At 51.5% G+C, this 119,117-nt stretch overlaps 4 protein-coding genes, 1 long non-coding RNA gene and 1 pseudogene across 13 annotated transcripts; 3 read left to right on the plus strand and 3 right to left on the minus strand.

Annotated features, from left to right (window-relative positions):
- Positions 1–15,674: 15,674 nt before the first annotated feature.
- CDK5RAP3 (CDK5 regulatory subunit associated protein 3) lies at positions 15,675–25,382 on the minus strand. The gene is made up of 14 exons (XM_041726994.1): positions 25,271–25,382; positions 24,997–25,042; positions 21,777–21,908; positions 21,405–21,505; positions 21,013–21,061; positions 20,180–20,358; positions 19,847–19,983; positions 19,480–19,624; positions 18,983–19,093; positions 18,366–18,441; positions 17,527–17,615; positions 16,688–16,893; positions 16,139–16,310; positions 15,675–16,032 (listed from the first exon to the last, which is right to left on the minus strand). Exons 1-14 carry the CDS (start codon positions 25,274–25,276, stop codon positions 15,967–15,969), a joined length of 1,515 nt encoding a protein of 504 aa, XP_041582928.1. The 5' UTR covers positions 25,277–25,382; the 3' UTR covers positions 15,675–15,966.
- A 5,608-nt stretch (positions 25,383–30,990) lies between these two features.
- On the plus strand, positions 30,991–31,851 carry LOC121474253 (annotated as a pseudogene).
- A 1,798-nt stretch (positions 31,852–33,649) lies between these two features.
- PRR15L (proline rich 15 like) lies at positions 33,650–40,325 on the plus strand. 2 transcript variants are annotated; one of them, XM_041723782.1, is made up of 2 exons: positions 33,650–34,112; positions 39,097–40,325. In XM_041723782.1, the coding sequence occupies exon 2, from the start codon at positions 39,136–39,138 to the stop codon at positions 39,436–39,438; it is 303 nt and encodes a 100-aa protein (XP_041579716.1). In that variant the 5' UTR covers positions 33,650–34,112; positions 39,097–39,135; the 3' UTR covers positions 39,439–40,325. The 2 variants fall into 2 exon arrangements, with proteins under 2 accessions (XP_041579716.1, XP_041579717.1); XM_041723783.1 differs by lacking the exon at positions 33,650–34,112 and adding an exon at positions 35,111–36,093.
- A 2,125-nt stretch (positions 40,326–42,450) lies between these two features.
- PNPO (pyridoxamine 5'-phosphate oxidase) lies at positions 42,451–49,584 on the minus strand. Of its 2 annotated transcripts, XM_041725148.1 has the most exons (7): positions 49,318–49,584; positions 48,298–48,422; positions 46,801–46,900; positions 45,933–45,986; positions 45,576–45,704; positions 45,197–45,267; positions 42,451–44,994 (listed from the first exon to the last, which is right to left on the minus strand). In XM_041725148.1, exons 1-7 carry the CDS (start codon positions 49,453–49,455, stop codon positions 44,826–44,828), a joined length of 786 nt encoding a protein of 261 aa, XP_041581082.1. In that variant the 5' UTR covers positions 49,456–49,584; the 3' UTR covers positions 42,451–44,825. The 2 variants fall into 2 exon arrangements, with proteins under 2 accessions (XP_041581082.1, XP_041581083.1); XM_041725149.1 differs by lacking the exon at positions 45,576–45,704.
- A 76-nt stretch (positions 49,585–49,660) lies between these two features.
- LOC121473128 lies at positions 49,661–81,822 on the plus strand. Of its 4 annotated transcripts, XR_005983107.1 has the most exons (9): positions 49,741–49,792; positions 50,500–50,748; positions 65,355–65,479; positions 68,228–68,438; positions 68,845–68,933; positions 72,319–72,510; positions 72,927–72,965; positions 80,703–80,909; positions 81,009–81,822. It is a non-coding gene; the product is annotated as an uncharacterized LOC121473128 (long non-coding RNA). The 4 variants fall into 4 exon arrangements; XR_005983106.1 differs by lacking the exon at positions 50,500–50,748 and having other exon boundaries at positions 49,661–49,792; XR_005983108.1 differs by lacking the exon at positions 50,500–50,748 and having other exon boundaries at positions 49,664–49,781.
- On the minus strand, positions 56,040–82,228 carry SP2 (Sp2 transcription factor). 4 transcript variants are annotated; one of them, XM_041725147.1, is made up of 8 exons: positions 81,830–82,228; positions 72,105–72,229; positions 68,294–68,370; positions 66,608–67,582; positions 60,095–60,407; positions 58,792–58,966; positions 58,375–58,568; positions 56,040–57,298 (listed from the first exon to the last, which is right to left on the minus strand). In XM_041725147.1, exons 3-8 carry the CDS (start codon positions 68,354–68,356, stop codon positions 57,198–57,200), a joined length of 1,821 nt encoding a protein of 606 aa, XP_041581081.1. In that variant the 5' UTR covers positions 68,357–68,370; positions 72,105–72,229; positions 81,830–82,228; the 3' UTR covers positions 56,040–57,197. The 4 variants fall into 4 exon arrangements, with proteins under 4 accessions (XP_041581081.1, XP_041581080.1, XP_041581079.1 ...); XM_041725146.1 differs by having other exon boundaries at positions 68,294–68,373; XM_041725145.1 differs by lacking the exon at positions 72,105–72,229.
- Between the last annotated feature and the right edge of the window lie 36,889 nt (positions 82,229–119,117).

The raw sequence follows: 119,117 nt of genomic DNA on the forward strand, positions 1-119,117 counted from the left end.
GTTTCCAAGTCCTGGATTTGGACAAAGCTTGGTGGTGTGGTGGGGGCACTCCTGCTTCAACCAAAGCAGTTCTGCTTTTTTCTGTGTGTGTGTGTGTGTGTTTTTTTTTTTTAGGATTTATTTATTTATTTGAGAGAGGGGGTGGGGGAGGGGCAGAGAGAGGGAGAGTCTTATTTTTTATTTATTTATTTTATTCATGAGAGACGCAGAGAGAGAGAATGAGAGAGACAGAGAGAGAGAAAGGCAGAGACACAGGCAGAGGGAGAAGCAGGCTCCACGCAGGGAGCCTGATGCGGGACTCTCAATCCCAGGACTCCAGGATCATGCCCTGGGCTGAAGGCAGCGCTAAAGGGCTGAGCCACCCAGGGATCCCCAAGGGAGAGAGAGTCCTTTTTTTTTTTTTTTTTTTTTAAGGCAGAGAGAGTCTTAAGCAGACTCCACTGAGCGCAGAGCCCCACAAGGGGTTGGATCTCACAACCCATGAGATCATGACCTGAGCTGAAACCAAGAGTCAGATGCTTAAAAAAAAGTATGAAGAAGGGTGCCTGGCTGGCTCAGTCAGTAGAACATGCAACTCTTGATCTTGGTGTCATGTGTTTGAGCCCCATGTTGGGCATAAAGTTTACTTTAGATAAAAGAAGTGTGAAGACCATCGTTGAGCACTGCTTTTAAATATAAGGCAATTGGGTCACCTGGGTGGCTCAGATGGGGAAGCATCTGCCTTCGGCTCAGGTTATGATCCCAGGGTCCTGGGAGGGATTGAGCCCCATATTGGGCTCCATTCTCCATGGGGAACCTGCTTCTCCCTCTCCCCCCTGCTTATTCTCTTTCTCTTTCTCTCAAATTAAAAAAAATGTATATTTTTAATAAAACAAACAAATAAATAGATAAATATAAGGCAACTGTGAGCCACCTGGGTAGCTCAGTCGGTTGAGCTGCTGACTCTTGATTTTGGCTTGGGTCAGGATCTCAGGGTCGTGGGATCGAGCCCCATGTTGAGCCCCTGGCGGCCCAGCGTGGAGTCTGTCTCCCTCTTCCTCTGCCTCTGCAAGCACATTCTCTCTCTTAAACAAACAAACAAACTTAAATATAAGGTAACTGAGGCCCTGAAGGTTTAAAAGAATGGCTGAGGGTCACATAGCTAACCAGGACCAGAATCCTTCTGACCCCCCAACCTCTAGACACCACACTATGAATCCTCAGCCTGCCCCAGGCAGCGGGGGGGGGGGGGGGGGGGGGACCAGAAATCATCACTGGGAGAGAGCCAAGGCCACAACTCTGGGGATGGACTGGCAGTGGATAATGTCCAAATAAAGCATCAAAGGGTCTTGCACCCAACCTTTGCTGGGCACCCACTTGGTGCTTATCCTTACTCTTCGTGGAAGAAAAAGAAAAAACAAATCATAAAACTTCAAACTCAAACTCAAAGAGCCCTGTTTTCAACCAACCTCATTCACATGGTCAGGAGAGTGATGGTTCCTCAGTCCTAGCCCTATAGCTAGGGTCTCATGAGCCCCCTCTCCTGCCCTCCCCTAGTCTGTCTCCCAGACCTGGTGGAAGCCCTGGGGCAAATGCACTCTCCCTTGTGGAGGGAGGCAGGAAGGAGGTGGGGAAGAAGAGCCCTTTCCGATGGAGTCCAAGAACAATGATTTCAGCAGTTGTTATATTTTCTTCCTGGATAAGAAGCAAGAAGAGCCAAGTAAATGAGCTTGATCTTCTAGGACCCTGGATCCTGGCTCTGGCTCTGCCACTAATTGGGTGGGCCTCTTCCCCTCCCCAGGCATCAGTTTCTCCATCTGGACAATGAAAGATTAGAATTGATGCTTTCCAGCATCTCTTCCTTTTAAAAGTCCACGGATCACCAAGACAGAACGTGTAGGTGACCATCCAATAACGTTTTTCCCTCACTCCTGCATCCCACTCCTTTTCCTGCTTCAAACAGACCCTTCCCTTGCTCTTCTGAAGATGCTCCCCACTCTACGGACCACACCCCACAACCCCCTCCCCCGATTTCTCTGCACATGGAGAGGAGATGCGAAGTCTCCCGGGACTGCCTTGAGGCTGCCCCTGGCCAGGCAGTGGTCCCCTCCTTCCTAGTGATTCTTTGTGTCTGTATTTCTTCCCAAGGAGCTGGGGTCACAGTGCCAAGGAGAAGGAATGAAAGGTGGTGGTGGGGGTCATCTTTTTTCCCCTCGCCTCTGCCCATCTCTCCCTGCTACAGTCTGGTTTGTCAGTAAAGGGGAGGGAGGATGGAGGGAGGTGGTCCCCGAGCCTGTCCCACAGCTCCCCACTCCACTGTCTGCCCCTCCACAGAAGCAAAATGGGTCACGCTCAACAAGGGCCGTTATTGCCAACCTGGCCCTGCTGCTGCCTGGGAGAGCCCAGCCCTCCCCCGCCAGATCTCATTAAGGGGTCGCCACTTATGCTTCCCAGCCGCCCCCCATCCATCTTTGGCCACGGATGACAGACTGGGCCCGGGGGCTGATGTCCGGCAGGTGACAGGGTTAATGGCAGAAGAGGGCAGAGGGCAGAGGCCAGCCAACTCACAGTGGCGGGAGGGCAGCCTGGGGAGGCCCCGGGTCCATTCCAGCTGGGCAGCGCCTCAAATTATAGCACCTGGGGGAGGGATGAGTCCTGGACCCATCCATCCCCAGGGAAGTAAGGTGGGCAATATCGGTCATCTTGGGAGCAGATGGTAGGATGTTAGCCTGGGAAGAAGAGGAGAGAAGAAGCTCCGGGGGGTGGGGAGGAATGGTGCACAGGCTGAAAAGAGAAGAGAAAAAACATCCCTAGAGTATAAAGTATAAAGTATATAGTATATAAAAAGCCACTATGTATGTGGGCTCAGGGAAAACAATTACCTCTGGGATCCCCGGATGCTCTTTGGCAAGAAACACATATCTTGCTGATGTGTAGGAAGCCAGGTGAGTGTGTGCCTGTCAGTCACTCCTTTTGTTTTCCCTTCCAGCTGCCTGTTAACTGTGGCCTCGCACTGTGGTTAGGAGTAAGGGTCTAGAGTCAAACAGTGTGGGTCCAGATCCTGTTCAGATCCTCCCTGTGTGAGCCCAGGGAACTTACTCAACCTCTCTGAGCCTGATTTTCTCCCTCTGTGCAATAGAACTCTAGAAGCACTGGCTCCCAGGAGGTTGCAGTTACATGATGCGTGGACACAGGTCTGCTGTGTGCATGCAGTAAAAGCTAGGAGCTCCTGGGAGGAGCAGCATTGTTGCACTATTGCATCACCTTTGCTGCTTCCCATCTAGCCCCAGGCTTTTCCCAGGCTTTCTGCCTCAGGACCTCCCCTCGTTTGACCTCCTACATGCTTATGATCACCTCCAGCCTGCTCTGCTCACTCCCAGGAAGCTGCTGAATGCTGCTTTGGGGGCAGCTGCCCCTCTCACTGCTCCAGAGAGGAGGCCCCACAGTGGCAAGGGTTAGTCCCTCTGGGCCTTTGAAGCCTGGAAAGGGGAGGGGCTGCCCTGTGCTCCTGACCTGGGGGGACCAGGCTCAGCCCCCCACCTCCCACCGTGGGAGGAGAGCCAGGAACAATGGGCAGTGGAGGGCTGGCTCTACCGCTGGCCAGCTGGCAGTCAGGCGAGGGGGTGGGGTGGAGGTGGGAGCATGTCTTCTCTGAAGCCAGTAGGAAGTCCTTGTGAGAGCGGATAGTGGCTGGGGTCTGACCATGGGGGCCCCAGATATTGAGGGTATCCTATGGAGAGGAAGAGAGAGAACCTTACGAAGTCGCCCAGAGGCCTCCCAGAGGGGTTGCAGGGAGCCACCTCTTTGGTCCCAAGGACCCCCCCTCAAAGTGCACCCTGATCTCAGGATAGGTAAAGGAGGCAACTAGCACTACCCTGCCCTCCCTCCCTGCCTGGTTGGAGTGGTTCCCCCGGGTGCTGATCACCTCCATTAGGTCCTCAATCTTGCGAGGATAATGCATGGCCCAGGCTGGGCTAAGGGAGGAGGCCCCATCGGCAGGGAGCCGGGAGGCAGGACACAGGGGCCTGAGCAGAATACCAAGCAGCCGGCCTGGGCCTGAGGCTGCCCCTTGTGCCCAGCAAATCTGGGCCAGGCCAGAAAAGTCATGGGGAGCCTGTCCCCACCATCCACAACTCCTGCCCACCTCTGTGCCCTCTTGCCAACTCTACCACTCCCTACTGTGGCTGAGCTTGGAAGGTCTCCCCTCCCCAAGGGCATCAGCCCAGTGTGGTGCCAGGGTTCTGGGTAGCAGGAAAAAGTAGTATCTGATCTACCCAATTGGACCAAAGAGCCTCTGAGGATGACCCAGCAAGACCAAAAAAAAAAAAAAAAAAAAAAAAACCTTTGGTGGGGGTGGAAAGACCCAGAACATAAGAATGTTCTCCCTTTCATTGTCTGTCCACACATATCAAATGAAATCAACTATAATGCGTTCTTCCAAAGTGAGTATTGCTATGATGTAGCCATGCTCATCGCTAAATCCAGTCCCCTTGGGGAGGTTGCTGTCTTTGGCAGCTCTGATCTCAGTTCACCCCAGCCCAACCTCTTCTTTTGCCTTCTGCTGGGAAAGCCTTTTTACACCATGTGTGTGAGCGCCCTGCGTGGTTGACAGAGCCCCTGCACTCCTGTGGGCACATCTGACTGCCCCCACCCTGCCAGGTAGGAAGACAGGTGTTACTGCCCCTGGAAGGCAGTGTAGCCTAACAGCTGTGGGCTTGGACCCTGGAGTCAGACAAATCCAACATCCCTGCCTACCAGCCGTGTGACCTTGGGCAAGCTTCTAAATTTCTGGCCTGAGTTTCCTTATCTATTAAGTGGAAATTAAACTAGTAGTATCATATACATTGCTTAGGAGACTTTGTTAAATGAGAAAAGCATTTAGCACAATGCCTGGCACTTCATAAATACTTAAAAATGGCAGAGGGGAAAAGAATTCTTAAAAATTTCTATTTTGGGGATCGCTGGGTGGGCAGCAGTTTGGCGCCTGCCTTTGGCCCAGGACGCAATCCTGGAGACCCGGGATCGAATCCCACGTCGGACTCCCGGTGCATGGAGCCTGCTTCTCCCTCTGCCTGTGTCTCTGCCTCTCTCTCTCTGTGTGTGTGACTATCATAAAAAAAAAAAAAAATTTCTATTTCGTAAGAGAAAAAAATGAGCTCCTGGAAGGTAAGAGGTTGGGCTGGGTTATGGAACTAGAGGCATGATCTAGCTCTTTCTCCACCAACATACCTGACGGGCAACCCCCTGCCCCACCTTCACTGGTTCTTTCTCACTCTCCTGCCTCATCTGCCAGCCTTGCCCCCCAGAGCTGGGGTAGCTGCCGGGGCTCCAGTCTCTGAGTTCCCCTCGAATGTGAAAGGCTGGTTCTCTCTTCCTGTCAGGACCGGGCAGAGATGTTTTCAGTAATGGGAGCAACAATCAGAATTCAAAGTTCATAACTCACCAGTGATCAGATAGATGTAGGGGAGGTGCTGGGAGAGTAATATTAATAACTGTACCATTAAAAACTAGTAAGTGGGGACACCTGGGTGGCTCAGGGGTTGAGCATCTGCCTTTGGTCCAGGGCGTGATCCTGGAGCCCCGGGATCAAGTACCGCATCGGGCTCCCTGCACGGAGCCTGCTTCTCCGTCTGCCTATGTCTCTGCCCCTCTCTCTGTGTCTCTCATGAATAAATAGATAATATCTTTAAACAAAACTAGTAAGTGATGTCTTCATAAAGCATGTGTTGTTTGGGGTGCTTGGGTTTGTTTATTTATTTTTCCCTTCAGGAGCACATAGGGCCACAGAGGGAGAACATTAAATTATCTCTTGAAATGATTCCTGTAATAAGTTGGGCAGGTTAGGAGAGCTGTTGGCAGCTCCTGCCAGACCTCCCTCGACCTTTCTGAACTCCTATCTTTCACTTGGCCCTGTTTTAGAAGAGGGCAATTACTCCCTTCTGGGTTAGCTGTGTCCCTTGTTTAGAGCTGCTGTCTATATGGACAAAATGTGTGGTTTTTCATCAGCCAACCAAGTAAGAGTGATCATATATTATTCCTTGCCAGAAATCAGAATGTGCTGCATGACGTGGAAGAGAGGGGCCTTGTAGGAACAAAGCCTTTGAATATTTGAAATATGCCCTATTCTGGAAACCAGGCCCACAGAGCCCCAACCACCATGACATCGATAATAATCACAACTGTTTATGTCATGTGGACAACAAGCCAGGTTCCCTTCTGAGCACTTCACATGTGTTAACATACGAGATCTTCATAAGAACCTTTGCAGTGGATACTATCATCGTTCCCATTGTAGGTGGGAGGAAAGGGAGGTGTCATAGCCGGTAGGTGGTGAAGCTGGGATTGAGTCCCAGCCATTCTGACTTTCCAGTCTGGGTTCCCACCAGCTACCCTGCCTTGAATATTCTTCACTGGGGGTGGTGCCTTCCCCGTCTTTAACTCTGAGATAGGGATGACCTGGCCTGAGCTAAGGAGCTGATTCCTGATGCCTGGGAATTCCCTCCTGCTAAAATGGTCACAGCTATGCTATCCTGAGTACTTTCCAGGAGCCAGGCGCTATGCGAAGAAACACGTTGCGTGCATGATCTCACTTGCTATGTTCCCACCCCTGAGTTGGGTGCTATTATCATTCCCACTCTGCGGATGAGCATAGCAAGGCCCGGAGGTGTCTAGAAGCCGACTGCAGCAAGCAAGTTACTGGAGTCTCAAAGCCAGGGCTGACTCTGCCTGCCCTGCTGCCCTACAACAGCTTCTCCCACTTCCCACGCCAGGATTTTTTGTGATTCTAATACTCTGGGATCAGGTTTGAGTGAGCCCCATTGCCAATTTAACCCATTTCTAAGACGCCCAGATTTCCAAGGGGGTCCGAGGCCAGGCGACCCTGCGAGGAGACTCGCACAGACAGGAAGGCACAGGGAGTCTTTCAATTTTACATTAAAAGAGAAAGTCCCCTCCTCCGCCCCCCTCCCCCCTCCCCCTGCTGCAGCAACCTTCCAATCGCATCAGAGACCCGAGAAGGGGCTTGACCTCTGTCCCTGGGGGAGGTCAGCCGGGGTGACCCTGCCTGTGCGCAGGATCCCGTGAGAGAGGCCCAGCTGCAGGCCCCGGAGGGCTGGAAGCGCACCCGGAAGCGGGCCCGGGGTCACGGAGGGCGGCCGGGCGGAGGGAGGGGCTTCCCTGGCCTTTTGTGAGCTGATGGGCAGAGGGAGATTAGTTCCACAGGCAGCCCCTGTGTCTCCAGAGAAAGGGGCTATTGTGGAGCGACTCAAAATACGGGGCACAGCCCACCCCACCTCCCCTTTTATCGCCATGGTGATGGGAGGGGGTGGTTGAGGGAGCAAAGGAGGGAGGGAAAATGCGGGGCAGGTGAAGGGTGGGGGGAGTGGGCAGGAGGGGGTGGCAGTGGAAGCCAGCCAGAGCAAGAGGGGGAGAGGAGAGCTCTGCGCCTTTCTCACCCAGAGGGGCTCTCGGCTTCATCTCCTCTCTGCGTCCTGCCCGCCCGAGGGCTCCCAGAGCGAAGAAGGGCTGGCCCACTCCCCTGCAGCTGGCCCTGTGACCTCGGAGGGTGAGGGGTCTGACCATCTGGGAATCAACTGCAAGATGGCCACATGGAAGGCAGCTGGTGAACAGCTGCTAGGCCTTGTCCTGCTTCTGGATATACCAAGTGCCCCAAACCATTGAATCTCAGGGTCACGGACCCAATCTCCCAACCTTGGCAGCGGCCCCCCTAGATACTGATCCAGTGTCAGCCCGAGGTCCTCAGTGATGGTGACTTTCTCACCTGGGCCCTCTGGGGACCTCTAGTTGTCAGAAAGGGCTTCCTTATACTAGGTAGAAACCTGTCTTCCTCTTACCTCCACACACAGGCCTATTAGTACTGCTCCTTGGGGCTGTACCACGAAATAAGGTAGGCTTTTAATAAATAGTGGGGCAGCGGGTGGAGATAACAATCTGACACTTCTTGACTTGAGATATTTGGAGAAAGCTGTCAAGAAGGTAATTCTGTTGGAAAGAACACAGTCCATAGTTCAAAAGGTACTCAAAGCTAAGTGGAAGAACTGGATGGGAAGCAATTCTGGCCATTGCACGCTGTCTGGGAGACAGGACATCTCAAGATGCAAAGGTCCTGGGCGCCACCTTGATGCCAACAGAGGAGGTCACAGACAAGGCCTTCCGCGTGGCGTGTTTCAGCAAACTACCCAGCCCAGCAGACAGAGGCCAGAGTCAGAATTTGCCAAGGGAATGTGCCTGGTCCTGGTGTGTATGGCTCTGCTGCAAGCTAGAGAAACCCCCATCATCAAACAGGATTCTCTTGAGGGGAAGGGTCCAGTCATGTGTTCTTATCAAATATATAGAGAGGAAGAGGCCGCCTCGTTTGGGGGCTAGCCCCCATAGTTTGGGGAGACTCAAGGGTTCAGGGCTGACTGGGCTCCTCCAATTAGCAAGGTTACAAGTTCCAGCCTACATTCTGGGAAGGCCACCAGGAAGGCCTCAGGGCTGCTTCTGGCCTCCCAGCATAGCTCTTCTTCCCAAGGTGGGTCAGCCCCAAGGTTTCATAGGACAGGAAAGGTAAGAGAGGGGTGGGAAGCAAACTCTACCATGGAGGAAGGAGGTTGAATTTAGGGCTCCCTTGCTACGCTGTTGTTCCTCCCACCACCACACCGCCTGGGGAGGCCCAGGGGGCAGGCTGCTTGGGCAGGCACTTTGAACAGGTGCGGTTTAAGCACACCAGGCCCCAGAGATAAGCGGAGGCTTGCGGTCATGCTAATGAAGGCCACATCCTACGCTCAAGAGCAGTTGTTTCAAAATGCTGGGGCCCTGGCGAGTGTTGAAGAGGGCCTTGCTTCTTGTGTGGGAGAGAAAAGGGAGATTAGTCCAAGGCTCCCTGTTTGAACGGTGCCAAAGCCTCAGCTGTCAGGGAAGGCAGGCATACCTGCTGTTGTCTCTTCCCATTCAGCACCAGGGCTCCTGCCCAAATGCTCATGTCCAGATTGTATTTATGACTGTTTTAAGAAGGAGTGACAGAGCCTTTTAATATCCCTGACAGCCCAGGATGTTTTAATAGATGGTGGAGCTGGGCTACAGGAGGTAAGGAAAAGGAGCCGAGTCACTGAGCGAGCTGTCAGGCCTGGTTTCTATGACAGACCCGCTGATCCACTCTCCGACAAAATAAAATACGGGCCTGCGTCTCTCCTCGGCCCCGTCAAGTTGACAGACAGTCTGTCACTATTGTATGTCATCTTTCACCTTCTAATCACTTGGGCTTAGGGGACCTGCATTTAACGGGGAGTCCCTACAGGATTTCCAACCCACCCTGCCTCTGGAGCATCAAGGCCTCTGCTTCAACTGCCCCAGAGTTCCAGCTGGGGTTCTCCAATATTTTTCAATTTCGAGCACTACTTCCCTATCTTCAGAGTTCCACTTCACTTGTTGCTGGTTGTTAGAGGTGATTATAGGTCTTACAGAAAGGCTCAATCACCTGTAAAAACAGATGGGGTAGGTGGTAGGGATGATTGCACAACAATGTGGAAGTATTTAATGCCGATGAATTGTATGCTCAGAAAGGGTTAAAGTGGTCAACTGTGTGTTATGAGCTGGGTCACATTATCTTTTTTTTTTTTTTTTTAAGAATTTATTTATTCATAGACAGAAAGAGAGAGAGAGAGGCAGAGACACAGGCAGAGGGAGAAGCAGGCCCAACGCAGAGAGCCTGATGTGGAACTCGATCCTGGGACTTCAGGATCACTCCCTGGGCCACAGGCAGGAACTAAACCCCTAAGCCACCCAGGGATCCCCACATTATCTTAACCACACACAGAGTAAGAAACAGATACTTTGGGGGCGCCTAGGTGGTTCAGTGGTTGAGTGTCTGACTTTGGTTCAGGGTGTGATTCCAGGATCCTGGGGTCAAGTCCTGCATCAAGCTCCCCGCCAGGGAGCCAGCTTCTCCCTCTGCCTGTGTGTCTGCCTGTGTGTCTCTCATGAATAAATAAATAAAATCTTAAAAAAAAAAAAAAAACAGATACTGTCAATCTCTGATGCCTTCTAATGTGGGTGTCCCACAGTGTATGCCTATAACCTGTATAACCTGTTGTCTGACTATTCCCAAGTTTCTATTCCCATGAAAATGCTCTGCCCCCACCTCCTGCTTCTTTACCTCTTCCCCCATTCTCTAGGGCTAATCAGCCTCAAGGTCAGTTTTGGAGTTGAACATCTGGAGGCTCCTTTTACATGCTTTTCTGGGACTAGGTTTGTGGCTAAAGCCTCTTTGGTCCTAAGAGTATATCCTGACAGGTGAGGCCTAAGGGATTCTCGCGCCTTTTTTTTTTTTTTTTTTTTTTTTGGTGGTGGTGGTGGGGAAAGGACAGCAAATCTCAGTGTCACCACCTGTTCTTTCTGGAGTGGCTGAAAAAAAAACCCCAGAGGGACCACGAAGTCCTCCTTCCTCACATATCATCTGCTCCCCCTCATCAGGGCTTCATCCTTCCGACCCCACCGACAAATGCCCACTGTGCCGAATGTTAAGGGGCAGCATTCCTGCTCCACTGTCCCAGTCCCGAGGGCTGCAGCTACAGAGCAGAGCCTCCCTTCAGCCTTGCCAGTCCCCGGCTCTGCGTTCAAGTCCTCTGCCAGGAGAGAGTTAAGGGCTTGGGTTTAATTTGCCCGTTAATCACAGTTAAAAGAAGTAATGAGCGTCTCCCCAAAGCCTGGGTGTTTCTCTGCAGATTAAGCAGCAATTTGCATAGCCCCTTTATTCATTCCCACCTTCCCCTGTGGGGCGGCTTGTCCTTTCAGACACAGCCAAGCGCAGCCCCCGGCGGGAGCGCTGTGACAAATGGCTTTGCTGCACGTGGTTTGGGCGAGAGGGAGGGAGGGGCAGGCTGGGAGGAGAGGGCAGCTCCCGACAGTAATGGATAGCTGGGCCGTTAAATAGTGCAGAACTTTTTATTAGACACACAGGAGAAGTTTAAATATTCAAACTGGTTTTCTTTGAAGCCTGGGGAATGAGGGGAGGGTGGCAGGCAGGATAAGTAAGAGTTTACTCAGGGCCAATTTACCCAGGGAGGCCGGGCTCATCAGCGCAGAGGAAGGGCACCTGGAGGACAGGCGTGGGTCTGCGGTCAGCTGGCACCCAGCCTCCGTGGCCCCGGAGCGGCCCTGACCCCCTCCCGATGGGCTGCGGGATCCTCCAGGCGGGACGGCAACCTGGGGCCTGACCCCACAGCACGCAGAGCAGTCTGCTTGGAGCCCAGCATCGGAGCGGCATTCCATCGTGGGGACTGACCTCAGCTTCAGAGCAGAAGCAACGGTGTCTCCCAAAGGATGGGACAACAGCCCTACTCCTCTGCTCTCCAGGAGAGCCCTTCACTAAACAGGGAGAGAGGACGGAGGGAGCCCGGGACACGTACAGGGCAGGTGCTCCCACTGGAAAGCACGTAGAAAGGATTTCAGGTTGACCACCGGTCCATCATAAAAGCCTAGTTAAACCCAATTTCCTTCCCAACTTCCCATGTTTGCGGGATTCTTCAATTTTGCTAACTCATGGGCCCCACGACAGTAATATTTTAGAGGTCAAAGTCACTTTAGAGATCATTAAGACAACTGAAGTTTGGAGAAGTTAATTTTGAGATTCCAAAGGGCACACAAAAGTGAGCGAGAGCCAGTTCCTATCCTCAGGCAGCTCAGGGTGGAGCACAGGTGCCAGGATTGCACTGTGACGCCGTGACAGAGAGGTGAAGGGCATCTCCACATGGCTTCGGGATGCTGCTGAGGAAGAGGGGCTCATCCTGTCGGGGCCTGGAAATGTCCACAGAGATGTATTTGGGCCTTGTCTGAGGTGGGGCAGGAAGGCTAGGAGGGGGCCAAGAAGTGGGTTGGGGCTTGAGGACACATGTGGGTTTGGTGTCGTGGGTGGATGCCCAGGCTGGAAAGGAGATAGAGATCCAATTACCAAGGCTGGCCTGATACTCTAGGAGCTTAGGGAGCTAAGGGGGCGTCAGAGTGTCTAAGCAGGGGAATGATGAGGGTGAGAAAGCAGGGGCCAGGAGCCTGCTGCTTGACCTATAGAAAATATCAGATAGGGATGAAGAGTGGAATGGAGAAAGCTATGGGTTTGGTTCAGGATATTTAGGGATACCTGGGACATACAGAGCTGACACCCAAACACAAGTTTCTGACTTTAAGTCCAGGTTCTTTTGGGTCCATCCCCTCTCACAACAGCTGACTGTGGAGTCTTACTGGGCCAGTGGCCATCTAGGCACTGTACGCTCTTGCCATGGCTCCCTACCCTGAGGCCAGCAGTATCATTTTATACGGGAAGGAAAGAAGGCCCAGAGAGGTCCAGGGACTTGCCCAAGATCACATGGTGGCAAGAACAGAGCCAGGATTTGACCCAGGCGGTCCAGATCTAGAGAATGTGCTAATTATCATGATGCTTTGCCTGTTTCCTTCCTAACCTACTACAATTATCAGGTTTCGTATGAGCGTGTACAGGAATGTGGAGAGAATGGGTGGCAATTAAATGAAATAAAAATTAGTGACAAGACAAGCAGATGCAGATGAGGAGTCAGGGAAGAGCCACAGGACCTGTGTTTCTAGGGGGGAGACTGAAGCAACATCTGGGAATTAAGGAGAGAGACAGAAAGGGGAGCAGGGAGGTACATGTAAGGGAACAAGCAGGACTGCAGCCCCCACCCCGGCATGGTGGGGGTGCTTTGCTTTGGTCCTTGGCTCTAGGCCATTCTCTCAGTGAGAATTCCCTTCTGCATGACAGAGAGAATCCCTGCCCACACTGGCCATGGGGAGCTAGTTCTAGATGGGTAGGACCCGATCTCCTCGGCAAGCCCTTAGTGGGCAGCCAGAAGCCAGATGAACAGCTGTCAGCACTCCGCTTAGCTCCTGGTCGTGGCCACCATCACAAGCTGCGGTGCAAAGGAATCCTACTTCTGTGGACTCTGACTAGAGCAGCACTTGGAGAAGACGTGGGAAGAAAGGCTTCATGTGAGCAGAGAGACGGTAATGGGGCTTGGGCAGCTGGATTTAGCAGGGAGAGAGGATCTAGGAAAACTGACTCTGCCCCATTGTCTGAAGGAAGGTGACAAGTGAGCTGAGTGGTGAGAGAGACTGAAATCTTCCCTGGAAAAAGGTGGCATAAAAGTGAACATGAGGGCAGGTGGCTCAGCGATTTAGCACCACCTTCCGCCCAGGGCGTGATCCTAGGGACCCGGGATTGGGTCCCATGTCGGGCTCCCTGCCTGGAGTCTGCTTCTCCCTCTGCCTGTGTCTCTGCCTGTGTGTGTGTGTGTGTGTGTGTGTGTGTGTGTGTGTGTGTCTTTCATGAATAAATAAATAAAATCTTAAAAAAAAAAAAAAGTGAACATGAAGGTAGGGTGTGCACTTGGCAATACGATTCACACCAAACTAAGGATAAATCTTGGTCCGCCTCCTCCTCCTCTCCCAGAACATTTTCTCGAAGCCCCAGAATCTGACTGCTCAGAACTTGGTCTTCAAGCTCCACAAAGAACCTCCCACCATTCCCTTCCTGGAAGGCAAGTTAGACCGGGATGAAGAGTCCCTAACCACTGTTTCACAAACCAAAACTAAGAGCTCACATTTGTTCAGGAGTGCTTTCTCTGTGCCAGACAGCATTCTGAGAACTCTGTGTGTGTTAACTCGTTTAATCCTCACAATGAATTGTCAGGCAATTCAGAGAAAAGCAAGTGGGGACCCAACTGCAATCAGAGCAATGCTAAGGGGAATCTGGGAGCAGATCTGCAAGACACAGTACTGTTCTCCTATGGGGTAAAGGAGCCGGGTGGGATCTCCAATGTCTCAGCGTGGCTGGGAAAGTGGGTTCCAGGAAGTGAAGCCCAGGCCAAAAGGCTAGGAGCTAAAGGTTCTGGACAAGACTAATGTTATAGGGTTAGAGACTTTTAAGAGACAATTGACATTGGGGTGCCTGGGTGCCTCAGTCGGTTGGGCACGTACCTTCAGCTCATGTCATGATCTTGGGGTCCTAGGATCGAGCCCCGTGTCGGGGCTCCCTGTTTGCTTCTCCCCCTACCCCACCCTGCTCATGCATTCTCTTTTTCAGATGAATAAATATAATCTTTAAAAAACAAAACAAAACAAACCCAATTGACATCAGTGTAGGGTAGGCCTTCATTTTACCAGCTAAGCAGTGGATGAGGTCTGATCCCTGTGAGAACAGTCCCCTAACCACACCACTTAACAAGGTGCCCCAAATCTGCTGAGAGAAGCCTATCTAAACCCACTTCCCCTCCTGTGAAGATGGCCACACCTCAGCCTGTATGACTTCCTGCCATCAACCCCAGGCAGAGCAGAGCAGGCAGGCAGGCAAGGTGCTCCTCCGGCAGGGCAGGAGCAGGAAATTTTAAGGCCTGAAACTGGTCCACTGTTGTCACATGGTTCACAGGGCTTCTCCCTGCAGCTAGGTTCCTGGAAGCGACAGCATCCATCCATGTAGCAGCTGGTGATTGGACGAGGGACACTGACCAGGCGAGGGTAGCAATGCCTTGGTGAGTGGATGGCTGCTGCAAGAGGCAGGCCAGAAGGCCGGTGGAGCCAGCAGCCGAACAGGTGGGACAGGAGGTAGCAGCCACCCTCTCAGAGGGAAAGGGCCTAAGAGACTCAGCTTCCTAGGCCGCACATGTCCACAAAGACGGAGGGCAGGGTACAGCCCACCCGGTCCCTGTTACATCCTTCGATTCTAAGGACAGCTTTACCTCGACATTCCGCACGGGTTGTTTTTCCTTTTCCAATTCCTAGAGTAATTTCAGCCCCCGATACCTCCAAAAGGAGGTGAACACGCAAAGATTGGGGGGAAGCGATGGGCTGACATTAATTGATAGGAGCGGCTCTGAGCAGTTCATGCTGCCTTATCTCTCTCTCCTTTGGATAGCGTGTGTCCGCCGGAGTCCGCGGGGTCGGTGATTAATAGGGGCCATCACTCACTGTCCAGGACGGCTGAAAGGCAGCAGGGAGGGGGCGGCCCTCCCCAGAACTGAGATAACAAGCAGCAGGAATAATGAGTGGTGTCACTCCACTTTTCATTTTGATGGAAAGTCATTACGGGAGTCAACGCCAGCGACAAAGAGCCATGAATCAACTGCTCTGCTATGAAATTAAAATCGAATTGCCGGCCACCCCCAACCCCTACCCTTCCTGGGAAATGGGGATGGGTAGGTGGCTGGGGAGAGGGGTGCTATCCTGGGGTGGCCTCTACCCAATCACGGTGCTGGCAGTTATGGGGAGGAAGTGAACAGGCAGCTAGCTAGCAAAGGTGACAACTCCTGTCTCCACCTTGTTTATCAGACCCTTCCTCCCAAACCACATCTTCCCTCTGCCTGGAGGTAAGCTGTGATTAAAAGGAAAATACAGCTTTGCTTGGCTCCAACAAGGCTGCCACTTGACTACTACCCTTGGGCTTCTGGCCTGAGCAGGGCAGTCTAGCCTGGCCATGGACAGGAAAAGGGGCCCAGCCAATGGAGATCCCCAAGAGCCCCCTGCGGAACCACTTGTAGATACTAATCTAGGGCCCTGCCTGTCACAAGAAAGGGGGGGAAGTCCCTCCCCCCTTGGGGCTCTGTAGGAACAGCTGGTGGCCTTGGCAGCCCACTGGATCAAGAGCCCAAACAGGTGCAAAGCCTTGATTCAAGGGCCAGAGAAGCACAAACTGTCAGTAGTGAAGCAAGAGCCTCTTCCTTTTTTATTAAGTCCAACTAGATGATGAGAAGCCCCAGAAACTGTGGTCTCAGACTGAGGGTCGTAGGGCCAATCAAGATAGCTTCTTGCCAGAGAGTATAGCAAGTGTCAAAGGTCACCATCGAGGAGATGGCTCCTTCACGTGGCTTTCCATCCTCCAATCCCCTGGTCTCTGGCTAGGAAGGGCCCTGCCACTTCAGCCCAGGCTGTCTTCCCCTCCTGCCAGAAGGCTGGGAAGACGGGCAGGTGGACCTGTGGAGGCTGTCACAGAGAAGTTCCCATCAGGTTCACGGGGCGCCCACCGTACCTCTTGGAAATGTCAGCTTCGATCTGAAAGACAGTGATACCAAGTGGGTAGAAGCAGAGAGGAAAAGGTGCCTCGTTCTGTATAATCTGGGGGTCCTCCCCTTGGGCAGGTTTGCCTTTCCTGTCTTACCAGCTTCTGAAGCTCCTTGGTCTTCTCTAGCAGTAGATCTAGCTTGGGCTCCAGGGCTGCCTGCTCCTGAAGTGCTTCCTGCTGCTTCTGCACCATCAGCTCTTTCTTCAAAGCCAGCAGCTGGGACTGCTTCAGCTTTTGCTGGAGAAACCCCGTCACTCGATCCACATACCTGTGCGGGGCACTCGGGTTAAGCGTCTGAGGCAGCTGAGTAGCCTGAGTATCCCCATTCATCTACTGGGAAAGGCAAAGGCAACCAAATCCCTGCCCAGCGACTTGGCCTCCACCCCCTTCATTCCCTTCCTGCAAGGTTTATGGCTCCTACTTCTCCTGTCTTACTTGGGAAGCAGAGCCTGCCTGCATATGTCAAACCACCCCATCCTGCCCCAAGAGAACCCTGGATCCCAGCTGTGACAGAGCTGCCATGGGAGGCAGAGAAGAGCTCTGAGGAGTCATGGAGAAGGGGAACGCAAAGAGTCAGGGCTGCTCAAGATGGCAGCACGCCACATCACGCTCCGGAAGAGCCCAGTGTCAATAGGAAAGCCAGACCTTGGGGAGGCCAGGATCATAAACAGGTGTTGCATTCGAAGACTGGTGAGCCGGCCAATCAGGTCCTGTAGTGTCGACACCATGGTAACCATCTTCTCCTTGGTCTGGCCCTGCAGGATGGCTGGAGCTAGTTGGAACTGGCTCACAGACAAAATGTCTGCCTCCTCACTCATCTCCACGGCTCTCTGCGACAAGAAGATCTCGAGCTGAGGGCAGAAGAGGATCTGGTTGACACCAAGAAGAGAATTCAGAGGCTAAGCCCTCAGACTGCTCATAATGCAAGAATGAGATGTGAGGGCTAGACTCCTGGTGAGGAGGGATTATTTCTTCTGAACACTTTAATTGCTAGAAACTTACCAACTATGACGTGAGAGCCTGAAGCAGCCTCCACCGCTAATCTCCCGCCCCTCCTGCTATCTCACTCCCCACCACCCCCAGCCCTGGACACCTCTCCTTCTTCCCAACATGTGGCTCAGATAACTATAAACACAGAGATTTGACGGGTTCTCTCTGTCCCAGTGAAGGTATTTTCTCTCTGTGAGAGGAATGAGATTCAGGGAACTGGAATCCATATTTGAGAAGCCTGGACTAAGAAAGGGCTGGGAAGAATCTGGGAACCAGCCACATATCTTATCACTCTTATTCTAACCAGAGAAACTCCAACCTTTTGTCCTCCTTTGCCCTGGAGTCTAAGAGGAGCCTCTCTGAGCAAAAAGAAAAGGGAACAGGTGAGGACTATGAACACAGATGAGGCCCTCACCAGCCACCAGGCCACTGGGAGGGGAACAGATGGAGATGAACACAAGCGGGAAGGGTCCATCCACAGAGGATGAAGGTACCTCCATGAGCTCATCGATGAACTGATTCCGGGTCTCGGGGTATTCGAGAAGTGTCAGGGCGTCTGGGCCCCTAGCAACACCTTCTGGAGCTGCCAGGAAGAGAGTCAGACAAATGATAAAGTCGCTGGGGACCAGAGAAAAAGACCCTCAACTTTGAGAAGTTCTGGTGGGCTAATATGGACAAAAACTCATTGCAGAAGCTACTTGATGTCTCACCCCAGGGTGAGGGGAAGGGTTACCTTTTCCCATTGTCTTAACTCGAATCACACACTACTTCCAACTGCCAGTCTGGGAGGAGGACCACAGAGCTGGCTTTAGGGCCTGGAAAGGGCCCCTCAGCTCTGTCGGCCACGAAGTTTCATCCTGCACCGCCCTCTAGTGGCTCCATCAGGGAGCCTGCTTCTCCTTCTGTCTGTCTGTCTCTCTCTCTCTGTCTCTCATGAATAAATAATTTTTTTTTTAATTTTTATTTTTTATTTATGATAGTCACAGAGAGAGAGAGAGAGGCAGAGACACAGGCGGAGGGAGAAGCAGGCTCCATGCACCGGGAGCCTGATATGGGATTCGATCCCGGGTCTCCAGGATCACGCCCTGGGCCAAAGGCAGGCGCCAAACCGCTGCGCCACCCAGGGATCCCCTCTCATGAATAAATAAATAAAATCTTTAAAATACTTTTTTTAGAACTTCCGTTACTCTACTCTCACATCATCATCATGATTTTGAGAAAACAGTTAGATGTGTGAGCAGCCCAATCTTGGCAGTGCATTTTTTTGTTTCCAGAGACACAGGGACCTTTGAGCATCCACTCCTGCCAAAGCTACAGGGAGGAGGGCACTTACCCTGGGTTCCGGCTTCCAGCACTGTGATCTGCAAAGCTGCGTCATCTCCCCAGTCAATCCCATCACCTCCAGCTTCCTGGGTGGAAAGCAAAGAAGCTCAGCAGGGTTGCAAGAATCTTCCCCAGCAAAGGGAGACAGAATAAACCAAAACCAAATCCTTGATAAGCTCAATATGCCTGCACATTTCAACTGTATGAAGGACTTGCAGCCACATATGTTGCTACCCTCATCCCTGCTTAGAGTTACCACCTGCCAAGACCCCCACATACCAGGAGAAAAGGGGTCAAATGCCCCCCCTTGGACTATACCTCGCCTGAGGTCTACGGGCAACATCTTTTTGTTTTTTAAGTTTTTTTGTTTAACTTGAGAGGCGGGGCGGGGGGGGGGGGGGGCTGGGCAGCAGAGGGAGAAGCAGGCTTCCTTCAGGGAGCCTAACATGGGACTCGATCCCGGGTCTCCAGGATCACACCCTGGGCTGAAGGCGGAACTAAACTGCTAAGCCACCGGGGCTGCACACTTCAGGTAACATCTTTAAAGACAGACAACACTTCTCTTGACACCAAAGCAGAGATCACACAGCAAGTCCTCAGAGAGATGGGCTAAGAGGGCTTCCTAACCTTTGAGTCTGATTCCAGGGAGATGCCCCAGTCAATTCCAGCAGCCTGGGCAGAGATGCCAGAATCGGTCCCTTCGGCAGCCACTTCCACTCCAAAGTCGCCCCAGTCAATCTAGCAGGGGAAAAAAGTGTTAGCTTAGAGAAAGTGGGTGAAAAGAAAGGGGTGTGCCTCCCCAGAGGTCTCAGCTGCCCCTCTAGGGGGCGCCAGCACACTGTTGAAGGGCAATGGCTTGGGGGCTCCCTGAAGGACAGCACATCTTCAGAGAGTTCACAGGACAGGATTCCTAGTTCAAGGTCAACCAGCTTGCTGAGTCTCTCTACAACACTCATCTCTGCTCTGGCCTCAAGAAGCCTGGAAAAATAAAGGAGGGCCTTCTGGGCCCTTCCAGCTAGGGTCTCTCGCACCCAAATCCTACTTTCTTCCTTCTGGGACTCTGCACTCAGGTAGAGGTGGAGCTGTGGGGCATGAGGACATGGCTCTCGCCAGGTTTGTCTTACCATGTCTTCTTCCACCTGCTCAGGCAGCTCCTCGAGGTGGGGCCGCTCCACCACAGAGGGTTCTGTCCCCATTCTCCATTCGTACACCGTGGAGTTCCCCCGCCTCTGCACAAACCGCAGCATTGGCAGCACCTGCTCTGTAGGACTGCAACAGAGCACTACCTGACGCTCCTGCTGCACACACGTGAAGCCCACGCGGGGCTCCGGCCTGCACCCCCAGGCCAGATGGGGGAGCTCCCACAGGCTCACGTGTGTAAACCAAAACTCAAAACGTGAGGTGGGAAAAGCCCAAGTAGAGGAGACAGAACAGCCAAGGAAAATAGGTCAACTGTCCCCCCCGCGCTGGAGAGAAACTAAGGTCCTTTACCTTTCACACACAAACCCCACACAGGCCTGGTACAGATCGATGGCTTCACCCAGGGCCTGAGCCCCTGCCCCAATCTCAGCCAGCTGACTCGGCAGGTCTTTCACCAGGGCCAGCAGTTCTCTTCGGACGTTGTCTCCCTAGAGAGGATGGGAGAAGAGGGCTAAGACAGGAGCAGTGGGAAGCACAGTGCAGCGAGCTAAAAAGAACACCCAAAGATTGCAGATGGGTGAGACACTGGCTCAGAAGGGCAAAACTGGCCGAGAAGGGAGCCTCTCCCAAAAGCGAAGGGGCTGGGTTCAGGCCAACAGAGGCGCCAGGTGCCCTCCAGCTCACCGTGATGCCATACTGCTTGCACGAGTGGTAGAACTGCTCCCGCATCTCGGCAGCCCCCGCCTGGCCCTCCTCCTCCTTGCGACTATATTCTTGCTGCAGCTGCTGGCACTTGGCGATCCGCTTCTTCAGTGAGGGGATCTCATAGTTGACATTCCGAACCAGGAGGCTGGAGAGTTCCACTGAAAGGAGCCCAGGAAATTTACCCCAGATGCCCACACCCCGAGGCAAACATGCCCCTGGGACACGTGCAAATACACCCCATGGCAGCAGAGAGCGTGGCTTGGCCTCCCAGCTCCCCCCTCCCAGCCGTGGAACCTCACACAGTCATTCAACCTCGCTAATCCAATCCTGTTCTGTAACATAGGGACAATCATATTTACCATGAGGATTAAGAGAGAGAATCCACATAAAACATGAGTATAATTCCTTGCATTTAGTAGGTGCTTGGTAAGTATGAGCTATTATTATTAAGACTTTGAGGAAACATACCCCAAAGTACCATAAGCCCTGTAATTATGCTCTCAGGCACCCAATGTGGCCCCTCTTCTTCCCAGTGGAGACTAGGGGTGCAGAGGAGGTGGGTCAGTCACCAAGAGGTCAGTAATGAGGACCTACACATACCTGCCAGGCCCGGCCTGGCCAATACCTACTACCTGCCTGGTCTTCCTCCTCCTCCCAATACTCTTTGGGGAACCTCTTTGCCCACCTGGTAAACATCTATACCCCAGCTTCTTCCCCCACAAGGACTGTGCCTCCTAGAAGCCTAGAGTCTCAGAACTCTTGGGAGTGGGCCGCCCCATGGACACCAGGTTTCCCAGGCTAGGCCACTTTACCTAGGTAGGTGTTGTCCTTCTCATACAGGGCTACAATCTCCTGCCAGTCCTGGGTGAGGATAGAAATAGGAAGTGAGCTGGAATGGCGCTCAGCAGCCACATACCAGCTCAAGCCCCAGGGGGGACGCTCCCCAGCCCTCATATCACATCAGACACAGACCTCTTCTTCATAACACTGGCTGGACACCCCCACACACTTCCTTTTAAGAATGTGGCATCAACAAGTGCTCCCCAAAGCAGTAGGACTGAAAACGTAAACCCAGGCATAGGATCTACTTTGGAATAAACTTTGGGGGCAAAGAGAAAGCTCAGGAAACAGTCTTACATAGGCATCTGCACTGGACCCTTAGCGAGACCAGAGACTCTGACCCTGCAGCTTTGCCCACACTTGCCTTCATTCGCTGTGAAGAGTACCGGCCAAAAATATTTTTTGTGGAGGCTTCAGTGCCTTTGAGAAGGTCCACAATCCTTAGGCAGTGGAAGTAGTGAATGTCTAAAAAGCAACGAAAAACAAAGACTTTGGGAATTATAGTATTTTCCCCACCTACTCTGAGCACATGGCTAACTGATGAATATGCTGAGAACTTTAGCATGTATAGCTCTCCCTCTCAGCATTCTGTGTTGGAAGAAACTGGCATCTGTACCCCAAAAATAAATCTCTCTCTAGGGGTCAGCCCTACAGCTAAACAACAAGGGGGCGGCTCAGCTGATATCCAGTGCTCCAGGAAAGAGGGGCTCTGGTAATGTAGCCCAGAAGCACTCACAGGATCCAGAGAGCAGCTGGGCGATCTCCTCGCTCTCTGGCATGTCCTGGATGGCAGCATTGATCTTCTCTCGGATGGTCAACACCAGACTCTGCCATTTCAGACTGCAGTGCCTTCTGTCCACCAGCCAGTCTGTGTGAGAAGCACCCACATCACAGCATTCCCACTGACACAGCCAGAAGCCCACCACTAATTCAGGTGAAATATGCTAAGACACTGGCTAAAAGTTATATGTATATTGGTTAAGGTGCAAGCATCATGGGAATAAAGAGAGGCTCTGGAACGCCTGGGTGGCTCAGTGGTTGAGAGTCTGCCTTCGGCTCAGGATGTGATCCCGAGGTCCTGGGATTGAGTCCAGCATCAGGCTCCCGGCAGGGAGCCTACTTCTCCCTCTACCTGTGTCTCTGCCTCTTTCTTGGTCTCATAAATGAATAAATAAAATTAAAAAAAAAAAAAGAGAGAGAGGCTCAAAGGGACCCTTGGGGTTAAACAGACCCCACCGCAGCATGACCCCAAGATCATGACCCGAGCCGAAGACAGATATGAGCCACCCAGGCGCCCCATTGTATGACTTTTATAGAGCAACTGCCTCCACGCAGGGATAAAGAAAAACTTTAAATTGGTCCTGACATCAAAGTGCCACTTTTGACCACTCTAAATTCTCCATAATATTTTTGCTTCCATGGGTAATTATATCTTTCTTACTGACAGAGGATGCTTTCAACTTCCACTTCCTCAGGGCTGGGATTAACCATGACAATGGAAAATACAAGATGATTATGCCAAGTACCGGATGAATGAACAACTGTAAAGCCCCTAATACCTGCAGCGCCCTAAGGACTAGGTAACACTGGTACTCTCAACAGTGAAGAACTGCCTGGCACCACAAGAACACCAACGTGACTGACCTCCTGGACTCTGGGCCCAGATCTGTTTTTAGGAGAGGGTGTGGGTGGATGAGAGCCATGCATGTTTCCTCAGTAGGAGACAGCTAAGAGCTAGTCAGATGGTCCTGGCTTCTAATTATTAACCCCCCCCCCCTTTTTAAGATTGATTTATTTATTTGAGAGAAAGAGAGAGCATGTGAGCGTGGGGGGGGGGTAGAAGGAGAGAGAACCTTAGGCAGACTCCCCACTGAGCACAGAGCCCAACATGGGGCTTAATCCCACAACCCAGAGACCATGACCTGAGCCAAAATCAAGACCCTTAACTGAGCCACCGAGGTGCCCCTAATTATCAACTTTAAGTCTCTCAACCATTCTGTGCGTCAAGTTTCCCCACATATAAAATGTAGATAAGATATTGAACACAAGAGAGAATGGAATACTGTGCCTGGCATATGACAAGGACTCAATAAATCCAAGTAAAATATGCTCATTTTTACAATGTCAAGTGCCTAAAACAGCACCTGGTAGAGCAAAGACTCAACGAATGGTTGTTGTTTTCCTGGTCCTTTCCATAGCCAATGACAAGTTCATGCACCAAGAGTGCACAAGTGCTGAAGAACTGGGACAAATCTGAATTTGTCTCCGTTATGGGGACACCTGTCCCAGCCGCTTCCGGCTCAGTGGTTGAGCATCTGCCTTTGGCTCAGGGCCTGATCCCGGGGTCCTGGGATTGCCTGCATCAGGCTTCCCACAAGGAGACTGCCTCTCTCTCTCTCTTGAATACATACATAAATAAAAATATATTTTAAAAAAGAAGCTCCAGGGCAGCCTGGGTGGCTCAGCGGTTTAGCTCCTGCCTTTGGCTCAGGGCATGATCCTGGAATCCCGGGATTGAGTCCGAAGTCGGGCTCCCTGCATGGAGCTTACTTCTCCCTCTGCCTGTGTCTTTGCCTCTCTCTCTCTCTGTGTGTCTCTCATGAATAAATATATCTTTTTAAAAAATTAAAAAAAAAAAGCTCTATTACGTGGCCACTGCATAGAACTCACTAAATAGTCCACAGTAGTGAACTGAGAACCCTGCCCTTGTTAACATACCTGCCAACTGATCGAACACTGTGCTCTCACACTAGTTTTCAGCTATATCCCCTCTGCTGTATTCCTCTGAAACCTTCAGAAAGAAAAACTCTGTAGATACAGTAGAACTAGAAGGGGATGAGGTAGTCAGACGTCATTTTTTTTTTTTAGGATTTTATTTATTCATGAGAGACAGAGAGGCAGAGACACAGGCAGAGGGAGAAGTAGGCTCCATGCAGGGATCCCGACATGGGACTCGACGTGGGACTCGACCCCGGGTCTCCAGGATCAGGCCCTGGGCTGAAGGCGGCGCTAAACCTCTGAGCCACCCGGGCTGTCCTAGTCAGATGTCATCTTAATGACAAAACTGACATCAAATCCATTAATGCAATTAGCATTTTACAATCCAGGAGTAGTGCACTTGCCTGGAAGGGTCATATATGAGGAGGTCCTTCCCTGGCTCTGAACTGAGGAGGTATGTATGTATGTATGTATGTATTTATTTATTCTTTTTAAAGATTTTATTTATTCACGAGAGACAGAGAGAGGCAGAGAACCTCTCTCTTGTCTCTCGTGAATAATGAGGAGGTATTTAGATCAGATATAGACAGCAGGAAGGTGGCCTGGCCACTAAAAGGTCTTTGTTCCCAATTGGGTCTATGTCCCTCTTCCTCCTAAAATCAGAGGAAGATGGAAGCTTTTCTCTTAAAAAAAAAGGGGGGGGGGATGCCTGAGTGGCTCAGTGGTTGAGCATCTGTCTTCAGCTCAGGACATGATCCTGGGGTCCTGGGATGGAGTCCCACATCCGGCTCCCTACAGGGAGCCTGCCTCTCCCTCTGCCTATGTCTCCACGGCTCTCTGTGTCTCTCATGAATAAATAATTTCTTTTAAAAGGAGGGAAGTTTTTTCTACACAAAAAGCATAGACATTGGAGTCTGACAGACTCGAACTCTAACTTCCTATCTGCCACTTAGTAGCTGACCATCTTTACAGTAAGCCACTAATCTGGGCCTGATGATTGACCGCACGTGTCATGCATGATGTTATACGGTGGAAGCTGAAGGTTCAAGTACAGACTATGGACGGTTCCTTCCCGCTCCTCCGAGCGCGGCAGGCAGACGCGGCTGGGAGCAGATCACCGCGAGCGGTCAGCGCCCCAGCAGGGGCCTTGGGGCATCGGGGCTCCCAGCTGTTGGCGACAGGCAGCAAAGGGCAGGGCCTCCCCCTGGCAGCCGGTTGCGCGGGGCGTCCCCTCCTACCGAGCAGCTTGCTGGTCTGGATGTCGATGGGCACGTGCTGATGGTCCTGGTGGGAAACACGCCGGGGAACGGGACGTGAGCGCGCCGAGGGGGCGTGCCACCTGCACGCTCGGTTCAGGGGCCCAACCGCCGCCCTGCAGGGCCAGAATGACGGGCCCGGGGTGGGGGGCGCGCCCGGGAGAGAGGCCGGCGACGCGGGCCAGGAACTGACGGGCCGAATTCAGCCCGGGTCCCCGGAGCAGCCCCCCACAGCCCCCAGCTCCAGGCCCCACACCTGCATCTTTCCTCCACTTCCGCTTCCGGCTGGCGACCCACGCCAGCCCCACCTACAACCAATCCCGCGCGGGGCTAGCGGAGCCTCTGTTTAGGCCCGAACGCGCCTCCTCCGGCCACGTAGCCACCTTCCTCCGAGCCAATCGGGACGCGCGCTCCTCCCCTGGCCACAAGCCCCACCCACCTCGGGGTTCCGAATGGCTGAGCCCGGAGAGGCGGGAGGACGGGAGCCAGCCAATGGGAGACGCGAGGCGGGCTCAGGGCTGGAGAGGGGCGGGGCGCCGAGAAAAGGCTGCAGGGGCGGCGAGCTCGCGGCAGGGGGCGCCCGAGAGCTGATACCCGCCGCTTCCGGCTAGGTGGCCGCCGAGCCTCGGGTGCTAGGATTACCTGGCTCGGGAGAGGGTCCTAGCGCTGACCCTGGACACCCGGAGGCCGTTAGAAATGCCTCCTTCCCGCCTTGCCTGGCTTTACCGTCCGTCGTCGTTTGTGGGTGGCGCTTGTCACATTTTGCCTTCCCGTTGAGTTTCTCTGATAGACGTGTTGAGTACCTGCTACGTGTTGGGTAGATTAGGGCGGGGAAGGGGAGGCATCCCAAAGATAACACCTACATTGAGTCTTTAAAAGAAGAGCTGGGAAAAAAAAAAAAAAAGAGCTGGGGCAGCCCTGGTGGCTCAGCAGTTTAGTGCCGCCTTAGGCCCAGGGCCTGATCCTGCAGTCCCAGGATCGAGTCCCCAGAATCGAGTCCCCAGGATCGAGTCCCACGTTGGGCTCCCTGCAGGGAGCCTGCTTCTCCCTCTGCCTATGTCTCTGCCTCTCTCTCTGTGTCTCTCATGAATAAATAATAAATAAAACCTTTAAATAAATAAATAAATAAATTTTTATGATGGAAGAATTTCAAGAGGGCACCCCGACGGGTCTCACACTGATGATGCTGGTGGTGGCAGTGGCAGTGAAGGCAGGCCAGCATTTGTGAAGTAAAAGTTTGGGGCAAGGAGTGGCCAGCCAGGAGACTGTAAAGGTGGAAAGGTCCTATCATAGGGAGGAGCCTCATGAAGGAACTTGGACTTCACCCCTGCAGACAGGGAGGAACCACTAGAGGAGGGTTTGAAGGGTTTGAAGAGGGGAAGGACCTGTGACCGCAGAGGATAGATTTGCGAGAGATAAGACTGGAGACAGGTAGACTGTCAGGAGGTTATTATTGCAGAGATTAGGGCCTGATGGAGGACAAGACAGGAGGAGGAGGAGAAGGGCTGGATTTGAGAGATGTTTTGGAGGGAATGGGACAGAACTTGGCCATCAAATGGCCATGTGGGTGGGGGAGATAGACAGCAAGAATGGCACCTAGGTGGTTGGATGAGGAGTGCCATCATCTGAGACGGGGAATGCAGGATGCTGAACTGGTACTGGGGAGGGTGGGGATCTTGGGGATCTTGAACTTACCCAGTGAATGATGCTGGGAGGCCCCCATGTCAAAAGTGTGCAGGAGGCACTTGGGTCTACAGCTCTGGAGTTCAGGGGAGCCCTGGGACTGGGGATATAGCTTTTGGAGAGCCACAGGCTGACTGATCCATAATCAATCCATGCAGTGGCTGAAGCTGAGGGAAGGCATGAGACTGGGAAAGCAATGGCTGGTGTGGAGAGACAGGGTGGTGAGACAGGTGATCACACAGGGCTGAGTATTGGGGCCATTTGGGGTCCCTCCCCTTCCAGGATGTTAGCTCCTCCCAAGGCTCTGCCCGGTTCTTTCTAACGGACCCCCCACCTCTGTGCCACCACAGCACTTGGGACCCAGTAAATTTGTTACTGAACTGCATGGTGTGATAGAGCAGTGAGATGACCTAGATTTCTGCCCAGTGAGACCTTGGACTATTTCCATAACCCCCCTGCCAGCCAGTTTCCTCAATGTGGAGATAGCACCTATCCTGATTGTCTTGGTATTTCTGTTTATAGGCTTAAATAAATAAACATACTAGATGTACAACTCTGCAGTTTACAACATGCTTTAATATATTTCTCATGCTTTGTAGACTCTATGCGTGTCTGTGTGTGCATGAAACATTAATCGCCATTATTATAAAGTGGGTTGAAAGATTTCCCTTGAAATGGCTCTTAGGGCAGAACTAAAGGCCTCTTTCAGGGTTCTCTCGTGGGAATTTGGCTCCCATCTCAGAGTCCTGACTCAGGCTGTAAGAATTGCTGGGGCTCCCCTGTGATTAAACAAACACTTACTGGGCTCCAACTATGTGTTCCTGGCTCCCCAGGACATCCCAAGAAGCAAGGCCCTGCCCCACCCTCGAGGCGCATCCCTCCTCCTTGAACCAACAGGTGGGGCAGAGCAGGGCAGGGTGAGTTGGTGGAGGCAGAGACCACCAGCACTTCACTCCACCCACAGCTCCCGGGGGTGACTCATGTGTAGCAGAAAGATGTTTGAGACTAGTTCTGTCGACCTGCTGGCCTCGGCTCAGGGTGACTGCCCCAGACAGCAGAGGAGTGTGGGCTTCCAGCAGCCGTCGGAAGGTGGCAAGGTGGGGTGCTTCTGACTGTGATTCTCACAATTCTTTGCTGATTTAGCAGACAGGAAACTGGGCAAAGGGCAGCATGTGGAGGGAAGTAGAGAAGGACATAGCAGGCCTGTGCCAGCTTTGGATAGGAAAGCACAGAGCCCCAGGGGGCTATGCAGGCAGGCTGCTCGACTATCCTGTGCTGTTGTTGTTAGCTTCCTTATTAAGTGATAACCATGTGCCACGTGCCAGTGTAGACCTAAATGTTTTACAAGCCTTATCTAATTTGATCCTTCCAACAACCTTATTATGTGGGCACTATTATTAGCCAGATTTTAAAAGGTAAGGGAGCCAAAGCTAAGTTAAGTAACGCGGCCAAAATCACACAGCTGGTAGTTGGTGGGGCTGAGATTCAAACCCAGGCCTGTCTGGCTCTCCAGCCTGCATTCTTTGTTCTCTGTTGGATGTGGCTTCTCCCATAACCCTGCCTACCCCATTCACTCAGCCCCAGCCACCTTAGCCTGGTGGCTTCAGCTTGATTCCCACTTTCTCCCCAGTTGCTGCACCAGATATCTGGAACCCCTACTTTTGCAGTCCCTGTCCTGTTCCAAAGTTCTTTCTTACTACCCCTCATTCTGGGCAAGAACACCCATTACTTATCTTTCTACAATAGCCATAAAAAAAAAAAAAAGGCTTACCCTTGACATTCAAATAATCCATTACTTTTATCTTCCATATGTTTATTACTTTATGGTCTGTGTTTTCTGTGTACTTGCTCACAGCCATACAGATTGTCGGGATATATGTGTGTGTGCGTGTGCACGTGTGTATGCATGTGCATGTGTGTGTGTGGTGTACTTGCCAACTGGGCTGAAGCCCTGGAAACTGGGGTATCTTGGTGTTTATAGTGTAGTTTCTATGTAGCTTTTCCCCAGTCTGTCTCCGTACCTAGTCTGTGAGCATCTTGTTGGCAGGGAGTACCAGCTTGTCCATCTCTGTGACCCCAGTGCCTGGATGACACCTGATGTTGAATGTCAGGCACTTAATGGATGCTCCTAAAGGAAGGAATAAGGGGGCACCTGGGTAGCTCAGTGGTTGAGCGTCTGCCTTTGGCTCAGGTCGTGATTCTGGGGTTCTTGGATCAAGTCCCACATCAGGCTCCCTGCAGGGAGCCTGCTTCTCCCGCTGCTTATGTCTCTCTCTGTGTCTCTCATGAATAAATAAAAAATAATAATAATAAAAAAGGAAGGAATAAAAAGTCTAGCATGTACAGGCGGGCATTTAGGAATGAGTGGGGACCAGGATCACTTGGTCTGAGAGGAGAGCTGCACATTTCCCAGCTCTTTTTTGCATCCCTCCTTCCTTAGCCCAGGACTTAGAACCAGCGCCCCTGAACTGCTTGAAACTGTAATCCAATAGGATGCTGGGTCTTCCTGCCACAATAGAGCACTGAGACCCTTGGGGCTCCCTGGGTGTATTTTACTTGCCTCAGATAACAAAGATAAATTTCTGAGGATAGGCATGTTGTATGTTTGTCTGTGGAATATAATTTTTTAAAGATTATTTATTTATTTATTTATTCATGAGAGATGCAGAGAAGGGCAGAGACATAGGCAGAGGGAGAAGCAGGCTCCCAGTGGGGAGCCTGACACAGGGAGCCCAATCTCGGTGAGGATCACAACCTGAACCAAAGGCAGACGCTCAACTACTGAGCTACCCAGGGGTCTCTGGAATATCATTCTTGAACCTAGTTTTAGGGAGGTGCGTTTATTTAATTTATTTATTTTAAAGATTTTATCTATTTATTAGAGAGAGAGCAAGTGCAAATGGGGGAAGGGGAGGGCCTTGGGAGAGGGAGAGAGAAAGAATCTCAAGCTGACCCCAAGTAGAGCCTTGAGCCAGACACAGGGGCCCAATTCCACGATCTCTCCCCTTGCTTGCACTTGCTGTCTCTCTCTTTTTCAAATAGGTAAAATTTATTTAGATGTCTACCTAAGCCAAAATCTAAAGTGGCTGGTTCAACTGACTGAGCCACCTGGGCACCCCCTAATGAGGTGCATTTAAAAGTTAAAAAAATTATAAAGCAATAAAACGGCCTGTTTAAAAGATATTCATAGTTTATAGCCTTATCTCAAACTCCCCTCCCAATACTGCTCTTCCCAGAAATGAATCTCCTGAAGGCCAAGGATTTGGCCTACTTCCCAGGCTGGTCCCTCTCAGAAAGATGGGCCAGAGCCTCCAAAGCCCGCACCTGATTCTGGTAACATTCTCCAGTGGCAGGCCACAGGTGGTTTTCAGCAAATCCTGCCCACTACAATTCTCACTGGGGCTCCTTCTCCAGTGTGCGGGTCAGAGAACAGCCTTATGCCCGCTCCCCCTAGGTCCCAGGCATCAGAAAGGCTTAGATTTTGGAGTCAAGGAGTGGGGGGATGAGTGTCTCCAGTAGGAGCCCTTCCAGTACAGATGGGATTGGTGCCATCGACCCTTGGTTACTGTACCCCAGGTTAGGGCCCATCCCACCATCCCTCCAGTTTCTTCCCAATACCTAGGCTGAGATGAGTGTTTAGTCTCTTCTGGTGTCTTCTAGACTGGTTGTCCACTCTAAGAGGACACTTTGGCTTTCAGACAAAGTGACAGATCTAGAAAGCTGTGGGCACCTTCCTGGGACAACCATGTATACTTCTTTTTTTTTTTTTTTTTTAATTTTTATTTATTTATGATAGTCACACAGAGAGAGAGAGAGAGGCAGAGACACAGGCAGAGGGAGAAGCAGGCTCCATGCACCGGGAGCCCGACATGGGATTCGATCCCGGGTCTCCAGGATCGCGCCCTGGGCCAAAGGCAGGCGCCAAACCGCTGCGCCACCCAGGGATCCCCAACCATGTATACTTCTTTATTTTTCTTTAAGATTTTATTTTTAAATAATCTTTACACCCAGTGTGGGACTCAAATCCACAACCCAGAGATCAAGAGTTGTATGTTCCACCAACTGAGCCAGCCAGATACTCCAACTATGCACACTTCTTGCAGAGGCAGGAGGGCCTTGCAAAATAATTGGTTCATATAAACCCCTGGGAAGATGATAATTAAGAGGAGGCCTGCGATAGCTGAAATCACAACAGGTAAAATAGATGGGTTTTCTCTTACATTTACCTGACCCATTGAGAGTGGGACAAAGGCAATAGGAAAGACTAAGAATTTCTTAGGGTAAGCCTGGTGGATGCTGCGCCTCTCCGAGTGGAACATGAAGGTTCTCTTCACCGCTACCCTTGTCGTGGGCTCCGTCTTCTTCTTGCTGTTGCCAGGTCCCTCCACGGCCGGCCGGCGAGAAGAAGAAGGGGCCCAAAGTCACCGTCAAGGTGTACTTCGACCTTTGAATTGGAAATGAAGAGCAGCCCCGGTGGCTCAGCGGTTTAGTGCCTACCTTCAGCCCAGGGTGTGATCCTGGAGACCTGGGATTGAGTCCCACGTTGGGCTCCCCGCATGGAGCCTGCTTCTCCTTCTGCCTGTGTTTCTGCTTCTCTCTCTCTCAATCTTTCTCTCTCTCTCTCTCTCTCTGTGTGTCTCTAATAAATAAATAAAATCTTTTAAAAAAATGAATTGGAATAGATATAGGCCGGGTGGTCATTGGTCTCTTTGGAAAGACTGTTCCAAAAACAGTGGATAATTTTGTGGCCTTAGCCATGGGGGAGAAAGGATTTGGCTACAAAGACAGCAAATTCCATCGTGTGATCAAGGACTTCATGATCTAGACTTTACCCGGGGAGATGGTGCTGGAGGAAAGAGCATCTATGGTGAATGCTTCCCTGATGAGAGCTTCAAGCTGAAACACTATGGGCCTGGCTGGGTGAGCATGGCCAATGCAGGCAAAGACACCAATGGCTCCCAGTTCTTTATCACACGGTTAAGACCGCCTGGCTAGATGGCAAGCACGTGGTGTTGGCAAAGTTTTGGAAGGCATGGAGGTAGTACGGAAGGTGGAGAGCACGAAAACAGTCAGGACAAGCCTCTGAAGGATGTGACGATCGCAGACGGTGGCAAGATTGAGGTGGAGAAGCCTTTTGCCATCGCCAAGGAATAGGGCCCCAGGGACCGCTTCCCTTTGAACTACCATCTGTGTGGCCCTGTCGCCTTCCCACAGGTGAGGACGGCCCGCCACAGGGCACCATGCTGCGGGGTCCTGGTGCTGGCATCTGACGGAGTGGACCCCTCCCCTCACATTCCATAGGCCAGTGGCCTGGTTTTGTAACAAACTCAAACTCCTACCAATGCTGACCAATTAAAAAAACAACAACAGTGGTTTAAAAAAAAAAAAAAGAATCTCTTAGGGTAAAGACAGGACTTCTTAACTCTCATTTGTTTTTTTGGTTTTTGTTTTTTTAAAGATTTTATTTATTTATTCATGAGAGAAACAGAGAAAGAGAAGGAGACAGAGACACAGGCAGAAGGAGAAGCAGGCTCCATGCAGGGAGCCTGACGTGGGACTCGATTCCGGGTCTCCAGGATCAGGCCCTGGGCTGAAGGCAGCGCTAAACCGCTGAGCCAAAGACAGGACTTCTTAACTCTCATTTGTGTTATAAAGCTTGCATTAGGTCTCTAGTATGTCAGGTCTGTATCAGTGGTAGATAATTTACAACTCAAGGAGCTAAAATTCTCTAAGGGAGCCAAATATATGAATAGATCATTATGATACTATATATGTGTGTACATACATGTATATAATCAATTGTGGTATATATCATGTTAAATAGAAGCATGTGAGCAAACTCTGTAGGAACAACACAGTTTCTGGTGGCATGGGAGGTATAATAAATAATTTGGGTCTTGAGGGATGAATAGGAGTTGTCTTGGTTCACCCAGGAGGCTGTTCCTGACCAAGAGTACAGCATGCACTCCTAATCTCACCTTCCTAGACAGCTTCTGCACCCAGGGAAGTAGGCAGAGAAAGGGATTAGTGAGAGTATTCATGAAGGGTTGGGAGAGGCCTATCCTTAGAAGGCCAGGCCCAGTGGGTTCCACTGCAGGCCTTGGAGGACACTTTTGAAGGACTGTGGGCCTAGGGGCAGGGGTGCTGTTTAGGATGGAGGGCAATATGAACCCACAAGGCCGTGAGAGGCTGAACCGAGTAGAAGCAGGGTTGGAAATGGTAGGACAGGTTTGAGAGTTGGTTTTTTGGGAGTTGGCTGATGGGAGTAGGAGAGCAAAGGAAGACATGACATTGTCTCAGAGCCTGGCTTGTATGCACTCAGTCCTCAGAGGAAGGTGGCTGGGTGGGTGGATGGAGCATCAAAGCTGGGCAGCACTGGGACAGGCAGCTACAGGGACAGTGGACCTGCAGCAAACATTTCTCACTCTCTGGGGGTGCCTGTCCTAGGGGAGAGAATGCCAACAGGAACAGGCCACCCAAGGGTGGCTGCAGAATAACCTTCTCTGATGGATGATCAGTGAGGGCACCATCCCCTGTGTGTACACACTGTCTCCATGCCTTTCCCTCTCTTCCCACTTCACCACAGCCCCCTCACCCTTCCTTCCCTGAGAGCTGGCCCCAGGTTTTGCCCCCTTTGTAATATCAAATAAGTTGGGTGCAGTGGACCTTCAGGTCTCGAGGGAACCTCAGCCCCCCAGCCCAGTGCCAGCCTGAGCTGAGGAGTATTGAGCTTTGGGGTGGAGCGAACCGGTCTGCCAACCAGTTTAACCAGGGACTGGTTTCGACTTGGAGTTCAAAGGAGCTGGGGTGCACCCCGTCCCACATGGCCAACGGGAGCAGTGCTTAACCCTTTCCCGGCTGTGCCAGGGGCAAAGTCCAGGCAGGGTCTGTGCTGGAGAGGGTCTGAGCCTCTTCTGAGCATGAAATGGGTGAGGGTGACCTTGGCTACAGCTGGGGGGTGCAACCAGGCCCATGAGAGTGGGGAAACAGGAGAGAGGCTCCCTTGTTTCTCCTGCCCCAGACTTCCCTTGGGGTTTCCTCTTCCTGCTGAGGCAATCCCTGGAGGACCCTGGCTTCTGGGTGGGTGCAGGGGCACTGGGATTGGATTTCTGGGGTAATGAATATTCATCAGCCCGATCCGGCCTCTGCTTCTGTTTACTTAGCCGGGAGGGGCTGGGTTTCAGGTTCACCTTGACTCCAGGAGCCGCAGTGGAGCAGGTACCCGCTCCTGCACCTGTTTCTCTTGCACCTGCTGTGCAGCTGCTCTCACCCAGCTCTCCTGGCCTGAGCCTTGCCTGGCGTGGCACCCTGGGGGCACCCCTACCTCTCCCAGTCTCCTGCCTGGGCAGCTGCTTACACTCAGCTCCTTCTCTAAGGAAGGTCTCGCCTCCAGCCGGGAACAGTCAGGATTACAGGTACAGGCAGAGGGTGAGGGGGTGGGGAAACCAAGGCACAGAGCCCAGTCAAGGCACCTGGTTCTGCCTCCATGGCTGGCAAGCCTAACTGGGAAGGGGAACCCAGGCAGGCCGGTTCCCATCTCTCCTTGGTTGGGCAGGGAGAAGTCGGACTCATCCCACTGGCTCTTGGAGTCAATCCAGGCCTCCAGCAGAGCTCTTTCTGGGAAAGTTTCACTCCGAGCAGTTCTCTATTAACGCTTGCTAAGCTGGAGCCGACCCCCCAACATGGAGGATGTTTCTGGCTATCTGGTGGGAACATCTCCCTGTTCCTATTCAGGGCACCCCAGTCTTATTCAGAATGGAGAAGTGCCATCAGGGGTCTGGCAGAGGGACTTGGGCTGGCGGGGTGGGGGGGTCCTGGATATTGTCTTAAAGCCTAGAATCTGACTTGCTTTTACTCCCCTCTATCCCTCCATTTCCAACGCAATCGATGGTTAACTTGTCCCAGCTCAGAAGGGGCTCAGTGGGGGCGGTGGGACCTGTCCTGGGGTGACCATATAGGTGCCATAGAGCTGGCTGTCATAGGCAAGGGGTGGCAGGCTGTCCCATGAGGTCCTTTTGTGGATTCTAAAGCTGTGCAAACAGCAGAGGTGTAGCTAGCATCCTCAGGGCTGATTTCTATCATCCCATGGATTGCAGGGCCCCAGGGCAAGGGCCCAGCCCTCGGCGTGGCCAGCTAAGGGCCCTGCACAAACAGCCTGCATGGCCTGCCACCTGTCACTAAATGCTGGGTCTGCTTGCAGTCCCAATTACACCAGGCAGTTCCCTCCTGCCTTCTATGATCAGGTATGGGCATGTGGCTGAAGGTATATTGCTCTTCCCAACTTTTGATGTCACATCGCTTTATTTATTTATTTATTTATTTATTTATTTATGATTTTATTTATTTATTCATGAGAGACACAGAGAGAGGCAGAGAGAGGCAGAGAGAGGCAGAGACACAGGCAGAGGGAGAAGCAGGCTCCATGCAGGGAGCCCGACGTGGGACTCGATCTAAGGTCTCCAGGATCACGCCCTGGGCCTAAGGCAGGTGCTAAACCACTGAGCTACCCAGGCTACCCCACTTTTTTGATTTAAAGCAAATCAGTTTTATTCTATCTTGGGGTGGCTCACTACTTCAAAGAATCTTATAGTTTGGTTATTTTGTAAAACAAAGAACAGTCCTCTAATTTATCTGTTCTGTTCTGACTTCCATATGTCAGTTGTGATGAAAGAGGCAAACGCCTCTTCCTGGTGCTTGTATGTCCTCTCAGACAGAAAGGATGGAAAAGGTATCTTAGACCAGAGTTCAAGGCCGACAGACAAGGGCGCCGATGCTTTCGTGCCATGGTGGAGGCCCCAGGGCAGGGTCCGAGGGCTATTCCCACTTCCCTATGGTGTTAAGATAAGTTCCTTATGATCTATCACTTCCTTCATTCCAAGGGGAGTAAACCCCTGCAGATGCCAATTTGCGGCACCCTCTAAGGCAGGTGTGTTTTAGCTGGCGCAGACAGAAGCACTGCCTCTCAAGGAGGTGGGCAGTCAGGTGGTTACTGTCAGCTCAGGAGCTGTATCGTCCACTCCCTGAGTTCCTTGGCAACCCCGGATGGGCGTTGGTGGGGTCACGGGCCCTGCCCCAGACCAGGCGGCGACTGGGGCACCCACAGGCCAACCAAGTGCCCTCCCCACAACTTCCAGAAAACCCATTCTGGAACACCAAGTTCTGTGCAAGGTTGTGCTAAGCCCAGGTGGGGCAAGCTGCCAATGCAAACCTCTCAGGCTGTCCCCTTGTGCACTCACCTCTCCAGGGTGCCCTGGAAGTATTTATCTGGCCACTCTCACCCCCTCCTTCACTTTCTAAGTGGGAGCTGCACAAGATCTCCCCTGGGCTTCTCCTGCTACTTGAACTCAGCTAAAGGGACAGAGCTGCCAGTGTGGGAGCTGCTTCCCAGACAAAGAGGTAGGAAGGAATCCATCAGGAATGCACTCTGGGCATGGGGCTGGGTAGATGGAGGGACAGGGGAAACAGCAACCAGGAGCCCATGGAGGCAGGCACTCAATCCTCCCCAAGCCTAGGTCAGCATCCTGCTTGCATCTTTCTCCAAATTTGATATACTCCCTGTCAAAAAAAAAAAAAAAATCCATGCTCATTATGGAATATCCAGAAATCAGAAATACCGGGAGAAAACATCCCCTCTTCCTTCTCCATTAAGAAAACCACTGTTGGGAAAAAAAAAGAAAAGAAAACCACTGTTGGAATACCCACCATTTGCTTCAATGTGGATAGAACTGGAGGGTATTATCCTGAGTGAAGTAAGTCAAACAGAGAAGGACAAACATTATATGGTCTCATTCATTTGGGGAATATGAAAAATAGTGAAAGGGAATAAAGGGGAAAGGAGAGAGAAAATGAGTGGGAAATATCAGAGAGGACGGAACAGGAGAGACTCCTAACTCTGGGAAACGAACAAGAGGTAGTAGAAGGGGAGGTGAGTTGGGGGGTGGGGGTGACTGGGTGACGGGCACTGAGGGATGCACTTGGCGGGATGCACACTGAGTGATATGCTATGTGTTTGCAAATTGAACTCCAATTTAAAAAAAGAAAAAGAGGGCAGCCCCGGTGGCGCAGCGGTTTAGCGCCGCCTGCAGCCCAAGGTGTGATCCTGGAGACTGAGGATCAAGTCCCACATCAGGCTTCTTGCATGGAGCCTGCTTCTCCCTCTGCCTGTGTCTCTGCATATCTCTCTCTCTCTCTCTCTCTGTCTCTGTCTCTCATGAATAAATAAATAAAATCTTTAAAGAAGAAAAAGAAAAAGAAAACCACTATTAGGCAGCCCTGCTGGCTCAGCAGTTTAGCGCCACCTTCAGTCCAAGGGCCTGATCCTGGAGACCTGGGAGTGAATGGAGCCTGATTCTCCCTCTGCCTGTGTCTCTGCCTCTCTCTCCCTCTCTCCCTCTCTCTGTGTTTCTCATGAATAAATAGATAAAATCTTAAAAAAAAAAAATTCTTACTGCTTTCTCAAAAAAAAAGAAAAAAAGAAAACCACTTTTTTTTTTTAAGATTTTATTTATTTATTCATGAGAGACACACAGAGAGAGAGAGAGAGAGGCAGAGACACAGGCAGAGGGAGTAGCGGGCTCCACGCAGTGAGCCTGACGTGGGACTCGATCCTGGGTCTCCAGGATCACGCCCTGGACTGAAGGTGGCACTAGACCACTGAGCCACCTGGGCTGCCCAAGAAAACCACTGTTAATCATTTGTCGTATTTCTTTCTGGTCTCTTAAGAAAATGTAGTTAAGGACATCAGTTTTTAAAGGAAGTGATCTGGGATCCCTGGGTGGCGCAGCGGTTTGGCGCCTGCCTTTGGCCCAGGGCGCGATCCTGGAGACCCGGGATCGAATCCCACGTCGGGCTCCCGGTGCATGGAGCCTGCTTCTCCCTCTGCCTGTGTCTCTGCCTCTCTCTCTCTCTCTGTATGACTATCATAAATAAATAATAAAATAAAAAAAATAAAAAAAAATAAAGGAAGTGATCTATTAGCCTGTACTGGGGTGGCCTGACCACCTAGGTTTCTGGTGCATGATTACTACTACCCGTTTGGCAGGACCCTTCCCAGCCACAGACAGAGTCCTGAGAACCAGACCACCACCCTCTCCAGGCCCAGAGATGCCTGGATTTCTCATCCCTTGTCCTGCCCTTCTGTTGCTCAGAATCTGCCAGCCTGCTGTGTCCATCCATCTTACACATCCTACCTGGCAACGATGTCCAGGCAACCTCATTTGCCAGAACTCCCACTAGCTCAGAGAGCACCTTTGTGGAAATGAGTTAAAGATGAAGCCACATCTGTGTCAGGACACATCACAGCAGGGCACATGGCTTGTCAGTGGAAAAGCCTGGATTTTGGCCCCCAAGCCTGTGATAACCATTTCTCATGTGGACCTTGTGGCCCCACCAAACCTCCTTCCAAATGTTCAGTTCTCGGGATGCCTGGGTGGCTCAGCAGTTGAGTGTCTGCCTTTGGCTCAGGGCATGATCCTGGGATCCGAGATCGAGTCCCACATTGGGCTCCTTGCAGGAAGCCTGCTTCTCCCTCTGTCTATCTCTCTCTCTCGAATAAGTAAATAAAATTAAAAAGCAATGTTCAATTCCCCTGCAAACTCCTGTCCTCATGGAAGCTAGATGGGGAAAGGAGCCATCCCTCAATAATTATTACTGTTACCATGTTTTACTTTGCAAAGGATGCCTCCCTCTGAAGGCAGGGGATGAGCATTAGAGCTAAATGTTAGGCTGGCAGGGACAGGTGAGGACACTGAGATCCAGAGAAGTAACTTCCTAGAGGTCGAGGCTGGTACAGTCCCCAGGATTTCCCACTCCCAGCCTGCAGTTCCTCCCATAGGAAAAAAACCCCTCATCTCCTTCACTCCTGCTGGTACCACCTGGGAAGCCCAAATTACTCTCAAAATCCTAAATCCTACTTATTTTGTAATGAATTCTAAGCAAAATGCACAGGGTGTTTCTGTGCATCTGATACCAGCCAACTGTCTCCCAGCTCCTGGTGGTAGGGTCTGGCGCCCCAGTGGGAAGAGCTTGGGAAGGATGTTGGTGGTCTGGGTGCTGGGCCACCTGGGCAAGCCAGTCACCTCCCTGCAGCCCTGAGGGGCCTGGAATCTCAAAGCTCCCCACCACCTGCATGGTAAGAGTGTGTGGTTGTCCCGCTGCCCCTCGGCCTGGGCTCAGTGGCTCTCCTGTTGGTGTCCATACAGCTGCCCATTCCCCAGACTCCCTCCCTTCTCATATTGTAGAGTTTTATCCGAATCCTCAGTTCATTTGGCCCCACCTGCAATTCTTTCAGGCCCCGACTATTAAAATAGCCCATGATCAGGAGTTTAGAGAGGGCTGCTCCAGGCAACCCCCCATTATGCCTCACTTCTCCCCACTGACCCCTTTCTCTGTCCCACCCAGCTCCTGCAGAAAGTGCCACCCTCAGCTCCAGGGAACATCATGACTGAAGTGGGCTGGTGGAAGCTGACCTTCCTCCGGAAAAAGAAATCCACTCCCAAGGTGCTGTACGAGATCCCTGATACCTATGCTCAAACAGAGGGCAACGCGGAGTCCCCTCGGCCCGAGGGCGGGAACTCCCACGGCGATTTTAACACCCGCCTGGAGAAGATCGTGGACAAGAACACAAAGGGCAAGCACGTCAAAGTCTCCAATTCGGGTCGCTTCAAGGAGAAGAAGAAAGTCCGAGCCACACTGGCAGAGAACCCCAACCTCTTTGCTGATAAGGAGGGCAAAGGACAGTGAAGGGGGCCAAGGAGGATGCTCTTGCCTCCCTACTCCTGCCATCAGCTGGATCTGAGACAGGGGCCTGCCACGCTGGCCTCCTTGGCCACAGCTGACACCAGGGGTGGGGGGGTGGGGGGGTGGCATTGACGCCTGCTGGCAGGAAACGTGTGGATTTAGCTTTTTATTTATGTGCCCCAGCTTTCTGGAAGGTCTGGGTTATTCCCGGGTCCTCCCACGTTCCCCAACACATACAGAGGCTGCAAAGTCCCACAGGAAGGACAGCCCTCCTGGAAGCAAGTGGCAGCCCAGCAGGGAAGTGGGCACGGCAAAGGATAGAGGGAGCAGACTTCACCTCCTCCAGGGGCACAGGCTCAAGGGTGAGTTTCAATTGCTGCTCCTTCTACTTGCTCTCCCTGGAACTGTTCCCTGGACCGATTCTGAGAGTGAATTTTCCAGAAGCCACCTGATGGGGTGGTTTTCTGGAGCTGGAGGAGTCAGAGACCCCAAACCTGAGCTCACCTCCTGCCAAAGAGGGAACCGTTCTGGAACTTTGCAGGGGAGAGGAGACCCGCTGGCACTCTGACACTCTCTGGGGGGGTGGGGTGCTGCAGAAGGACCTGGCGAGGGACCCCACAGGTCCCTGCACACAACCTCAAAGGGACACTGCACTGGCTCATGGGTCCAAATTCTTCTCCCCTCCTGGTATTTAAGAAGAACAAGCCCCAGGGATGAGTCCTGGAGCCTTGAATTTTGCTTAAAAAATTAAAAAAAAAAAATGTAGGTTTCTCTCTTTGTAATAAACAGTGCTGCAAAAGCAGAGAACCTTTTTATGCTTTCGTCTTCTATGTACTGAAGACTGTTTCTTCTGTCTTTACTCCCTGCATGGGAATAAAGTGGAACTCTGAGTGCTCAGGTGTTTCTTTTGAACATCAGGAAGGGTCCCCAGGGGCGGGAGCAGGGTGGGGGTGGGGAGGGCCTGGCTGGCTCAGTCAGTAGAGCACATGACTCTTGATCTAGGAGGCCTGGGGTTAAGTTCGAGCCCCATGTTGGGTCTATAGATTACTTAAAAATAAGGTCTTTTTTATTAAAAAAAAAAAAAAGAAGAAGAAAGAAAGAAAAGAAAGGAAAGAGTCCTGAGTATGCAAATCTAGCAAAGGAAGGGGCTGGTTTCAGTTCAGTGGTCAGTTCCTTTTGGTCAATGGAGAGACCCTCAGGAACTCTAAGAGAGTGGAGGGGACATTTGGTGACTAACCCCAAAGTCACAGGGGTTTGGTTTAGAATCAGGATTCAAATTCTCTTTCTACCGCTTCATAGCTGAGTGATTTGGGGAATATATGTTATTAAACGTTCTCTGAACCTCGAGTGTCTCTTTGGTAAAAAGGGCTGTAATAAGGTCTATTTTGTGGGAATGGTCAGCATGAAGTGCCCCACACGTGGTCCTATGGTAGGTGCTCGGTTAGTATGGTCTTCCTCCTCTTGCTCTTATTAAGGAACTCCACTGTAGCCCACAACTTTTACTCTTAAGGAAGAACAAAGAGTGTGCTCCCCTGTGTTGTTAGGTCCAGATTTTTCTCAAGCCAGGAGCTGGGAGCTAGGAAAAACTGGACAGATCTCTGGAGCTCTTGGTGCGAACAGGGAGAAAGCAAGGTGACAACTAAACAATGTGGTCCTGTAGCTTCCAGGTCAGTTCTTTGTGGCTGTTGGGCCACTCCACCCCAGGGAGTGTTGCTCGGCAAATTTATTACCAAAACAAACAAACCCATACAAGGGGGCCTTTGTTGGGTGGCCTCACCCAGGCAAGCGGGAACTCTGAAGATGAGTGAGGGACACGAGGAGCTGGAGGGAGGGAAGGAAGGCTGGTTCAGGTGTGCTACCTTCTCCGAGGCCTCTGCCCCTATCCCTCCCACCCCATGGGACTTTCTAGAGTCTGTCTGATTACCCAATCCATCAAGTGTCCCGTGAAGGAGCTGACTTCCCCCATACTCTAGCCCTGTCCACTGTGAATAGCCAATGTTTATAGGGAGCTTACAATGGACCAGGCCCTGTGGCAAGTACTCCAGGAGATTCCTTGCTCAATCCCCTCATCACCCGAGACAGGTGTGGTCATTGTCCCTGTTTTCCTGCCGAGTTAGCTGAGGCTGAGAGAAGTGAAGCCACTTGCTTGCCATGGTGGAGCTGGGACTGAAGCCAGAGCTGGCTTGTGCACATGACTGCTGCACACAGCCCCCTGCACTCTTGATTTTCATCTGCCTGGGGGATGGGAGCAAAGAGAGGAGTACAGTCACCTTCCGCAGAAGGCGAGGTAGGGTGGTAGAGGGTAATGCCTGCAGCTTAGGATTCTGATTCTGGCACCAGCTGGGGGAGAGCTAATCAGCCGTGAGGCAGAATACTCCGAGGCACCAGACCATAGGGACCTGCCACTTCTGCGCATCCTGAGGTCCCTTGAGGGAGGCCAGGGCTGGGGCTGGGCCATCAAGGCCTTCTTCTGCCCAATACTGGCACCACATTGCCACCATTACCCCTCTTAGGCGAGAGGATCTAAGGCCCTTCTGCCTTGTAAGGGAGAGCCTGCTCCAATCTCAAAGTGATGTCTGCAGGAATTTTCCAGGGAATCCCCACAAATATCCTGAAGCTGGGGAAAGGTGGTGGGTGCGTGCTAAAAGCCAAAGGGAAATCTGGCCAGGGAGTCAGAGAGAGGCAGCTGCACGCTTTCATGAGGCCAGAGGAGGAGGAACTGAGAGTGCAAATATACGCAGGAACTGTGAGAGGCTACGGGTTATCAACCACAGTTTCACTGGGCCAGGACCCAACCAGGTGGGGGAGGCAGGAGGGGCCAGCTGGAACCGGCTTGCACTGCCCAGGAGGGGCCTACCCTGGGCGGAGGGCTCCCCCTGCTGGCCGCCCAACCTCTAGTGAGAGGAGGAGGGAGGTTGCAGGGGTCGTTTAAATCCCCCAACCCCTCTCCTTCCTGGGCGGGAGAGGGGGTGGGTGGGGGGATGCGACCGGGCCAGGTTGAACATTAATCTTACACACGGCTGACGAGGTTTTATTACAGACTTGGCACAGTGATTGTCAAAAACAGGAAAGGAACAGCTGAAACCAGGCTCAGAGCTGGGGGTGAAGGGGGATACATAGCTCCCAATAACAAGACAAGGTAGAGAGGGGCACCCCAGCACCCTGCCTATGGTGGCCACAGGGTTAGTTAGCATCGTACCTTCCTACCCTCAGGCTTAAAGGGGGGCGATCATCACCTACAGGGCCACCCTTGCAGGAGCCAGTTAATAACAGACACTGAAGTACAGCACACACCCACGCAGTGGAATGGAACAGTTTACAGAGTTGGTGAGTTCCATGCCAGCGTACACAAGTAAGAGTTCCTTGATTCTGGCTTAGTCACAGCAAACATTTACCCAGCCTGGCTCCCCTCCAGGGAGGCTGGAGGCCATTCATTCAAGTTGTCCTTTTTTTTTTTTTTTTTTTTTAAGATTTTATTTATTCATGAGACACACACAGAGAGAGAGAGAGAGAGAGAGAGAGAGAGAGAGGCAGAGACACAGGCAGAGGGAGAAGCAGGCTCCATGCAGGGAGCCCGACGTGGGACTCGATCCCGGGTCTCCAAGATCAGGCCCTGAGCTGAAGGTGGCACTAAACCGCTGAGCCACCTGGGCTGCCCTCAAGTTGTCCTTGGTCACCAGACTTGCACTCAAGAAAAGCAAATACAGTTCAGCACAAGCATCAGCTTCATAAAGAATCCATTGGTGAGGGTGAATGGTCATATGTTTATGGAAGCTGGTGACACGGTTTGGGACATGGCATCTGGTCACCAGGGGGAGTCTTGTTAAATGCAGAACAGGATGCGTGGGTCTGAGGTGGGCTTTTAAGTGGTGTTGCTGCTGGTCTGTGGACTGCACTGAGTAGCAAGGATCTCAAACGGTGGGCGGTGGGGAGGGGGTTCTTTTGACTGCACAGAATTCCCTGGGAAGCCTTAAGTTTCCCCAAGCTCAGACCTCACTCAGCCCAGTTAAATCACGTATGATTAAAGCTCCCTGGGTAATTCCAGCATGGATGAAAACCAGGGTCTAGGAGTCATCAGTAGAGGTGGTGAGTAGGTGAAGGATGTATGAGTGGTCAGAATGATGTAATCCCTATAACAATATATGTGTGTACACACACACACACACAGTTCTCAGAAACAAACATGGAAAAGTAAAGCTTGATTGACGGTATCAGCACATGAATCCCTTCTACAAAACTCCTAGGGGCACCTGGGTGGCTCAGTTGGTTAAGCATCTGCCTCCAGCTCGGGTCATGATCCCGGGATCCTAGGATCAAGCCCTGCATCAGGCTCCCTGCTCAGTGGGGAGCCTGCTTCTTTCTCTCTCACTCCCCCTGCTTGGGTTCACTCTCAAGTAAACAAAATCTTAAAAATATACATATATATGTAAAACTCCTGATTACTTGAGATTGAATACTTCTAGAGACTCACTACCTAACAGGTAGCCCACTCCCTCATAGGTAGTCCTGTTTGTTACAAGTCTCTCTTCATACCAAGAGGAAATCTACTTCCATGCAACTTCCACCTATGGGTCCTTTGGAGCTCCAGAGAATAAATTTAATCTCTTTTCCACATTGTTGTGCTTCAGATAACAGGAGGCAATTATCAGTAAGGTATAATGCTATAAAAATATCCTATTAGTAAATACGTTTCCTTTAGTTGCAAGCAACAGAAAATTGATCCTGGCTAGTTTAAGCCAAAAACTTTTTTTTTTTTTTTTTTTTTTAACAGGGATAATGGGTGTTTTGAGGCAGGAGGAGGTGTTATACACAGCCCAGACGTGGGAAAGAAGGATCCAAGGTCACTAAGGGAATTACAAGAGCAGCAGCTGGAGGCTGTTGCTTCTTGGCTGCCATTAATGACTTGGCTACAGTGCCTCTCATACTCTGGGTCTCTCCATTTCAAATTTCAAATTGTTGATAAGAAAAAACAGATTGGCTAGATTGGCTCAGGTGCTTATGTTGGAACCAGTCAGCTTTGGGTAGTATGACTCAGTGACAGGGTGGTAACAGAGCAGCCCCCGGCCCATCTAGTGTCACCAGAAGAGGGAATCACACCAACTATTACCTCTAGAGGGAGCTAGTCCAATAAATCATATTCAAGGTCAAGAAAATAATTATGGGTTTGTTTGTTTTTTTTCCGTTTGTGATTCTCTATGCCACTGCTTATGCTTCACAAGACTACCTAACTGAGAATCAAGTGAAAATACAGAATTTGGAGTTTGAACTCTGAAGAGCCTTAAATGTAAGGGGTGAGGAGGGAAATAGGTTGAGTTTAGAAGGGCCCAGCTCCCAATCCCACACCCTCTCTTAGCACCTGGCCCCAGATCCAGTTGGCGCCAGCAGGTTAGTCAGGGTGCAAGTCTCTCATACAGCCAGTCTTCCTCCCCACGGTGGGTCATGGGCCCCAAAGGGGAGTCTCCTGTTGGCAGGCCCCTCCGAAAGATGATCCGGTCATGCAGACGGTTGGTTTGGCCTTGCCAGAACTCCATCACTTGTGGGTACAGGATGTAGCCACCCCTTCAAGAGAAACAGTGGGTTTGGTGCTCTGTGCATTTTTCCAACAGGTTACCCCCCACCCTGTCTCCACCTCAGGACCCCTTGAGGGAAGTTGCTAATATGAATCTGATGAGGATTACCAGGGGGAGCAGATCTATAATTCCAGGGGGAGTGGTTTCAAGTTCTGGTGCCCCTTTCTGGACAACCACCAAGCATCACTCACCAGTACTTTGGCTTTGGCACCTCTTGTTCTTGGTAGAGCTGTTCCAATTCCTCATTCTTCTTTCTCAGATACTATCCAGGGGAAGGAAATTGAGGAAGGCCCAGACTGAGTCAGTGATTCACCTAATAACCATTTACTAAGCATGTGCTGTTTGCCAGCCACTGGAACACAGGTGAACAAGGGAGGCTGGCCTCTCTCCTCCAGAAGCACAGGCCAACCAGAGAGTCAGATAAAGGAAGCCCATTTCCCCATCTTTACTTCCCCAGGGAGACTATCCTTTCATTTTGCTGGAGAGAGGGCCTTGGCATCCCCCGGGGACAGCTGCTGGGGATGAGCTAAGCCCCTGCCACCCAGAGAACTAAGAAGAAACCCGACTCACCTCCCGATTGGGGATTACAGAACTCTGGTGGCTGACCACAGCCCCAATTTGGCTGCTCTTGGGGCGGGAGTGGAAGTAACACTCAGCCTCCTCTTCAGGCAGCTTCTTCACAGAGCCCTCCACGCGGACCTGCTCAAGGATGGCCCTGGCTAGACGGTCTGCAATGCCTCCTGCCCTCCCTACCAACACAGGCCCCCTTCCTCTCTTCCTACCCCTCTCCACTGCCCCACCACTGCTGGCTCCAACTAGACCAGTTCATTAAGAGCTATCTGAGAGGCAGGTCGTTTTCCCAGCCTGAGGACCTCCACTGGGCTCATCGATAATGAGCCCCTGGTTGTCCTGGCACTGCTCACTCACCTGGCGGTTGAGGGGCTCCCAGTAGAAGACAAGGGAGGCAAAGGGATTGGAGTCCTAGAAATAAAAGAGGATTCGCCGTCGGCCATCAAAACAGCAGGGAGAACACCTCCACCGTGCAGAAAGGAGGTAGGAAGTCTGCAGCATGCAGGCGTACAGGGGATAACAAAACATCTCATTTAAACCCTCAAAGGTATGCCTACTTTTACGGGTGTAGGAGACAGACTCAGAGAGGTTAAGGAACCTGCCTAAGTTCACACAGTAAGTGCTAGAGCCATGCTGAAAACCTAAGCCAGATGGATTCCAAAGTGAGGCTTGCCATTTCTCTCATCCATAGTTTGCAAGTCCTCAGAAATGCACCTGTGGCCAGTATGGATTCCGGGAGTCCTTTGGGTTCATGACTGAATGCACACAAAGTATCAACTCTGGGCTTGACCCCAGGAGAGGTGCTGGGGGAATGGGAGAGGTACAACGGATGCAGCCTCTGCCTCCACAGAATCTACTGGGTGTTTAGCAAGGGAGACAAGTATCAATCACATAAACACACCAACAAATGCAGTCACAAACTGAAAAGAAGGTAGAAAGTAAAGTGACACGTTAAGATGATGGTGAATGGCAGCTGAGGTAGCATAGGGATCAGGGACGACTTTCCCTAGAAGGTAGCACAGGGGCTGAAAGCCAAAGGGTTGGGAGTTACTTAGGTAAGTAGATGGCAGAGGCGGGGTGGTCAGAGCGAGCACTCATTCATGGCAAAGAAAAGGAAGAGTGCCAAGGCCCGCAGGCAGGACGGTGCCCAAACACAGCCAGCAAGTGGGCAGGGGTGGGGCTGGCACCAGAGGGAAGGAAGGACAGGCCCCTGCAGGCCCCTCACCAGCTCTCTTCCCTTCCGACTCTCGAAGTTAGTGAAGAAGCGGAAGCCATCCTTGCCAAAGCCCTTCAGCAGTACCATGCGGGCAGAAGGTTTTCCATCTCTGGGGCAAAGACCAGAGCAAGTGGTCAGAGCCCATGTCACTGTCCTTGCTGCCACCCCTCACCTGGGTGCTCCCCTGAGCTCCTGGCACCTGCACCCCCTTATTCTGTATTGTCCGGGCATGCAGGCTCCCCATTCCCACCTCCCCCTGGGGGCTTGTCCTAGAGGTGCAACTATGACATCACTGCCTGGTGCCTGTTATAGCCTGGCGCCTGTTATAGACTGAACTGTGTCTCCCTAAAATTCTTTTTTTTTTTTTAAAGATTTTATTTAAGAGACACAGAGAGAGAGGCAGAGACATAGGCAGAGGGAGAAGCAGGCTTCCTGCAGGGAGCCCAATTCAGGACTCGATCCCAGGACCCTGGGATCACAACCTGAGCCAAAGGCAGATGCTCAATCACTGAGTCACCCAGGTGCCCTGTCTCCCTAAAATTCAGTGTTGAAGCCCTAACTGCCAATGTGGCTGTGTATGGAGATAGGGCTTTTAGGGAAGTAATTAAGGTTAAATGAGGTCATAAAAGTGAGACTCTAATCCAATAGGCCTGGTGTCCAGAAAGATATCTCTCTCTCTCCTTCTTCCCACTCTCTGCATGCACCATGGAACACAGTTTTAAGGGTGGTGACCAATTATAATGCAATCAGCCAATGCTTAGCCATAACAGAAAGGGTGTTTCCTTCAGGTCCTCCACTCAGAGTTCTGGGGGATATCCAGGGGCACAGTACCAGAGCCCTGCCTTCAAGGCCTTACATTTTATTTATTGATTTTATTTATTTATTTATTTACTTACTTACTTATTTATTCATGAGAGACAGAGAGAAAGAGAGGCAGAGACACAGGCAGAGGGAGAAGCAGGCTCCATGCAGGGAGCCCGATGTGGGACTCCATCCCAGGACTCCAGGATCACACCTGGGCCGAAGGCAGGCGCTAAACTGTTGAGCCACCCAGGTACCCCCAAGGCCTTACACTTTAATGAGCAGGGACAAGAGTGGAATAACAGGCTAATGTCAGAGGTGTCTCAAGGAATATACAATTGATTGTCAAATAAATAATACAAGGAAGCACTGGGCTAGATTTCAGGAGAGGTTCCAGGAGATGTAGCTCTTAAGGAGCAGATGGGAATTGGGTAGATGGGGAGATGAGGGAGATAAGGGTGGTGTGGGTGGGCGCTTTAGGAACAGACATGAAGGAGGCACTACACTGTTATTACTGAAATGGAATTAAGTAGAGTGTGATCTTTGGTTTACAGGTAAGGACACCGAAGCCCAAAGAGGACAAGTTACTTGCCAGAAGCCACAAAGCATGTTAATAACAGAGCTATCCTCATAAATTTGCATTCCGCCAAGTTGAGAGCTTCCTAAGTTTCTTACTTCACCTGTACCCACCCGCACTATGCCCACCTGGTGCAGGTAGCCAGACACATGGCATTGGCTTCCCCTATGTCAGGACACTGAACAGCCTCCTCAAACCAGGTAGCAAACTGCTTCATGGGGTCCAGGGAGGTCAGCTGAGTCTCCTCAAACGCCTGGGGAAGGAGAGTTTTATTTAACAAATACATACAATTCTCACTGCACACATGGTATTGTTCCAGGAACTTTTCCTAACAAAAAACAGTACCCAGGAAGTAGGTTCTGCTAGCTGTATTTTACAGGTGAGGACAGAGGCATAAAAACGTGGCATAACTCGCCAAGTCCCACAGTAGCGACGGATGAATCAGGGTTTCATCTCATGCGTGTCAAACCTACCACTTGGAGAGCATTTAAAAATAAAAAATAAATAAATAAGTAAACAAACAAATAAATAAAAGCCATATTTGTGGGTTCAACACCCACAAATTCTCAGTAGGTGTGAGGTTTAATGAAAAACTTCATGTTTAGCAAGTACTTCTGGAAATGCTCACACACAACGAGATCTAGAAACTGCGGTTCTGTTCTGTTGGTTCCTCCTCGGAGCAGGGAAAAGGGAAAGAACTCCTCCAAAGGCGAAGGGAAGGGGCTGAAGGCAGTAAGACCTAGGAGCTTTCTCCTCCCCGCCCTCTGTGAGTCATACCCCTCCCCCATGGGTTACTTATCAAATATTTAGAAGCTGATGGTCACTGCTGCAAGCGCTCTCCAAATATCAAAGTCCAAACGGCCCTGAGAGTTAGGCACTTACTCCCCAGGTGAGGAAACTGAGGCCCAGGGAGGCTCAGTGATTGCCCGAAGTGATGCGCCCGCCCCGCGGGTGGCAGGGTCACGGCCCAGCGCTCGCGCTCTCGCCCACCGCGACCCGCTGCCTCTCCGCATCCTCGTTTCCCCAGAGCCCTGCTTACCCCCGCTGCTTGTCTGTGACCCTCCTCGTCCTATGGGGGTGACCCTCAAACCCACCCCGTGGGGTTCCTCCCCTCCCTGCGGCGGGGGCTGCCCCCGCGGCCGCCGCACCTCTCGGTCCCCGCGGTAGCTCTTCCGCATCTGGCCCAGGTCCATGACGGCACCGCCACCGCACAGGTGGTGGAGGTAGCGGGGCCACCCGGCAGGTCGCCCAAACGTCACGGTGACGCCTCGCAGCCCGCACGTCATGAGGCCGCCAGTCACGTGACCCGGCGTCGCCCAGCGCTGGGTTCCGTTGGGTTCGGAACCAATTTCTCAGCTCGGGAGTTTACCCGGGGGACTGAAGAATTCGCCCGTCGCCAGGCCCTGCTAACAGGTCCTAAGTCCTCGGAGCCAATGGGAGCTCAGGGCCGGAGGAGGGAGACAGGCGCGGAGAGGCCATTGGTTGGCGCTGTCCGGGAGCGTGGCCAATAAGAGCGAGAACAGAGGAACCCAGCGGCCAATGGGCGGCGCCTCCGGGGGCGGGAGCAGAGAGACAAGGAAATGCTGTCACCGCCGTTAGCACGCACGTGGAGGTTTGTTAAAGGTATAGGGCCCGCGGCCGCCCGGGGTGGGGGCGGGGAATGAGTCCCCGGGAGCTGGCGGGGAGCGGTCGGTGGGGAGTGGCTGGCCCCCAGCAGGTGCCTAGAGGCGAGGCTAGTGCAGGAAGGACCCCCCCCCCCCTCGGGGGAAGCTGGGGGCGGGCGCGGGGGGGGTGTGCCTGGGAAAGGACAAATGGAAAACCAGAATTAGGGGCCAGACTCAGACGAGGTGATGGGGAGACACAGAGGAGGGGCGGTTTCTGGTTGAGGGAAGAAATCGGGGCTGGAGAGTGGGAGAGGTTGAGGCGAGTTGTGGATCACACGGGATAGGTCCTGTGGAGGGTGCATGAGGGTGCGGGTGGAGGGGGGTGTGGGGTCCTCTGGAGTGCGGGGAGAACGCGGTGGAGTGAGGAAGAGACTGTGGGATGGGAAGGAAGACTGCTGAATGGAAAGCGGGGGAAGGGAAATTTGGGATCAAGCCATCCCAGACCAGAGCCATCTTCCTTCCAGCTCTGAACTCTCTGCCTCATTTCTTTAACCCCAGGTCAGAGCATGCTGCTCCCTTTGCTCATGATTTCTCCTTTACTGGAGCAGTGGGAGTTCACACCAGGCAGTGTTCTAGTAGATGGAAACGTTGCCGCTGCCCCTACTGCTCCTGGGCCTTCCTCATCTTTGCAGGGTTTTCCACTTCTTCACATTTTGTCTTTCCTAGGTAGTTGGAGTCTAGTTCCTAGGGAATGCCAGCCATAGCTGGGGCACGGGGGAGCAGGTGGCTGTGCAAAGCCATTTCCAGGCTGTGGACCAAAAGGGCTGAGACATGGAAAACCTACCAGGGCCCATTCCGGCTTTGACCTGGCTGGGGCAGCCTTGGGTCAAGTCCTCTCTGTAGTCCAGGTTTCCACCAACATCAGGAAGGGGAGCTGCAGGAGCCATCTAGGCAGGCACCCCAGGACTGTACCAGGTAAGGGGAACTTCCTGCCCTATCCAGGTGTCTGCATTACCAGGTGTTAAGCTTCATAAAGCCCTACATTAAATAACCTATCATCTTTTATTATATGGATGTGGCTTGAGCCAAATGGAATCTGGAAGACCCAATTTGCTGCAATGAAATAATACATATCTCAAGGCTTAATGATGTTGATCTGTGGATTCTCCACTGGTTGGACTTTTTTTTTTTTTTTTTGCTACATGGTTTTCTTCCATCAACATGACTGAGAGTTGACTGAACTATACTTTCCTGTTGAGGTTGTCTTTCCACATGTGAACACTGCTGTTCTCAGCTCCTCCCAGGCCCCTGCACTTGAACCTGTGTACGCGTAATTAATGCCCTTTAACACAGATGATTTTGTTCATGGGGCCACACTGTTGGCACTCCTGGGCTGTGCTGCTCTGGACCTGGGATACTAGGGCATCAAGACTGGATCATTTGAATGGTTTGCTTAAAAGCCAAGAGCTCAGGATAGATATTTATTCATTCCATAGACATTTGTTAAAGACTTCTTTTGGACCAGGCGCTGAGCTAGGTCTGAGAATACTAAGATGAAGAGAGTGAGATGCTTCCTGCCCACAAGGGGTTTGTAGTCTCCCCAATAGGAGAAACAGATCTGAGGGCTGATGAGTTACAGGTCCTTTAGCAGATACTTCGTGAGGAAAAGCGGAGCAGAAAAGAGAGTTGTCTGCAGGGGTCAGACAGTCCGAAAGTCTTCGTAAAGGGCAGGCATTTGATTTGTCTTGTTGACTAAGTGTTCTCCAGACAGACAATGGACCGGGCATGCCAGGAAGAGGGGACAGTGTGCGGAAAGGCAGAGCGTGTTAGGGAAATTGGGGAAAACAGTGTGATTCTCCCAGAGCAAGACGGTGAGGAGCAGGCCAGACTAGTAGGGAGGGCTGATGATCGGACAGGTGGAAAGGGCCGGGCTTTTATTTATTTATTTTTAAAATATTTTAAAAAGATTTTATTTATTTATTCATGAGAGACACACACACACAGAGAGAGAGAGGGAGGCAGAGACACAGGCAGAGGGAGAAGCAGGCTCCATGCAGGGAGCCTGATGTGGGACTCGATCCTAGAACTCCAGGATCACACCCTGGGCAGAAGGCAGGCACCAAACCGCTGAGCCACCCAGGGATCCTTTTTTTTTTTTTTTTTTTTTTTAAGGGCCAGGCTTTTAGACAACATTTTCTTTTCCTTCTTTTTTTTTTTTTTAAACCTTGCTGTTATCAAACCAGAGTATCTAATTTCTGTTCTTTAAGACTGGATGAAGAGAAAAGGCACTAGATTCCAACAGCCTCTTGCATCCTCGGTGATTAGCAAGGAAATTTGCAATTCGTTGCCCTTTAAGATTTTCCCTTCTGCTTTGAAAATAATAAGTAGGCTTGTGTTGTGCTTTTCTGCCTAGTGGGATTCAGTGTCTGGATCACAAAGCAGCCCTGCAGCGCAAAGGAGAGAGGGGCCGGCCTTGCTGCTACTGCTAAAATCCCAGCAGGGGTTTTGTCTGCGTGGGAGAAATGAATGTTTTATTGTTACTGCTTTTTTTTAAACACTTTGCCACCTTCCTCCCATCCCCAGCTTTGTAAAATTATTAATCTTCTTGTAAGAACGAGAGCCTTAAGTGAATAGAAAATATGTTGTAATACTTTACTGTACAGAAGAGGCATACCGGTTTCTCAATATGAAGCGAAAGAGCTGCATGTGGGTTTAGGGACTGTGCCTTGCCTGTCTTCTTCCCATGTTTTTGCATTTATGTTCTTAAGTCACCTTTTCGTCTGTTTGGTTGCGTTCTATATTTCACTTGAATCTTAATGACTGTATTTGGGGACTTAGATCTGGTGACCAAGTGGCTGGTGGATAAGGGAGGGCGAGGCAGGGCCAGGGAGACGTTGGGAGTCAGTGCAGAAGCTGGGAGCCAGGAGCCTGGAGCCGGAGTCTAGGATGGGGCTGGAGGTGAAGGGAGCCACTCACTGGGATAACTTTGGGTGATGTGGGTGGCACTGTTTGTTGAAGAGGGGCATGGTGAAGGAGGAGGTTTGGGGGGAAGATGAGGCCGATCAGACCTGTTGAGTATGAGGGTTTATAGGACACACATGTTTGGCCAGGTTTGATAATCACATCGGGGGCTTAGGGGAGAGGTCTAGGCTGTTGAGACTGGGCTAAGGGTCACGAGCCCCAGAGGCCATGGGGGAGGATGAGAATGAGAAGAGGGCCTGGGAGAATTAAGGAGGATGGGGGAGAGGGGAGAGACCCAGGAAGATGGTAAGGATGCTAGTGAAATGCAGCCTCCCAGGAGGCCGGTGGCAGGCCAGAGGAGGTGTGCTGGGGGCCTGAAGCTCAGGCACTCTTGAGCCCAGCCTGGGGTACACCCAGGACACACAGAGGAGTGGGTACTTGGTGCTCTGCCAGTAGCTACCTGAGCCCTGAGAGTATGGTTATTAGGAGGCCCAGATGGGAGCCGGTCCTCAAAGGCTTGCAGTGGGATACGGAGGAGGCTGACCCTTCCCTGGGTGGCCTGCCTGTGGTTTTGTTGTTGGCCCTTCTCATGACCCTTGTGTGTACTCACAGATCATTTCCCAAATGTGTCCTTTTGTTTTCATCCCCAGCCTTCATTAGAAGTGCCTTCCACGGAGGGGGCACATCCCTTACTGTCTCTGGCTCCTTCTCAAAATCCCAGCCAGGGAATGCACTTCTGTAATGTTTATGCATAAACTGCCTTCATTAAGCTTCTTTGTACCTGGGTGCCAGCCATGGTGAGTAGGACTTGGGGCCTGGTGGGGGCAGGGCCGAGTGTTTCTGCAACCTGGAGGGATGTTAAGCTTTCCAGGGTGAGTGAGGTATTAGGGCATCCGTCTCAGTCCCAGCCCTGGCTGCCTTGGTAATTGGGGCCACAGGCAGAGGGAGGGGGCCTGATGGTGGGTTCCCAGGCAGGACCCTAGGAATATGACCTGGTGGCTTCTTAGTTTCCTTTGAGAAATCCTGGTTGGTCCTTGGTTTTGGCCTGTTCCATGGTCACTTCTCATTTCCTCTCACCCGGGACTGCGATAAGCAAGTGTTAGACTCTTCCTTAAGCCTTGATACTCTGCCCTAACCCGCCCTGGTTTGCTTTCTTTCCCCCCACCCCGTCCTATAGTCCATCTTTTCAGGCTCACTTCTTGCCTGTTCCTCTTTCTCTTCCACTCTTTGACTAGGCAATCCAGCTAGCTGCCACCAGTCCCAATAAGACTGCAATCCCTTTAGTGACTTTTTCCCAACGCTAAAGACCTTGGCCAGATCACTAGAGGTCTCCCCAAACAGTGAATCACCAAGTGAGGGTCCCTGGAATCCATCACCATGTAGAGCTCAGCCAATTTCCATCAGCCATGAGCCCTTGATGGGTCCAGGGAGCTGAGAGGCTGTGAGTGCCTCTCGGTCAGACTTAAGTGTGGGGCCTCACAGGGCCCTCAGAGGGAATTGTAAAGATGGACCAAGGAATTTGAAGGAAGTCTGACCTCTATCTGCTGGCTTAGTTTTTGTTTGTTTTTTTTTAAAGGCATTTTGCCTGGACTTGCCTTCAGGAGGGAGGATCTCAGAAACGATGGACCCAGGCCCCTTTCCTTCTGGGTTGTAATCCTAGTGTCTGGGGCCAAAGATCTACAGTGTTGAGTATCACTAAGCAGACAGGAGGGCGCAGTGAGGGGATGTGCTGCTCCCAGATTTTCAACCAGGGCCTACCAGGTACCCCAGGAGGCCTGTGGCCTTAGGTGATCTGGGGCCACATGACACCATCAATAGCCTCCACCCCCAGCAACTCTCCAGTGAACGAGGGCTGGATTAAGGCAGATGAGGGCCTAGCTTGCCACCAAGCCTCTGTATTCTTTGCCCATGCCATCACCCACAGCGGGCAGAATGTCCTGTCCCGCTGCCTGACTCAGGCACCCCATGGGAGGCAGAGCTAGTCAGGCCTGGCTTTTGAGCCTGCTTGCTGGGGGCTGGCACCCTCATTACCAAAGGTTGGGTCAGTTCCCACACCTGAAGCATAAAACACATGACTTGGAATCTGCTCTCAGGAAAGGATCATTCTTTGTGCCGCAGAGCAAAGCTAAGGGGGGGAGGGGGCGGTGTGTGTGTGTGTGGCAGAAATTGGTCAATGTGTTGACATTCTCCTTCTCTCCACCAATCTCCATTCAGAACACAGCGAAGACATTTTTCCAGTCTCGTAACCTACACTGGAGGAAGGGAGGAGGAACACGCCTCTCATCTCCCCCCTGCTAGGGCAGCGATGAGATAGAGGATTGATGGAAGCTGGTCGAGAGGCTTCTGTGCCAGGGTAGATGCAGCTGTTGGTCTGGTTTCACTCAAAGGGCTTATGTGTAGAGATCAGGGACAGAGGACCTGTGATCTATCTGAGATCATATCCTTTTTATTTCTTTAGATGCAAGGGTGTGGGCTGGCTCTGAGGAAAAGCTGTTTGCTTGCAGATGCAGGCTGCCAGTTACAAAGGAAACAGAGGGAGCATAGAGTGCAAAACCAGGCCTCGCCACTCCTGCATAGATGAACAACCCTGGTGGTGGCCCCTTGAGGTGAAGAGGCACATACTGTTCTGTGTGTGACTCACCTCTCCCTTCAGCAGATGTTCTTCTGGCCCCCAGCTGGGTTTGAACACATGCACTGACATCCTCCTCATAGCTCTGCCTGCCGCTCCAAGATACCCACCAAAGTTTCAGAGCTTGTGCTACCCTCTCTGGAGTGTTGGGATGGGCGACAAAAGGAAAACAGAAATCTGTGACTGGGATCCCAGCCCTCTACCCTGGGAAAGTATATTGGCCTTAGGGAACTACTTTTTCTCCAGACTCTCTAGCCTCTGGGAGGTGACTAAGCCAAGGTCCCTCTGGCTCTCTTCCCTATAGTTCTTACAAACAGGTTCTCAGGCCAAAGCCTTCCTCCAGGGACTGGGGAGTTGAGCAGAGGGACTCACTCGCTTGGAAGGAAGGCATCGCTGTGACCTGAGTCTGCAGGCAGAGTGTGTGCCAGCAAAACTGGCTCAGAGAAGCAGGAACACCCATGCTAGGCCCTGCCCGGAGGTCCCATCCTGGTGCTCTGGGGGCTTGTGCCAACACCAGGAGGTCTGTGTGGCTGCTGCCCTTTTTGGGCTGAGGCCAGGAGGGCAAGGTCCTGCCTTGGTCCCCATGTGGATTGCTGGGAGAGGCCAGGGCTCCCTCTTCCGGAGTCCTCCTCTCCAAGTTCTCCCAGGTAAAAGATAAAAGAAGCTGCACTGCCGGTTGCAGATTTGCCTCAGGCAACTAAATTTATTAGCAAGAAAAAATTTTTGTCAGCCCACTGCTGACCAACAAAGTACATCGTTAATAAAGGATAACAAATCTGTCACTTAATTCATAAAACATACCTCAAGCAGTTACAACTAAAAATAAAGTTGGATTTTTGTTTAATTTAAAAGCCTCAAAAATAACAAGCAATATGTTTTTAAACATGTAGTAGACACAATCGTCTATTATACAATATACACTGTACACAAGTAGGGCTGGGGCCAGCTGGGGTGGGATGAGGGGGAGAGGGAAGAGGATCAAGAGATGAAGGCGTTTTTATCTGAATCCAGATTCGAGTGAAATGCTATGTCATTGAGAAAAGAGAATTGCTAGAGTGAGAAAAAAAAATCCATATGCTCATCACTGCCCCCCAAACCCTAAACTGAAGCAGGTGTGGGGGAGGTGAGTAACGAGGACAGGAAGGGAGCAATTAAATAAAACCGTAAAGCACACACAATACACAGTGTTCATCATCTGAAGTAGAATATAAGGCAACGTTCTCCATAGAAAAAGAGGGCATCAGTGGGGAGCTTAACTTTTTAAATAGAAAGTTGGAATGTGCTGGAGGAGAGCTGTGGCAGGGCTGGGCATGTGGAGTGGAGGCAGCCCCGTGAGCCTCTCTAGAAGTGGATGCCATGGCACCCTGGGCACAGGGGCCCAGGGTGGCCAAGGTGGCTGGCGGGGCCTGGGAGGGGCAGGGGAGAGAAAGACATGGCACGATGCAACTCCGGCAGTGTTGGGGGGGAGAAGACTGAGGGGGGCTCACTTTGCTCCTCGACGGAGTGAAATTCATGTTTTTCCTTTGGAAATAAGGGTTCCCACTCGTCCTGGTTTAGAACGTCTCATTGGGCGCGGCCAACGTCCATGGTCTGGGCAGGCCAGGAGCTCGAGGTGAGAGGGAAGGGCCAGGGTGGAGCCAGGGGCTGGAGGAAGAGGCCAGTGTGGGGCAGCAGAGCCCCTTCCTGTGGGGACAGTCGCAGAACAGAAGGGAGGGGCGGAGGGTGGCCCAGGGCAGCCCGGGCAGGGGAAGGAGAAGGGGCTCCTTTCCACCAGGGGCCCAGGCAGGACGCAGATGGGGGACTGTATCTTCGGGGCCGCCCGCCTCAGTTGGCCTTACAAGTTCTTTGTGACCAGGTGGGTCTTGTAATGCTTGGTGAGATGGTCACTCCTCATGAAGCGCTTCTGACACTGGGCACATTCGAAGCGTTTGTCCCCTGAGAAGACAAGATGCACATCATTGTCATCCTGTCCTGCCCATCTGATCAGGCATTTGCTCCCTGTGGTCTCACCTAGAGCCTCCGGCGGTTCTCCTTTCTCCACACCCCCATGTGGCGTCACTTCCCAGTCTACCCTGTCCCTTGCCTGAAAAGCCCTACTTGTGCCCAGTACCTGCACCCAGGGCTCTTCCCATGTAGGGCTGTCAACTGCTTCCTTCCTATCTCTGTCCCTATTACTAACCCTGGCTCCATGTCTTCCCCGTCCTAGGAAAGCCCCTTCCTGGCAGACCTGCCAGCTGCCCGTTATGAGTATTTACTCTTTAGCCCCTGAGGGGGAGGTTGCGATCTGGCCCCCACCAGCCCTATCCTTGTCCCAGGATAAGGGTCTGCTCACAGAGGCCCTCTTGCTCTAGCAGCAGTTCTCAAAGCGTGTGCTGTGGCCCGAGGGAGAAACCTGCAGCAGTGTTAGATGGTAGATGGACATTTTTCTATCTAGAGTTCTGTATTTATTTGCCAGTGCATTAAAACCTGTAACTCTGATATCATGCCTGCGGGATCAAACACATGGCACTGGACACAAATGAGTGAAAAGAGTGAAATGATGTGAGGAAAGTCAGTTGGTAAACACTAGGAGGGAAGGCGATGTGGGAAAGTGTGATTAAGAGCGTGGACCTGGGAACCAGAGGACCCAGGGTTGAACCTAGCTCCACCAGTCACCAGCTGGGTGCCCCGGCCCCCTCTCCATGCCTTGGTAAAATGGGCACCACCAAGAGCCCTCCCCACAGTGTCATTCCGGGGATTAAATTAGCTCATGGCTAGAACACATGGTGCAGTGCCCGGCACTCTACGTCAGGGCTTCTTGGAGAGAAAACCATGCGGCTAGGGCAGAAGTCATGAAGGCTGTAGCAGGTAAATGCCATCCCTTCAGAAAGCACTGCACTAAAGGGCTGGCTTGAAAGAATTTGCTGGGTAGTCCTGGACCCCCTCAGAATGGTGTGTAGCTCCCGCTCAGTGTGGTAGCTCCTCCATGGCAGGGCCAGGGAGGCGGATGCTGCGGGGGAAGGCCAACAGACCTGTGTGGGTGCGGGCGTGCCGCTGGAGCTCGTCGCTCCGGGTGAACCTCTTTCCACAGAAGAACCAGTTGCAGACAAAGGGCCGCTCGCCGGTGTGCAGGCGCACATGGGCCCGCAGCAAGGATGTCTTCCGGAAAGTCTTGCCACAGTCAGGGATGTGGCACACGTGTTTCTTCTTGCCCTGCTCTCCTGACCTGGGAATGGGAAGCCGAGATAGGGAGGAGGTAGAAAACGCGAGGCAGGGCAGGATGGAGAGAGGACTCGAGGACAGGTCAGAGGGCACAGGAAAAAGTGAAGAGGACAGGTGGTAGGGAGCTGCTACCTCATCCCCTTCCTGTCTGTGTTCCAGAGAAGGGCTGGGGCAACAGGGCACGTGCCAGGCTGGTGGGCTGGGCCCTCCCCCTCACCCCCCATTACCTCTTGTCCCCATCCTTGCAGTTGGGACATGTGCAGGCCATGCGGCGCCGCTTCTCCCCAGGCTGGGCCTCTCCAGCCAGGGCCTGCTCCATCTGCAGCTGGATCTGGGTGGGGCTCAGCCCACTGATGGTCAGGTTGTTTCCCGAGACATTCTGCACTGTCAGCTGCTGCTGCCCTGTGGGCCAGAGGAGGGCACAGTTGAGGGTGTGGGAGCCGGATACCCTTTCTGAGGCTTCAGATGTCTTAACTTGCTTAGCCTTCATAACTCCGTGAATCAGATACTATTTTCCCACTTTTACACTTGAGGAACCTGAGGCCCAACAACGTATGTCAAGGTCACAGCTAATCGATGGTAGGACCTGGATTTGAACCCAGGCAGTCAATGTCACAGTGTCCTGAGTCAGGACACTGCCCATGTGACCTCAGTGGGGAAGGCTCCTGTCTTGTCTTGGAGTATTTCTTTGGAAACTCTTCCAACCTGAGACCCTCGTGAGATACCAACTCTGCTATCAGGAAGGTCTCCAGGGATTTTTGGTACTAAGAATGAGAAAACAGGACAAAACCAAGTCCTCTATGACTTACATAAAGCTATTCCAAAGCAGGGGCAGTGTCACTGACCCAACACTGTGTCTATCTGAATGGATTCATCCCATGCCCTTAAACCAAATGCATGATGCATAAGTGCCATTAACTCATTTAAGGATGAAGAGAGGAGATTCAGAGGGCTCCCACTACCTTGAAAAGTGCTCTTCACCCAGTTAAAGAACACCCAGCTGAAATGCAAGGAACCATTTTTGCTAGGTGGCTACAATATTCCTTTGATTTGGTGCAAGGCACTTTCGTGCACTGAATACTACCAAATATTAGCGCTGAACTGAGTGCAGGACCAACCATTCCTTCTGCCACAGGCTCCCTCCTCTCCTTCCCACCTTAACTAAAGGCTGTCTCCTTCTAAAAGCCTTATTTTCAAGTCCCTTTACTGGAACCTCCCTTGAACAGCTCTTTGGTCTGTCCCAGACTAATTTGCATGTGTATATTAGTTGGAGAGTTTTCCTGAGTACATCTTACTTCTCCAACTTACTCAAGATCTTTGGCTGTCAGGTGGGGCCAACATAGGTCTTAAACGATCTCGTAGGGCGACTGTAAGGACTAAGTGGACATACTCTTAAGCTAGAAGGGATCAGGCAAATGATGAGCAGTTATCCTCGCTGTGGTTACTGGAAATCCCAGGCTGGCCCATAGTTCCCTTGGGTAGGGCAAACAGGCTTGCTGCCCATACCCTGGCCGAGGGGCCCTCCCTCACCGCCGGTGTTGGTGATGGTGACAGGCACACCCTGGACCTGAACACCGTTGATGTTGATGGTCTGCATGGCCTGGGCCGCTGCCGCCAGCTGGGCAGCATTCAGACTGATGATGCTTCCAGCGGGGGCGATCTTTGGCAGGGGGCGCTCTTTCCGGAGAATTGCGGCCGAGTGTTTTTTGCTGGTCCCACTCAGATGGGGAACACGGGACGCAGGGCTGCTACAGGTGGTGGTAGAGGTGGCCGCAGCTGTTGTTGGGGGGCTGTCCTGGACGAGGACCGTCTGCACCTCACCTGAAGGCGTACGGATGTAGACCTGGGAAGGGCCAGAGAGAAAAGGTCAGTGTCCCAGGAGAGACTGGGATACTCACCCCTACCCCCCACCCCTGCACATGTTTGAATGCAGTGTCACCACCCTCACTGCCCAAGTGAGAAGTTTTTGGGGGGATGCCTTCTGATCCATCCACGTCTTCTCCAACTGGCCCAGACCTATATTCACACACTGCCAATGGCATTCCTGTACTAAGGTGGCAAATGCTGATTGTTGACTGGAAACCAAACACTGGATTTACTTAATGCAGAAAAATATAACACCAACCCTCAGAATTAGAAGGCAACTAAATGGTGACGTCACAGAAGATGCACCATGAATGACCATCAAACAAATGAAAACAGCTCTTAGGAGGCACGATCAAGGAGTCCTCTGCCTCAGATTGACAAAGATGGAAAAATAAAATATAATGCTCACTGCTGGTAAGACACAGGGAAACAGGCACTCACATTAAGAGGAGTGTAGGTGGTCTGGGCTTGCTGGAGGGAAATTTGGGAATGAGTCTCAAAAGTCTTAAAGATTAAAAAAAAAAAAAAAGTCTTAAAGATATGCATGCTGGAGCCTGAGTGGGATGAGGAGGGCATCTGTGGAGCAGTGAGGGCAGTGGCCAGGCACGGCTGTCCCCACCCCAGCAGGCTGAGGAGTGTGTCCACATAGGATAACTGAGATCCAGAAAGGAAAATGTTAAGGCTAAAGGAAGTGAGGATTCCCACAAGAGAGTTACAAATACAGAGAGGGAGAAGCTAGAATGAAGTGCGTGGCACTGGACAGGAATCAGACATTGGTGGAAACTCTGGGGTTTCGCTATAAAGAGAGGAACATAGATATAAATGTGTATATATATGTAGGTGTATGTGTGTGTCTATATCCATTTCTATCTATTCAGCCATTATGTATGTGTACATACGTATGTGTGTGTATATATATATATAGTTCTTGGCTGTGTCTACTGAGAAGCGCTGGGAGCAACACTCCCAGGCCACCGAGCTTACCTAGCACCCTGGTCTTTGCTTCTAAATATCATGCTCAACTAAAAGGAACCAGAGCTCCTTAGAGAAAAAGAGCTGATTCCAAGTTTGGGGGCAGGGAAAGTACAAGTAGAGTGTGGAACACCTGTGGTACCAGAAAGTAAGAAGGTATGCAAGGAACGCGGATAATGTAGGAAAAGGGCACAGGAGCCTGTTTGTGTGTGTGGGGGGGGCGGGGCAGCTCCCCCTGTCCAAAGGGGGATAACCTGAACATAAGAAACATTAATACTAATGGATTATAACCCACTGAAGAAAATGGGAACCTAATAGTCCTTATTGACAAAAATAAACAAATGGGAGAAAAGAATGGCAGAACTAAACACCTGTTACACACTCTCCAATGAGAAGAACGGTCGATCCCAGGGCTGCAGCTAAGAAATACACAGAAAAAAAGCATTGATATCTGCTACAACATGGATGAACTTTGAAACCGTTATTACTAAGTGAAAGAAGTCAGCTGCAGGGGGTGGGAGGGCCACCTGGCCGCCGCAGGGCCGCGGCGTGGGCCACCTACACTCCACGCAGCCGCTTCGCAAAGCGCGGCCTCCCGGAAACATGCATCTGCGGGACCTTCGCAAAGCAGAGCGAGAAGACCACATCTAGTCCTGATCTCTGGGCTACGTGGACCTCAGGCCAGCCTCCAACCAACCATCTCCATCTCCAGGCTAAAACACGGTAAAAGTGAAAACCCTTGTCCAAACAAAATTCTGCACATAGATGTTCACAGCAGCTTTATCCATAATTGTCAAAACCTGGAAGCAGCCAAGATGTCTTTTAGTAGGTGAACGGATACACTGTGGTATATCCAGATAGTGGACTATTATTTAGCACCAAAAAAAAAGTGTTACCAAGCCATGAAAAGACATGGAGAAAATTTCAGTGCATTTTACTAAGTGAAAGAAGCCGATCTGAAGAGGCTACATACATATTGTATGATTCCAACTATGTGACAACTAGAAAAGACTAAACTATGAAGACTAAAAAAAAAAACATCAGTGGTTGCAGGGGTAGGGGTGGGGATGGAAGAGGAAGGGCTGAATAGAGCACACAGGATTTTTAAGGAAATGGGAAGATTCTGTATGATACTATAATGATGGAATCATGTTATTATACTTTGTCCAAACCCCCAGGATGTGCAGCCCCAAGAGTGAGCGCTAATGTAAACCATGGACTCTGGGTGATGATGATGTGTCAGTGTAGGTTCATTCCGTGTTACAAGGGTTCTGGTCTGAGACACCTAGGTGGCTCAGCGGTTGAGCATCTGCCTTCGACTCCGGTCCTGGGATCAAGTCCCACGTGGAGCTCCCTGCATGAAGCTTGCTTCTCCCTCTGCCTGTGTCTCTGCCTCTCTCTCTCTCTCTCTCATGAATAAATAAGTAAAATCTTAAAAAAAAAAAAAAAAAAAAAAAAGAGAGGTCAGCTGCAAAAGATCACCTGTTGTAAGATTACATTTAAATTAAATGTCCAGAACAGGCAAATCCACAGAAACAAAATGGATTTGTGGCTGCCAGGGCAGGTTGGGGGAAAGGGGACATGAAGAGTGACTACTAAACGTCTCTTTTGGGGTGATGGAAATGTTTTCAAATTAGACCATAGGGATGGGTGTACAGCTCTGTGAATATACTAAAACTCACTGAGTTGTACACTTTAAGAGAGTAAATTTCACAGTATATGAATATCTCAAAGTTGGGGGGTGGGGGAGGTGGGATTATGCCAGGAGGTATATACTCAAGGAAGTATGTATCCTTGAACTCATGGAGCTTCAAACGGCCAAAGCTGGAACAATGTGAGCAACAAAATAAGTAACATGATCCTGGATTATAACCCAAAGTATAAGATAAATATACATCAGCCCTTATTGGGATAAATGATAGAATAAGTGAACTGAACAAAGAAGAAAAAGGTTTTCCTTCTAGAAGAATTCCAAATAATATTACGTAGATACTTTCTCATCCAAGATGTAGACCGTAATTTCCACCCCTGAAGATGAGAAATATAGCAGCTCCCTTCCAAGGAACAGAGAAAGGTAAGAGTAGCAACTTAAAATGAAAGACATGGCAAACACGGTCTTAACCAGAGATATAGGTTAACATCATGACCGTCAAAATGTCCTATGGACATCACGTATTCCTCATATAACACGAGAGGACCATTTTGACCTCTGTATTCTTTCCAAAAGCCCATAACCCCAGAGTTGGGGACATCCTGTAGGATACTTGACCAATATACCTTATGACTGCCAAGATCGTGGAAAACAAGGACCAAGAAGCTGTCCCCTGCCAGGCCTGGGGAGACATGCCCACTAAGTGCAACATAGTATGTGGACTGGATCTTGGAACAGAAAAAGGGCACAAATGGAAAACCTGGTGACTTCCAAATGTGCCAATTTCAGTTTCTTTGTTTTGACAAACTTAGCCGGTAATGTACAATGTTTCACAAAGGGGAAAATCAAGGGAGAGGATGGAGGGAAACAGACACCATCTGTACTACCTTTGCAACCTTTCTGTGAATATAAAGTTCTTTTAAAATGAAACATTAGGAACGCCTGGGTGGCTCCGCGGTTGGGCATCTGCCTTCGGTTTAGGCTGTGATCTTGGGATCTGGGACTGAGTCCCACTTTGGGCTCCTTATGGAGAACCTGCTTCTGTCTGTGCCTATGTCTCTGCCTCTCTCTCTGTGTATCTCTCATGAATAAATAAAATCTATAAATGAATGAACGAATGAATGAAACATTAGCTTTAAGAAAATCTCTTTAGTAAAAAAAGTGGAGGGAAAAGTCTGATGAGGAATGGGATATTTACATAATCTCAAAGTATCTCCCTACAAAATACTAACTTGTTACACAGAAAACAAGGTGCAGAAATCTGGTGAACATCACTTTAATCACCATCAATACTGAGACAAATTGAAATGACACACCCTTTTAGGATACAGTGAGGATGAACCCAGCATCACACCTGTGATATTTCTACGAAAAAAGAAAAGCACAATCTGCATATTATGAGGAAACATCACACAAACCTAAAGTGAGGAACATTCTCCAAATAATTGGCCTGAAGCCTTCGAAAGTGTCAAGGTCATGAACATCAAGTAAAGATTGGGGAATGAAAGATATAAGCATGTTTCATTGCCAATTTCCTAGGCTTGATGGTTATATTATTATGCAGAATGTCCTTGCAGGTAATGAGACACTTTCTATAAAACATTTGGAAGCAGGGACTATGGTGGCAGCTTACACTCAAATGATCCAGGAGCAAAAAGTTATTTGTTTTAAAAAAAAAAATCCTGCTGTGACTTTGATTAGGTTTATTTTTAATTCCTGGGCTATTTGGGGCCGTGTTTCTCAGTTAAAAGCAAAGAAATAAGCCTCCTGTCATCTCTTAATGAAGAAACAAATCTCACCGTGCTCCTTTTGCATATTACTGCTATTTCCTGTGTACCTGAAATTTCTGTTACTGGAACATTTTGTGTTCCTAATATAGAGCAGGGGTCAGCAAACTTCTTCTGTAAGGGCAGATAGTAAATGTTTTAAACTGTGCAGGTCACTGATGAGGTCTCTGCCTTGTAGTGCAAATGTAGCACACGTGAGCATTCCAATGTCTGTATTCTAATTCAGCTTTATTTACAAAAACAGAAGGGTGGGCCAGATTTGACCTCAGGCTGTGGACTGCCCATCTCTGACAGTGAATAGAATACCTTTGTGGGGAGGGGAGGGATGTGCATATCTTTTGCCCCACTTTTAGGAATTTATTTAGCTATAAGATTGTAAACTGCCTACATCTACAGTTAATAAGGAGTATTAGTTGTGTAATATACAACACCTCAGGATATTGGAAAACTATGTCACCTTTAAAAAATAATGTTGTAGCTAAAACTTTCTGCATATGTATGATTATTTCCTTAGGAAGACCTGGGTTTAAGCCCTGCCTCCATCAATCTCAAGATATGGGACCTCAGGGAAAGGAGGGGAGGCTTCTGCCAAGGACGTGTGCACCTGAGCAGCTATCACCCCAGTTCCTCATCTATAAGGTAAGTCTGGTAATGGAACCTGATAGGTATTCTAGTAAGTAAATTAAACAACTTAAAGAAAATCACTTGGCAATACATGATATGCCAAGGAGGGAGGATTCCAGGGCAGGCTTCAGATTTCCTTCTGTGTGACTTCCATGTCCATAACTCAATCTCAAGGGCACTCCTTGTCCACCTGGAAAGAACACAACTCCCTACTGTCACTCACTGTGATGCCTCAGTTCTCTCTCCCCAGACAACTGGATTATAAATTCCTCAATGGCAGGAACTACTTTCTTATATTAAAAAAGATCCTTAAAAACAACAACCATCTTGTCCTCAATTTTAATTGTAGCACCTGCCATACCAAGACGTAGCAAGTCAAGGTGAAAAGCAGAAAAGAGCATGGGGTTTGAAGTCAGAAATTTGGGTTGAATCCTGCCTCTTGTCACCTGTGCCCCATGAGCTCTTGGAAACTTCTTAACTCCTCTGAGTTCCAGGCTCTCCATCTGCAACATGGGCATAATCTCTGGCATTTACTAGGCATACACGAAGAATAAAACCACCTCACAGAGTCAAATAGATTCCAAAGTAGTATGGCACGTTAATATAAGCCCCAAATAACATTCTTATTGAATTATTAACATCCCAGACGGATCTAGCCTAAGTGTTCCTGCCATCAAGCTGGGCTGTGTCTTCCTACTTTTTTTCTTGCCATTAACAATGAACAGAATTTTCTCATTAATTTTCTTACTTTACATCAAATTCTATGGTTCTGAGATTTCATTCTTGCTGCTGTATGTGATTCTATAGTAAAAAATAAACTTTATTATTAAAAAGTACGTATCTGTCCTCTAACCACCCTCCAAAAAACTCTCCAAAAAGAAAAAGTGGACCACAATATAGGTATATAGGGATGTCTTATCTGATTTCTAAGGATGAGCAGTACATAACCACCTGAACCAAAGAGAGCCCACATGTCAGCAGAAATGGCCACTTACTACTGACCCCAGATGATGCTGACTCCTAGCACTCAGGTCAAATCAACAGCTGCCTCAGTATCATCTTCTAAAGCAAGCCAAGGGGAACAGAGTGTCAGCCATTCAGTGCGAAGGAGAGGGAGGCGGGTGTAGAGAGTGAGTGTGGTACCTGAGTAGGCGTCGGCTCAGCCGCCTGGATCTGAAAGTTCTGGGAGGGCTTCTGGGGGACGGTGGGGAGGGTAGCAGATGCCGCCTGCACCACCCGCAGAGCCTGCTGGGGGATCTGTACCACCTGCTGCTGCTCGGCCTTGGGGGGCACCACCTGGACCTGCTGGACCACAGCTGGCTGGCCCCCACCAGGGCTCTGAACAATGAGCAGGTTGTTTCCTGCCTGGATGATGTTGTCCGCGGTGGTCTCAATCAGCACCGTCTCCACTTGCTCCGCCACAGCCACAGGGGGCTGGGAGGCAGGGAGACTCTTCTTCCTGGCTTTCTTGTTAGTCTTAGACAGAGGGGTGGGGGGGCTCTCCGTGAGGAGCTGTGTGGTGGCCCCAGAGTCGCTGGTGTTCACAAGGTTGTTGACGGGCAGAGTGAGTGTCACATTGCCGCCCCCACCCGTCAGCTTCACCACATTGGCCCCACTCTGCACAGGGGTGGTAGTCGTACTTGACTTCTGGACCGGGGCTGGCTTGATGGGGACAGGCTTGTGACTGGATGGTGAGGGGGTGATGATGGCTTGGCTGGTGCCAGGGATAATCTGGATCTGGTTGGTGAGACTGGGCTGTACCTGGATGGTCTGGGAACTGCTTGCCTGTATCTGAGGGACCGCCTGGTACTGGATATTGGCATTTGATCGGGTCCCTTTGTTGATCACAGTGGGATTCTGAATAGCGAACACGAGCTGCCCACCAGGATAGGATGCACTCAGTTGTGACCCCTGAATCTGAAGGATGTTTCCTTTGGAGGACAGGATTCCGAAGCTATTCTTGCCAGGACTGAGAGGGAGAGGGGCAGGTTTGATGGGGACGAGTTTCCGTGGTGTGGGCTGGGGGGGAGCAGGCGGCGTCACCGCAGCTTCAACAGCTGGAGGGCCAATTTTGCTACATGTTGCGGCAAGCAGGGCTAGAGGAGATGGCTGGGAATCCTGCGAGAGAACGAGCGGAGGAAAAGTGAGACATGAACCTGCTGCCCAGCCACCCTCTGCCCTTCGTGGTCTCCTCCTCTTGGCAGGCTCTTTGGCACCTCTGTGGTAGGCAGGGTACTAGCATCTTCCCTCTCCCTGCTGTCTTCTCTTTCTCTGAGGGAGAAAGGGTAGGCAGTGCCTTTCTCGGGGGGAACTCTCTAGAAGCCCCCATAACAAGGTGAACAAACACCTTTCCCACCTCCCGTGTTTCTCAGGGGGTCACAGAATCATCCTCAGCTTTTAGGCAGAAGTCCATTGGCCCATCACAAGGGCTGAGCAGCCCCTGATTCCTCAGCTGAGGAAGGAAGGGAGGGAGGAAGAATAAACACTCAGGTAAAGTGGGGAGGGTGCTCTTTCGAGGCTATAAGGACAGAGCCTCTGGACTGTAGGGACACAGCCTCTATTTCCCTTTTATGGTCAGTGGGTCTGGTGGAAGGGACCTGGAGTTTAATCCTGCTTTTCCCCCAACTCAACTGTGCCACCTCAGGTAAGTGGCCCTGGCTTCTTCATTGAGAGAAAATGAACCACCGAATCTTCCCAGAGGTCATGTCCCAGGGTGTTTACAGAGAAGCCGGTACAGAGTTTTCAGCTGTGGTTTAATGTCAGTTTCAGAGAATGCCTCCAGGCTGATGCAGCACTGCCCCCCCCCCCCCCAACCCACTGCCCACTCACCTGGGTGCTGGGCGCGGCGGGCTGCAGGTAGTCGCTGGGGCTGACAGCGGCAGTGGCAGCCATGCTGGTCTGTGGATCTGCTGGAAGAAAAGAGACTGAATAAGTCACAAGAGGCCCAAACAGAACCCAAGCCCATTGGCCTCAGGTACTCCTTTTGTCTCTCTTTGCTTCTCCAAGAGGTTAACCTTTCCTCATGCCTCCCCACTCAAGGTTAGCAACCCTACATCTTGTTTGGTGGGTGGCCTTCTCTCCTCTCCTCCAATCTGTCCATCCTGGGCTGGGAGGGCAGCTGGTTTTGCCTCCAGGCATCATAAAGCCTGGGACAACAGGAAGACACAAGACTTTGCTGAGACCAGCTTCAGTCATCCAATGGAGGAATCTCTACAGGGTACTGCTAACTCTAACTAGGTTGATGGAATCCCTATTTGGTGGGCAGGAGAGCCGCCCTCATCCCAGCCCTGCACCTCTGGTTAATCCTCTAGATCTAACCCAAGCTCCTTGCTCACTCCTTCTATAGCCAAATGCCAGGCTGACAGTCGCTTCTCTCCTAGGATCCCTGACAAAGACACACCTGCTCCATGAGAAAGGAGATCTAAGGTGCTTTATGCTCAGCCTTCACCACAAAGGTACCAGAGCCCAGGTAATGATCTTGAGCATGTGGATAACCACTTTCAGTGACTTTACATAGGCTAACAGGTATGGCCCCAAAGGCATCACCAAGACTAGAACTAATGACTGAATATGAGAAGAATGAAAACAGAGTAAATTCTGTTTTTGTTAAATGTGTACATATTTCTATATGTGAACACAGCAGGAAATGTCTTTGAAAATGCTGAAACGTTAAGGCCCATTATTATCTACTGGCAGTAGAACTTTGCTTGACTTCAAGAATTTTTCTTGTTTTTCTGGATTTTCTCATTTTCCCACAATGAATATACCCTATTGTGCCCTCCCCCTTTTTAAGAAAGAACAATAAGGAACGTTGAGGAAGTAATGAAGGGAATCTCTACTCTGAACTTAAATCGGATTTAAAGAATTAAAGTAAAATGGAAATCATGAGAATTTGGGGGTCGGGTGGGGAAGAATCTATGCCATCTTGTAGTTCATAAATCACTAAGGAAAAGGACACTAGGCAGTGAGACTCGCATCCTTAACCTTTGGAAAGTAGCTCTTGGGAAGTACAGAAACAAGGTTATTATTTCAGAGAAATAAACTGTGTGAGAAGCCAAAAGCACAGCTCTAGACAAAATCGTATAGGGAGATCTTGAAATATTACAGACACTGATCCTTGGCAAAATCCTAGAAACAAGACTGAATGGCACGTTATAATTACTGAAGACAACAATGACCCTAAGGAAGAAGGCACAGGGTTGCAAAAACTGAATCATGCTGTTTTCATGAGGTTTTGCATGGATACATCAAGGAAAGGGTATACACTCTGTATTTTATTTCAACAAGGCATCTGACCGAAATTTTCATAATATTCTTATGAATAAGAAGGGAAAAAAAACTGCAGGCAGGAGAGTATGGTTTAGAGGCCAAGCCAAATGTGCCTCCTCCTAAAAGTGCGGAGATCCACACATCCTGAGTGGTTTGCTGCTGCAGGGTCAATCAGGGTTGTCTCAAACTAGGAGTGGCTCCCAAGACGAGGGTCTGCAGCTTCTCCTAAGGAGGCTCATGCTTTTTCTGCCCAGCATGTTTTATTCTTGTGTACGTTGTGATGGTTATCCTTTCAAAATGAACATACACTGACTGGGTGACCGTTGCTTTGCCAAGCTTTGCCTGTTTCAGGGCCTGTGTGTATGTTTACAGCTGTACTGTTGCCAAGTGGCACCACTCTAACTGCGTGGGCTAATTAAGACAACTTAATTCTGTACATTTAATTCATGATACATCTGTGCAAAGTGAAGGAGAACAGCTCTTCAGAAGCATGGGAGGACTGTGTTGCTTGGCACTAGACACTGCAGGGTAGAGGCATGGGAAACTCAAGGAGCCTGAGGTGTCAAGTCTGCCATGCCTCATGCTGACAGTAGTGACACGGGTTCGATCAAATGTCAATCTCCCAGAATGAGGTTGCTGATGTGACTTTTACTGGCTTTTTGGTAGTTAATTAATTTTATAGGAGCTAGATCAGTGAGTTGATAAACAGATTTATGTGCGTAATTAAGTTGCAGCATTATAATGAAAACAATCTAAGATGACTCAAAAACATTTTTCCTTTAGAGCAGTAGTGTTCAAACTATTTAGACCATGAACCACAGTTATAAAAACAATTTACATCAAGACCCAGTATGCGTGCACCCACACACTTCTTTGTTCTATGCTCATGCAGTGAGTTTCCTGAAATAAAATCTGCTCTTACTACATGTGATGGACTTGGGTATTTTTCTACTCTATTTCATTTTTTTCAATGCTGGTTGTGACTCACTAAAATTGGTTCTGTGCCCTAGAGGCTGGAAAATGTGCCTATAGAGTACTCGATCCACCACCGAAGTTTGGAAAACCATGCAAAGACCAAGCAGGCAGTTTCAACTTACAGCTGTCACAAACCGAGAAGGATTATAAATAAAATGGGTGTTGGTATTAGGGTTCAAAGAGATCTTTAAAAACTAGCATGTGCTGTGCTTGAGAGCATAAGGCTCCAGACTTAAATGAGGGTTGGAGTCATGCCATCATCAGTGGGGTGGCTGGAGCTTCCCTCTCAGGCTCACTGTGCCATCGGGAAGACAGAGGGAACAGCATCCTCCTGGGGTTCTGGGAGGCGTCAATAATTACTATGGAGAGCCGTGAGCACAGTGGATCATCAATAAATAGTGGTTTAAACTTTGAAGTTGAGTACATCCTGCACTTGGGTTAAAAAAAAAACAAAACATGTGCATACAGGACGGAACAATAGAACTTAATAGCAGTCCTCCCGTGAAAAAGCCCCAGTGGGTTTGACTAAAGCTAAATGAGAGGTAATAGAATCTAGATGTGGTTGCCAAAAATCTACTGCAATCTAGGACTGAATTTTCAAAAGTTCAATCATAGAGGAATAAAAATAATCATCCTGGTGTGTTCTGCACATTTGAGCCACATCTGGAGTGTCAGGTTTTGTTCTGAGGGATATTTTGCAAGGGGCATTTTCAATTGGAGCTTGTTCAGAGGACAGCAGTGATGGTGTGGCCAGGATGCTGGACTGGTGATATCCACCAGGACATTTATCCCATATGTGGTTCAAAGACTTCGGGGTGGAAACGTCAAGAAAGCAGACTTTGAGGTGCCTGGCTGGCTCAGTAGGCAGAGCCTGTGAACTCTTGATCTCAGGGCTGTGAATCTGAGCCCTATGTTGGGTATAGAGTTTACTTTAAAAAAAAAAAAAAAAAAAAAGGCAGATTTCAGATTAATAGAAGGGAGAACTTTAAAAAAATGGGATCAGTTGCCATTTGAGGTAATGTTCTCCCTTTTCTGGAATCATTTAGACAGATGCAGGATGTGTGTCTCTGTTGGAAATGAGATGTCTAGATGGTGTAGGAAGCTGGACTGAATCTTTAAGATTTTTTTAAATCCTCAGGCCACGCTGCCATTAAGAACACAAGCTGGGGATCCCTGGGTGGCGCAGCAGTTTGGCGCCTGCCTTTGGCCCAGGGCGCGATCCTGGAGACCCGGGATCGAATCCCACGTCAGGCTCCTGGTGCATGGAGCCTGCTTCTCCCTCTACCTATGTCTCTGCCTCTCTCTCTCTCTCTCTGTATGACTCTCATAAATAAATAATAAAAAAATTAAAAAAAATTAAAAAAAAAAAAAAAAGAACACAAGCTGAGTTACTTACAGCCACTGCTGGGAAGGGAAGGCAGGGGTTCTCCCAGGAGGCTCCCCTTTGAGCTCAAGTTCACTTAGCTAAAATTGGTGACTGACTCTCCTGCAGATATCTTCTGCTAAGGAAATGGAAGGACCCTAGAACAGGACAGAGTGTAAACGAAATGAAAACGGGTCTTGTGTTCCTTACTCATCTCCCTTTCCTATCTTCCTCTCTCCCTTTGCAGGCGTTGTTACCCGGGACTCAAACGGTATGGAGATCGGACTAGGTTCAGAGCGATTCTTCAGTGAGGAAGTTAAGAGTACGATTTACTGAAGCAAGCTACACAACTGCTGGTGCCTGACGTTGTACCATTTTAGTTGGTTTCATTTTCCTACCTAGCTGGCTCCTGAAATAACCCTCTGGGTTTCAAATCAACGTAAGTATCTCCTATCCTAGTGTCGTAGCTCAGAGCTTTTTGTGGCCTGGGGCTGCAGGCCTGGGCAACCAGAAAAGGGACTGATCTCCCTGCCATTGCAGCATTATATTCTGGGATTAACCATGAAAGGGAAAAGAGAAGCACTGCCAGTTGGGTGTTTGGAAATGAAAAGTGGTTCAGACGTAATGTAGATACATAGCTGCAAGACTCTGATCAAAGGTACTTTGAACCTCATTAATTTGGAACCTTATATTTAAAAACGTGTAATTTGGACATAAATTGTGCTTAAATTTGTCTTCACGGTACTCAAAGTGAGGCTAACTAGTGTAAGAAGACTCAAAGGGACTCTTGGGCATAATCATGTAATTGTTTTATACCACTTCTACCATTTTAATCGTACCATTTGCTTTTAACAGTTTACATCCGGTCACTGAAACCGACATTTAGCAACACTGGTAAGTGGGATTTACTGAGTATTTTCAGTAAAGAAAGAAAAGCTGCATTCCTTTCAGAGTTCAGTCATTCAGACTTTTCATTAATTCACATTGGCTAAAACTTTCCCAGCAGTCCCCTGGCTCATGAAGTTTTATGGTGATTTATTACACAAGCAACAGTAGCTCTCTTAGGCTCCTCGGAAAACTTCAAATTGCATCAAGCAAGGCTTTCAGACTGGGGGGTTGGGGGTGGGGTCTAGGGCCTGATGGCACCACCTGGACTTTCCTTTCCCCATACCGGAAGCCAGTTTAGTTCCAACACCCGCAGAAAGGGCATCCTCTGAGTCTCTGGCTTTTTACAAACAGATCATCTATCTCCACCGCCATCCCCTCCAGCTACAGTCTTCCTTTCTTGTCTTCCTTCCCTGGCCAAACTTGGTGGAAAAGCTGCCAGCACTTTACTGCTCCCCTCTTTTCTCATTTGCTTATTTCCCTGAGCAGCAGCTCTCTGCTGACACTGCTCCTGCCAGAGTCACCAAGGACCTCCTCATTGCTATATCCAACAGACCCTCTTCAGCAGATCTTCACCCTTTGACTATTCCCTCCTCTTCAAAATTCCCACAGATCTTCTCCTACTTCTCTGCCTCTTCTTCCTTTTGCCACCCTTCAATCCTACTGTTCCTTAAGGCCCTCCTTCTCACCCAACACCCGTTCCACCAGTGACCATGCCCACCCACGTAGCTTCAGGTAATCTCCACAGACTGACAATTCCTGGTCTCCTGGGTGGCAGAAGGGTCCATCCAGGCCTTCCACTTGGGGAGCCACAGGACTGCCCACACTGAGTTGTCACCTTTGCCCATTCTTCCCCCAGCTTTCTCACTCCCAGCCTCGCCTCTACAGGGCCTCTTCCAGATCCTTGAAGTTTTCATTTCTGCTATTGCCCTTTCCTTGATCAGAGCTCTTTCTTCCCTCATCACTAGCTAACACTTACCCTTCAGGTCTCAGCCCAGTTTTTTTCCCAGCAAAACTTACTGAGAGCCCACTATGGATCCGGCCCGTTAGTTACTCAGACCCCTGAAAGGAGGTTAACCCCTCTGGTAATGCTCACCACCCAATAAATAATCATGGGCTTAATGTCTGTGGATATTCACAGGAGGATTCCCAGGGTGGGCCGGGTCAGTCTGTACTGCACTGCACTGCCATGCCCAGCACATAACCCAGGGGCCCTTCAGTGCCTGCAGGTTGGATGGGTAATGAGTCTTGGGTTCAACCAGCCTCTCTGGTATTTCTAATCACAAGGAAACCTGAACGTCATCCTCATCGCCAATAACTCATTGAGTCCTCATGATTCTACCACCTGAATATAAACCTCTTTCCAGTCCACTCACCGCTCTCCATTCCCTTCACCATTCACTACCCTGGCACTGATCACCTTCAGCTCAGCCTGGAATATGGCCCAAAGCCTTCAAAATGGCTCTCCAGGCCTCTGGCCTTGCCAGCTCTTCTCCAGCCTCCACTATCAGGGTCAAAAGAATCTTTAAAATGCAAATCCCATCCAGCCACTCCTCTGATTATACCCTTCAAGAGCTTCCAGATGATCTTATGATAAACTTGTAAAAGCCAAAACGTTTTGCCCCTCCCCTCTCTACCTCTCCTTTATCTCTCTTCCAACTTTTCCTACAAGCAGGTCAGTGTTTTCCATTTCAGTGTTTTCCACTTCTGGAACGTTGACTTGCTCTCTCTCACTGGGAGCCTAAGTTTACACACTCGTGCATGCACATGTGCCTGCTCTCTCTCTCATTTATCTAACTGAGGTTCTTAAGCTCGGTTTATGACTTACTCAGGGCAAACCCTTCCTGACCTCTTTTCTCCCAGCTCCCCAAGTCTGGGGCAAGTGTCCCTACTATGTGCCAGTGCATAGGCCCCACACTCCCTTCCTAGCACTTAGCCCTGTCACAGAGCAAGGAGGGGTGTCTGTCCTAGGGGTCCTTCCATCAGCTGGCTCAGGGAGGACCGGTAACAGGAAGAGGCCTCAACAGGCCCCAAAGCCCTAGCCGTCAGACTGAGGGCCATTCCACTGGTCTTTTGCTTGAGAACACTGCCTTTGAGACACAAGGAATGAGAGAAGAGGTCCTAAGAAATACCACAATAGGCTTTAAGAAGCTCTTTTCACTCTGGAGAGAACTTGGGTCAAACTTCTTAGCCAGACCTTGAGGGTACTTGGCTTTTTTTTTCTTTTTTTTGCCTCCTGGGTTCCTACCATGGCTTTCTTGGCAATACACTATGGTATTTCCCCTGGAGGAATTTCACTCTGCACAAACAGTCTTGCTGGCTATTTTGGTCAGCTCAGCTGGGCCGGAAGCCAACAAAACAGTTTCTAAGCCCAGTCTCTCCCAGTTGCCTGGCCTGGAAGAATTTAGAGCTGGTAAGGGAAAAGCAAGCCATGGCTGGTTTAAGAGAACAAAGTTGGACCTCAAAGGAGTTCGTGAATGAGCTAAGAGAACTGGCTTGCTTGGAGGGAGCAGCAGCAACACTGGTAGTTAGAAGACTCCAAACCGCTGAGAAGCAGGTCTCCAGCACCATAATAACCATACAGAAGAGAAGGGTGCAAAGAACTTTACCAATTTCTAATACAGGAAGACAGCTGTGGGTGGTGGCTTGCTAATGCCTCAGGCCAAAGGAGGGGGGTGCACAAGATCTTGTCTCTACCCAGACACCTCAGGAGCCATCCTATCTTCCCTGTGCCCAACTCTGACCCCAACCTCAGCCCAGGACTCTTACATGGGCCCACGATTCCATCAGGAAGTTAAAATTCCGTTCATCAGCTAAGATCTTCTTTTCAAGCAAAATCCCTAGCAAGAGTGACCCATAATTGCTACCTCTGATTCCTCTCTTGCCACCCCTTCTTGAACTGCTCCAGGGTTTTGCCCATGCCACAAAAACTGCTTGTGCTTCGCGTTGCTGAGTCTCACAGTTGACTCTTCGGCCTCGGTCTATGTGTGGATTTGACAGCAGACCCCTCTTTCTCCTTGAAACAGTTTCCGTCACTTGGCTTCTCAGACACACTTGCTAGGCTCGCCTACCTCTCTAGCTCCTTCTTCGAAGATTCATTTGCTGGGTTCTCCTCTCCTCTCAAATTCTAATTAGTTGGTAGGCCCCAGGGTGCCGGCTCAGCATTTACCTTTCCTCTGTCTACACTTGTTTCCTGGGTGATTTCATCTTGCCTCACAGCTTTAAAAACCAACAATATATAGGTTCTACATAATGATGACTTCCAAATTTCTATCTGCGGACTTGTATATCCAGCTGCCTACTGACGTCTCCACTTGGGTATGTTAACGAGCGTCTCAAGTCTAACTCACCCCTGATATTGTCCTAATTCCATGTCCCCTTCAAGCTTCCCCGCACAATGAGGCATTGGGCAAAGGCATTGGAATTCTGTCCTTCTAGTGGCTTGGTGCTAAAAATTCTGCAAGTCATCCTTGCCCCTTCTTTTTTTCGTACTCTACATCTGACAGTCAGCAAACACTTTGGTTCTACTTTCCAAATATACTCAGAACCTGATTGCTTTCACCACCACCTCTTATTATCAGACAGATTCAGATCTGCATCATCTCTCCCCTGGTTAAGTGCAAAAACCTCCTAGCTGGGCTTCTGACCTTGTTCCCCATCAAGTCTATTCTTGACATGCATCCAGAATGAGACCCATCACACTTAAGTGAGATCATGGTATTCCTCTGCTCAGAGCCCTACAGCAGCATCCCCTCTCCCATCAAAGTTAGAACCAAAGTCCCCAGCAAGACACATAAGGGCTCTATGTGACCTGTCTTTTGTGACCCCTCTGACCTATCTTGTTACTCCCCTTCACTGCTTCAGCCACAATCACCTCCCTGCTGTTTTCCAACATGCCAGGTTTGGCCCCTTCTCAGGGCCTCTGCACTTGCTGTTGTCCTTGCTTGAGTTTTCACCCTCTGCCTCCCACCCTAGACTGAGTGGCTGACTCTTTCCCCTCCAGCTGGTTTCACTCACCTTCTCAATGAAACCTTCCCTGACCACCCGATATATTGCACCCTTTCACATTCTTCTATCTTCTATTTTGTTTTTCTCCTTAGCATTTCCCATTATCTAATACTGAGTAGTTACTTATTTATCATCACCCACTAAGCCATAGGCTTCCTAAAGCAGGGACTTCCCCTTGCCTTACCTACAGCTATATCCTTCCTACCTGACACATAGTAGGTGGTTAGTATATATATATTTTTTGAATGGATGAATCAATGAATCCTGGAGACTGTAGAGCAGAATAGCCTAAATGGAATTTAAGAAAACCCACAGATGTGCATGTCCTGGCATGAGGCTGGGATCCGCTTGTCAGGTCAGCTCAGCTGATGCAGTCCCAGATGGAACTCTCAAGCCTACCCATCACCTCATGAGGGGACAAGTGCCTGTGTGCGGACCAGCACAGTCCAGTCCTGCTCCTGGGCGAGTATCTCCAAGCCCATACCTCATAACCACATGCCAGGCACCACATTTCAATGCTTCTTTCAATTAATATATATTGGGATGGGGGAGGACTTCTTTTCTGAATGAGTTCAGATAAAGAGGGCACCTGCTATGTGAATACCTCTCCTCAAAATGTTACTGTCATTTGCTAGTTTCATCTTGCCTGGGTCACACCTAATAGTCCCAGAAAGGACTCTGGAGAAGTGAGTGGCAACCCAGGGCAGCAGTGGTGGTGGTGAAAGCTGTATGTTGACAGAGCAGTCCCAGGAAATGGTACAAAGAATACCTGGCCTCAGAGCTGTCTTGGAGAACAGAAGAAAATAAGAAAGCAAGATATACTTTTCCCCCCCTAGAAAGGCATTCTGTACAAACAAATGTTTTCTCTGCTTTGGCACAGTTATTTGAGTCACCCCAGCTGTGGACTGGTTCTGAAATGAGTGCTGACTTCATTTCCCCGGGGGAAGAGAGGACAGCCTTACCATTTACTGTTCTGAAAGCTGGGAAATGTTTTGGTCGTTTTTAGGCTAATCTGAGAAGACTTCAGTTAGACACTGACCAGGGGCAGAAATATTCCACTTCCAATCACATGGCCCTTCCTGCTGGTCACACTCTCTGAGAAGCTGCTTTGTGATTCCACTGAGCCCCACAGGAGAAGTAACAAATACCCCAAAGAGGAAGCTCTAGAAAGAGGACATTTGGCAGTGTGCAGGCCAGTGCCTGCTGCTGGCTCCCGGGCCATTTCCACCCCATGGCTGAGATGGAAGAAGCCATCTAACAGCCGAAGTCATGGCATAAGGACAAACTAGCATCTCAGAGCCCTTAGCAGCAAAAACAAGTCACCCAAGCTAAACCTCAGCACTGTGACGTGGTGAGGCTTCTGGCCAGGTACAGCATGCCATTTTGAAGCTGAAATAAACTGTAGCTAAGGGAACGAGGTGTCCAAAGGAAGCATTCAAACAGCTGGGCCTGCACACGTGCTCTTCCTGTGACAAAAGCAGCCTTGACATCTCAACACTGCTCAGAGCAGCTCATAGGGACAGACGGAGCAGCACCCCAACTGGACACTCAGCCTTTTCACACTCCCTTGGTCCTGAGCAGAGCTCATCTCGCCAAAGCACACCAGCCCAGAGCCACCTGATGAGAAGCATGGTAACCCACTCAGAGCACTTCCTAGACACAAAGTGGAAGCCATGGCTTCCCCCAAGCACTGAGGGCTGACTGAGCTTTACTCTTGGGTTCTCTTTTCCAGCAGCCCGTGAGGCAGCAGAAAAATCCATTTTCCATTTTGGAATCCTGTCAACTAGAACAAATCTACCAGTGCCACCTGAGAGCATCTCTTCCTGGGTGATCTCTAATTCCTTCTCTCTCTCTTTTTTTTAAATATTTTATTTATTTATTCATGAGAGACAGAGAAAGAGAGAGGCAGAGACACAGGCAGAGGGAGAAGCAGGCTCCACGCAGGAAGCCTGATGCGGGACTTGATCCCAGGTCTCCAGGATCACGCCCTGGGCTGGAGACAGCACTAAACCGCTGCGCCACCAGGGCTACCCCTCTAATTCCTTCTCTACTTAGGCTGACAATGCCCTTGAGTTGGTAATGTCCCATGTTATTACCCTCTGAATTACAGCAAAAAGCAAATAAGCAAAAACGTCAGCAAATGCACTCTGTAATGATGTCCTAGTCTGGTTTGTACTGACTTGGTCCAGCATGTAGGCCAAGTTTTCCTAGTTTATGAACTCACTAGAAGTCCCTTAATCCAGTTAAGCTACCCAAAGGATAGCTTCATCCAGATGCATCACCCAATAAACTCCTAAGAAAGTACTGGAGCTTCTCCAAATAGATTTTACTTCAAGTCTTCAGCCCACAAGGTTTCAACTGGACCACAAAATCACTTAAACTCAGAAGTGTTCGCATCTCTACACCTTCTTATACTACATACGTACTTTAAAGCAGTGTTCCTCTGCATATTTCATTCTGTGGTCATTGCCCACCCCCGCTCCAAAAGAATCACTCTATTTTTCAATCCTTGGAGGCAAAGCTTCCAGTTTGTGTGTAAACAGAATGAAGGAGGTGAAGACAAGTCATAAAAGAATGTGCTACACTCACATCATAGAAATGAGGTGACAAAGGTTTAGAGATTGAACTCGAGCCAATACCAGGGTCTACTAGATGACAGCACCAAGTTTAGAATGTCTTCATAAGGGCCCTGGTTGGGCAATAGTTGCTTAAAGCAGACTCAGAAATTATCACATGCCTATGGCAAAGGACTGTCAGGCTACAGGGACCCTGCAAATTCTCCAGAGGGCTGCTATTAATCAACAGAAGAATGAGGAAGCTCAAGGCCAAATATCCAAATGAACTACCCTATCTGCTGTTACGCCCTAAAGCTCCTTTACCCAGATATTTGCCAAAATCTTACAGCTTGTTCTCAGGTCTCCAGAGGCCCAAACTTTAATATAAGAAAAACAAAACAAAACAACCCCTCCCCCCCCAAAAAAAAAACTGGCCAGTCTATGTGCTGTCAACACTAATGCTAAACTCTTCCTCCTAGAGTCAGGTCTCCTTGCACAGCAGTCAGGTGAGGATCTGATTATGAACTGACTCCACTTGGGTCTCCTTGGCAAGACACTATGTCTTCAGCTCAGGGGGGGTCACAATCAAGTCAGACCAGCTTTTTTTTCTTCTTGTTGCTGCTGCTTTCAAATGAAGAGGTTAAGCCTCTACACAACCAAGTGGAAGAACCAGAATTAGAAAACTTACCAATGGCCCCAGCCAGTGAGAATCCATTTCCAACAGGTATTAATGCCTGTTAGAAGCCACTAGAATAATGACATCACCAGCCCAACGCTAGGTTGTCTGACAGATTCACCCCCTTCATTGCACACAAGAATTTAAGACAAAACAAGACACTGCAATTACACTCATTATTGCAGACAACAGGTTTGTTATTAATCAAAATGACTTCTATGGGGTGGACTCCACCACTGTTCCTTTAACAGCCTCTCTGTGAACTAACTGGTCAACACTCTAAACGTTCTAGCCCTAAAAAATCTTATCCAAAATACCAACTCAACACCTAGTCCTCCATTATGATACTTAATGCCTTCTGGGTTAGAGCATATCAGTTTTAGATAATGCAGTCTAGTGTGCCTTGAAACAATCCATAAAGCATCCCTTAAAATCAGTGTCATGGGGGACCATGAACCAATTCATTGCTTAAAGCAGATCTACTAGCTCCTCCCTCCCTTTCTCTAGGAAACAAGTGAGCAAGAAGTAACCTCAAGAAAAACTATGGGAGAATGTGCCTTGAGAAAAGCCAGAGGAAGTCCCACTGAATCAAGTTAATTAAGAATCAAAACCAAGGAATGCAGTGAAGACAGGTTTTTCAATTGCCCAGAGAAGACACAGTTCCATTTCAACTAAAATTAGAAAGCCACTGGGAACATAAGCCAAGAAGCACGGGTAGGAGGCTGAAAACCCTAAGTCAGCAATGGGAATGGAAGTGGGGCGGAGGAAGAAAGTAAGTATCCGTTTTGTTTTATTTCCTCTGTCACTCCTTAGGTTTGCGCCTGGCTTTTAGGATTCAGCAGCCCCCCCCCCCCCCCCCCCCCCCCAGAGCATCAGCAAACAGTTTGGGAATTCTTGTCAACAAGTTCTTAAATGGCTCACAATTCTGGTAAGAACTTGCATGTACCTAAGGGGTGCTCAAGGACCCAAGTGAAAACATTAAACGGAGGTTTTTGCCCACTTTGCAATCTAAGGCGAGAAGTCACCTGCCCTACGAGGTGCCCTCGTGTCCTGACACCATCTCTCCACTGGGATATATCGGGAACCAGGTTGGGTTCTATGCCCAGCAGTGCCCATGTGGTCATGGCCGCCTGCACTTCAAGCATTCCCTTGCCCCTCTCTGCACTCGGGAGGGCCCTGAATCGCCGGGGGGCACCTAGAGTCAGAGTGCAGGAGGGTCCACCAACACTGGGCAAGCGCGAGGGGCGTCGGCCGCCTCCTCGGAGCAGACCCAGGCTACGTCCACGGGCCGGACAGCACTGGGGCGGGTCGGCAACCGGGCAGAGGGGGTGCCAGGCCCGCCCGGGTGCCCGCACCTCTCGCCAGCCCCCGGAAGCGCCACCCTCCCGCCCAGCGGGCTCCGAGGGGGCGGGGAGTCGAACGCCCCCTTCCGGGTGCCTCCGCCCGGCTGGCCAGCCCCGCTCCTCCTCCGGGCGGGAATCCTCCCTCCCCCGCCCCTCCCGGAGCCGGGCCCCGGCGCCAGGCCCGGCCCCAGGGGGGAACCCCCGGCCCCGGCTCCCCGTCCCTGCGGCCTCTGCCCGTCTTCCCGACCCTTGGGGGCCGGGAAGACCCCGCCGGCAGCGGCCAGGACCCACCGCTCATTACGACATCTTCCTCCCTGGCCTCCGCCGCCTCCGCCGCCACCGAGAGCCTGACACCGCCCGCCCAGCACCCGCCAATCCCGGAGCCCGCCACCGCCCGAGCGACGGCAGCGTTCACCAATAAGAGCCCAGAACATTGGGGACCGACAGCACTAACAACCAATCAAGGAGAGTCATCTAGAGCGACGTTGGTTTGGCCAATAGGCCTGTGAAATGTCACTGATGGACGGTAGAGAGCACCAACCGGAAACCTACTGAAGAGTGATCGACGTGTTCGCCAGCCAGTTAGCGGGAGGCAAAGTCCCGCCCACGAGGTGGTTGATGGACAGCAACAGGAAGCTAGATAAGGAGGGGCTTAGCTGAGGAGTGGTTTTGTATTGGTTGTGGTTGACCTTCCACCCACCTCGAACCCAAAAGATGAGTGATAGATCTACCCTAAAGCCAATCAGAAGTCCTTAGGGTGAGGCCCAGAAATGCCCTATAAATAGTACATACATTACACCTCAATCCGGTGTCGCCCTGGTGCGGTCGGGGCCTCCTGCTCTGCGGCCACGCGAGCCCCGTGCCCGGTGAGTGGAAAGCCACCCGCCTCATGGAGTCCCGCGCCCTGCAGCGCCTCCGGGGTGGGAAGTGAGCCCCCGGGCGACTTTGTGCCGCCAGGCACCGGAGCCCCCGCACAATAGCGGCGAGCTGCGGCGACGCGACACTCCTGCGAGAAGGCATCGGGCCTCGCCTGGTTGTTGCGGCGACGCCCCCATCCCCGGGCGGTCCCCCCCCCCCCCATCACCCGAAGCGCTCTAGAGGGAGGTTCCCGGGACCGCCGCTCGTCCTCGGATGCTGTGCGTCTGGAGGGCACCCCTGGCTTACGCGCTCGGACCAGCGCCTCGGTGGACGGAATCGGCCCTGCCCCACCTCGCTCGGTGGGTGGCGTGCGTGGGAGTCCGCACGGCCCTCGGCTGGCAGGAGGCGGCTCCGGTTCCGCAGTCCACGCCTTCCGCTTACCGACCGCCAGGCGACTCTGCTCCAGGGCAGCGGCTTCTCTTTCTTTTTTTTTGTTAAAAAAAAAAATTTTTTTTTTAATTCATTCATGAGAGACAGAGAGAAGCAGGCTCCATGCAGGGAGCCCGACGTGGGACTTGAACCCGGGACTCCAGGATCACGCCCTGGGCCCAAGGCGGCGCTAAACCGCTGGGCCACCAGGGCTGCCCTCTTTCTTTCTTTTTTTTTTTTCTTTTTTTAAACCATAAATCACAATGAGAAGTACATTTGAATCCTGATACAGTACACTTACCCTCCCACGAGAATGTCTAACAAAGTTTCCGCAAACAATACTAAACCTTCCTACCCGTGACACGGTGGTATTTTTCTATCCTGTTCTCCTTCCTCCCTCCACCTCCCCTCCCCCCCACCTTCCTTTCTGCCTTCCTTCCTTTTCTTGATCATGACTGGCAGTTTGAAAAACGCTATCATAAAGGGTTGGAGGCATAAAATACAATACAGAGCCAATGCCCCGTACATAGGAATTGATGAGTAAATGCTAATATTCTCTTGCTGTCTACCCTCCTGGCCTTAGCCTTTGAAAAACAAGACTTTATTTTATTTTATTTTATTTTGAATTTTATTTTATTTTTAAACAAGACTTTAGAAGCTGTCACTCCTCTCGTTAAGATCCTTCATTGGCTCACTATGCTGGCTATAAAGCCCCAAACTCCTTTCTAGGAGGAGAACAATATCCTTCACAGCCACTTGTGTCATCTTTCCTCCCCCACCCTATTCTCTTCCTACAAATACTACCCTTCTGCCTCAAGTTTTCACATTTCTTAAAAACTTATTCTTCTATTAACTGTCCTACTTTATCCTGGTAAACTCCTATACATCCTTCAAGACCCTGCTCAAAGCCTGAACATGTAACTCCGCCTGAGCCATAGCTTTTTCCTCCTCTAGACTGCAGAGCGCTTCATTCGCTACCACTGCATTTTTATAGGCCCGTCTGACTCCCCAGCTACGTGCTCTTAGCTGCGGTGGAAGGTTGGTGGGGCAGTACCGGGCAGTAGGAGAGGACTGGCAGGAAATGTATGCTGAGTTAAAGAATGAATATTTGCATACAATTATTATCTATATAGGACTTGTTTATGTAGACCATACATTCTGTTCCAATGCCATTTTTCAAGTTAAGATTGCTTCACTGTCAAGCTAAGGACTCCACCCGGGTTCAGTGACTCAGCTATATTAGGGTGCAGGGAGGTTTTTTTGGGGGGAGGTGAGGTTGAATATCCTGCTGGGCCACTGCCAAATCTTGTGGGCCGAAAGCTGGGGCAGCTGTGCTTCTCTCACCCCAGAGGCCCCATCATGAAGGCAGCAGAAGTTGGGGGGAGGGAGTGTGCATGTGTGTGGGTGGGGGAACAGGGTGCAGAGAACTTGGCAACAGTTTTGAGTTACTTGACTTGTTCTTCCCTTTTAAAGACCTCCACGGCCTCGTTTTTTTTTTCTTTCTTTCTAGGCTCTCTTGCTCCTGTCTTACCAGAGGCACAGCGGAGGAAGGGGGCACTTTTTTTTTTTAAGATATTATTTATTCATGAGAGACGCAGAGAGAGAGAGAGGCAAAGACACAGGCAGAGGGAGAAGCAGGCTCCATGCAGGGAGCCCCACGCAGGACTCCATCCCGGGTCCCCAGGATCACACCCTGGGCTGAAAGTGGCGCTAAACCACCGAGCCATCAGGGCTGCCCAAGGGGGCACTTTCTAAGGATAGAAATCCCTTAGACTTTTGTCAGGACTTTGGAGGCTTTGAGCCTCATTTACAACCCCCTAAGACCACCATACAACTTCTCTTCCCATGTGTTGCTGCTTTCAAAATGGCCCTCTATTGTCACCAGAGTGGAAGGAGACCAGGCAGGCAGCCTCTAATGTCTGCTTCCTCCCTGGCTGCACTTTAGACTCACTAGAGAGCTAATAGTAAATTCGGAAGTCCAGGTCCCATCCCAGGTAGAGAACATTAGAATCTCAGGGGATGGGACCCCCGTGATGGGACGGAGGAGTTCCTCAGGTGACTCCAATAGGCAGCCAAATGTCGACAACCACTCAGCAGCCCAAAGACATTTTCCCACTGCGGGTGCCCAAGTGGAAAACTGTGAACAATCTCCCCCTCCTTCCTCCGCCTCCCCCACTCCTGTCCCTCTCCTTCCTGAATTTCTCCCCTGAACACCCCCCCTCCCCCTGCCCTGCCTCTGTCTCTGTCCTCTGTCTTCAGGGAGCCAGGGCTGACAGGTGGTTCCGGCTGTGTCTCACCCGCAGGTGGGCCTGGGGGCAGGTTCTCTCCTTCTCATTTCCAACTACTCTCACCCTCTTCTTGTTCTAAGAGGTCCATTTCTCCCCATTTCTCATTTGTGCCACCTCTGAAAGCCCTGTGTTTGTCTTGTTCACCCCTGCACCTTCCCCTCATAGCATACTGCTTGCTATATGGTAGGTGCACAGTTGATGTTTGTTGACTGACTAAATGACTGCATCCTTTTAGCACTTTTCTTGGGCTTCCCTTCCATGCCAGGCTTCCTCCACCTCCATTTCACCTCTTCTCCCTGTCACCCTCTTCATCTTCTTCCTTCTTGATTCTCCCCTGCTTTTCCTGCTTCCTAACATCCTTGTTGGCCTTCTCTTTTGCATGTAGCTACCCCCATCTAATTCATTAGTACCTCTGTCCCCAGAGATGGACAAGAACACCAGAGGGAGGGAGGGAGGCAGAATTGCAGTTTTTTCTGTCCTCAGTTTTTTCTGTCCTTGGGAAGCTCCAGATTCCTTCTATGAAAGAGATGGGTGTAGGCTGTCCAGAAGCTAGAAGACCGTCAGTGTCCTGCCCATAACTATCTGTTGCTCCTCACTCATTACTACAACCCAAGTTTTGTTGTTTATTTTAAATTTTAAGAGTTACAACCAACTGAGCCTCTGAAAGCCTGCTCATTCTCCCTTAAGGATCTTCCCAGTAGCTCTGCTTCTCCCATTTCCCTCCTCTGGTTTTCCACATTCTCATCCCTTTTCTTTCCACCTACAGAGAAATCAAAGTTGAAGACTTGTTGAATCGCCCCCAACACCCTTACATCCCTAGAGAAATGTGGGACAAACACCTAGTTTAAATGATCTTGATTCCTTTTTTTTCTCCCTGGCCCATCTATGATTTCAATGATCTAAGTTTCCTTAGTCTTTTATGAGCACAAAACATTGACAGAGGCTATGAAGTGTATCCCCCCTATTATGCTTTGGCAACTACCCCACCCTGCCTCCCCCCAGGTGCACACGCTTGGTCACCCCCCCCTTTTTCCACTGCCCAGGGATGCCACTCCTGACCCATGCCCTGACTTGTCAACTCCCTCTGTCCCCTACTAGTTCCCCTGCAAGACCTATGGCTGTCACCAACTGCCATGGAATCTTCCAGCAAGAACATTCCATCCATCCTTCCCCACAGGGTTCTTCCTTTTAAAGATTTTATTTATTCATGAGAGACAGAGAGACGGACGCAGAGACAAAGGCAGAGGGAGAAGCAGGCTCCATGCAGGGAGCCCAACGTGGGACTCGATCCCCGGTGTCCAGGATCACACCCCAGGCTGCAGGCGGTGCTAAACCGCTGTGTCACCAGGGCTGCCCGGGTTCTTCCTTCTTACCTGGTTTCTTCTACCCCCTTGTCCTCTTGGGATGAGGTCTGTGGAGCCTCAGGGAGAAAGGGCAGTCCCCTCCCTTCTCCCTTCCCAGGGAGAAGCCCTTTAGGGTAGAAGGCACCTGTGCCCTCTCAGCTTTTGTCGCCACTAGGGGGCATCCAAGGCATTTCGAAAAGTAAATGGGCTTTTAACCTTATTGGAAGGGAAAGGCAAGCATAGAAATTGAGTTGAGCAAGCATGCATTGAGTGACTACTGTTTGCCAGGCCCATGCCCTGCTTCACCTGGAAACAGGGTATGTCCTAGCTGCTACAAAGACTCCTTGAAGAACCATTTGCCTACCAACCAGCTCATCTCATGTCTGGTAGCATTCTCTCTGCTTCAGCCTCACACGTGCACTCAGCCTCTCTCCATCCGACCTCGAGGCTTCCCATGGCAGGCTGGAAATGTTCCTAGGGACAAAGTGGATTTCCCCGGGTGGGCATTGTCTCCCTCTTTCTTCTGGGTCCCTGGACCTCTCCTGTCATTGCCCCATCTTGGGGACCATCACTACCTTCCTGCGGGTTCCCCAGATACCCTGAGTGAGGAGGATGTGGATTCGGTGAGGCCATTGGCTGGGTTACTGGGCTCAGGAGCATCACTTCTTCACCTGACAGTGCCAACCCAGCTGGCAGAGACTCAGGAAGTGGATGATGGTGGCAATGACAGTAACAATGATAATGGTAATAATACATTGGAGCCCACAAAATGGCTGCGAAATACCCTCTAATGATCACTTGTATTTATAGATCTTCTTCCCTTCCTAGACACTTCAGAGCCATTGCCCAATTAACCCTCCTAGCTTCCCTGGGAGGGACAATTAACCCCATATTTTATGGCCAGGGGAAACCGAGGCTCTAAGAAGGTGATGGAGTTGGGTGAGGTCACACGGTGCATCAGCGGGAGCAGAATTTGTAGAGTGGCACTCTCTCCTTGTTTCTGCTCTATATTCAGGCCCATCTAAGTGTGTGTGCCCCTGTACGCACTCGTGCACACACCCACACGTGCACACACACTGTCCATCCTTCCGCCTTGTCACGGACCTCAACATCTGGGAGCAACTGGAACTGGGGCAAAGGATTGTTGCCTGGGGTGACAAGGAGGGCATCCATGTAACCTTGGAGGGCTTCTCAGGGCCAGCCAAGGCTCCGGGGAAATGTCTGTCTGTTCTGTTGGATACACCTTGGGTGCCAGTCAGGACCAAGACTCTTCAGATTCAGGACTCAGGAGGGAAGAGATGACGGGGTGTCCGGGTGCCCACACAACATGTCCCCAGTGATGGTGCCAGACACACATTCACCCTGAGAACCAGTTTGAGTGAGGAATCCTACTCACCCCTTCCAGCTAGGATAAGGGGGATGGCACTGTGATTTCAGAAAGAAGAGAGGAGGAAGGCCTCCCTGAACCAGAATGGCAATTTGACCTGCACAAAGAAGACACTGCAGACAGGAGCAAGGGGATGCAGAGAGAGACAGTGCTGGGCACACGGGACTGAATGAGTTTCAAGTTCTCACCAAGAAAGTATAAAAGAAATAAGAAGATGATTTTCTTCTTGTCTCAAGTCAGGCATGGAAAGGGGGAATGTGCTTTTTTTTTTTTTTTTTTTTCAGCAGGAGGGAACATGGTTATCTAATCTCAAAGCTTCCTGACTACACAAAATAATGCCCCGGAGCAGGTGATGGAAAAGGGCAGTGAAGTAAAAGTGGGATGACATTTGGCTAATCTGAACACTGTTCCAGTTGGCTTGGACGCTGGGATTGGGAGCTATACGTACGTGGGTGGGTCCCCGGTTGGAGAGAGTGGCCGTGGAAACCAAGCTGACCGCAGCCACAGCCTCGGCGGGGTTCTTCAAGTCACTGGTCCTTGACAGGCTTCGACCTCCCAGCTCCACTCCTGACTCCTGTCTCGCCCCTGCCCCCTGCCGCCAGGGCCTGGGCCCGTCCCTCCCACAGCTCCTGGTTCCCTAGGCTGAAACTCTGAAGGCTCCACATTGCTGAGATTTTACTAGGGCTCCCAGCTGGGTCCCACCTTTGATCTGGCTTCAAAAAATAAAAAGCAGTACCAGGAGAGTAATTTCCCCCGACCTGCTGGGGAGGAAGGCAGGCTGGAGGCAGGTCCTGACCAGCCCGGCCCACTCCTCCTTGAGCCTGTAGTCTGAAGCTGGTGGCCAGGGGAGTGGGGGTGGCGGTGGGGGGTTGAGGACCGAGGGAGCAAAGCCACTTTTCTCTGACTGCCTCTCAGCCCCTGGAAGGCTGACCTCAAGTTGATCTTCCTTCCCTTCCCTGCTTGCCAATCAGTGGGAGAAAGGACAGAAGGAGAGGCTAGTAGCTACTCTTCCTACCCACCTTCTACCCCAACCACTTTCCCGATGGGCTGCCCCCTCCCCGCTGGTGCCCCGGGCCTGTTCCTGGGGAGCACTGGCAGGCCGACCACTCAGGGTGGGGCCTGGCACTGGGCAAGTCTGTGCCCACCTGGCTGGGCACCAGAGACATTACTCAGTTGGCTGTCTCAGCGCCAGCTCTAGTCTTGGGAGGCTGGACTTAGGAGTAGGGAGGGGAAGGCCAGACTCCAGAGAGGGTGGGTCAGCCTTCCCCGGAGCTGCCTCCCCGCTCCCCGTTCTGCCTATGGTACCGCAGGCCCCAGGCCCAGGGCTTCCAGCTTCCGGCAGCCCCCACCCTCCCGCCCAGCTCAGACTCTAGCTCCTCACCTGTCCCAGGATGCTTACCCCGGCCCCTTTTAAGTGGTTAGCAGGGCACTCCTCCTCCACCCAGCTGAGTTTCAGGGCTTCTCCATGAAGGTGCAGGGGATGTGGGGGGTGGCTAGGGTGATGGGGTGTCGGGTCCAGAGCCTGTAAGGAAGCAGAAACACACCCTTAAACCAGCTGAGCTGCCCCCCGGTGATGTCAAGCCCTAGACACAGGGCCATTGATTATGAGACAATTCTCTCCTGGGTCGGGAAAGGAGCCCCGGTGTCAGGCCTGAGAGAAAATTGGCAGCTGAGTCTGGTGGGCAAGAACTGAGGGTAGGGTTGGCCTGGGCACCTTCTGCTCATGAGAGCCCCCACTCAGCCTCTGGTTCATTGGCTTAAAGGAAAGATGGCCACCAAGCACAGGGGCACTGAGATTTCTGTGTTTTTGTGTCCTTATTGTGCCATTCTTTTTCTGCCTTCAGGGAAGGCTGCTACCCCTCAAACATACTCTGAAAGTGTTCCTTAAATCTTGGGGCTCTTCCAGAATGGGCTGGAACCTGCCATCCCCTCCTGCCCCCACTTCCTGGGACAAGGGGCCATGGGAACGCTAGCGTCCCTACCTGCAGGAGGAGGCGCCTTCTGGAAGTCACCCCCCTCGCTCCCCCCACCTGGCCCCAGGCACCTCTCCCTGACCTGGGGGCAGAAAGGAGAGTCGGGGTGGGGGAGGAAGTTGGGAGTCACCTAGTCTCCAGGTGGGGCGGGGTCCCCACAGCGATAACCATCGTTCTGGCAGCTCCAACCTGTTCTATTGGTGAGTAATTTTTTTTCCTAGAGGAGAAAGGTGAAGGCCTTGGTGGGGAATTATTCTGGCTCTGAAGTGTCCTAGCAGCTCCCCAGGCCCCCTCCAGGCCTTGTGCAAGAGCTGTAAATCTCTCACCACCCACAGGCCTGGGGGTGCCTGCTGCTCAGCTTTCAAGTCGGGAGGTTTTTATTCGTTTGCTCCTCTGTTGGGCTCCACAGCTCCTGCCTGGGGCCTCTCCCCAGCCTGTAAAAATCCAGTCCCATAAATCTCAGCTGCCCCCCTAGGGGCCAAGCAGCGCTCCTCCCCCCACCCCCCACCCATAAGCAACTCACACACACACACACTTAAGGGATGGCAGACAGCAGAACGGGGGCAGGAAAGAGGCTAAAGGAGTTCCGAGGGCAGCAGTTGGGTGAGGGGTTTTCTGGAGTGTCCCACTTTGCTCCTCAGCATCAGCCACTGCCTGGCTGGGTTTGGACCTGGTAACCAAATGGTCTGTTCTGACAGCATCCAGCCCTGGAGGGGTTTCTATGGGTCTCTGGTGGGGAGGCCTCTTGGCCTCCACTGCCTGCTGGCATTCACCTGAGCCTCCTAAGACAGGTGGCTGTCTGTCTGCCAAGCCCCCGGGTACAGTCAGAGTGGCAGGCAGCCCAGTGACTGTGCCACTTTCCTGGATCGAAATGGGGAGCCGGAGGAATGGGCAAGGGAGTAATAGTGCCTGAGACGTGGAGGGCCACACATGACTTGCATGATCCAGTAGATTCAGTGGTAAAACACAGTTCTTAACTTCCCAGTCTAATGGGGGACCCTGGACACTCAGCTAGACGGGGCAGAGAGAAGGGCCTCAGGTTGCAGGGTTCTAGGGTGTCCCAGGGCTGGGGCAACTAGAGGAAGGATGGGCTGGAGCCTGGGAATTGGTGGCTGGGGAAAGAGGACAAGGTGAGAGCTACAGAGGAAGTAGGGTGGCTGGTTCCAGCGGAAGGGACAATCTGGTGGAAGGCTCCCTAGGGAAAAGGATGCAGGGGACAGAGCAGGTTGGCCAGGAAGGTGAGACCCTGTGGTTGGCTCTGCCCTTCCTAGACTCAGAGCTGGAAAGGGAAGAGTAGCTCTCCCTCCTGCTGAAGATCGGGAGAGGCAAGGTGGGAGGTAGAGAGAGGGCTCTGCTAGGGGCAGAGAACTTTCCACTCCAGGGTCTCACGGGCCCTCCTGGCTGGCTTGCAGGGATTCTCACTGCCAGAAGAGAAGATATCAGGAGACCACATTCTTGGCCCCGGAAGTCATCTCACCACCCTCTTCCCCGATTCCCACCATGTCCAGATTCAGTCTGACTTGTCTACCATCTCCCCACGTCCATCGCCAGGCCAAGATCGAGCTCCTGGCTGCCCTTTTCATTGAGCACTCACTACACGCCAGGCACTTCTCTAAGCACTCCCTGTGTACTTAGCCCTACTTTACAGATGAGAAAGCTGAGGCATAGCCAATTTAAGGAATTTGCCCAGGATCATCCGGCTGGATAATGGGCCCAGTCAGGATCCCAACCTAAGTCGTCTGGCTCCAGAGCCAGTGCTCTGCATCTAATGCCCTCTCATGCAGAAGTAGAGTAGAGCACAGAGGGCATCCTCCGCACCTCCTCCAGACTCCCACGGAGGCCCATAGGAGTGTGTCCACTTTGCTCAGGGCAAGAGCAGCCCTGGTCCTCTCTGGGGGCCCTCTGCCTCCTGGGGCACACCCACCTGGAAGCAGCATCAGGGACTAGCTACTGGCAACCACTGGGTGCCCTGCTTCCGCTAGCACCGAGCAACCATCAGGAAGCTGGGCACTAGCAAAAGTGAAACTGACTCGGCCGGTTTCCCGCCCCCGCGGAGCAGCCTCGGCTGGACAACAACCAATTAGGCACTTTTTATTGCCCACACTGCCATAATCCTCGGAGCTTGGCCGGGATAAAGAGGAAATGGGATAGCAAGGAATTCCAAGATGCTGTCAGAGTTCATGCCAGCCATCCCCCTACTTCTGGCTGGGGGAGCCCCAATGCCATCAGGAGAATTTCCCTCCCAGGGAGGTCCTCAGCCCTGGAAGTCAGCAGGCCTTTAGGTTCAACAAGAGTCCTTCAGCCTCAGAAAGGGGTCTTCTTTTTTTTTTCTTTTTTAAAGATTTTATTTATTTATTTGCAAGAGAGAGAGAGATCACAAGCAGGGGGAGCAGCAGGCAGAGGGACAAGCAGGGAGCCTGACACAAGGCTTGATCCCAGGACCCCGGGATGGAGACCTGAGCCAAAGGCAGATGCTTAACCGACTGATCCACCAGGTGTCCTGGCAAGGGGTTTTTCTCTTGTCCTTTGCTCCAGCAACTCAGAGAAGAGGAATCCCATCCCTGTTTCTTCCCAGGACAGGGTCAGCAGGAGCTAGGCTTCTATTTAGGATACAGATTTGGTTGTGGAGACCTCTGGTGGTGCCACCCAGGATGTTGGCATGGAGGGTCAGGGGAATTGCTGATTTTTACTTAGTACCAATCAGACACCTCTCTCAGCCTGGCAGGCAGCTTCAGAGGTGGGGACAGTGGTCTTGCCTCTTCCATCAGACTGGAAACTCCTCCAGAAGCTGTCTTTTCAAGAGAAAGACACACCTTATTTGTGCTCTGGCCCTTTCCCTCAGTTGCCCAGAGCAGAGCTTTATCCACAGTAGGTCACTGCTGCTGTCCAGACAACAGAGACTGTGGCTCTAGGCCAAAGTAGGCTGCCTTCTGGGCAGGAAGCACAGCACTCTGTCATGGCCTTCATTTTCCCATCTGTAAAGTGGGGGTAATAATAGGACCCACCTCAGCGGTTATTGTGAAGATTATAAAGAAAATGGGGGCACCTGGGTGGCCCAGTCAGTTAAGCATCTGTCTTTGGCTCAGGTCATGATCTCAGGGTCCCTAGGATTGAGCCCCACATCGGGGTCTCTGCTCAGTGGGGAGTCTGCTTTGCTTCTCCTCCCTCTGCCTTCTGCTCCACCTGCTTGTGCTCTCTCTTTTTCTCTGTCAGGTAAATAAATAAAACCTTAAAGAAAGAAGAAAGGAAGGAAGGGAGGGAGGGAGGGAGGAAGAAAGGAAGAAAAGAAGAAAGGAAGGAAGGAGAGCTCTTCTTAGCTTTGGGGGCAGCTGGCACGAGGGAAGACAGCAGCTTTCCACCCATCAGAAATCAGGATGGAATTCCAGCATCTCTCCCAGACCCTGGGTCCCCAAATCACCTGAGGGAGGGGATAGGACAGGAGAAGGTGAAAACATACCCAGGCTGAGCACACATTCATCTTTCCTGTCACGGGTAGAGACACACTCCTGAATTCAGAGTGGTCCACAAACCACTTTGCATATCAACACCATCTGTCCTCAGGGAGAAGGGGGTCTTGGGTTTGGCAGCTGCTTTGAGGAAGAGGAGGCACTGCCTCCTCAGCTGGTTCTGCCCTGAGTAAGGACCCTGGGTGGGGCTGAGCAGGCTGACATTTGACAGGTAACCAGGGCCCTCGGCCAGGCCAGTGGGAGGAGGAGGGAGCGCCATGCAATTACGGAAGCGATGGGACAGACCCTACTGTCCTCTGTCTTGGGCCTCAAGGCAGGAAGCAAGTGGACTAGGGGGGTGAGGCTGGAGGAAGGCTCTGAAGCTCTTGGGAGAACCTTGGGGAAAAACACTCTCTTCTTCCTCTCTTCTTTTCAGTTTCAACTTACAAGTTGCCAAAGTAGGAAGATTTCCCCTGTTGCTCCCTTTGCTCCCTGGGCTCACCTTTGCAGTGACCTGTTTAAGGAGTGGAGAACTGAATGTGCCTTCCTTCCCCTCCACCACGACCCCCACCAGCAGGCAGGGGCCTGTGCCCTGTTGCTGGAAGTAGATCCAGAAGGCGACCCCTTCAAGGAGCTGTTGGTCAGATAGGGGAGACACGGTTCTTGAGCACAAAGATCTCCCAGACCAACAGGGGAGAAAGAGCAGGTCCCTGGTTCATCAAGAGTCCAGAAACAAGAGCAGACAACAGCAAATGGATGGAATGCTTGAGGTGGGGCTCAGAGACTGGGAGGGCCCTCTAGGGTGCAGGCTGAGTGCAGTCAGTGGGGAGAAGCTCCCAGAAGAGAACATGAAGTAGATTTAGGGGGAAGAGTCCAGTGAATGCCATTTATCCTTAAGCCATACCTATTTATCCAAAAAAGAAACTGCCTGGGACTTCACAGTAAATAAGTACCTCTGAGGTAGGATCCCAAGTCGCCCTTTTTCCCCAGGGGGAGGAGGATGCTAGCAGGACTTGGGGAGGGCTGGAAGACAGGCAGGAAACCAGGGAACCAGCTGAAATGGAAGGGGGAGGGGAAACGTGTCATTTTGGTGAAATTCCTCCCTGGCCCACGGATGAACCAAAGTCACTTAAATGAAAAAGAGAGAGAGGCAAGTTGAACAAGTCCCTGTCTGGCCTCTGTGAGTCAGGGAGCCAGCCCTCTGATGCTATGAGCCAAATCCCTGAACTTCTGGGGCTTTAAAGTCTCCTTGTGTCCAACCTCAAAGCCATCGCCAGGTAGGGATTTGACCCCTCCCTGACCTCCCTCTTTTCCTGCCCTTTCGCTGCTCTCTGACCTCTGACCTGGGAGCCTCCCTGGAAGGCTGGGTTACTTCTCCCCCCTACCCAGATTTGGGGTAGACCTAGATAAAAGGGACAGAATGAAGGGGCTGTGTAGCTGGGCACAGGGCAGGGAGTTGGAGAAATCCAGGTTTCTCAGCTGATGGGGGAGGCCTGGCCACTGCTGGATCCCACTCTGATAGCCACAGTGGAATGAACTCTTCGTAAGAGGATGCCAGGGTGTGTGCGTCAGGGTGGGTGGGGAGAAGGCAAAAGTGGCGAGAAGGAGGAATTAACATGGGTCCCCAGAGCCCCCTCTGTGTGGGTGCTAACTGCCATGAGCGGGAATTCCTTAGAGGGAAGCACTGCAGGGGTAAGGAGCCTTCAGCTCTGGGTCTGACCCTACAGGGACCTCAGGGAACACCCAACAGCCCCTGCTCTGGATAGGCCCACGTGGAGCCAGCCCAGAGGTTCTCCTCAGGCACTTCCCAAGTAAAGACACTTGAACTGTCCAACCTCTTGGTGGGAAGGACCCTCTGAGGTGGCACCTAGCCCATCCTTCTGTCCCCAGGCACCTTCATGGGGGTGGGTCTCCTTGCAGAGCCAAGGGCTCCTGATGGCCCGTGTAGACACAGTGGGACGTGGTGGGGAGGGCAAGGAGTGGGATGTGTGTTCTCTGTATTGTTGAGGGCAAGCCCCTGGATACCCTCTCCCAGCCCCCCGGGAGCTGGCACACAGGCCTGTGCCTGACTGGCGGGGGAAGGCTTGGAGCCTGGCTGAGCCCCAGTCTCAGGAGGGAGGGAAGAGGGTAGTGAGGGGGTGGGATGCCTCTTCCGCCCGGTAGATTAGGGACTCTGAGACAGGAGAGGGCCTGTCACCAGGCCCATAAATAAAGCAGCTGAGTCTCTCCCTCCATCTGTGTTTATCTGTCTGGCCTCGGTTTCCGGGAGAGGAGATGTCTCAGCACCCCCAGCATCAAACACAGGCGCTGGGGGGGAGGGGGTAGGACAGCCTCCTTCCCTTTGCCTTGCTCTCACCCTGTGTTTCGTTCCTCCAATCCCTACCTCTTGGCCCCTCGCTCTGTAGCCTGGACACTGAGTCCAGGAGCCCCTCTGAGACCAGGCAGGCAGCGTGGGGAGCGTGGCCGAAGGGGTCTCTGCCTCCCCTCTCCACCGGTGCTCACCCTTTATGGACTGGGAGGTGAGGGGTAGGAATCAAGGAAGTGCTGGGGGGCCTGAGTATGTGGACTCCTAGTCTATGAGAGGAGGCATCAGAAGAGGGAGGCAGGCCTGCTCCACAGTGATGAGGGGAGACCCTGCCTCTCTCCTGCTATCCCAGCTCACTCTCCTCTCATCCTCCTCCCCGATCCTCCCCAGGGCTCTGTGAGAGCTCCAGACTGTTCTTACAATGCAGGACAAGCCACCAGCGCTTTTAAAAGTGTGGTTCCCCAGACCACCTGCATCAACATCACAGGTAAAGAGAAGGAGAAATGCTCATCTAAACGCACGTTCCTGGGCCCCACAGACTTACTGAATGAAGAGGGACCTCTCATTACCATGAGTATCCCAGGTGATGCTGGTATAGTCTATGCTTGAGAACTGCCCCCTTGCGCTGTCTGAGGGCAGGCTCTCTCGTTCTCTTCCCCGACCCCAGCACCCAGTTAGTGCCTGGAACATAGTAAGTGTTCCATAAACATCCATTGGGCAGCCCCAGTGGCTCAGCGGTTTAGCGCCACCTGCAGCCCAGGGTGTGATCCTGGAGACTCTGGATCAAGTCCCACGTCAGGCTCCCTGCATGGAGCCTGCTTCTCCCTCTGCCTGTGTCTCTGCCCCTCTCTCTCTCTGTCTCTATGAATAAATAAATAAAATCTTTAAAAAAAATCCTTTGATTGAATGTATTTCTAGATGGTTGACTACCCCTCCTTTTGTACCAGGCCTTCTTCCCTAGCCTCTCCAGCAACCCCAAATCTACCTACTGGAGTTGGGGAGGGGTCCCAAGTTCCTGCTCTCAGAGGAGGTGGTAATGCCAGAATCTGTCAGCCAGACCCCCCAGTGTCACAGGTCTTTAAGCTGAACACATCTGTCTTATCACTGGCACTCCCGCAAATTCTGGAATGCTAGGGACTTTAAGTTGGTGAGGAGCTCTCACTAGGGCAGGTGAGGGCTCTCAGCTCTCCTCAGAGGCCACAGGAGCCACAACCTCTATCACCCACACTCGGGGAGCAAGGGAGTAAGGATAAGAAGTGGCAGGGGGCAGGGAGCGTGAAAAGCATCGAGGAGGAAAGTACTGGAACTGTGGAAGAAGAGCCACACGTACATGAGATCTGGGGGAAGAAGAGAACACACCTGTTACACAACTTAGGTCAGTGGCTCCTAGGGTTTCCCAAAGGACTAGGCATCCCAGACAGGAATGCATGAATAAGTCATTTCTTCTCTCTCAGCCTCAGTTTCCCTGAGCATCAAATTAGCATCTCTGGAAAGAAAGGAGAATCTCTTCCAGATGAGGAGTCCTCTCCTTGTGTCGGGGCCCCTCCAGTGCTGCTGCCTCTTTGCAGCTGGCCTGCATCTCATTTGCATTTGCTGGGGCTGGACCAATCCATGTAGAACGCAAATCCATATAAACCCTTAGCGTTCCCAAGTGAGAGAACGCTCCCAGGGGTGACAGAGGTGTGGGGGAGGGACACACAGGAAACTGCCTGTGGCTCCAAGGGGATGCTCAGGCTTATTCTGATAGCCTTTCCAGCTCTAGAGTGGAGAGAGCAGTCTAGAACTCCCAGAGCCCCAGCATTGCAGATTCCAGGGTCCCTGGGAAAGGAGAGAGGGAGGGACCCGGGCATTCCAGGGGTAGTGAGGCAGCCCTGGTGGTGATGGGCAGCTGAGCAGGGCTCCCAGGCCTCCCCCAGAGCCTGGAGCCAGCCCCAGGAATGCGCCAGTATGGCAGATGGCAAATACTTAATACTTGCCCTGGGGCCTGGAGAGGGATGGAGAGGGATGAAGGAGGCAGGAGGCCGACTGGAAACAGAGTTTCCTGAGGAAGAAAGAGGCAGAACCACTCCCAGCAGGAGGGTGATGACAAATGCAGCTACCCTGGCTGTGGTCCGGGGCTGAAGGGAAAGCTAAGAAATGAGAGACCAGCCAGGGAAGACCTGGGGAAGGTGGCCTGTCAGGTCCCCAGTGGCCAGCCCACTGTCAGATGGCTCCTGCCAAATCCAGGGGTGGCAGATAGAGGAGACCAAGTCCTCAACCTGGGGAAAAGTCCTAATCTGATGGCAGAGACACAGTCCCACCCTAATCTGAGGCAGAGACTCGGTCCCACCCTGATGGGGGCTCTCTGTCCCAGTGATACAACCCAGGTGCTCGGGAAGCCCTCAGTCTTATGGAAGAGACACAATCCCTGTCTCCATCCTGGGGTTGGGTGGGGGCACAATGGGACACTATATATATTCTCAAAATTACTTAGAAGCTCTTTCAGCAACATCCCAGCAAGGGCAAATGTAAGAGACAGTTGTGAATGCTGAGCCTTTCATAGATGGAGGGGGCCCCAACAGAAAGGAGCAATTAGTTGAGCAGAATTAATCAGAGGAGGCTCCCTCAGGTGGATTTCAAGTGAGATTTTGAAAATGGAGAAAGACAGGAGTCAGGGGTTCATCCTGGGTTGGTCTGCAACAGCAAGGGTAGAGCTGGTAAGGACAAAGGAGACAGTTGGCTCAGAGGCCTCTGGGCAGCAACACTGGATGGCTGTGGAGCAAAAAGAGGACTCCACATCTGGAAGAACCTTCTTTTCCAGAGATGGCCACTTAACATTCAGGGACACTGAGGCTTGGAGAAGAGAAGTGATCGGGTTGAGGTGACCCAGCAAGTTAGGGGCAGAACTGAGACCAGAAAGCAGATTTTAGGGCTACTGGGCCAGCAGCTCTATTCTCCTCCCCCAGCTGGCATGCTGATAACCTAGGGCTGTTGTCAGAAGGTTCCAGGAGCCTTGCCATCCTCCAGGTGTTTTGTCAGAACAGGGGAAAGTACCTGAATCTCTTCAGGCCTCTTTTTCTCCATCTGTACCTTGGGCTCTTTCATCAAGGAGGGAAAGTCCTTTGCAGGAAGGTCCCACATGAATCCAACGTTTTGGGTAGGACTTGCTAGTAGTTTTCCTGAAGCAAACCTGGGTGGCTGGAGAGGGAGAGGGTGAGGGAGGCCAGCAGAGGCTTGGGGGGTCCCCTCCAGCTGATCAGGCTTGCTCTACTTCCACAGGGGCCCATTTGAAGATTTTGGGGTGGGTGGGCGGGAAAGAGGACAAAATTTGGGCTTATTTGCATATCAATTGTGTGAATTCCAGGACTGGCCACGTGCTCTGGAATCTCCCTGGCTCCTGCTCCCTCCTCTGTGGTTTCCCCACCTGCCTGAGCGTCCTGGTTGCCAGTTGTGTGGCCACAGCCAAGGAAAGGAGGCGGGAGGGGGTTCAGATGTTGGCCACTGGCTTCCCCAGGACCAACAAAGCGCCTTCCCCACTCCCCAGGCGCCCAGGGCCCTCCTGGCTTCGTTCCTGTGGGGTGTCCACGAGGCCTCCCTGAGGCCTGGTGGGAGGCTCCTGGCGGGCTGAGGGATGGCTCTAATCATGCCCCTGGCCTCCTACCGCTCTGCCTTCCTCAACCTGGACCCCCTCTGAGGGTGACCCAGCGGGAGTCCCCGGGGCCCTCCCCGGCTCAGGCTCACAGGGGGCTGGGGAGATCGGCCGTCACCCCCACCCCAGCGCCCTCAGCGGAGGCCGGGGGCTCAGCGGCAGTGGGCCGGCGAAGGGCTGTCCCCTCCCACTGGAGCCAAATAATTGCCTCCTGCTTTGTTGTGTGGTGTCTGGGGCCCGGGGCCTCTCATTTGTGGGGACGTGCTGTGGCGAGAGCCTCCCTGCATAATTACCCTCCTCCCCATCGCCGCCGCCGCCGCCACTGAGCCTCCTGCGTCCGCTGGGCCTTACTCACCCCGCCGGCCTGCAGCTCCCCCCCACGGCCCAGACGCAGGGAACTCCCCTCCCGGGTCCCAAACTGTCCTCTTCCGGCAAGCCACCACTTGGCCGTCCCCTACGGCCCCCCGCGAGCCAAGCCAAGCCGAGGTGGGCAGGAGCAGAGCCAGTGGCGGTGGGGGTGGGGGTGGGGGGATCTGTTTCCCGGACAGGCCGGGGACCTGAAAGAATATTTCTGATCTGAAGACCCCCCACCTCTCCACCCCCCATCCTCAGCCCGCAACCAGACCCAGGATTGGGCTCCGGGCACGCGCCTCGCGTTGCGCAACATCTGGACAGGAGTTGCACCTGTCGGGACTTGTCCCCAATTAGGGTTGGAGCTACCTGCGACCCTGATACCTGGGAGAAAACACTCTCTTCTTCTTCTTCTTCTTCTTCTTCTTCTTTTTTTTTTTTTTCCTTTTTCCCTATGCCTATTTCTCAGCCACCTGTTTACCTATTTGTTGTAAGGGAGATGGAGAAGAGAGAGCTAGCCTGGGAGCCTGAGACACACCCACGCACCAAGGAAGAAACAGAGAGACACTCCCAGAGATAAAGGTGGAGACTTTCAGCAAAGAAGCAGAGACCGGGGGCCATAGAGAAGGCTGCCCAGAGACCCAGAGGCACACAGAGACAAAGGGACAGAGGAATGGAGAGGTTTCCGTTCCTCTTAAATGGAGACGAAAAAAGAAATAGAATGGACAAACAGATCTAGCAAACCTTTTTTTTCTTGTTACAGTTTATTAAATCTTGGGTAACTTTTAGAGAATAGATCCACCGAAGTTGCATAAAGGCTGGAGGGGAGGCGGGAGGACAGACAGTGAGAAGCCAAGACAAATTATGAAGAGAGTCGCATATCACAAAGGTTTGTACACAGTAGGTGCTCAGTCATATTGATGGCAGGGGACCCCTCCAGGGACAGGACAATTGAAAATGTAAATGGCAGCAACTAGGGGAGGTGGGTGTTGGGGCACCTGGCTGACTCAGTTGGAAGAGCAAGCAATTCTTGATCTCCCCAGACAGGAGTCCAAGCCCCACTTTGGTGGAGATGACTCAAATAAATAAAGTTTAAAAAAATAAATAAATAAGTGGAGGCGTTAGGGATGTAGGATGGACCTCTGGAGGGACTTCCCAAACATAAAAGACATTCATCAAACAATAAGTGTTTTTAGAGCTCCTACTATGTGCCAGACATTGTTCTGGGTGCTTCTGATGCAATTAGTAAACAAAACAAACACAGATCCTTGGGAATACTTGAGAAGGTTCTGGACTCTGCCCAGTAGAAGAAAGGTAGGAAGAGGACAAGCCTCTCTTCTCAGCATGTTGTAGGGGAGCTACTTAGAAAAGATGAGTTGGGAGTGCTGGAATCTGCCAGAAAGCTAGAGAAGGTGAGCTCTAAGGCTGGATTACGGAGACCCCCGGCAAACCGGTGGAGATCAGGTTGCCAGTGGAACAGCCACTGAGTTCAAAACAGGAAAGGGTGAATCCCTCCTGAGATCACATAACATAGGCAGAGTTTCAGTATCTGGTATGGCTGGGGGTTGTGGGGCACCAGCTAGGATACCCAGACATTTAGGATCCCTTCCAGCTGGAGATGCAATTCAAGAGCAAGCACTTTCGTTGTGTTCCTGCTTGGTTGAGGGGTTCGTTGCAGTGGACCATCAGCAAGCCTAGGACCCTAGAAGGAGATCTCATCTCTAGGCAGGTCAGCATTCAAAGCAACCTTCATCTCTCTCCTGGTTCTATTCTCACTCTCTCCAAGGATTTCTTAACATCTCTGTTATCGGGAAGCAGTCCCAAAGGTCCAGCTCAAAGCCGTCTCCCGAAGTGGCAGTGGAGGAATGCCATATGCTTCTTGCCCTCCTCCAGGGTCTAAGAAGGACAAAGAAGCAAGGATGTCATTTGATGAGGTGGGGACCAAAGGCTCCTTCACAAACACCCCTCCACCTCTCCCCAGCTAACTCTTTTAGGCCCTGAAGCCAAGGAGGGAGATGAAAGGGACAGAGCTGACCATGGGTGGGGGGTGGAGAGGGTGGGACCTGACTGGGAACGGATTTCAGGAGCAGATAGAGGGGGTGGGGCAGAGGCCAGCAGGGATTCCGGCAATCTCATTGGCTCCTTTGGCATCAAAGCATCCATTGGCTTTCAGCAAAGTAGAGCTGATTAGCTGTTTGCGTGAGTGTTGGGGAGGGGTAGTAGGGAATGGGGTGCAGGATCCTATGCCAATGTATTGACTCTGTACAGCTTTGCATGCCCCCCTTCTTACCTGCACACACGTAGTTAAGAAATTTTCCAGGAATCTGGCCTCCCCAGGTCTTCCTTCTGGAGTGACCCCTATGATCTTCCAGCTGAGGAAGGAGACAGTTGTGAAAGCCCCTTAAAAGAATCATGAAATAAAATTTTGGTTTGATGTGTAAAAAATTTAATGTGAACATTTACTGAACCGTGACATGCAAATAGAAAAGTGTCATAAGTACATGACCTACAAAAATAGTCTAACCCAGATATGGAGTGAACTTTCACTAAGTGAACACACCTGGGTAACCAGCACTCAGCTCAAAGAAGAGAACATTACTGCTGTCCCAAAGCCCGGACTGTGCCCCCTTCTGAACTAAACCCCCCCCACCCCCAAAGGGTAATGGAATCTCTGACTTCAAAGAACATAGATCAGGTTTTTTTGGTTTGTTTGTTTTTTGCCTATTTTTGACCTTCATCTAAGTAGAGACATGTACTGCATAGTCTTGTGCCTGGCCTCTTTCACCCCGCGTGGTTGTAGGGTTCACCCTTTGCTTGAATTTGAACCCATCTATGAGGGGAAAAATGGGATGTAGCAGAGACTATCCCCTTTGGGTCTCAAACTTAGGCTCCCTTGTAATCCTCTGTCACCCCTCTTTCAGAATTTGGTATCAGCACCCCCATTTTGCCGGTCCTCTAGATTTCCAGGTCCCAAATAGGATGAGCATTCTGGAAGACCTTGTCCTCTTGGGGCTCCTATCCAAGCTGGGATCTGGGAACTGCCGGTCCCAGAGCCACACCCCTCCAAAGGGACTCCAGAGGAAGTCCCCGACCTGGGCGGGGTTAATTAGATGGCGCTTTGAGATCTCAGGATGAAAGGACTGCCTAGAGCCATTGTCCTTGGCCTCCTGTCCAGCTTGGCGGGGGAGGGGAGGGAGTACCCATCCCCTGAGGCCCCAGAGATGGGGCAGCAGCCGACAGGATTGGCATCATCAGGCTCTGAAGGATTCTCTGTTCTGAGAGGCTCCTGCCCGAAGAGACAGGGTGCTCAGGGCTGAGATATTGGGGAGTGGGGAGTCCAGGGCCCACACCTCTGGTGTCCGCCTCTCCGCCTCCCGGGCAGCACCCAGACAGCCCGGCTCTGGTGCCGTGTGTGGTTTCAGGATAAGCTGCCGATGCCACCCAGAGCGCCCTGCTGACAGACAAGGATCTCACCCGCTTTCAAAGACGCCCTTTCATCTGCCAGGGCTAATTACACCTGCAGAGCAGAGGAGAGGGCACTGGAGCCAGCCCCTCCCTCTTCCCCCGTCCCAGCTCCCAAGCCCCCTGCCTCAGGAACCCTTCTCCTCCCTCCCTTCTGCTCGTTCTAAAAGTTCTAAAGCTCTGGCGGCAGCCTCAGCACCTGCCAATTATGGCTCCTCTGTGACAAGTGGCCCTGTCTTCTGGGAAGGAGGGTGCCTGAGAGCAGAGGCCAGAGGGTGGGCCTGCGTGTGTACCTGACCTAGGGATGGGAATTAGAGGGTCTGAGTAGCATTAGGAGGGATGCTGAGAGGCACCAGGGAGCAGGTGAGGGCCTCATGAGTGTGAAAGTTCCAATCTATGTCGGAGGTGGTTTAATGGTGGCCATGAGCACGTGGGCTCTGATTCAGGCAGCTCTGAGTTGGAATCTGTATTGCACTACTTTATTAGCTGCATGACTTTGCTGCTCACTTTTTAAAGCCTTAGTTTTCTCTCCTGTAAAATGGGGATATGCATACCTACCTCTAGGGGTGGTTGTGAAGAATAGATAAGACAATGTATGTGCAACACTTAGCCTCTAGCAGTGGGTTATTTGAGGATGGGAAAGTTGTCACTTCATGAGGGAAGGTTCTTTGGACCCCCAAGAATCAATTGGTCTCCCCAGTCCTCTATGCTTATTCCTCTTCCGGCACTTCATGCGCTGCTTTGCAACCATCTGTTAAATTAGTCCCAGTCTCCCGGGGTGCCTGGGTGGCACAGTCGGTTGAATATCTGATTCTTGGTTTCAGCTCAGGTCATGATCTCCAGGCCATGAGATCCAGTCCCTAGATGGTCCCTGCTCAGCACAGTCTGCTTGGGACTCTCTCCCTCTCCCTCTTCCCCTCCTCCCCCTCACACGCTCTCTTTGTCTTTCTCTCTAAAATAAACAAATCTTAAAAAAAATTAGTCCCAGTCTCCCTTCACCATGCAAGTGAATCCCTTGAAGTGCCATATTGTAACTGTCTTCAGCCACATGCCTGGAACGTACGTAGCAGGTGCACACTACAAGGACCACAGTGTGGGAGTAGAGAGTGTGATAGAAACACATGAGCAAAAGGATCCTCTGGAATGAGGGAGGGTCTTGTGTCAGCATGCGAGTATGTGTGACCACCGTATGTCCCAGTAACATAAGGAGAGGGGGTATGTGCATGTGCCTGTGTGTGCATAAGTGGTTGCTGTGGTTGTATGAGTGGATGATTCTGCAGCACCTATCTGCACTGGGATCTGAATGAGCCCCTCAGTGAGTGATGACCAAGGAAGATATGTGGGTAAGTGGGGTGTGTGCACACATGCGTGTGTGTGTGTGTGATGGCAGAGGACTTACCTGTGTGATTCTGTGTGAAATTCTGTGCAGGGGGAGCCATATTCATCTGTGTCTACAAGTGTGAGGGGTGGAGGAGAGGAGCATGCAGGTGTGGCTGTACCTGAGGGTCTGATTCCGGCTTCCAGTGGTGATGAGCTCTTTAGAAGTAGATGAGGGCCCCAGTCAGAGGGCTTCTCTCTTCCCAGGCCCCTTGTATCAAGGCTGGGAGAGGAAAATGCGAAAAGCCCGTCCCCTCCCCAGATTGGGGTAAGTGGGAGGCAGCCACCACCCTAACATCAAAGTCTTCCATATCCTCCTGGTCCAAGGGACCAGGTGAGGTGCTGGTGACAGGTTTCTCTGGGAAGCCTAGGAAGCTGTGTGGGCTTGGGGACCTGGGGGGAGTGGGGGGAGTCAGAGCTCCCTGACTGGCTATCTGGGCAAGTGGCCATCTGCCCTTGCACGAGATGCATGATGGTACACTTCCCGTGTTGTCTGTGGAGTCCTGCACTCAGGCTCTCGGGGGTCCTATTACCCTAAAGCAAGGAAGTTCTGAGTATCTAACCCAAATCCTCCATCTTCCAGGCTAACCTGGGCCCTGCCCTCTCATCGTCAGAATCCTTACCTAGACATGAACCTTTGATCATGGGTAGTCTGATCCTCAAGCCAAGGGGCCCTGCCATCACATGCCCCCCCATCTCCTTCTCAGCCCTGTCATTTCTCTTCACCTTCCTGCATCCCCTCCTCTAACCCTGTCCATTTCAGGAAAGGTCACTCCCCAAGCTTGTCCTGACAGCAGACCCACTTGCCTTAAGTTCTCAGGCCCTGTTAAGGGGCTGGGTGCAGGAGAACCCTGCTGGAATCCTGGAATGAGATGGGGTCTGACCAGCTGAGGTCACTGGCGCTGACGAACGTCAGCAGTGGGTGTGGGTGTCCCAGCTGGCCGCACAACCTCCCTTTCATCCTTTGTTCCTACCAGCCCGGCCCATTCCCACCGCGGATTCTCGGATTCCCAGCGTGGCGTGTCCGATGAGCCAGAGTCTTCGCCCTGACACGATCCTCTCCCAGCCCTGCCCTCTGCTCACCTCCTCCCTGTCTCTCTCCCGGCCAAGGGGAAACCACTGTGGGGGGGAGGGGGGGGATCACATTGCTTGCAGTCTCCCTCCTGCCCCTCTCCTTGCCAAGCCCCCGCTGGCCACCAGGGGAATTGTGGTTAGACACAAGGAGAAATTCTAGGGGTGCTATCAAGAGGAGAAAACTCTCGGGCAGGTGGTAGGCCCCACTTTCCCTGGGAGCGACAGAGTGCTGGCCAACGGGTTGGGAGGGAAAGGAACCGTGTGCCCGGGGGCAGAGAGGCAGGCAGGGTGACTTCTCCAGTCTCCCTTCCGCCCTCAGACGCCATCCCCAACGCTTTGCTCCCTACAGATGTCTGGCTGCTCCGGTCTGGCAGCCAGTCCCAAACATTTCTCCATCCACTCTGGCTTAAACTCTGGTTTCCACATCACTGGAAGTGGCTGCTGCTGTTGGACCCTCCCAGCTTCCTGCCTGACCCTGTGTCCTGGCTCCCGGTCCCTCCCCAGGCACCATGATGCCTCCCCAAGCTGGGCCCATCTTCCTCCTCATCTCCAAGAGCTCTGCGGCTTGGATGGTCTACTCCAGACACGTCCTCACATCCTGCTTCCATCCTGCTCCAGGAAGCCCTCCCCGGCCTTGCTTCCTCCTTCCTGCCCTGGCCCATCTCCCTAGTCCTGACGCCCCCCACTCTCTCAGCCAGAGTCTGCCAGCATCTCTCCGGGCGTGTGCGTTGGGTCTTGCTTAGGTAAGCCAGGAGTTCTCAGAGGATGGGGCTTGGCTCTCCTCCCACCCCAATTAGAACCTCCCCCCCCCAGAACAGTCTGTGACAGCAGGGCTTGAAGAGGTGAGGGAGGGGATGAGGGCGATTGTCAGGGGAGATGATGAGAAAGAATGGAAAAGCAGAAATAAGAAGTGTCTCTCCCCTGAGGTCTGGCCCATGCTGCAGGGCAGCAAAGAGAAAGGAAGAGTTATCAAAACTTTGTGGGGAGGGGTGGAGTGGGAAGAGAAAAAGTCTGATGGCTCCTCTGGGGTGTCTGAGCAGAGGTTCCCTGGAAGAGTTCACCAGGACCTAGGCTTGCTTTGGAAGCCAGTTGCTGAGGGTGAAGGAACCTTGCCATCCATCTGTCCCCTCTTTCTTGAGCCCTACTTGTCTAACATTAGTATTCGGATGCCATGCCATGGGCTGGCTGGAGCAATCCAGAGTCATAAAAAGTGCTAACCAAGTCCCCAGGCATCCTGCAATCTTGGCCTGCAAGAGAACCTACTGGATTCTAATCCTGGATCTGCCATTAATTAATTTGCTGAGTGATCTCTGGCAAGTTCCTCAGCTTCTCTGGGCCCCCCTTTCCTGTTCCCGCTCCTCCACCCCACAGAACAGGTGCCTGAGGGAGGAGGTGGAGCCTCCTCCAGGCTGGCTCTGAGGCAGGAGGATGGATGGGATGATCTCCCCCACCCCTTTCGGTGCTGGTGGTGAGGGCCAGTGAGATGGTCCTGGGCCCTTTCCCTGGTCCATGGAGGAGGTTGATGAGGGGGATACAGGGCTGTCTCACTCCTGATGGGAACATTAATCTCGCCACACCTTCTTTCCTACCCCTCGTCAGAGTGCCTCCCACTGAATCCTTTCCTGCACTCTGGGCCCCCTCCCTGGACCTTCCCCATCTTCCTGCCTACCTGGGGGCCCTGCCTGGGAGCAGGAGCAAACCCTGGGGAGAGAGACTAGCCCAGCACTCCTGATGAGCAATAATTTGTTTTATGACAGAAAAGGAAATTGTCTTCAGTTTCACAAGAGCGAAACGAATTCGTTTGAAGTAGTTTGCCCTGCGGCAGGCAGGAGAAGGTTTCTTTCCGAGCTCTCCTCTCCCCCCCTCTCTCTCCCTCTTCCCTTCTAATTACTGCAGCTTCCAAGCTGTTGGCATGAGTCGATGCCAGGCTATCAGATGCCAACTGCCCCAGGATCTCACCTCTTGGGTGTGGATGGGGGGGATGGAGCCACAGGAACCAGGTGGGGTGGCTCTCGGTTCAGCCTCTGCCTTGCCCGAAGCCTCGCCTGGCACCATTACCGAGGGCAGAGGGGGGCTGGGACAGAGGGCAGCTCGCCAGGGCCCAGGAGAGCTGTCAGCCCCCAGGCCTGGGGCGACCAGGAGCACCTCGATCCCCAGGGGGGGCCTGGTGGGCTTTCCAGCATGTACTGCCCCCCCGTTGCCCCACCAGCCCTCCTTCCTCATCTTCTGATGGCAGTCTAGAGGCAGAACTCACTGCTGGCGTCCAAGTAAGAAAGTGGACCAAGGCCATCTACAAGTGTCAAGACTCAAAGATTCAGGGGCACCTGGGTGGCTCAGTGGCTGAGCATCTGCCTTTGGCTCAGGGTGTGATCCTGGGGTCCTGGGATCGAGTCCCACATCGGGACCCCCCCCCCCCGCAGGGAGCCTGCTTCTTCCTCTGCCTATGTCTCTGCCTCTCATGAATAAATAAATAAATAACCTTAGAAAACAACAAAACTCAAAGATTCATTCGGGTCAGCCAGGATGGGGAGAAGAGCCTCTGTGGATCATCGATGCCCTCATTAACAAGTCCAGTGAACTGAAAAATCATGGGACCCTGCTATACCCATTCTAAGGCTTCCTGCCTTCCTGCCTTCCTCCTTCCACCTATCCATCCTTGCTCCCGTTCATCCACTCAACAGACTTCCAAAGCCCTCCTAGAGTCCCAGGCACCATTCCAAGTCCTAGGAGTGGAGTGGACAGGAGCTCCTGCCTCTGTGAAGCTTCCATTTGAGTGAACAGTGTGTTAGAGACAGAGGGAAGGGGCTGTGCCCAGCACGTGCCTGGAATAGGGTAGGCACTTCAAAGTATTTGCTGAATGAGTGACTAAATGTCCAGTATGAATCAGAGGTGACACTACGGATGTTCAGCTGGTAAGGGGAAAACATTCGCTTGTTGAACCCCTACCCTGCATGCCCTGCCTCCCCGCCCCCTTCCTCCCCTGGGAGCCCTCCTGCCATGGTCCTGAGTGAGGGTGTGAAGGGGCAGCTGGCTGCATGGAGAGCAGACGCCAGGCTCCAGGGCTGCCAACCTGGCACCGCTGCTTGGCGCTGGGCGCCCTCTAAAACAACAAACTTCATGTCTCTAATTCAGCACTTCCTGTTTGTCTTGATATTATCTCCTGTCCTTGAAGCCCATGGGGCCCAATCAGACACGGAGCAAAGGGCAGGAGCTTTGGGGACTCAGGGAGAGGGAGAAGCCTTGCAGGGCTTCTCCCCTGTATGGAGGTCTCTAGGCTGTGCCCCAGGGCAACTGGCCAGAGGTCTGAGGTCTAATGCCCCAGGGCACCCAGTGAGGTGTGCCCCACCACAGGAAGTTCCTAGATTCTGGGTTCTGGTCATGGACTCTTGGCTCGGTGGCCCTCCAGCTCCTCTCTGACTCTCGGCTTTCTGAACCCGCAGAAGAGGGAGAGTTCAGGGTGGAAAACACCAAGCTTCACTGCTGTCTCTTTTTCATTTTCAACATGGCTGGAGAGTCCTTCTAGATGTCTAACTTCAAGCCTGGGGAATAGTTCTGATTTGGAGTGAACTGTCTCAGGTTCTGAACCAATACTGTAGGTGCTCTACAGATGGACCTTCTTCTAGAGTTTTTTAAACGATTATTTATTTATTTATTTATTTACTCATGAGAGACACACACAAAGAGGCAGAGACATAAGCAGAGGGAGAAGCAGGCTCCCTGTGGGGATCCCGATGTGGGACCCGATCCCGGAACTCCAGGATCAGGCTCTGAGCCAAAGGCAGATGCTCAACCACTGAGCCACCCAGGCACCCACCTTCTTCCAGATTTTGAAGTCTCCCCGAAACCAGCTGTCTCCCATAAAAACAGCCCCTCCCCCTGAGGGTGTCCACTATGCTAGGCATCAGGATGGCTGTCCTGTGGGTGGTAGGATCAGGGCAGATTCCAGACAGGCCCCCACCCCGGCCAGAGGGGCAGCCTCTGCCACCCCCAGAGCTCCAGGTAATAACCTAGGGGCCACGCCAGGCTCGCCAGCACCTGAGCCACCGGCAGCAGATAATGATGGGGGAGCTGGGCAGGCAGAGCCAACCCCTCAATCAGGAAGCAAATTAAAAAGGGGAGGAATCTCCCAGACAGACCACAACAATGAGACCGGCCCCCTTTCCAGGGCACTGCCCGCCCTCCCTACTACCCGCCTGATTTTGCCTGCCAGGTCCTGATACCAAGCCCTCCCCTCTAATTCCTCTCTCATGGGATCCCACTGGAGGTTTTCTGGATGATCCTGGTTGCAGGTTGGTGGCAGTGCCTGATGGCCCAGGACACGTGATGCGGGGCCTCTCAGTGAGCCTTGTCTGCCGGCCTGATCTTGGAGTCCTGAAAGAGCACTGGGCACAGTGGGGGAAGGATGAAAGAGGAAGGGTCAAGGCATGCTTTTGGTGCAGCATCTTGACGCCCACCAGGCAAACTATGGGTGGCTGTGACAAAGGGATTTATAGAGAACCCACCAACCACTGGCCAGCAGCCCCTTATCCTCTGCAAAAGATGCAAATAAATCCAGTGCAACATATATTTACTGTATACTCAGTACTAGTCACTGTATGAGATGCTGGCAGGGGTGGTGGTGGTTTACAAAGATGACCAGAAAAAGACCAGAGGAAATTCCAATCTCTTAAAGGGCTCGCAGTCTGACACACATACCACTAATTCTATCACCCATCAGTATTAAGCCATCTGTATTTTAGGACTCTGGGACATAGGAAAGGGGAACTTGGAGAACTGGAGGAGGCTTCATAGAGGAAGAGGACATATGAGTTGGGCTTCAAGGGATCAATAGGAGCTCCCAGGCAGAGAAATGAGGAAGAGCATTTCAGACAAGGAGCAGGATGTGTCATAAAAATATGTGGACAGGGGCACCTGGCTGGCTCAGTGGGTTAAGCGACCGACTCTTGATTTCAACTCGGGTCGTGATCTCAGGGTCATGAGATCCAGCCCTGAGTAGAGCTCTGCACTCATTGGGGAGTCTGCTTGAATTTCTCTCTCTCCTTCTGTCCTTCTTCCCCCACTAAAATAAGTAAATGCATCTTTTTTAAAAAAAATATGTGGACAATAAGGATGGAGTAGAAGCCCCTTGTGGCCGGGACCTAGGGAGGGAGAGGGGTGAGCATGGAAAGGTAGACTGAGATCAGATGGAGGATGGGGCTTACATTCCAGGCTGAAGGGTATGGACTTTCTCCTGTAGGTAATAGGGAGCTAGTGAATGTTTTTGAGCTGAGGCATGACATGATCATGATCCTGCCACCCAGGTAAGGATTTTAACTGCCAATAGAGGGTCAAAGGGAATTCTGTTGTTTTCTGCCTCTGCTTTTCTCCATGGCTGCTGGCCAGCCAGTTCAATGTCCCAGCTCCTGCTCACTGTCCTTGCTCCCTTTGCCCCAAACCTCCAGCTCCTTCCAAGCAGGCTCACAGGCCAAGCCCTTCACCATCCCTCAGCTTTCACTCAAGCTCTGCATGTCCCAGACATCCTGCTGGGTCCCTCTACCTCAAGCACACAACCTGGGTCTGGGGTGGGGGAGGACGGCAGGGGGTGGGTGGTGGTGTGAATGGAGGGAAGCTGGGTTCACTTCCTTCATGAACCTTTGGGTTTCAATGCCTCTGTTGTGTCTTTGCACCTGACCCAGGCTTCCACACTCACTGCTGTCCTCTCCAACTGAGGAGCTTCTGGAGCCCTTGATTCCAGGGAAATATTTTTCTAAGTCACTCAGCAGGGGCTTATTCGCTTTTCCCAGAGAAACATGCCAGGCGGAGTGTATGGCATGAATATGACAGTCCCTGCCCTCCAGGAGCCTAGTGACCAGTAGGAAAAATAAGAAAACAACTCCATGGAAACAGGGCATGTGGCAATTAGTACTAGGGAAGTTCAGAGGAGTGAGCCAGTGATGTGATAATAAAAGAAGACCTCATAGAGAAAGCAGGCTTTGTGCCAGGAGCTAAAGGCTGATATATTTTCTTGAGGCAGAGGTAGGGCAGCAGGGGTGAAAAGAGTTGGAGCAAAAAGTAGGAAGGCTGGACATGTTTGGTGGCTGGACATGCTGGACATGCTGGGCTGGCCTGGAGGGTTTGTACAAGACCAATGAAAGTAGAGATTACAAAGGCAATAGAGGCCGAAAAGGGGGTTTTGTATGTCACAGGTAGCACTGGGAAGCCACTGGAGGTGTTTGAGATGGAGAGGGCCAAGCTGGAGTGGCATTTCAGCATGATCAATCTGTTATTATTTTTTAAAGATTTTATTTCTTTATGAGAGACACACAGAGAGAGGCAGAGACATAGGTAGAGGGAAAAGCAGTCTCCCTGTGGGGATCCTGATATGGGACTTGATCCCAGGACCCTGGGATCACAATCTGAGCCCAAAGCAGATGCTCAACCACTGAGCCACCCCGGCGTCCCAATTAATCTGTTTTCGTTTTCAAGGACAACTTAGGTGGTTGGGCAAGAAGTGGTAGAAAGCCCATAGGAGACCTGAAAAATAATCCAGAAGAGAAGTAATGCCTGTAACAAAGTTGACGCTTCCCTAAAATTTTCACAGACCCATTCCCACTTCCAATTCCTTCCTTCATTCACTCAACACCTATTTATTAAGCACTTACTAAGTAGCAGGAGCTGTGTTAGGCTCTTTATGTATCCCTCTGTCTTGCTGACTTTTGGAGGAGAAGGCAAGGGTAAACTCAGAGACCCAGTAGCTTCGGTCTCTGGAACAGGCATATAGGGAAAAAATGAGAGAACTATGTGCAGTAAGGATTTGTGGAGTGGTGTGAGGTAGGAAAGTTTGACAGCAGGAGGGTGAGCAGCTGGGGCAACAGAAAGTTGTTGGTGGATGGGAAGAGCAAAGTTGACCACGGGATATGGAGGAGACGGGGTGCCTGAGGGAGGGGGGCTGGCCAAGCAGGAGAAAGATGGAGGACCAGAGGGATGCAGGCCTCTGGGTGAGGATGGGGGCTGGGAGGGAGAAAGGGGCAAACCCTGAGAGCTGGAGGAGGAAGTAGAGTCTTAGTCACTAGAAATGGGTGAGGGAGGAGGCGAGGGCAGAGGAAATGGGCCCAGGCACTGGAGACAAAAGTCTGGGAGTCTGAGCCTCTGAGGAGCCACCTGGAAGGTGCAGGCTGCGGCAACATCAAACTTGGGATCTGGGTTGGCTCTGGGAAGGACTGCAGTTGGGGGAGGGGGGGCTCTGGGGAAGCCAAGAGCAGGAAAGAGGCCTGGATGCGCCACTCACCCTGCTGGTCTTCGGCTCCCTCCTGCACTCCTCCCCTTCCCTCTGCAGACCTGAGGCTACTCCAGAGTCCCACCCCCTAGCACGGAGCTTGAGCTGGAGGCCCCAGGCCCCGTTGTGCCCACCACTGGCAATCCTACCTCATCTTTCCCTCCTTCATTGGTGGTGGGAAAGCACGCTGTTGTCATTTTGTTGTTCCGGAGGTGTGAATAGAAGAGGAAAGGTGGTCCCCTGCCAAGTGGGGTCTGGGTCGTGTTAATAGTTCCTCTCTCTCTCTCAAAACCAGTCAGGGTCTCCATACTACCCTTGGCAAGTCCCCTGGAAATCTGGGGGAAGGGGTGTGGGCCAGCAGGTCCAGGCCAAGGGCTGAGTCTTTTTCTTTTCCCAAAACTCCCCCCACCCCAAGATTCTCCCATCTTTTGGACTGGACCTGCTACCTAAGCATATGGAACCGATTGAAAGAATTTGTATGCTCACCTTATAATTTATGCAAATCAACTCTGTAATTAACTATAATTTGGAGGCATCCTTTGGTATTTGAGACATTTATCCATGAGGAAATGCCCTAGTGATAATGCTCCCGTATTAACATTATTTACTCCACCTGTGTGGTCTCCTCAGCTTGTTTCCCCCCCTCACTCTGATTTTCTGGGCTGGAAGGTGGGGAGGGACAGGGAAGCCCCTCCCTGGAGCCGGCCACAGTCCTGACGCCTGGGTTCTCCCCGGGGATTTGTGTTGGCCCTGTCCTCCCAACTTGGCCTAGGATTGAAGGAAGGGGAGCAGCTCTGCCTCCCAAGTCTCCTGCCGCTCTACTCTCTCCTGCCTGCTGGGTAGCTGTCTGCTGAGCCTTTTAGCTGTTATAGGCCTCAGTGTTCCTATCTCTGAAATGGGGGAGAGGAAGGATCTGTCAGGGCCTTTACAAGATAATTACTGAAAAGCTAATGAAGGGACTGGGAATCCCCAGTCTAGAGATTTCTGGGGGTGCAGGGGGAGGGGCCGGATAGGAGTTCAGGATGAAGGTTCCCTGGCTCACCCTGTGCTAGGCTCAGTGGGGGAGGTGGCAGGCAAAGCTTGGTCACTGTACATGTGCTGAGGGGTGCACAGCAGCACCAGTCTTCAGTGCCAAGGGTCCTGGCTATGGCTGAGGACTGTACGGCTACGGCCTTGTAAAGTCTCCAGGCTACTCTCCAATGTAGGTCAGAATTCCTAGCTTCAGAGAACTCTGGGAAACCGTCTTATTCTGTTTCATCTCCCTTCTCCTTCCTGGTCTTTTGTCCCCCTCTGCTCCAGGACATGTTCCTGTTAGCCAACATGCCTAAACTTACCACCACCCTAAAATTAAGTTCATGTAAATAGTTGGAGATGTGGGGCCACCAACTCAATTCCCCTCCAGGCCTCATCTCCCTTTCTAGGCCATATTCCCAGCCTCTGTGGGCTCCTGCAGTCCTGGGATACCTGTACCACAGTCTATAAAAGTTCTTGGCCAGGCTCCGCCTCTGGTCTTAGGTGACTCTTGTCCAACCCAAGCTGTCCTCACCCCATCTGAAGTCCGGAAGATAGTCTTTCCACCTCATTTCACGAGAGTCCCCAACCCCAAAAAGTGGATGGATCCTGGGGGTTCTGAGTTGGGAAATATCTGGAAAGGGGGTGAAAGAAATGGGAAGACAGGCTCCCACAGAGGCAGAAGCCACCCTCCTGAACAGCCATCATTGACAGAGGGGGGCTCTGCAGGGAGGGAGAAGCTTGAAGGGAGAGAGAGTGTATGTGTGTGTGTGTGTGTGTGTGTGTGTGTGTGTCAAGTCTTAAAAGTGGTACTTCTTTCTTTCCCACCAAATCCATGGAGAAAATCCCAGCAGCAGGGAGATGTAACATGGAGAGTTGCAGCCACCTGAGATCTCTCCACTGGATCCTGTGAGAACCACTCTGTCCCTCTCTGGCTGCCTGTCCAACCTCTGGGGAGGGAAGGAAGTCCTTTCCTCCATCCCCCACCCCCAGCTGCCTCTTCCAGCTGAAATCCTCCTTTCCTGGCAGACCTCAGAGACTCAGATCTCACCCCCTACCACTCCCCCAGGAGAGCTGGGGGCCACTGTTTCCTGGATTATCCTAAAAGCTTCCGAGAGGCCGTGAGGACTTGGCAGCAGCCCTGCCTGCGACTCTCACCTCCCCCCTCTGGCTCTGGCTGTCGCCTCCTTTATAAAGCCTGGCTCTCCCATCACCCCCACTTGCCCCTCACTGCTGCTGCCAGCTCTGGGCTCCATGGACTGGTAAGAGGGGCTAGCTATACCCTGTCCAGTTCAGGAGGCAAGAGGACCAAGTCTCCACTCTAAAGGGATCATTGAGAAGGGTTTGGAAGGCTTGATTCTCTCTGAATCTGGGAGGAGGAGATAAGAGGGAGGTCCTGGGGGGCTCTGTATGGAGAACCAAAGAGGATTCCTTTGGAAGTCTTTGGACTGGACTGGGCTGAGATCTGGGGGAGAAGTGGAGTGGTCATCCAGGGGCTTCATTCTGAGAGAAAAGATGGGCAGATGCTGATAGACATACAAGGCACACACTTCATCACGCAGAAGTTCATGCATGATAGAACACCTGCAGGAGAAGAAAGGAGAAACCTCTGTACATATCCCGTGGGTAATTCCCTTTATGATGGAGGAGAGAGGACAGACACCCCATATCCAAGCCCAAAGGTACACATATAGGGCATGATGGGTATGCACACACAAGTGTAGACACATACACACACACATGTATACAGATGCATTATCTTCAGCTGGGTTCATCTTTTAGATTAAACAGATATGGATGCTAGTGATATTTGGATCTGTAATAGAATTAGTGTCCAGCGTAGTGCCTGGCCCTGGGTCAACCCTCATCAAGTGTTTGCTGAATGAATACAGACGAATGAAAGAGAACCGTTTGGTCCCAGCTCTGGATTTTGTCCAGGTTCCTAGGAACATGGTTGGGCAGGGTGGGATGAGGGAAGGAAAGGGGGAATGTGTTGGTATCCAGGATCATTACTTTGCAGGTTTCCAAGTACAGCCTGAAGGAGGGGGTGGGAAGCGGAGAAGAAGAGTGGACGACCAGGAATTAGGACACTGGGGTTCGGGTCCTTACTCTGCTTCTAACTTTCTGTATGACCTTGAGATACTTGCCTCCCTGTTCTGGGGTTCAGTTTCCCTACCAGTAAAGTGAAGACTTATACTAGACAATTTTTATGGGCAGACCAGTTTTGATATGTTCATAGTGCAGCCTCCACAGAAGGACAACTAACATTTAGAAGGAACCACGGATAGAATGTGACTTGTCCCAGCAATCCAAGATGGGACCAGTTTGTCCTATTAAAGTCAAGATCCTGGATGGCTTTGGTCTGGGGATCAGTTTGAGAATGGTATCCCCTTCACCTTCAGCGTCTAAGGGAGCCGGACTCCTGGGTCCAGTGCTGTTGCTCTAGTGAGGCCAGATGGAATAGCAGGCAAAACAGGGCTTTGGAGCCTGACAGATCTGGACTCAGTTTCCTTCTCTGTCTCATTCAATAGCTCAGAAATCATGGGCAGGTCATCGAACTTCTTTGATCCTTGGCAGAACTCTTCATCTGTATGATGGGAATAATAAGAACAACTTTTCTGCATGCCCATGAGAATTAGAGGTATTTGTGTAAAGCACCAGGAACAAAGTAGATGCTCAATAAATAAATGGTGGTCATGATGACCATGGAGACTAATGAGGCTGCTCTGGGTACAAAATGATAGCTGAGTATAAACGAGGTGTGGGAAGAGGGGTGGTAGGATTGGACACTTATGGCGAAATCTATTTACCCCTTTTGGGGAATAAGGAGAAAGACCAGGAATGGCCCAAGTCCTGGGTAAATAGTTTGTGTGCGAGACGTGGTGGGCAGCATTATTCAGTTTTGAGAAGACATAAGAGTACTGGGCAGCGGTGATGTTGGCAGTTGTGTCAATATCAGACCATGGGCACTGTTTAATAGGAAAACATCTGGCAAGTGGGAAATGGAAGGGACTGGAATCAGAAGAATACAAGGGTGGGGGTGGCACTGGAAGACAGTACCTTAAATCAGAGGCAGAAAGCTAAGCAGGGCAGGAAAGCCAGATGGCTGGGTTTTCTGAGACAACTCTAGTATGAGCCACAGGCAGATTGGAGGGTCTTTGCTCCTGGGGTGAAAGTGGGGTGGAAAGTCTATCATCCAGGGGTTAGATCCCTTTCCCTGTTGTTTTCCAGGGAAGGACAGAAGGAGCCAGGAAGATAAAATAATCTGGTGCCTAGAAAAAAATGGGAGGTGGGGGGACTTATCACTGCACAAGTGTTAGCACCTTAAGAGCAATAGCTTTGGGGTGTCTTGGTGGCTCAGTCCATGAAGTGTCTGCTTTTGGCTCAGGTTATCATCCCAGGAGGGGCCTCAACCTGAGCCGTCCCCCCCTCCTTGGGCTCCCTGCTCACTGGGGAGTTTGCTTCTTCCTCTCCCTCTGCCCTTCCCCCTGCTTGTGCTCTCTCACTCTCCCTTTTTGCCCTTTTTCTCTCTCAAAAAAAAAAATATTAAAAACAAAGAGCAGTAGCTTCAGAGATAGTCAGAAGGCCAGTGGGCGGCAGGGAGGAAGGAGGCAGAGAATTAATTAGCCTATGTGTTAAATCACACTTAACACGGGGGTCCAAGTTACAGGCTCCATTCTGGACATGGCTGTGAGTGAACACAGTGAGCAGAGAGAAAACCATGTTGCTAGAGAGCTGTGGATGTAGCAGGGGCTAGAAAAATCCAGAGCAGTTCTTGAGAATCTACATCACAGGGGTCTGAGGGTTCAGAAGAAGGAGATTCTCGACTGATCATAAAGTACAATCTTTGACATCCCTGGATTGCCTCCAGGCTTCCCAAGCGCCTGTCTTTTTTTATCCTGCAGGGCAACTGCTCTAACTGCATTTTAACCCAGGAAGAAACTGAGGCTCCAAGCAACCTGACCCAGCAGGTCAGCTTTGCAAGTCCAGGGCTGGGGCTAGAATTTAGGTCTACCAACTTCTCGTCCAAAGATCTTGTGACTATTACCTTAATCCAACAAATATTTGCTGGGAACCCACTTATTTAATAATTATAACAGCATCTTTCTGTTGCTTTTTTAAGCTTACCAGGGGACCCAGGGGCTAAGTATTTTAGGTACATCAATTCTTTTATGCTCCAGGAAAGTCTCCCAATTTGAGCTCAGGTTGCCTAGATTGTTTTAGGAAAGAGGGAGATGAACAGAAGAATCAGACATTGACCCCAGATGGATATAAGACTGTGGGTTTAGGGGGAAAACCACACATGCAAAGGCTGATTTTCAGGTGGTTCGTGGATTCAGTTTAGTCGTTTATAGTGCACTTCAAGTAGGTCCCCAACGGAAATTTGAGCCTGATCAAGCAATAGTGGAATCGAGGCTGTAGAGGTGAGATTGAATCATCCTAAATTCTGGTCCTGCTGTGAGTAATAGACTGCAAAGACAAAAAACGAAATTTAAAAAGCCGATGGCAAAGCGCACAAGTAAAGTCAAACGGCGCAACGAAAAAAAAATACGGAAATCGATCAGAATTCCCCTGCAAGAAAGGAGTCCCTTCGGGAGGTCAGCGCGGCGGGTGGAGGAGGCACCGATCGGAAGGGGAGCCTCGGCTACCCGGGCGCACAGGCCAGTCGGGCGAGGAGGAGGGAGGGACTCTCCTAGTCACTGGCGCTCGATAATCTCGACCAACTGAGACCTTGAGAGAATTTTTTCGGTGGGCGCCCTGAACGCCCCGAAATTTTGCCAGGATGTTGCATTGTGTGTGTGTATTTGTTTTCCTCAAAGGAATCCCGGAATCTTAAGAAACTTCGCTTTAGAGATTCAGGTGAGAATTGTGCAAGGGGTGGATCAATTCTTTCCAGAAGAGTGCGTACCCAGGGTCATTCAGGCAGGCGCCTAGCCCCAACTTTCAGAGAAGGGAGCGGGGGGTGGGTGGCGCGTGGTGGCTCCAGGGGTGGCAGGGCGGACGCAGACCGCGCGGCTCCCGGACGCAGGGGCCGCCTATTTGAGAGGTGGACTTAGGGGGCGCTGGGGTTGTTGCCCAAGGGGACATGGGGAGTGAGGGCTGGGGGCGCCTGGGAGACGAATAGGGGTAGGCAGACTAGGGCAAGTGGGAGAGCAGGGGAGCGGGCAGAGAAGAGGAGGCCACCCAAAAGGGCGAGTGACCGGAGAGGGAGAGGCAGAAAGCCGGGACGAAAGGCCGGGGGAGGGGTGTGGTGCTGGAGCGAAGCGGCGGGGGGAGGTTCTCACGGCCTAGGCCTGGGGTGCACCCGACACATCCTTGGCGCTCAGTCCGGTTTCCTTTTGCTCTCAGGACCCGGGCAGCGCTGCCCGCCCGGGAGGGTGGGTCGAGCGCC

Source organism: Vulpes lagopus, chromosome 12 (genome assembly GCF_018345385.1).
Source record: "Vulpes lagopus strain Blue_001 chromosome 12, ASM1834538v1, whole genome shotgun sequence".
Classification (NCBI taxonomy): domain Eukaryota; kingdom Metazoa; phylum Chordata; class Mammalia; order Carnivora; family Canidae; genus Vulpes; species Vulpes lagopus.

Coding starts and splice junctions, on each gene's coding strand:
- PRR15L (XM_041723782.1), top strand. CDS start 39,136: ATGACTGAAGTGGGCTGGTGGAAGCTGACCTTCCTCCGGAAAAAGAAA.
- PNPO (XM_041725148.1), bottom strand. CDS start 49,455: ATGACGTGCGGGCTGCGAGGCGTCACCGTGACGTTTGGGCGACCTGCC. Junction 48,423..49,317: donor GCTACCGCGGGGACCGAGAG/GTGCGGCGGCCG, acceptor CTCCTTCCCCAG/GCGTTTGAGGAGACTCAGCT. Junction 45,987..46,800: donor GTCGGAAGGGAAGAGAGCTG/GTGAGGGGCCTG, acceptor TTTTATTTCTAG/GACTCCAATCCCTTTGCCTC.
- SP2 (XM_041725144.1), bottom strand. Junction 58,967..60,094: donor CACCATCACCAACACCGGCG/GTGAGGGAGGGC, acceptor TCTGGCCCACAG/GGCAGCAGCAGCTGACAGTG. Junction 58,569..58,791: donor TGCAAGGATGGGGACAAGAG/GTAATGGGGGGT, acceptor TCCCATTCCCAG/GTCAGGAGAGCAGGGCAAGA.
- CDK5RAP3 (XM_041726994.1), bottom strand. Junction 21,506..21,776: donor CCAGCTGCTCTCTGGATCCT/GTGAGTGCTTCT, acceptor GTTGCTTTTTAG/ACATTCACTACTTCCACTGC. Junction 21,062..21,404: donor ACTCTTCACAGCGAATGAAG/GCAAGTGTGGGC, acceptor ATCCTCACCCAG/GACTGGCAGGAGATTGTAGC.